This window comes from Ylistrum balloti, unplaced genomic scaffold, assembly GCF_031769215.1.
Source record: "Ylistrum balloti isolate Yb309-2 unplaced genomic scaffold, AGI_CSIRO_Ybal_v1 Utg370128, whole genome shotgun sequence".
In the NCBI taxonomy this organism is placed as follows: Eukaryota; Metazoa; Mollusca; class Bivalvia; order Pectinida; family Pectinidae; genus Ylistrum; species Ylistrum balloti.
This window is the reverse complement of record NW_026782141.1, coordinates 402,795-515,362: the sequence shown is the minus strand read 5'-3', so window position 1 is coordinate 515,362 and position 112,568 is coordinate 402,795. Positions and strand designations below refer to the sequence as shown.

At 34.3% G+C, this 112,568-nt stretch overlaps 5 protein-coding genes across 6 annotated transcripts; 3 read left to right on the top strand and 2 right to left on the bottom strand.

Moving 5' to 3' along the window:
• The first annotated feature begins 7,547 nt into the window (after positions 1 to 7,547).
• LOC132550564 (monocarboxylate transporter 12-B-like) lies at positions 7,548 to 20,330 on the top strand. Its single transcript, XM_060214652.1, has 6 exons — positions 7,548 to 7,681; positions 11,169 to 11,553; positions 12,416 to 12,559; positions 14,410 to 14,556; positions 14,996 to 16,195; positions 16,885 to 20,330. The coding sequence occupies exons 2-6, from the start codon at positions 11,307 to 11,309 to the stop codon at positions 17,082 to 17,084; spliced, it is 1,938 nt and encodes a 645-aa protein (XP_060070635.1). The 5' UTR covers positions 7,548 to 7,681; positions 11,169 to 11,306; the 3' UTR covers positions 17,085 to 20,330.
• Positions 20,331 to 30,149: 9,819 nt separating this feature from the next.
• LOC132550563 (zinc metalloproteinase nas-14-like) lies at positions 30,150 to 47,145 on the top strand. The gene is made up of 15 exons (XM_060214651.1): positions 30,150 to 30,262; positions 33,683 to 33,785; positions 36,528 to 36,636; positions 37,307 to 37,389; positions 37,826 to 37,946; positions 38,620 to 38,689; positions 39,006 to 39,209; positions 39,672 to 39,807; positions 40,422 to 40,544; positions 40,858 to 40,992; positions 41,524 to 41,673; positions 41,953 to 42,258; positions 42,551 to 42,676; positions 43,653 to 43,772; positions 44,667 to 47,145. The coding sequence occupies exons 1-15, from the start codon at positions 30,230 to 30,232 to the stop codon at positions 44,840 to 44,842; spliced, it is 1,995 nt and encodes a 664-aa protein (XP_060070634.1). The 5' UTR covers positions 30,150 to 30,229; the 3' UTR covers positions 44,843 to 47,145.
• Positions 47,146 to 50,639: 3,494 nt separating this feature from the next.
• On the bottom strand, positions 50,640 to 58,233 carry LOC132550558 (leucine-rich repeat-containing protein 63-like). The gene is made up of 11 exons (XM_060214647.1): positions 58,213 to 58,233; positions 56,715 to 57,435; positions 55,230 to 55,464; positions 54,808 to 54,896; positions 54,215 to 54,306; positions 53,918 to 54,001; positions 53,468 to 53,619; positions 52,997 to 53,080; positions 52,115 to 52,259; positions 51,652 to 51,746; positions 50,640 to 50,880 (listed from the first exon to the last, which is right to left on the bottom strand). Exons 1-11 carry the CDS (start codon positions 58,231 to 58,233, stop codon positions 50,640 to 50,642), a joined length of 1,959 nt encoding a protein of 652 aa, XP_060070630.1.
• An 81-nt stretch (positions 58,234 to 58,314) lies between these two features.
• LOC132550578 (agmatinase, mitochondrial-like) lies at positions 58,315 to 62,894 on the top strand. Of its 2 annotated transcripts, XM_060214670.1 has the most exons (7): positions 58,315 to 58,480; positions 59,102 to 59,227; positions 60,051 to 60,235; positions 60,740 to 60,940; positions 61,269 to 61,413; positions 62,044 to 62,138; positions 62,420 to 62,894. In XM_060214670.1, the coding sequence occupies exons 1-7, from the start codon at positions 58,315 to 58,317 to the stop codon at positions 62,519 to 62,521; spliced, it is 1,020 nt and encodes a 339-aa protein (XP_060070653.1). In that variant the 3' UTR covers positions 62,522 to 62,894. The 2 variants fall into 2 exon arrangements, with proteins under 2 accessions (XP_060070653.1, XP_060070652.1); XM_060214669.1 differs by lacking the exon at positions 59,102 to 59,227 and having other exon boundaries at positions 58,352 to 58,480.
• Positions 62,895 to 65,007: 2,113 nt separating this feature from the next.
• On the bottom strand, positions 65,008 to 110,739 carry LOC132550565 (sodium leak channel NALCN-like). The gene is made up of 40 exons (XM_060214653.1): positions 110,703 to 110,739; positions 108,432 to 108,964; positions 108,115 to 108,198; positions 106,536 to 106,669; positions 105,056 to 105,184; positions 104,386 to 104,531; positions 102,875 to 103,017; positions 102,506 to 102,610; positions 102,110 to 102,331; positions 101,139 to 101,306; positions 100,915 to 100,974; positions 98,871 to 99,002; positions 98,090 to 98,230; positions 91,131 to 91,205; positions 87,984 to 88,057; positions 87,521 to 87,766; positions 87,032 to 87,136; positions 85,863 to 85,877; positions 83,472 to 83,642; positions 82,828 to 83,007; positions 82,284 to 82,404; positions 81,898 to 82,029; positions 80,987 to 81,154; positions 80,333 to 80,437; positions 79,794 to 79,894; positions 79,282 to 79,402; positions 78,616 to 78,714; positions 77,844 to 77,937; positions 77,402 to 77,508; positions 76,332 to 76,409; positions 75,681 to 75,800; positions 75,506 to 75,574; positions 74,577 to 74,725; positions 72,285 to 72,378; positions 71,937 to 72,075; positions 71,338 to 71,453; positions 70,547 to 70,704; positions 69,863 to 70,013; positions 68,964 to 69,270; positions 65,008 to 67,842 (listed from the first exon to the last, which is right to left on the bottom strand). Exons 2-40 carry the CDS (start codon positions 108,786 to 108,788, stop codon positions 67,667 to 67,669), a joined length of 5,292 nt encoding a protein of 1,763 aa, XP_060070636.1. The 5' UTR covers positions 108,789 to 108,964; positions 110,703 to 110,739; the 3' UTR covers positions 65,008 to 67,666.
• Between the last annotated feature and the right edge of the window lie 1,829 nt (positions 110,740 to 112,568).

The following is a 112,568-nucleotide window of genomic DNA, read 5'->3' as shown; positions in this document are numbered from 1 at the left end:
GAGACATACATCCTTATAACCAGTCTTGTGAGTTTATCTATCAGCTGTTTAGAGATATACATCCTTAAAAGTCTGTCTTGTGAGTTTATCTATCAGCTGTTTAGAGATATACATCCTTAAAAGTCTGTCTTGTGAGTTTATCTGTCAGCTGTTTAGAGGCATACATCCTTAAAAGCCTGTCTTGTGAGTTTATCTATCAGCTGTTTAGATATATACATCCTTAAAAGTCTGTCCTGTGAGTTTATCTGTCAGCTGTTTAGAGGCATACATCCATTTTGAATTTCGGACCTGCCCAAAAATATCAACACTTAGTCCGCACCCTACCGGATCATTCATGGCATGTTTTAGATCAATTCCACCTATGTAACTTTTAAGTTTTAAATTTGTTGTTAAAAAATGCATACTTGGTAATCATATTACAAAATGGCCGCCATGGCTTCCATGACAAATAAAAAAAAAAAACTTTGTCAGCTTCCCTTCCTCAACATACCCACCAATTTTTTAGTTTTTGTTAAGACCATCTCGGGAATATTCCTGGTCAGTTTCATCTGGATCTCGTTAGTGAAATTGGAGAAGTTTAATCTGTGAAAAGTCTGCGTGGCACGCCGTAGGACAAAACAGGATAGGTCTAGGACATCTTACAAAGGTTACACTTTCCTAAATCTAAACATGTAAAAATGCATATTTTCCTATATGAAATAATTGTGCATAAAGTAAATGCAGAAAAAGCTGTTAAGACGAACCCTTTTTAATAAAGTTCTGTTGGTCAGACGTTTGACAGAAGCTAAATGACAAATATAGTATTTTAATAATATGGCTTATATGTCAATAAAATTGGCATAATTTCATTGTTTAGAAAGAATCCGCAGTGAACAATTATTAATGCGGAGATTTATTTGGAAACATTTAGTGACTTGTGTTATTGCTCTCAGCAGTAACACCAGCTGTTCAAGTACATTCCTCATCTGAAAGGACGTGGGCGGTATCGGAACGTTCCACTGTACATACACGTGATACTAGTATACACACAGGCTGATATCGGAGTGTGTAACAGGAGTAGGGAGGATCTGTGTAAACTATATACCAAAGTTTGTAGTAACTAAGCGAACATATTTTCCCCTGTGATTAGTATACATTGTATAAACGTCGTCAGCAGTTTGAGACACGAGACAATATTGACACATTTAATTCGAGCTTCTTTACTAGGTAGAGCCGACACAGATTACCAAAGAGAAAGTCCAAGGTCTTTGGAGGTCAAGTGATACACTCTACAGATAGCGTAACATATATCTGGATCACCGACCTCGGAATAAGGACATATAATCCCCTTGTTATATAACTTAAAACAAGATCAATTTAACACTTATATTTAACTGTTTTCTTCCTATCAATTTCCACTGATAAAAAAGTTCCTTAATATACAACATACACAGTGAACGGAGCAGATATATGACAGACATTATTTTCTTTTTATTCCGATGAGGATCTGATGTCATCGCAAATCATAAGACTTGGTGAGAAAATGTGCCTGTTGGTTTCGTTGAAGAAAAAATTCTGGTGAGCTGATGAAGGAGGGCCTGCAGTGTCCATGATTTCCTATTCTGGTGGATACGTCCGTGTGCTTTGGGGATGTGATGACAACACAGGACTCTTAAGAGTAAATGACTTTGTAAACATATTGTAATGTTCGTCTCATAAGTGCATACGTAGCGTTTTCATTAGCAATAGCAAAATTTAATCAATGGAATAACTTGACGTTAATTAAGTTCATCTGAAACTGAATGATAAATATATTTTAATAATAAAAAAAACAAATTGGGAGTGATGTCAAAGGTTAAATATCTTTTCTGAAGAAACCATCGGTTGAGATATTGCCGGATATATTAAACACGAGTTATCGTTCTTCTCGCGTTACAGATAAAGGTACTTGCGGCTGATACCAAACATTGATAACAGGTGTACGGTCAAAAGTTATCTGTTTAAACAGTAGACTGAAGTTCATCGTAACTAAGTTTGCACTTTTGTTTATTGGGCTCAGTATACATACGTCATCTGATATGTATGGAAATTAAATAACAAAAATCTCATATACAAAATGCATATAAAAACATTACATACTGTTTATTTCATTTGTTTTTATAAATAGTATATATATTTCAGATTCTGTTCACTATCCTTTCGAATCACGTGATCCTAGCAGAGAAAAACTCGTTATTAAAGTACTCTCTACCTCTTAGAGCTGGTCAAAGCTGACGCAGCCATATTATGTGGTTATTAAGGAGAGGGTGCAATGTCTTGTGAGGTCAAGTGATAGTGTTACATATCTGGCTGGACCAGATATATATAGCTCTTACTGAATTCCAATAGCATATTTATAAATAGAACAATTAAGTACATGTTAAAGGATCTCTTATAAGTCGTTCTCTATCATTGAAAACAAAAATGAGTATGGATGAACATGAATGAAAGGGTTGAAATGAGGTGTGTTAAGTGATACTGAAACAATGCGAACGCACATTGAACACAAATAGGAAAAATAAGGAAACACTAGAAAATGTCTGTAAGACATAAATACCTCCGACCGCAAGGCCTGGACGTTGGACCCCTGAAACACAGTGTCCAAAGTATACTCATACTTGAACTTCGCTTAAAGTTTGACCAAATATCGTGAAAGTTTTCAAATCTATTCGATTAATGATTCTGCATATATAGCAATGGTTACCTTGGTCTTGACGTTGTGTCCGTAAAATACATCGACGTCCGAAATATACTAATAACTTGCCTTTGTATATGGTAAGACAAAATGTAGTCAAAGAATGAAGTTGTTATGTGCTGACGTTGAATCGGGACGCGACGCAACGCGAGGGACATGGACAAGGCTAAATGGCCCCCACACCTTATCCATATGTTATGTCGGGCGCTCAAAAAAGAAATTTTAAACTGAATAACGATGTTACAGATTTGTTGATTTCTTTTTTGATATACATAGGGTACACTATCAAATAATGACAATGCCTATTGATAGCAATGTATTAGAAATACGTTCAGGCGACGGTGAGAGGATACACAATTGAAGAGTACGCCATTTTGATTTTTCCCCATTATATGACTAAAAAAGTAAACAGTATCATGTTTAAAATAACATTGTGTATATCTGCATTTTATCCTAATTTCATAATAAGACATGTTGTAAAAACTGGTAATATATAATGTACGTTTGATTACGTTTTAAATTTGTAACATGTTAAATAAATGTATTGACATGGCCCAGAACCCCGATACTTTCTCAAATTTTAAGTTATTTTGAATCATTTTGATTACTTTTGCTGATTAAAATTGACCTCCTAATAGTACATTTTATCAACTCAAGTGTATCACTTATGTCAATGACATTCTATCGCTTATATCAGCAGGTGAGTGTTTAAACATCTGCTCTGATCTGGAAAAAAACGGCCAAGTGTTAAGTTGGTGATAAATCGAAGGCCAACGGAAATATGCCACATCAAGGTTATCAACATCTATACTTATTTGGAGAAACTATACTGAGGTAAAATACTCAAATGTTTAATTAAATCGTCCGATTTTTTAATATACTGTAATCTATTGCATTAGATGTAAACAACATATATAGGGGAAAGAATTATGCTGCTTTCTAGAAATGGAAAGTTCACAATAGGGTAATCAAACTCGTAAGAATCGTTGTAAAATCTAGGTAAGCGGCATATATAGAAAAAGCTTGCCGTGTCCTTAATTTCAAAATCTGCCGGACACATAGGATCCAGAAATGAAAAGTTCACAATAGGGTAATGCGAAGGAAATGGTCTTTCTCATAGCACACTTGATCAACAACTAAAGTATTCCAAATGAGTTAACGACCCTATATAGCCTATATCACAAAGCGACTGTGCCACTGTCCGCACTGACCTGAAAAACCAAATGTTAAGTTGTATGACACAGCAGTACTATCAGCGAGAGGTTTTATTAAATACACTAAGTAAGTACATTATGTGTGATTTAAATCAAGCGATATCTAAAGGTAATGGAATAAGTTAATCACTGATACACCTCCCCATCTACATTTAGATAATCATTGATACACCTTCCGATCTAGATTTAGTCAATCATTGATACACCTCCCGATCTAGAATTAGTTAATCATTGATACACCTCCCGATCTAGATTTAGTCAATCATTGATACACCTCCCGATCTAGATATAGTCAATCATTGATACACCTCCCGATCTAGATATAGTCAATCATTGATACACCTCCCGATCTAGATTCCGTTAATCACTGATACACCTCCCGATCTAGATTTACATGTTTCCCTTGCCCATTTTCCAACATTAAGGTACTAGAAATCACTGAAACCCTACAAGGATAGTTTAGTTTATTATTGGGATCTACTGTATACAGTATAAATATTAGATTTCATTTAATCTTTTATGTCTTTTCGTATAATTAATCGATATCTTTCACTGACATCGGCAGGGTATCTATATCAGATAAATAGTATGACAATGATAAGATATAGACAGATAGGTTTTGATGATACCGTTTACAAATAAAAGTCGTTCGATTACTTTTTTCTCTGTTAAAATAAAATCAAAACATTCACGTCCACTCTCTGAAACCATAACCTCGTTTATGAAATATATATGTCTAATATTGACCTATTTAACTCAGATAACATCATGTTGGTAACACTAACCAGAAGCAATTAAGGCATGAGGGGTGAAAGTAGTAATTTTCATGCCCTTGTAGTGAGAAATGAAATGCCTGGGGCATTGACAGATGCCCTTAACCATCTTAATTTCGTCTTCGTTCATTTACTCTAGAACGGATGAAGAAACATATATTAAACTGTGATTGATCATCAAGCTTATAACTGTAAATAACAGTTCCAGTTCCGATTTGTTAATCTTTTTCTAGATTAATAGTCGATTTTCTTTGGGAAATTTGAGAAAGTTTCACTGACATGGCAATTTCAAAAGCTTTCACAGAAATAGATATGACAAAACGTGCAGGACCTGTCTCGCTTTTTCACAGAAAAGGGTATAATCAGAAGACCTTTGTCTAACTGAAGTAGAAGAGTATAAAAATACGCCGTTAATCCAGAGACAATATACTGTCCTATTTTTTCGCATGGGTATTCATCTTAATCTTGTTTGTTTGCTGTGCTCAACTAGTATCCATTCTAAGCTGTAGGTTCAGCTGGCATAACTCAAAGTTTATTTCAGATTCTTTACCACAGATTTTGCAAGTAGATCCAGATTTTCTACCAAATCATTTGCAGATTCTTATCAATAAAATCTGCTACAAGATCTATATTTTTTCGTATTTTACCTTAGAAGCCTCAGGTAGATCTCATATTTAATTTATTTTAACCATGTAATTTGCAAAACAAATAGTTACATATATTTCCAATTTATCGCCATAGTACATTGTATTGTATTAGCATTCACCCAAAATATTGTTATTTTCTTCTCAAAAGAGTAGTGTCGTACACTTGGAACAGTTTTGTTCTTGTTGTCCGAAATCTCGACATAGTGCTATTTCCTTGTACAATGCAGCAGTATAACGTATGAAGTATCATGATGTGTGTTGATCGTTCGGTAATCTCGGAACATTGCCAGCAATTATGACATGCTTGCTATCGAACAGTGATGATATTGTTTACAAATCTGTTTATCAGAACATAATTTTTTATTTCATATTTAATCTTCCTGAACACAATGTCTTAATCTCCTTGTACATTTTCTGGAGTCTCCGTGTAAATATTTCTTTTGTTCAAAGTCTGCCCTAGTTTTATTGAATTCGAGTTGGATTATGATCATGCTAACATGCATGTATTTTCTCTTAATTTTTTGAAACATCATTTTAAGATTATTCTGGATTTCTAAATTGTCAGTACCATTTCGTAAGCCGTCGGCATCACTGACGAATCCTAGAAGGACAAAAAAGGCTGTATGATACAGATTACTTTTACGCTCTACCGTATCTAACTTACATTAAATGGTCTTCTTTATTTGTGTGTCTTTTTTTCCAATCTTCGTGACTGCAGTTGGTGAATTTTAACCCCGAACATTGCCGTACCTCGCAAGTCAAGTTTATCTTTATTTGGAAAGTGACACGGTCCAGAATATATACATGTTTTTGGTGCTCTCCTAAAATTATCATGAGAAAATAATTAAAATTAATGAAGTAGGGGACTTTTGTCCCTGCCCATCTAGTTTTTGACTTTCCGTTTGAACACTTCAAACTTTCCAATTTTAGGCCATTAATATCACTGACTAATCCTAAGAAGTAGGAAACAGTTGTTTGATAAAGTTTAGCTCATTATTTGTCTCTACGGTATCTTACTTGAAATTGGTATTAAAAAATGCTTATTCACATGTCACATTTATACAATATTCGAAACGACTACTGGTTCAAAACGTTGTCAGAAATTGTCAGTTTTAATGACTGGACGTTATGCGTCAAATCAATAAATCATAACATATGTGTTTGCCTTTTACCTCACCTCGGGGCATTCGTCAAGTCCTCATCTTACACGTGGTAAGAGTGAAAAGGCGTTTGATCAATAACCTTTGGTGGTTGATATGAATGTTTGCTAAAAACAAGCAGATGGGGAGCCGCTCAAATCGTCATCCTGCCTTAGGCCTGCCGTTGTTTATTTATCAGGACGTTGTGTGGTTATGGTCAAGAAATAAATTCTGTTTTTTATTTATCAAATTCCAAATATATCATGGCAACCATACATTAAGACTGGAAAATACTGATTTCACTCACTAAATACTGTGAATGTCTTCTCTAAACTTAATTTTTCCCCTTTTAGAAAAAATAAATTCAATCTCGTAATTATGTTTATAGAGTATGAAGGTCAGTCTGATTAAATAGCTTAACGATAATTATGATATAATTTTTCTTTTTAATATGAGTATGTTTGTTTATGTGACCTTCCAGTAATATCTTTAGCAATTTGTCAATACTAATATCAACAGTAACATCGCAAGCACGTTTACTTGTTCAGCTTACCACGTGCGGTACGATAGATTTATGTGTACTAGTGTACTTGAACTTGAAACCCGATCAAAATCGTTTAGCATAAAATCCTTTTAAATATCCCGTTCAAAGTTACTCTGTGTGTATAAATACACAGTGAAGTGTGTCTAGTTTATTATCAGACGTATTCGAAATTCATATCAATATTCATATATATTAACAGTATTCTCCGGTCCCTAGTACCGACAAAATTCGTTACAAAAACACAGCTGTACATATAGTCATTTGACAAACGTGGTTATAACTGGTGTATTATAAACATGAAATACAGTTACAAATGATGAAGATCGTTCCAATGGAAACACATGGACTAACAATAGATTTTCCGTGCGAGGCGGTCAGGAAGAAGTACATCCCGATGTTTGAGTAAGTGCGCATGTCCAATGATCAGAGGAAATGTGTGTTTGGATACGGGGTCAGCGTTCATAAACGTACCTTGTCTACACGATAAGTGGAGTAGTATCAGCGTTACTTCATCTTTTCCCGTGGAGGTTAAATATAAGGTTGCTATCACGTGAGCAACGCGTGTGATAAACTGTCATGGTGTGCGACAGTAGCAGACGACAATTGCAAGCACAGAACGTCACATTTATGGATTGTAGATGCTGGATTTGTGTGAGTGAATTGTTTAAATATTTATGTATGTAATTAATGCGAGCAGCTTCAAACAATCCTTCATCAAAATGCTATTCTTAGCTTTGTAGGACATAAACAGCTGTGCCAGCGAATACCGAAAAGTACATACACCTTAACATCAAAAGGAATACAGTTATGAATATCATTGTTGACAAGTCTACATGCTGAGATAACCAAACCGACAGTAGGCAATGATCTGTGACACAGCTGTGAAGCCATTCTCACTCCCATGTGTGCAGGGCGTGGGTCAATTGTAGCTTGGCGACTACATTCTGTGTGAAACCACTTGCAAATCTATGCCAGAATTTGTAAGCCAGAACGGCAGTGAAATAATATGTATTTTCTAAGTTCAATTTGTGTAAATATGAACATTTTTATAACGCTTCTATGTTTCATGACATATATTTAGTATGTATTATTTCAAGTATAACTTCCTATCTTGTATGTTTCAACCACTAAATATGAATGGGCTTTGTGTATATTGTTCAATGACCAATCAACAGCTATAATTGTTTGAAAAGGCTGTGTGTAGGCCTCCTATTGATAGAACTTCAGCCGACTTTATAGTTCTACCACATGGAAGCATACTGCCGTAGACCTCCAACAGAACATCCCACCCAATCACATTTTACAGACAACGGGTAAACCGGTCCTTACACTATCGTAATACTGAGCGTTAGGCTAGAGGTTTTCATTATACTTTTAAAGGATTTGGAATATCTCGGCCAGGGGACAGAAGCAAAAGATGTCCTCACTGGGGCAAGCGCTCATCTGAAAGGCAAACGCGAGACAGTGTCAAAGGAGATAATTTAAAGGAAGAAAAAAGATTAATAGAAAATAGAGCAAATAAAAAGCCTTAAGTTCAGTCGCCTCGTGCGATCTTTCAATGAGGATAGCAGTAGGACAGTTTATGCACGTAGACATCAGTACTGGTATAACATAGGGTAAGATATTTATGAAGAGATATGTAAAACTTCCATGACCCAGCTCGAGACCCAAATCAAATGTTTTCTTTACTTTCTTTTTATTCAATTGGAGTCTTTCAATAGCAAATTCTATACCCAAAATAATTTTCTAGAGCATTTGTGTTCTTAATTATTTGTTATCCAATTTACATAACCCAGAAGAAAGGAATTGGATCTGTAAGGGAGACCCTTCCATAGATGGATATTTGGGAAGCTGTGATAGGATTGTGTAAGCTTCTTTGTAATAATGCGAAGCTGATGTTGATTTTGTAGTGCTATCACACTGAGACATACAACCGAAGGCCTCCGGTAGGACAACCACCCGGAAAAATTATACTGAAACGAAGAACTGATTTTTTATACCAAGAGTTATTACTTCAAGTACAAAATATTTCCTCATATAATTATATGCATTATGAGAGAAACAGTCTTAAGCCATATATCCATGAATGAAATCTTAAATGCTTAAGAGCCCCATAAAGGCTTGCAGTAAAACGAAATCTAGTGTTTGCTGAATAAAAGTTTTATACAAAAGTAAAGACCTCTCGCATATAGGGATTTAGATGTCAGTTGATAGGACCACAGTCTGGTGTACATGTAATTAAAATGCAATCACGCAGAAATCTCCTTTTATAAATCACGGTATCATGATGCCCCAGCCCTCCACAGTATAGGGTTAATGCCACCTAAAAGTCGGTAACATGATATACCAACTAGTTACTGTCTAGTGTTTATTATTTAGTAAACTAGTTCCATTGTAATTGTATTAGAATCAAAGTAAGTTTATCAATACGATCATATCGCTGGTATTGGGCCTTTTGCCATCATCAAACATTAGATTCTTTTCATTTTTGAGATCAAGTGGTGACTATTTTCTCCGCTACCTTTATTTGTACAGCAGATCTGAAAATCCAGCACAGACAGCAGTCAAAAACTGCTGCATTTTGTCATCTTTGTCTCTATGTACAATTTTATTAGTGAAGGTAGATAATTCTACAAAATACCTAGATACCTAGGCGCAATGTTCATCCCTAAAAGGTTAACGATGTTTATGTATGTGTACAGCTGTTGAAGTACAAATTAGTCATTAACTCCTTTTAATTGCTGTGTTCCACAACTTTAATTTTCGTATATTATGGTAGTGCTAAGTACCATTCAAATACCAATTATGCTTGCCATTCACGATCAACACTTTTTCCTTCTACCTAGTATATGTGTGCATACACGAGTTAGGTATTACAAAATGATTATGCAGACTCGTATATAGAACCCAGGTGATAATAGAGGACGGTCAGCTACATCCGGTTAAATCAACCTTTTTGGTTCATTTGTGAAGGTGTTACCTCCGATGGCCATGGCAAATATAATGTTCGTTACTGACAAACGATTTTCTTGATGTTTTAATTAAGCCACTTATAACAATGTAGTTAGTAGGCGAAGTTTATTTCCTAGTTATCTTTCGAAGATCTTTTCAAACATTTAACCGACTGTTTAATGTTTTCTAGCTCATAAATATTTAAAAGATGACGTATAACATGGCAAAGTAATGTAGATTGTGTCCATAATGATAGTATTATCAACAGGAGAGTGGGAAATTTAGAAAATCTTCATCAGAAATGGAGATGTTCAAACGGGGTTTCGCAACACCTGTTAAAAATACACTAACTAGAAAGCAAACACACCTGCTAATAATACCTGTGACCGTTTGAGGTGTCATGTTACTGTGTCAAGGTTAGAACATTTCAGTCTAAAGTCACATTAAAAGCGTCTATCAATAGCACAACCCTCCATAGACAATCGTAAAATTAACCTGACTGGTGCGAGGACATGCAACCGCAAACGAAAGAAATAAAAACAATATTGCCTTTTCTTGTTTAGCCAACAGTTTCATAGAATATATGCAAATACAGCTCAGAACGACTTCTGGTCAGTTATGTCACAATTTGAATCAAAATTGTGCTAACATATCGATATTTTCTCTTTTGTTTTCCGGGACCTGTCAGTGGTTTTGGGCCAATGGCCCAAGGTTTTGAATATATACATTGAACCTTGATAAATATTAACTACGTCGAATGCATATATCATGAATTGACAAGACTTTATTTAGTTTTTGTTTAGATCAATACAGTACCGACACTCAGCAGCGGTGTGGTACATATTAGACAATTATACCCACAATTTAATGGTGCTAATGTCATTCTCATTGTTGATTGATTTGCAAGTAAATTAAAAACAATTGTGATATACCTGTACATTTTTAAAGTTGGATTCTGAAAAATAGTGACAGTGCACAGAAGGAAAATAGTTTGTTCCTATTTCCTGGTTTTAAAGAAAATCGTTTGTTGTTTTTTTCCTGTGATAGGATGTTCCTTGCACTGCAATAATGATACAATAACATTACATAACCTCTTTCTAGATATTCTTAACATTGCACTTGATATTTCGTGGTTTAGTAGCATGCTATTAATTGATGGAATTATTTTATTCAATGTTTGTTTTAGTGGTATTCGAGGTCCCCTCACTGGATTTGCTCGTCCATCAAAGAGTCATACATGACTACACTTAATGACGCGTTCAGCTAGTTGAAAATTTGGAAGCTAAAACTATTAAAGGAGATCTAGGACGACGCTGGCGACACCATGGTAAACAGATGCGCCACGAAAGACGGCAATAAATGCCTCAGTAATGGAAATTGCCAACAGAACATGAACAAATCGAAGAGTTCATCCTGTGGTGATGTTGAAAATGGAAAGAAACAGATAAACAACGATGTCGTGACAGACCGGACGTCGAGCAGTGATGTTAAAACTGATCGGCAAAGAGCAAAGGATTTTTTGCATGATAACCTTCCGGTGGATCATGGATGGGCGTGGATGGTATTGTTAGGTGAGATTGATTAGATCTTTTTGAATCTGATTTTCACACATTGTAAGAACTGCTGATCGACTTCAGTTCCGGATATTTGCATGCATAGTCCTATTTTAACATAACTTCCGGCCAATTTTAATTTTCGTAATTCACCTCCTTGACTTATGCCCTTAGCATTACTGACGAGTCCTAGAAAGACATATTAGCCGTATGATGTAGTTCTATTAATTATCTGGCTCTTCCCTTTATCTTTCCAAACAACTTAATCATTTCATTGGTATGCATCAATAGCATAAGTTGTAGAATTCATTGCTTTGCAAATCTTGGAAATTTCCTTTACGTTTCAATGATATTTCATACAAGTTTATTACTCTGACTCGCATTGTGTTATTTGAATTTTGGATTGCCATCCTGTTGTACTCAATGACAACATCAATTTAAACAGTATTATAACATTATATTACAGCACATAAACGTCATCAGATTTGGCATCCACACAACAAATATCGATGAATACTATCCATGTAACCACAAACAAACATTATCTCATTTATTATCGATAAACAGCTGGGTTGAGTTTTAAAATAATGTCAACATTTAAGTATTTCTTCGGAAAATTTTACATGACCGGAATATGCGGGTATTATTTTTTCTGTGCAAAAAATATTGGCAAACAATTCGTTTGGAAAATCGCGCGTCATACTTTTGATGCAAGAATATGTCGTATTTATTTTGATGATATAAGCAGATGTAGTTAAATTGCTGTCCACTAGAAAGAAATCCACGTTTCACATTTTGAAAACCGATATTGAAAATACGCTAATATGAATGTATTGATGTCTTACTTCAGTATGTGCCATTTAAGATTTACATTTTACAGGATGTACTATAAACATGGCCCTTATCTTCGGAACCCTGAAGGCATTTGGAATTTATTTTGTCGAGTTTATTGTGGTATTTGACGCTGATGTGTCTGTAACGGCATTGATATCGGGTATTCAGCAAGCAACATACTCCGTGTTTGGTAAGTAAATGATTTTCTCCGTGATTGATATAAGTTAATTTTCATTTTTTTGTTGGATATTGGTAATCAAATTGTAGTTTGGTATCAAACTTTGGTATAGCATACTAGATTCTGACATTACTTTTTATGTAAGGAGAATGTGGACAATTTTCGTGGATTTTTCTAGGATTTCAATATTTTGCCAATAATCTCAATACCAAATACAAAGAGAACAAGATTGAAGTAGCACACCGAGATATTAATATTTCAGACCTGAACTTTGGTGTACTTTATATTAAGGGTCAGGAAAATATCACCAGGGTTGTATTATGAGAGCTACTGTTTCCTCTCTTACAATATGTATCAGCTTATATCAATATCTTCTGTTGACCCGGATGGACGCGCACGTGTGCACTTGTTGTGGGAGCAAATTGTAGCATCATGACGTTATTTAGTGAGAGATTACTTAACTGTGAACTAGAAAACAAAATTTGTGCATTATCATAATCAACTCAGCTTCTCAGTACTCTGTATAAATGTTAATTGAAATCTACCAAAGATCACTAGAGTTATCGAGAAGTACCATGGCAACGAGAAAACGTCGATTTTGTTGGCGCTAATAACCATAGCATGCCGTTAAAAATGTAGTCCATACGCGCAATATTCATTAGAAAAATTATATAAAGCGCCTTTTTTAGATTACATATTTAGATAACAAAGTACATAAAACACCAAAGTCCAAGATATTTCATATCGAATTACATTCTATTCCCGGTCAAAGATCAGAGTACCTCCTTATAATGTGTAGATATATCATAACGAAATATCATTACGTCCAAAGGAGGCCATGTTAGAGGAACGTATTTATTGACCGTTGTCGTCAATACAAACATAGGTCATTAGAGTTATCTCCCCTGTGGCGTTCAGTATACATGGACTGTCGCTGAAATGCAATCTAATTCATTGATATTAGTTGGCAAAAACATTTAAGTGGATAGGTTTTACATAACAGATAAATGATGTTGTTAACTTGCACTGATGATAAATGCAATAATACTAAAAACAATTAACACATCCACCGATATACCACGTTTATGTCAAATTTACTAATGAAAACAGCATGAAAATACCAATAATAACCATTGTCCAAACTCAGAATCAATTAAACTAAAATAAGAAATAATAAGGTATTAACAAAAATAGAGAGATTTACACGGATACTGCCGAAAAATTACAAGGACAATTAGAGAAGGGTTGCAGAGGAGTAAGCGTCTTCTGCTTCATACGCAACACCGGCAAGAACAAGATATACAACGACGGCACCAATAGAAATGCTAACGAACATCAAACACGTCAAGCTACATGTCGCATAAAGAAATAGAATATTTCTCAATGAGATCACTTTGACAACCATAGAATTGTTTTTTTTTTCAATCTGCATCTATTGAGACCTTGTGTTACGAGTTTGTCCATAGCAATCACTTGCAAATTTACAACTGGTTCAAGTAATAACAAGTAATGACCGTATATTCTTGTGCAAGCGTAATCACCATGTGAAATATAGGTAAATACAAACATTGGGATTGCTTACCTTCATATGGATACTACACAACTCAAAAACGCTACAGTAAGCAAGTATTAAGTGCTTAGAAAATGAGAAACAAAATAAGTTTGAAATCCTTTTAATCGTTTCTTATTATAACCGTTTCTTGATGATACAAAGGAACAATTTTGATGACCTTGCCAAGCTATGAGATTCTCATAGGCTTATGTCGTCACTAAAATATAAAGCCCTAATAACTATGCGCTAAACAGGTATACAAAATGATTAATGTTAACTGAAAACTATATATTTAGCGTTTTTATTCCAGCCCTGCCTTTGCTGACCTTCGGCATGAAATATGTCAATTGCCGGCAGGCATCAATGACCGGTGGTTTCCTAGCTGGGGCTGCTTACATACTTGGAAGTCGTGCAGTTAACATTTACATGTTAATGGCAACGCACGGAATTCTTTACGGTTTGTATCTATACTGATATCGATAATGCTCTGTGTATTTAGCAATTATTCTTTATTATCTCATTTTTCGTAGAATGTCGAGTTCTCTATTGGCACATATCGAAAATATGTGTTATTTATTTTAAATCCTTTCACGTGGTTTTTTTCAACCGTGTATGTCCATGCGGGAAGGATACGAAATGTACCGCCTGTACTCTTGGCATGGTAACAAGAAACAACTACACTTGAACCATTCTTTCTTTTTATCGTTTGAATCGAAGGCATCACTTTTGACCTTAGGGTTGAGAATCTGCTCTAGCAAGGATTGCGATGGCCGCTGTCCCTGACAGAAACAGTTCTTCTTTTATTTTACACTTAGTACTAGTTAGCAGTACGACCTGTGTCAGTATTATGGAATGTAATTACCATCACCATAACACCCGCGTTTTCCTATTTTCAGGTGTAGCCCTGTCATGTATATTTCCGTCCAGTTCTTACCTAGTGGGACTTTACTTCAACCGTCGCCGTAGCTTGGCTAACGCTGTCGTCCTTGCGGGAGCAGCTCTCGGTGGGTTAGCTTTACCTCCCTTGTATCGTTTTCTCCTCGACACATATGGCTTACGAGGTGCTCTTCTAATCACAGGTGGTTTTCTACTTCATACTATGGTCAGTGCTATGTTAATGAGACCAACAAATTTCTACACATGCATAAAGCATGATGAAGGTATCAGTGACAACGAAATTGGACCAGATTTATCCGATGCCAATAAACAACATGAAACAGAGCAAGAAAAATTATTGTCAAGTATATCCCATGACACACTAAGATTGGGCCAAGCCAAACAGGACCCTACTTTACCTCAAGACAAAACTCTTGTGTGTAGTTTACCTCGTGAAGATAAACAAAAAAGCCTACAGGTCTCTAAAGCAGAAGTGTCATCGTTGCAGCTATCGCCCGTTTTTCATCACATAAAACTTAACTCCTTTCCTCATTCGAACGGATTTCTTTCATCTACAGAGAGTGTCATAGAACGTCTGTCACGTTCAGATATTATATTCTCAGCTAGCAAGGGAGACCTAGTGCACATGTCCGTACAAGATCTAGCCACTTCGAACACACAGCTCAGTTTTTACAAAAGCATCGACACCTTGAACTTGGCGGCTGACAACGAAAATGGGAAGTCAACAAATATTTTCGATGTTTCGGTTTTAAAAAGTGGCCTTATGCGCTTATTCTTAATTGTGTATATTCTAGGAGGCGCCTCTGCTGGGTATGTTCACGTCTTTATACCTCCATACGCAAGAGAGCACCAAATCAGCGACAATCATGTCGCGATGATAGTTTCCGCCACCAATGCCTGTGACTTTATTGGTCGTGTCCTCGGCGGAGTGATAGTAGATCGGCAAATTCTCAGATCTCACACAACGGTCGGGATCACACAATTGTTAGCTGGAGTAATCATCCTTATGTCCCCGATGTACGAACAATTTTGGTCGATGCTTCTGTTCGGTATATTGGATGGTCTCTTTGCCGGGAGTTTGTTCTCATTGGCCCCTGCTGTTGTAGTCGATTTCCTTGGTATGGAAAAATACAGAAGTGCAATGGGTATACTGCTAGTCGCCCAGGGAGTGTCGCTAGGGAGCTCTGCACCAATAGCTGGTAAGAGTGCAACATAATGTGTATGTATAAAAATATGACGATGCCAAATCAAACTTGTCTTTCATTTGTTAATGATATTAACTAATAACACGTTTGTCGTCTTCCACGACAATTTCATTAGTACATTAACAGCAGTATATTTACCTATAGGTGAATGTCTCGTTATTGTAAATTATGAACATTTTTGTAATTAGTTGGATGGCAACGACGTGACAATATTCAACATTTCTTATTTTATCATAAAAATTTTGGCATGTTAGGGTAGCATCCTTTCTCTGTCTGGTCTGCCCTTTCGTTACTCCACTCTTGCTCTTGTTGTTCCTCTTGACATTCGCCCCCATTTCTCTGGCTGTTGTAAGGACGCTAAACCCTGTAGATACAATTAAGCAAACAGATGACAAAACGATAATGTTGCATGCACGTGCTGTGCTGACGAACGAAATGGATATGTACAGGTCTGCTATCACCCTGTTGCCTTTCTGTTAGTATAAAAAAAATCATTATGGGTACCATGTGACCTGTTTCGTATTAAACTCTTCATGTCGTGATATAACTCTGCAAGGAATTATATGTTTATGGCTAGTTGACAGTGCTGAAAGTCGAAACGTGTTAACAAATACTTGGAAATTAGTTTAAGTATTCAAATACCTTTTCTACTTGATTTAAAATGATGTGTTTTGTCTCTTCAGGGTTACTTAGAGACTTCAGTGGAACATACACTACCTCATTTTACTACATCGCGTGTAGCGCTCTCGCAGGTGCTGGACTGATTCTTGTTGTTCCGGTCTTAATGCGCAAGTACAAGAGTAAATGGAGTTCACCTGCTTCCATCAGCAAGGAAGAAACTATTGTACGTATCTCAAAGCCAGTGAATTCTGAAAATGTTTAAGTACAACAACATGGAATATTAATTTCTATTTATACTAAATTGGTCAAATGTTATTCGAACAAGTGATGAGTGAGCGAATGAGATGGATTCCATATTTGTTGATAGCATAGCCCTTCTCAAAGAACGTATATTTACCACGGTTTGACTACCATGTTTTATGTCTAAAGTTCCTTGTATTCTTTTAAACCAAGCAGGACTCCATTAAGAAGCTTTATGTTCACTGATCTGTTACGATGACGGTATTTGTTTAAGACGATGCAATATATTAACAGATGAGGAATGAATGTAATTAAAACACCGTAAGATTGGAACGATGTCCATATGTCTTTGGCACAATCTGATCACTATGCCAAGAAATTTATCATGTTAGGAATGTTTTTCAAGAGAATTGTTATATCTGACGTCTGTCATAAATAGCTTATCTGATGTATATGCCCAAAGACAAAAACGATTTATCTCTGTTAATGATTAAGATACACACGTTACAATAATACCATACGTAATCTGAAGTATAGGATCAAACACATATGTGATATGTGTTGAAGGATATTCCACACTTCAAAATTATCTTCATCCTGCAGTAGATGTAGATTGTGGGAATGTCTGAATATTTTTATTCTTTGTGCGATATGAAGCTGAAAGTGTTTAGTGCTCGTTAATTTGCTTGTTAGTACCGTTGTTTTATAGCTTGTTCTTATTTGAAAATATGACATCACTTACTCGGATTGATCAATATTTACATGGCCGGTGTCGTCGATGAAGACGAAGACGTTTACTCTTCCAGAACATCTGGTCTTCTTCTTGTACTTTTTCCGCAGTCTCCATGTTTTTCTTTTGTTCATATTATGCACTAGTTTTACTAAGTTTGAATTAAGATAATGATTTTGTTGATATATTGGGTTTTTTTTCCTTTTTTGTACTAATGCCACGTCTCGCTAAGGTTTAGCATCAAGTACCTATGTTATATACATCAGTTTTATTAGTGCTGCCAATTAGTGTTGTTACAGCTGTTTGTGCTCCGTTTCCGTAATATTACAGGTGTTTGTTATGAAATCCTTGTACATATACAAATGTTTATCAATGCATGATTTTACTGCTTTTAGTCTTGTTAATGGAAAACGACAAGATGAGGTATACTTTCTGTGATAAATGATGTAAAGAAGGCTCATGTTTCAAATAGAATTATTATGAATTCCTAAATTATGCCATTGAACATGTTTTCAAGTCATGTTTATCACACTTAATTCAGGGATATAGCAATACCGGAAAAAAGAAATTTATTGTATATTTGTATATGTATACTGTGATAATTTCGTTTGTTTATATGTGTGCTATTGTATATTGAAGTGTCTTAGTGAATTACGGGAAAATACCAATTATATTGTACACAGTATATCTTTATTGTGTAAATAGTTTTATCTACTCAGACACTGTTCAACTTCAAAAGACTTATTCCCAACTGTTGAACTATTATTTGTTAAAGCAAAGCGAACAAAACTGTGTCAAGTATCTCGACGAATCCTTCATGTTTATCTTAGAAGTATTTCTGAAGGAATCGCTTACCATAACTTTTGTCTTTAATAATGCTATATTTTTGAAAATCAATTTATTTCCTGAACCACAATGGTGCTTTCCTCTGGAAAATAAGTTAAGTGCAACTGTGTTTGACGCTTGGTTCTTCTTTAAACATTCAAATTTCCCAGATGGCTGTCTGTTTTACGGCTCAAAATACAAGCTGAAGAGTATTTTTGACGATGCTGGATATCATTGCTTAAGCATCTGCTCCTAGCAGATCCTGAAAAAGGTATAATATGTAAATGTAAATTTTAGTTAAATGGTCTTACGCGACTGCTTTGAAAGTACTGTAACTGGTATTTTCATAGGTTCGGTTTTTCGTTTAGTGGCCTAGTCGGCAGTATGGCAGCTCCTGGTTTGCTGTGTATCTGTCTTTTAGGTTACAGATGTGTTCATTTTATTCATGATATAAAACGTTAGAAAAATGTACAAAAATAATTTGGTTTTCTTATAGATTTGTTAGAAATAAATGTCGGTACATATTTCTTACCTAGACATATACATCTGTTGAATTTGGTTATTTTACTTTTAATATTGATGAATGTTTGAACGTACTTAATGCTATTGATGTATGAGAGAGATCTGCCATTTTTAATTTAATACATATTGCATTCTTTTGATAGTGATGATCAAAATAGTGTCAAAATGTTCTTTACCAAAATGTTTTCTTCCTTTTGATTCCCAATTTTTATAAATTTTCCCAATTTTTTTTTTTTTTTTTTTTTTTTGAAGTTTTACTAAAGAATGTTAAGGAAGGTGACAATGTATTAGTTAATATGGCTTTGTCAACTTTACTAACAGATCTATACAGTGAAGTCTCTGATATTCGTAGTTTTTGTGTGTTTTAAATCAATATATCATCAATTTAGATTAAAATTATTTCACTATTGCGAAACAGGTTATCACAACTTAAAATAACCACGCTAGCTTGTCCAGAGTGAATCGCATTGGAGTCCTATTGTGAGAGAGGAAATTGGAGTACTGGAGAAAACCCGTGTGGTTGATCAGGGACTCCCATATCTTTTCATGATCGGACACAAAGTGAACGGCGAGTGCTTACCCACATCACCATCCGACCACTCTCACATATGCAGAATTGTTGCTACTTTCTTTGATATTAACGTTAGAGGCAGATTTTACCAGGTGTCACGTAAATAGCTGTACATTTGCAGTTGAAAAAACCCACACAATATCTGATTAGTACCTGTTTAACCCAACATCAAATAGTGGGCCAACAAAATTGCCATTCGTGAATCCGTCCGTCCTTACACAATTTCTAGCTATCGCCAATTTTGGAATATCATTAGGCGGATCATTCTGAAATTCCATATGAAGGTTTGCCTTGATCTCTAGTTGTGCAAAGTCTTTGAGGGTGATCGGGAAAACAAAATGACCGACAGACGACCATCTTTGATTTTGACAATGAAAGACACTTATCGCAGATTTTTGAGAAACACAGGATTGATTTTTCGAAAGTTTTTAAATTTCAAATGACTATTATTGTAACGTTCCGAAAGCGTCTCCTTAGTGTAGGACGTCACTGATGATACTGCATTTATTTGTGGATGAATAAATAGAATCTGTGGTGTAGGCTTATTCTCTATTTAAACAGTTGAAAGGATATTTATGTATGTATATGTTATGTCTGGTGAAAATAAACATTTTGGTAAAAAGAAACCTTGCAGCGTGTGTGTTTTCTTAACGATAAAAGCGTGTTTATTATTTCTTAATAGTTAAAAGGTATCAAAGGCAAAGTGTTACGTTATAATCACAAGATGACTGATAAATGTATAGGACCACCTGCAATGATATACATGAATATAAAGACTAAGACTTATAAAAGAGACAATAGTATTCTTACTTAATAATTACCCATAAATCTATGTTGCCGAAAGTGATGATGTGTTGAGATCGGGATCGCAATGTTGATTGAATAATACAGCGATTGAGAAACTGATTTGACGGGAATGAAACCTGTAGCGCCTGAAACCGTTAATACTGATAAGCACCTTAAAGATACTAAGGTATGAAAGTGAGTTTACTACTTTCGGATGAGCATGGGAGCTATCGTGTCTCTCTAGTGGTCGACATTAGGGTAATTTTCCCCGCTCATTTGTAAGAAGAATATGGCTTTGATGTAGAGAATATCTTAATAGAAAGTGTAATATCAAAACAAGAAATTAGATATAATGATAACAAAACCAAACAAACAAGAAATCAAAACGGAATTCTTTTTACTGAGGGAATATACATACATCATCGTTATATTGGTTGAATGTGGACATTTCCTTGTAACATGTTAGCCCATATCTAATATTTTCATTTCTCTCTAGATCAGTAAAGCCCTCAAGACAATGTTTCTCCGGCGTTAATATTTATCTTCATACATATCAAACCCAAGTGCTAGTATACCTACCTATCAAACACAACTGATAGTATACCTACCTATCAAACACAACTGTCAGTATACCTACCTATCAAACACATCTGCCAGTATATCTACCTATCAAACACAACTGTCAGTATACCTACCTATCAAACACATCTGCCAGTATACTTACCTATCAAACACAACTGCCAGTATACTTACCTATCAAACACAACTGTCAGTATACCTACCTATCAAACACAACTGCCAGTATACCTACCTATCAAACACAACTGCCAGTATACCTACCTATCAAACACAACTGCCAGTATACCTACCTATCAAACACAACTGTCAGTATACCTACCTATCAAACACAATATCTAGTATACCTACCTATCAAACACAACTGCCAGTATATCTACCTATCAAACACAATATCTAGTATACCTACCTATCAAACACAACTGTCAGTATACCTACCTATCAAACACATCTGTCAGTATACCTACCTATCAAACACAACTGTCAGTATACCTACCTATCAAACACAACTGTCAGTATACCTACCTATCAAACACATCTGCCAGTATACCTACCTATCAAACACAATATCTAGTATACCTACCTATCAAACACAACTGTCAGTATACCTACCTATCAAACACATCTGTCAGTATACCTACCTATCAAACACAACTGTCAGTATACCTACCTATCAAACACATCTGCCAGTATACCTACCTATCAAACACAACTGCCAGTATACTTACCTATCAAACACAACTGTCAGTATACCTACCTATCAAACACAACTGCCAGTATACCTACCTATCAAACACAATTTCTAGTATACCTACCTATCAAACACAACTGCCAGTATACCTACCTATCAAACACATCTGCCAGTATACCTACCTATCAAACACAATATCTAGTATACCTACCTATCAAACACAACTGCCAGTATATCTACCTATCAAACACAATTTCTAGTATACCTACCTATCAAACACAGCTGTCAGTATACCTACATATCAAACACAACTGCCAGTATACCTACCTATCAAACACAACTGCCAGTATACTTACCTATCAAACACAACTGCCAGTATACCTACCAATCGTACCTAGCTCTCATTATACCTACCTGTTACCGTCTTGAACCAAAGATATGATATATAATTATTATAATATACCTGCGTTTTGATAATACTATGTACGAGACCTTTGTTATTACAGTTTATGAATTTATTGACGTCTGTGTTGTAAACAAAGGCAGACACACTTGAAGGTCTGTCGATCGCACTTCCGGCTGCAAGCGTGCCGCTCGCTGATAAAATTCGCCTGCACCTCGTCTGACAGCTTTCTTGTTATGTAACGTAGTATACACCCTTGACTGTCTGTTTCTTGGAAAGCTATGTACGTGGTGTTGTAGTGAGGCATATCAAAATTTACCAACCAAGTTTAGAAGAATTAATATGACAGATCAGAAATGGAATGATGAAGTCTGAATGTTTTGTTATGTTTAATCAATGGCTTTGCAGTAGTCGTTTAATAACAGTCTTTGCGGTAAATGCCTTTTAGCTACTCCAGACCATTTGATTCTTAGAACGCTATTAATGGTTAATACAAGCGGAACTTGCTATGGGGAAAAGCTATGCCCAATAAGAGGACTGAAAGGATATCATTATTCCAAATGTTGACCGAATTCTGTAATGTATACACAGAATGAACCGTATCTTAACCATGTATGTACTTAAATGTCCCTAGACTGATCACAACATGGTAGACATAGAGTCTAGATGTACACATTTTTTCACTTGATGTTCGTCAGAGGAAGGATTGCACTTCACAAATCACAAGAGGCCAATGTCCGGCCATCACATCAGTTGTGTAGGTCAGTTTAGAATTTAGAATTAGAAACAGCCCAACCATGAAATAAACTGTACCTTGTAGCTGTGTTGACCTTCTAGCACTCGTCATGGAAGGAAAGGCTCTAAATTTTGAAACCTATGAGGCGACTAAGAAAAAGTTAAAATCTAGTTGAGGAGGTGCACAAATGATTTTCGTAATATCACGTGTAAGATAATTTTAGAAAAGCGTCAAGTACATACAAAGTAAATATAAAAATTATATATGCTTAAGATTATTCAGTTTAAACATTTTGAGGAAATCATTAAAGCATTTTGCATAATGGCCAATCAGTTAATTGGGTGGATTTCAACGTCACTTGTATAACCATATATCGCAGCTATTGTCAATTAAGGAAGGCTAATGTTCCACCAAATACTGAAGTCCTTAAACGGTCATTCATACTCTCTGTTTGTTGCTAAACATTACATGGTGTGCTTAGAACGGATTAGCGTGTTATCTGTGTAGTGTGTCTTGATAGTGTGTCACGGTACCTTATTCATATCATGATATTTCAGTTTAGGTACGAAACAGCTGTATGTTGCAGTTAGATTCATTATTTGGTTATCCTAGGTCTAATTCTAAATTTGTGTTGAAAGGTGTCATTCACTTGTGTGAATATTTTACAGTTTACTTATTTTTAAGAATGAACTTAGATAAATTAGTGTAGATAAATTACAATTCGAGATGTTATTTTTTCACTGAATATTATAAGAGGTCTCTCATTAAACTTGAAATAACATTTAGTCAATTTTTTGGACATGGAGTTTACATGTCGCAGGTGATTCGATATTCAAAGGCTAGCTCCCATTATCACGCTTTTCGTGTAAGAAGTTGTGAAGTGACGGACCAACTGACAGATGCTGCTTTATGAAAATTATGGCAAAGTTGTACGGTCGTCACATTGATCTCATTGAGATTATTTTTTATTGTTCAATTTGAAGCTGAACGTGTTTTATATCCGTTATTCTGCACGTTGGTTCCGTTGTTTTATATCTTGTTCTCATTCAAAAAGTTGAAATTATTTACGTGGGTTGACCAAGGTTTACATGGCGGGTACCGCTGGTGAAGCAGAAGTCGGTCATTCTTCTGGAACGCATAGCCTTATTATTCTTGTATTCTTTCATAAGTCTCCGTGTAGATATACCTTTGGTTCAAATTTACTCTTATTTTATTGAATTTAAAATTGGATTATGATTGAGTTGATATTTACTTGTTTGATTTAAACAATACAATGATACTGAAAAAGCAAAAGCAAATACGGTCAGGCAACCCAGCGGTTTGTAATGAACTGAAGACACACACACAAAGCAAACATGTGTGAATCCTACTAATGTTGAATTCTTAAAAAACAAAACACATTTAATTTAAACTTACGAGCATTTCATATCATAAAAGGATTTGTCATCGTGTCATCGTGTTATCCCGTCAACTTGTCAAGGAAAGCATGATATGGGAAATATGATTTAGAAAATGACATAATCTTGTTCTTCTTGTATGTGAGGAACATTCGCTCAATTTGCAAATTCAGAAATAATGATATTTCCTAATAAGGATAGTGTATAAACGGTGAGTCTGGCTTCCCCCTGTACGCAGAAGGCTGCGACCCACTCGAGAAATTGAGGATCGAGGCCCATTAGGGGAAATAGAGGAAAACAATACTTTAAATCACTCACCGTTTTATACCCTGATTGGTCGGTAATCAACACGATTTTCTAACACACAAGGTTGTGACTAATTCGAGTCGTTTTCTTGTTTCAGAAACATACTGTTCACTTGTGGTGACAATCATTCAAAGGATGACAAAGCTCATTGATTGGGACGAAGTCATCGTATTGGCTGTCACTGATGGCGCCAATGTCTATCAGTAAACTTTATAACATGAACAAGGACGTCAGGAAACTTAAAATTTCGCCGGAGGCCCACAAATAGTCACACTTTAGTGTGGTATACAGAAAAAACAACTTAATAAAATGAATGTATTTTGACAGAATAAAAGTCTATTCTCATTTTTCAGTTGACTTTGAATTTTTTCATTTATGCTACGAAGATTAAACTTTGAAATAGTAAATATATATGTGTGATGTTTTTATTAATATAATGACGGGTCATGTTCTCAAAACGGAAATCGACTAATAATCAACCAAGGCATACAGAAATTAGCATCTAGCAAATGGAGCTTAAGAAGAACAAGAAAATAACAACATGTCAACACAATTATAATCCAACTCAAATTCAATAAAATTTGGGCAAAATATGAACAATAGAAACAAGGAGGATAACAAGAGGTGTTTAGGAAGTGAAAGCGTGTTCTGCTTCTGTTTCATCGACGACACCTACCATGTTAATCTAGGTTAATCCAAGTGAGTAATGTCACGTTCTAAAACGAGAACAAGGTAAATACCAACGGAGTTACCAAGAAAACTAACGAGCAAAAGGGAATAAATATTATTCTTAAGGGAGAAGCATTACAACCACAAAATTACTTTGGTTCATATCAACTTTCCGCTAACGAACCCTGTCTTGAAAGTAGCTTTCAATCAGAAGCTAGTACCTATCATAATTATCAATGTATTAAAAATATCCCCTCGAATAGTCAATTGCAACGTACAAATGCCCTATTTCGGAAAAGTAAAGAACTTCACATCACATTTTTAAAATCATTATTGTCCTCCTACGCCTTTACATGCGATAGTCCTGTTTGTTGCGTTGTACGCCTTCTAAGTAAAAAATCGCGAAAACAATTTATTTAAAGTGAAGCCCTTAAAAACATTCCATAACATTAGCTCGTGTTTGGAGGTCCACGATAAGTTAACATACGCAACTACCAAGATAAAGTTTTTTTAGCATCTAGTCATTTCAAAAGGGTAACAAAAGTGCGTTAGGAAACAAATCCAGCAAAAGTGAAGAGGTTTAGATATTTCTGAAAAGAAGCGAAAAGAACAAACAAACAAAAAATAAATATAATGATGCCGGTTTAGAATTAAAACAAGAATGTTCGGGTGCTGACAATGGATCACAATCTCCTTCTGGCCGACCTATGTTTGATATGACCTTTCCATCGAGCGTGTGAAATATTTTCACATACCGTAATATATTAGGCATGGTCTTGTAGTGTCGGTAACGTTCGTTAGCAGGCGATGTGTCACGCATGACAGGAACACGGATACTTATCACAGTCATTACAGATAACCACCTTGCGAGTATTCTGGTAGGTCTTTAAAATGAGGTCGGAAGGTGTGGCTAGGATTGTTCGCAGAATAACACAACGAATATAAGGACTAAACCTTTCAGGATTATTGACTAGAATTGATGTATGTAAAACGTAAAATAGAGGATGTTCTGTCGTTGTTGCAAACTTTGTGTGCTTGGAAATTGATGGTGTGATGCATTAATTGTTTTGTGAAATCGAAGGTATGAGATTCGTTGAAAGGATGGCGATCGATGCGGACCCTAGGTCGTACGCTAACTTAGTGGCATAGTTCTGAAGTGACACATTAACACAATAATCCACCAAGTAACATTATACTGACAACAGGCTGGCCAATATTTATCCCTCATTTAAAGTTGAACGATAAAGACTTTGGTTGGTATCGGTCTGGGGACATAACCAAAAACCTACAGACGTTCATAACCGCAAAACAATGATGCATTGCCAAATGAGGCGTCAGGAACCAAGACATTGTGTAGGAAGAAGAGATGAAAACATATCAATTACAGATATATACAGGTCTATCAGAGGCAGCAGCTAATGTCATCCCTTGGTAAACTTTCTATGTAAATCCCAGTCAGTAACAGACGTTGTGAAAGTGCTTATCAAACAATGGCAAAAATATACAAAAGCTTATTTAAAGCGCTGCTTTTACACTCCATGTGACAACAGGCTGATTTTCAAGAAGTTGCATAGAATTCACCATCCAGTTTTAAGGTGAAAACGCTACAGGATTCAGATATTTTAATTTACAAGCATTAGATGATTTTAAAAACAGTAATCAAATTATAACCTCTGTCAGGTACTTTGTTGATGTGAACTAAGTGAACAAAGTAGGTAACGTGTAATGACAAAACTCTCTATGTTAACAGAGTGAGTCGATCTCAATTATAGGGTCATCAGTATCACTGTAAGTGGCTTACAACGTCAATAATGGGGACAGTCTTTATTAGTTTGTCAATATATATGTCGTTTGTTCCTGAATATCATTATTCTTGTATTTTAATTGCATTATATCGTTCTTCCACTTCTGGTTATATAAGGCACACCTAACGCCTAAGTGGGATTGATTAAATCTAAAACTATTACATTTAACAGATTCCATCAATCTCACATTGGTGCACTGATTGACCTTTACTATTATGACGTCACAATGATATGACTACCTTATGAGTAATACGACATTTCATTTTGAAGCTAGTCAAACCGTTGCTTGTCTACTATTGATGATCTTGCCGCTTGCAAATGACTACATCTCGCGAATAAAAGAAATCCTTACACAAGAAACAACAAGAAAAAGCCAATATATCAACGTAACCGTAATTCAAACACAAATGCAATAAAACAACTAGGGCAAAATATAAACAAAAGAAATATTTGCATGGAGACTCCTGACGATGCACAAGAAAAATAAAACTGTTCCGGAAGAGTAAACGTCTTCTGCTTCATCGACGACACCCGCCATGTAAACCTAGGTCAACCCAACTAAGTAATGTTACATTCTAAAATGAGAACAAGGTATACAACAACGGAACCAACAGGCAAACTAACGAGCATCAAATACGCCCAGTTTCATAGCGTACGTACAAAGAAATAGAATATCTCTCAATGAGATCACTAAGATGACTATAAACCTCACCCATAATTTTCATCAATCTGCATCTTCTGAAACCCTTTGCTACGAGTCTGTCGGCAGTGACCGACTTCTCGTACGGAAATCGAGAAAATGGGGTGACAGGCCCTTGAATGTCGAATGTAGAAAAGTCTGCAATGTCCTTGTGTTCCTATTTCGGTGCAGATATACGATGGACATGGTAAAAAAAATCTCTTGCTATTTAAAGACAAGACGTCATCTGTGCATGTGAAATTAAACGTCTTTGCAAGATCTTTATAACATGATTTGATATGGTCTTCGATAAATTTAGCCTCGTATGAAAACAGGTCGGCCAACAGAGGGGCATACTAAGTTTCCATAGTTGTGCCAAAACTGTGTTTGAAGATCTTACCAATATGTATAATTTTATCTTATATTTCTTTTTTGATTTGGACGTTTCAGTATATTTCATCATACAGAGTGGAAAAAATCAAATGTCAGATAGAAGAAATGTTTTTAGAGTATTGAAAAATGGTCAAAAGCTCTTTAGAGCACATTAAAAACAGCATACAATAAATCAGTAATCAGTATCCTAATAGGACTGAACTTAGGGAATCCAATAAAAATGGGGAAGGTCCGTATCCTTATCATCATTAGGTAATTTAAATGATTGCAATAATAAAGCTTGATTAGCCAGTATGTCTTCTTTGAAAAGACTGCATGATGTAGTGGAATTTCCTTCTAGCTATATGCAGTAAATGTTATCAAGTTTGTAAACTAGGATCAAGTTGTTGGACGCCTTATTTGCAGGCAAAATAACATACCTGTCATGTAAATCTTGAAGTATGGTTTTAACATCAGTATCGAGGAATGCTGACCAGTGTTTTGTATTAATTCACATTTCAAGCTGCTACAATGTAATTATTTTATGACTGATGAATCCAATGGATTTAAGCCAGCCTGGAAGTTAATCCAACGCAATATCTTCTCGTTTCACCCATTCTCTGACATATCTTTTATATAAAAATTGAAAAGAAACTTTCTTTCTTTTTCAAACACTAGTCGCCGTTTAACTAATTTTCCATATATGTAAGTGGTTTTACATTAGAACATTTTGAAATATAACCCACCATGGCTGTTATTTCCTCAAAACCAGGAATAATTAATTTCTACCGAAACCAGTCATGACCATTATAATTAAAATGATAAATAAGTATAAAAAAAAACCATTCAAAGTGTCGATAACACTTTTATTGGTATACCATCTATGAAAAAACAAAGATTATATTTGCCTAGACAGTGTATTACTTCGCTTTATCCCCTATATATAGTAAAAGCCGTAATGTTAAATTGCAGTGAGACATAAATGCTGACATTCTTCACATAAAATCATGTGTTATTGCTTTATAACTAGTTGTAAATCTATTTCTTAAATTCCACATCTCCTAATCAAAGCCTTGGACAGGAAATGCATGCTTTATTTTCGTGTCTGCGACTACCTACAACAGCTTGGAAGAGATTTGATAACGAAGCGATAATTCAATGAAATATCATTACAAGTTTGGGATATAATGTAACACCAGAGTATGTAGCGGTCATATATGTCAATATAAAGATTATACTTTCTGTTTTCTTAATATAAAACAGGATAATTTAATAATGTGATAAACAGCCGTACTATAAAAGGTAACATCTTGATATATTTACAAATTTAGAGATAAGCAAATATTGCCAAATACAAACACTGCATAACGTCAACAAATATTGAGGCACAAGCGTATGCAGTGTACACCGACTGCTATTAGATGAACCTGTTCGCTGTTTACGGTTGTTTTCTTGTGTTTTCATGTGCTCTGTTCCTATGTTAGGTGAGTCAAAATGGGCCCTAGACAAACTACTTAAACCCATTGAACCTGTTAAGGATCGTTCCTGTAAGATACAAACATGACATCATCACCAAAGCGAATCTATAGTTTTGAAGATAACGTGTGTTTGGATAACTTGTTTCACGAAAATGAATAAACAAAATCACATTTGATGAATTAATACCTTTACAAAATCACTTAAACCATCCCTTTTGTACTTTATAGATAAAAGTGAAATAGGCCAATCAAAACATGAAAGTACTAGAGACAGTTAATTGTTGTCTCTGTTGATATCACTCCCTTTCTATTTCATACAAAAACAATCGTGCTTATGTTTAAACCGACACTGCTGGTGAACAGTTCTCAGTACACGAACGAATTAACAGTGTATATATAAGGATATTAGGAGTGTTTGACCACTAGATTCCCCTAAAGTGCCTCTTCCTGCCAGATGATGATGCTGCTCAGTCACCGACTGGATGTCTATATAAACGAAAGAAAAAGTTCACTGTAAAATTATACCTTACATAAAAGAAACACAAGGTACAGAGTACTTTGTATATTAGTAGCAAGAGAGAAGAATATCATCATTAAGTGGACTTACACGAACTGGTCACCATGACAGTTTGCTTCCGGACAATACTTTTCACGGTAATATATAGTTTGTGAAAAATATTATTGTCGTGTAAATAATCTAAATACATCTCTTGATTAAATGTTTTTGTATATAATGGTGTGATATTGCTGTATAGAAAAGTGATGTAAATAGTATAGAATTTTGATAATATCATTTTAATAACATAATTTTATCCTATAAAAGTGAAATTGATTTTAACTAATGACGCTAAACTTTAAAATATTCAGTGTGAATTTAATTTGATCACAACGTTTCTGTGCTCTTTACCAACCATTTATTACGACAATTGTCCTGATCAGACATATAGCTGACATATTTTCTGCTTCTGGGGTCCAGTTTACCAAGACCAGAAAGTAGTCGACAACAATATGTTGCCATCTGTTATTGTTGTTTCAAAGTAGTTAACGTATATGATATTCATATTATGTCACTAAACACACACACTTCCTGTCGATCTTATCGGAATTAATACTGATTGCGATAGGGGTAATACTAGCTAACTAAATAATATACATTATTAAGGAAAGATTGTGGTTCCAATAGCACTGCTATAGAGATAGAAGTGCGTCTCGCTGCATCTGTGCTGCATCACTACAAAGTAAGACCTGTATACTCTACCGCCCTTCAGTGATTGTTTATCTAACTAATGAAAAGTTTACTAATTAAATTAGAGTTTGTGTCAAAATGTCAAACAGCACGTGGCAGTTGATGACAAATATGAAACATGTTGGTATGGGGTGTCATTGTTTTAAAAAGTTTAAAATAATTTCTAAACAAAACAATAGTCAATACCAATAACAAGTTCATAAAATTCGTTCATTTGATATTTGTTCCATCTGCTTGAAATGTCTGTTTGAAATTTTACTTTGAAGTTGTGTCAGAATTTTGATGTTTGTTGTTTATTACCACGATTTTAGATCCAGAAACCATATCAAGCAGACTATTATTGGGTCTTTGGAATGCCTGATAATGGCACGCATCATTAGCTTCTATATGTATATACATAATGTAGCATCACATTATTGTCTATATGTAACTACCATCTTATGAAGAAATACATATTGTATATATATATATTAATATCTATCAATCCCCAATTAATGTAACTAAAATACATATCATGAATACCTATTATGTTTAATTTTTAGCTTTGTACAAATGCAGTGATTTCGTCTTTTAAAGACTCGTCAGGGGATTTAAATTAAAATTTTGAAACCATGTTGCAATTGCACATAGCAAGCAGTTAGCTGTGTAGGCGGAAACTTGCTCAGTATTGCCTCTCAGCGTATTAGGGTGAAAACCACGATTTACGTACTCTAAAGTGTCGTATACTTATATCGTTAATAAATCAGTTATATAAAGTATTGTTCTTCCGGAAAAGTCATAAATGTTTACCGCTTTATACACTAATTTATTTATTTGTTTGTACTTAGGATTTGCATAATTGGTGTCATTTGTGACGAATTGGTTGGTAACGATTTGATTGGATCTTTGTAGTTCGTTGTCAATTGTGACGAATTGGTTGGTAACGATTTGATTGGATCTTTGTAGTAAGTTGTCTAGTGTGACGAATTGGTTGGTAGCGATTTGATTGGATCTTTGTAGTCCGTTGTCTGGTGTGACGAATTGGTAACGATTTGATTGGATCTTTGTAGTAAGTTGTCTAGTGTGACGAATTGGTAACGATTTGATTGGATCTTTGTAGTTCGTTGTCTGATGTGACGAATTGGTTGGTAACGATTTGATTGGATCTTTGTAGTAAGTTGTCTAGTGTGACGAATTGGTTGGTAACGATTTGATTGGATCTTTGTAGTCCGTTGTCTGGTGTGACGAATTGGTTGGTAACGATTTGATTGGATCTTTGTAGTCCGTTGTCTGGTGTGACGAATTGGTTGGTAACGATTTGATTGGATCTTTGTAGTCCGTTGTCTGATGTGACGAATTGGTTGGTAACGATTTGATTGGATCTTTGTAGTTCGTTGTCTGGTGTGACGAATTGGTTGGTAACGATTTGATTGGATCTTTGTAGTAAGTTGTCTAGTGTGACGAATTGGTTGGTAGCGATTCGATTGGATCTTTGTAGTTCGTTGTCTGGTGTGACGAATTGGTAACGATTTGATTGGATCTTTATAATAAGTTGTCTAGTGTGACGAATTGGTAACGATTTGATTGGATCTTTGTAGTTCGTTGTCTGATGTGACGAATTGGTAACGATTTGATTGGATCTTTATAATAAGTTGTCTAGTGTGACGAATTGGTAACGATTTGATTGGATCTTTGTAGTTCGTTGTCTGATGTGACGAATTGGTTGGTAACGATTTGATTGGATCTTTGTAATAAGTTGTCTAGTGTGACGAATTGGTTGGTAACGATTTGACTGGATCTTTGTAATAAGTTGTCTAGTGTGACGAATTGGTTGGTAACGATTTGACTGGATCTTTGTTGTAAGTTGTCTGGTGTGACGAATTGGTTGGTAACGATTTGATTAGATTTCTATAGTTGGTTGGCTTGTTTGACGAATAGGGTAGTAACGATTTGATTCGATATTGATAGTTGTTTGGCTGGTATAACACCTTGGTCGGTACTTGATGTTTAATAAGTGAACGTCTGTTATCACAGGAGATTGGTGTAGTCAAAGTCAGTCCACGATACAGGGTGTGGTAGGAAGGGACTTTCACAAGTCATTATATTGTTTTGTTCAGTGTCAATGGAAACGTTAGGTCTAATTTTAATTTGAATATGTACATTTTTGTACAATTCACTAAAATCCCTGTTTATTATTTCCGAAACTTCTAGTCAAATAGTGTCAGTGCAATGATCACTATATTAGTAGATCAGTCTTTAAACGCATGTGTACCCACACATCCTCGCCCTGGCATATAGATAAAACAATTGAGAATTAAAGAAGTTAATTACCGTAACCGAATTAAGGAATATTACGTATTGCCAAATCTCCTGTATACTACCAAGTTACAGATGTGCCAATATTATCTGCTAAAAGTGCGTTCCAACAATACAACAGCTTGTGTGTGTGCGGGTTTTTTTTTTTTTTTTTACTGTTTCTGCAGTTTTTTTGTATAAACAAGACAAAAAGGCTGATTTAGCACGTTTTATCAAGCATATGACGGTGTAAGGTAGCATTGAACATCTCCAGGTTAATTATCTTTGATCTAGAAAGGCTCGGTCGCAGCGACGCACTTGGCGTGTCTTTTTATTCACTTCTTATCGTATGACTCAGTTCCAATTTAAACTTCGTTAAAATGTGATTAGATGTTAAACAGTATGTTCCTGTTAGAATATAAGGGTCATGTAGTCTAATCTAACATAGATTAGAAACATATATGTCTTTATACATAAAAAATAAACTTAATATGTCTATATATAAAAGAAAGTATGTATGCTATATATATATTGTTCTTTCTCTCTCTTTTCAGGTATGGTGTGCCATAGTCTGTGTTTATGGTCAGCGGGACAGAAAACCATTCACAGATTTGACCCTTGACCAGATTATATCAAAGACTATGGGCGATAATGAAAGTACGTATAGTCTCCCAATAACGACACGAACTTTTGCCAGCGAAACTATTAATGAAATAACATTTCTTCTCGAGGATGGCAATGTCCTCATGTGATAAGTCATATATAGAAAATAAAACCAGCGGAACGTTGGCATAAACTGGAGTCCAATTAGAAGATTGGAAGGAATTTCAAATCTGAATCAATTCCGCTTCTGTGGGGTTATGTTGGTTATTTTTGGTTCTACCCTGTGGTTGTAATGTAAAATAAACAAAATTATGATATCAATATAATCATAATCCAAACTTAAATACTATTTTCTAGCAATAAAGTATCTGCCTGAAGGTTCAATTCAAACGAGATATTTTTCTCAACTTAATTATAAAATAAGAAAAATAATGATAAAGTGGTGAAAATTATGGTTATTATTTTAATAACCATCTCATGAGATTTTGCACATTAAGCAATAAATCAGAGGTAGGTTATAATAAAGATGACACCTGTTAGGTTAAACCCATCCATATCCTTTATATCTGTATCTTATATTTCTTGGCACCTGTTTTTCTTTAAAGTTCTTTAGTTCAGTAAGGTACATTACAACTATACCACTTACATGAATGCCGCCAAGATCTGCTACAGGCAGAGGGGCCATGTGATCCGTCTGGATAGCGTGGAGGTGTGGTAATTAACCTATATATGTGGTTAGTGATAGCATAGATACTGAAACAACACCTGAACAAAAACTTTCATACAGTATACAGAATGAAAACGCTTAAATTTCGTTTCCGTAAGATAATTTTTGGTTATCAATTTAATATGCTAGATCGGATCATTATCAAATATGTAAAAAGATATACCAACGAAATAACGTAAGATTACACAACATTAAAATATAGGTTTTCCTGAAAGAATAAATTGAAACTGCCTGTTTCATTATATATATTGATGTAAAAGTGAAAAAAATCGATTAAAAAATAATTAACCTTATTAAATCGCTGGATGCGTTTCAGATTATGTAAATTCATGCAGATTTTTATTCACGTTCATTTCGCGCACACTTTTAATTCACGAGAGTTCAAAATTGACATGGATGATTGGTGATAGTGGGTGTCGTACGTAATATCTCATTAGGTACATACAATTAAGAATATTATAGTATTACGGGGCTAGTGCTTCTCCCTGTATAGATTTCGACATTTCTGTTAACACTTTTGATTTTTCTCAGACAGTGTTGAAATGTGCTGTCAACTTGTGTTTTTTTTAACACTCAAAAATCACAGTCATATGACACGAAATAACATTTAAAAGAACAAATAAAAAAAAAAGAAAAATTTGAGATTTCATTGCCATGAATAATTAAATATTTATTTATTGAATGCACGTACACATTCCAATATCCGCTGTACAGTGATATACATATATATCATATAATATTGATGTATCCTTGTACAAAGGGATTTGGTGTGTACGTTCAGGCAATGTACTGTGGAAGTAGGTTATTGAGTAAACCCGCGCCGAGGTATCGCCGATCATATTAGTCATGTGCAATGTTTGTTTACATCTTACGTCTATTGTGAAACTTTAACACTGAGAAATTGGGAACCTGATATCACATTAATCATAACGGAAATATGTAGAGTTTTCGGAGTGCCGAAAGAGGTGTGCATGCTAACTATTAGAATCAATGTTTAAGTGTGTAAGCACAGTCAGCTTTAAGTTTTAGAAGCTAAACATACAAACATACAATGTTCAAATAATAGCCACGAAAAAAATGTTCTTTGTTTGAGAAAACATAATTTTTGTAAATACTTAGAAAACATATTTTACTTCTTTGGTAGACTTAAGATTTGAAATAAAGAAATAAATAGTTCAGTAAGGTGACGGGGTTCTAAACGAGGGGGACCAGATGTTTTTGCTGACACGTATATTCTGAAATAAAATCCACATCTTGAAATGAATATCGTAGGTTTCTTTTGAACTAAAATCAACCCATAAGTATCAAATTATCAATTTCTTCGGATGAAACAATGTAGGGCGTTGAAAGAGTTCCTACTGAGCAATGCACTACACATGCATGTGGAATATCTCTTTGTCATGTAATTTCCAATGTGTTAGCCGCAGTATGGTTTGGAGAGAATTAGTCTCGCATTTGATTCAATGCCCCCTCTGATTTTCCTTGCACCTTTTTGTACTTACCTAGGTACCGTACACATGGTCCTATTAATCAAATTAGAGATCATTGATAAAAGTTCTGGGGTAAAAAAGAATATATGAATTTTTGAAATTTCCTAAAATTCTAAATTCTATGATTTTGGAGATTTAACCCAAAAGTTAGAAAAAATAACATCTATAATAATTTTGAATGTTATTTGTTTTATTTCACACTTAAACGTAACTGATGTTATGAATGTAAATTCCGTATAAGACCAATACATTTATAAAAGCTACGATAATCTTATATTTTGTCTAAATGATTGTGTGTTCGATTCCTGTACTAAATTAAGATAAGGTCATGCGCATTGGACTTTTCTTTTTGCCTAGATATACATTGTTCTCAAATGGAACCAGGAACTGACGGAACCAACTTCAGACCTGATCAGACTTTTTTTAATCCCCTATCAAATTGTAAAAAAAAATCTGTGTATGTATTACAAAGATAGAGATGGTACTCAACAGAAGTCGTTTCCACTTAATTACGCATCCATCAGGTGGCAGTTTAATCTTACTTTCGTTATGCCTTATATTTACCTTTGCTTTCTCCAGTGATAGCCAGTCTAGTACAGGTCCCAGACGGTAAACGACTCGCAGAATTGGACATGATGTTAACTCCAGAGCAGTTTGAAGCCTTTTATCCAGATCAATCAGCGAAAAGGTACATAATCATGTTGTGTACTATGTGGTTTGTTAAATAATTTCTCATAAATCTTTCTAAATTTGAGTCAGTATTTTAAGCTTGTTTTACTTGACAAGGATAGTTTTTTCTTTAAGTTGTCTATCTCGGAATTCGCATGAACATTTGTTTAATAATTCGTAATTCTATTGAAAACCGAAAGGACGTACGTACATCAATGTTTCGGAAGTTTGGAAGCTCAATATAGTCTGACATTGTGATAGAATAGGAAACAGTTATTCATATTCTAAAGTGTAGACGAACATTAGGATGTCTTAGATGAAGAAATTATTTTATACTTCCTTAATATGAAAATGTGACATGATACTCTTAATCATTACCATGACGGATAATCAATAAAGCTGCTGTCTCAATATGGCCTCTCTTTCTTATATGATATCAGACGTATTCGATAATGTCTCAAAAAATATATATATATATATATTACGGCGCAACAGACTGCATTATCGTTTATAATATATATTACCACCATGCAACACCGTTCTTGATGGCATTGGGCAGAGATAAGGTGGGTATAAAATATCTGTTTTATCTTTGTAAATAAGCACCTGACGAAGTGAGTGTTCAAAACATTATTTTATACCGTATTGTAATGCAAATACATGTTATTAAATAATTTACGTTGTTATAGGAAGAAGAGGAAAGCTGTCAGAAACACTATTTACCGGTGGCCTGAGGGTGTCATGCCATATGCATTCAGAGAGGGGGCATTCAGTAAGATCATTTTTTATTTTATATCTAACATTGAGTTCGATAGTCTTGTTTGTTATGTCTGTTTGTTTGTGATTTCTGTATATTAATATACATGCGATCGACATAAATTTTTGCTTTTGGTATCAGTAGTGTTTCAGCGGATAACGAATAAATCATAGGTAACATCAAAATTGATACAGGTTTTAAAATTTTCAAATAGACTCAAATTTGAACCGCAGCATTGAGTATGTAGTTGTTTAATTGTAAAACCAATAGGTTATCATGGGACTGGTGAACTATTTTAAAACGGGTTATTGAATGTTTACAAAATTGACGCTGAATCGTTGGCCCCAGCTAATAATTGAAACCAGTTGAATCTAACATTTAACCGATTTATTCCACCACAGAATAAGTATTTCAAAAGAAGTCATTTTTTTCTGATCATAATACCTTGTAGGTAATGAAGACAAATACATGATCAAAGTGGCTATGCGTGAATGGGAAAAATATACGTGTGTGCGATTCAGGGAAAAGGAACGTAGTGATGTCAACTACGTGTTGTTTAACGACGGATTTGGGTAAGCTCCTCTGTGATATCAGAGATGGTCTTCTTCATCTCGGCAAAATACGGTTTGTCTATTATTGTTGATAAATTATTAAAATCATGCTGAATTTGTACATATGGTATCGGATATTTTTTTATTTTAATTTACTGATAGTTTAACTACGACTGGAAAAAATCCAATTTGTCGGGCCTTTCTATGACCTACATATGGAACAATGCTGAGATTATCTGGACCTGTATATTGAGCACAACGAAGACAAAATATGTTTCATATGATAAACATCCTATACAAATGAATAGTATTTTTAGCGTCTGACGTTCATCATTTTGTTGTTGTTATTAAAGATAACATAATAATGTTAATTATAACAATAGGCAATAAAGAAAACACCAAACTCTTTTATAGACGTCATTTTCTTTTAAAATTATCGTCTATGGGATCCATGCCCTTTTAGCTGTTTCATATTGTACAATAATAAATTGAAGAATGTAGTGAGATCTGCGGCTTGACAAATTGGTGTCATGATTGTACTATTCTTTTCTCGCTAATAATGCACGGAGATTTTAATAGCCTACGTCATTGTCATTCGTTCGGTTCAGGGACACCTTTAACGATAGATTTGATTAATCTGAAACTTAAACCCTACCTTTCAATTTGCTCAACACGACATATTTTCTTATTTCAGGTGTAATTCACAATTGGGGATGGTCAGAGGCGAACAACTGCTGAATCTTGATGCCAACGGATGCAGATGGGTCAGTTAATTGTTATCGATTTAGATCGATTATTGGTTGAAAATATTTGTAAATCAATACCAACTATCATGATTTTAAAGATATTTATCGATCTTGGCCATAATTACGATTATCAGCAAATATTAAAATTGTAGCATTAAAGATCACATCACACCCTTTTATCACGCCATTTTCTTTTTAAAAGATTTTTTTTATAAGATCCATTTCATTTTAGCTCTGTTTTACATTGTAGAATAATAAATTGAGGAATGTAATAAAAATCCATGAACATATGATATATTTTAGGCGTAATTATGTTAACCATATATCGTTACAGAAAGGTCTGTACTTACACGAAATAGGCCATGCCCTCGGTCTGATCCACGAGCATCAGCGACCGATTAGAGATGGTTTTATTAGGATCCTGTCCCAGAACGTGGAACCGTCAATGCTACGGTGGTTTAATAAGTATCCAAATGGACAAGTTAATCCGTACAATGTGTCATACGAATATTCCTCCGTCATGCACTACGGTATTACGGTGAGTGATACTGTCTTTTAAACAAGACATTATTAAGGGAGGTTTATGACTTAAAGGGAGCGCTCGCTATAAACCTTGTTTTAGACAGTTTCCATTTTCATATTTTTCAGTTGTATACCATTCTTTTCACAAAGATTTTTTGAGTAAGTTTGTCGACACATCGCTATAACAATTTCATGAAAGCCATACCAGTGCAATCTAAAGGAACGTGAGAGTATTTGAAATATTTGAAATGAACAAGAAGATTATTTTTTTTAAATGAACTTGAAATTGAAAATACTTGTATAAAAAATACATATATTAACAGAACAAAACATTACTTGCTACATATTCTAAATAAAGCACAGAATATTATGTCTTATACTTTAACGGTTGTTTTTCACTTTAGATTTATGACTTGTGTGAATTTTTGCAGATATTTTGATGTCTTAGATTCTGACTTGTATTTTATGATTATTGCAGGCTTTCTCTAGAGATGGAAAATCTCAAACCATCCAAGCAACGCAGTCCAATAGAGAAAGTGAAATTGGGCGAGTGTACCTAAAAGAGCTGTCATTTACTGATGTTGAGGTCGTCAACAACATGTATGGATGCAATGGTGAGTTATGACGTCAGCAATATCTCAACCTGGTGATGTCAGCATCATGTATGACGATGATGGTGAGTTGTGAGGTCAGCAATATCTCAAACTGTAATAGTGACTGGTGATGTCAGCATCTTGTATGACGATGATGGTGAGTTGTGACGTCAGCAATATCTCAAACTGTAATAGTGACTGGTGATGTCAGTATCATGTATGACGATGATGGTGAGTTGTGACGTCAGCAATATCTCAAATTGTAATAGTGACTGGTGATGCCAGTATCATGTATGACGATGATGGTGTGTTGTGACGTCAGCAATATCTCAAAATGTAAAAGCGACTGGTGATGTCAGTATCATGTATGACGATGATGGTGAGTTTTGACGTCAGCATCATTTACAACTGTAAAATTGAGTTGTGACGTCAGCAACATGTTTAAATGTAAGGGTGAGTTGTGACGTCAGCAATATTTATAACTAAAATGGTGAGTCGTCGTGTAAGCAAACATGTTTGTGAACTTAGAGATGTCAAAATTGTAAGTTGCTTCCTATAAAAATACAATCAATATTGCATCGCCTTAAAATCCCATTGTCAATTATATGCTTTCCAACTTCAATCTTTAATTTCAGATCACTGTGATAAGAAAAGTACAATTTGTATTAATGGAGGTTTTCTGGACCAGAATTGTGAATGTCTATGTCCAGATGGCACCTATAATTGTCAGCAGGGTAACACACAGCCTGGGGACCGATGTAAGTGAAAAAATTAATCGCTTTACATTTGATTAAAATTTGAAGTATTTAAAGATAGAGCTATCTACGGCTGACAGCTTGGAGTTCAATGTTCTCATCACAGGTAGTATCATAATTATTCTAGCAAAATACTGACTGCATCATTTACCATTAAGGCATGTTTTATATTGTTCTATGGGCCACAGCGGATAATTAACACGATGATGGCTTTAGAAATTGCTTGATATCACGTGATCCAATTAGGGTTAATTCTTGATTATATTTTATCGCGTGATATTGATCGCTTTCTATGACGATATTCATTATGTTGTAGCTTGCGTCAACACTGAAGGAGACTGGATATGTAACGTGTGGGCAACACAAGGAGAATGTCAAAACAATGCTGACTTCATGAATAGTAGATGCCGTAAGGCTTGCCGCGTTTGTGGACCGACGGCTCCAATTGGTGGTAAGTAAGGTAGCACGTTTTACAATAAGCTATTGCGATTTTGCCAACTTTTCACTATTATATCAAAAGAATGAAACAAAAATATGTATTTTCCACAAACTTTGTAAAATGTTATCGTTATGGGGACAAAAACTTCACCCTTCTATACACGAGTAACTTCTAGGCCAAGACTGAAAATGTGTCGAGGGATTTATAAAATGTTTCGCAAGAATCAACGAAATCACAATGATTTCGAGCATAGGACAGCTGGAGGTCTATAGAAGTGGATACAAAGTTGGCAATTCTTAGAGGCGATGTTGTACCCATGATCAGACAACCGCGCACCATATCGCAATATCAGAATCATTCCTTAAGATATGCATATGTATGAGATGTTCAATGTAATCGTGGGGATCATTTTGAAGCGTGGATTATGTTGGCAAATATGATTCGTATTTGAATATTGCATATCTATCGTGAATTTGCGACATGAATTTGGTTTTTTAGCATGTGTTCTGTTTTCATACAATGAGTTTTCTTTGTTTTTTCAAGGTGATGGGGCTGAGTGCATCGACTTATTTGACATTGGCGCTTGCACAAAGTGGAAGGCCAATGGTGACTGTATCGTTAACGAGGAGTGGATGAGACAATACTGCAACTCAACTTGTGGGCTGTGTGATCGCAATGCAAGTCCACCAGGAAGTACGTACTTCAAAGAGAATAAAGCTAACTGTTGTCGTGTATATATATACTGTGTAAAACATGTTTATGCACATCTACTCATCCTACTACTATAACAAAACAAAAGCAAAAAATCATTAATGTGATCCTAATCCACATTACATGCTGCAAGTCTTCAACAAGTCATAAACAATAATATTTAAGAGGAGGTTCTGTACCGAATCGAAGTTGAAACAAAAACCAAAACAAACACTAACAAACAAAAAATATGGGATTAATAGGGTACACACTCTTTTTTAGCGGACTGTGAAAATAGTTTCAGCAGCGATAGCCAGTGTGAGGAATGGGCTCGTAAAGGAGAGTGTCAGATTAACCCGGCTTGGATGCCTGACAACTGTCAGAAAGCTTGTCGCACATGTCCTATCACAGATCGGACAACCTCTCGACCACGAGTCACCACTCGACGACCACGAGTCACCACTCAACGACCACGAGTCACCACTCAACGACCACGAGTCACCACTCCAAGACCAGGAGACACCACTCGACGCCCTTTCATAACAACTACACCTTTCACGACTCCTACGACGACGGCTCTCCCAAGAGGTAGCATATTCGGTCGTTCTAGTTTAATTCTAAGCGTACACATTAAAGAATATATTAAGCATTTCCTTTACTTACGATTTGTTCTCATTTGATCACTATCCTTTATTTCATTAGTCTCTGTTTTAACTGACAAGTTTGAATTTGCATTTTTTCCCCATTTTGATCATAATTACTATTCAATAATCGAAGTTTAGGTTCTTCACAAATTATTGAGATGGTATCGTTGCATGATCAAAATAATATAATGAAGCCATTTTGTCAATGACACCACTTCAATTTTATCTTTGAACAGGGAGGTGTGTGAACCGTTTTCCGGATAACCAGTGCGAACCATGGGCACAGCACGGACATTGTGATTACAATCCGTCGTTCATGGAAGTCAATTGCATGCGCTCTTGTAAACAATGTACCAGCAACTGTAAGTTCAATGTGTAAATTGGTGTTGCTTGATTGCAGTTATACATTCCTTTGAGCTGTGTATCTGTTAGAATACCAGTGCAGCTGGTTGTGGAGGTTAAGATATAAGATGTTGCCAAATATATTGTTATACATGTAACACGTGGTTTATAGCTCCATAATATACTGAAAAAGGTCATTTCTCATGAAAACGAAATAATCCCGCCAGATATTAAGACATCTAGTGAAGCACATGTTCACACCTGCTTCAACAACTTCAGATGTTACATTCCAACGATTCAGATGTAGCTGTGAAAACACGTATGATATCGACAGGGGTGTTGAATACATCACATTTTTGGACTTGTTCAATTTTAACAAGTCACCATTGTATACTGGCAAGATTTTGCCCGTTTCGCAATAAAGTGAAAGATTTCAGGATAACTAGGACATGTCAATCAATAAATTAATAAATGAAAACAACAATTTTTCATATACAGTATTTTAAATATACTCAACTCTATATGACCATGCTTGCTATGTGCTTCATCAAGGAATCCCGTGTCGTTACATGTTCGTAGCCATCAATTGTATTTAACTGGTTTTGATGATTATATTGATTCTTAAATTGTCACCAAAGATTCATCTGTTTGCATTTCGTTCTCCTTTAAATACCCGTCCTCTACATCTATATCGAAGCTTAACCAGCTTATTGAATAATGTTGATGAATTATTATACTAACTTAGCGTCAAGAACTTTGGAGAAAACAGAAAAAAGTAACATTGTTGAAAGTTAAAAATCAGAATTTATCCCAAAAGTCAGAACAGCAATCTACATATGTATCATTAAAGATGGGGTAATTTTATTATTTCTATTTACTCCAAATTCTGTCACAGATAGGATGGATAATGCAACATGCCTTTAGTAATATAACTTCCATAATTTTCGTCTTTTGATGTTGAAATATAGCCCTCACTATAACGATATCATGTTTCAGATCCAAATTGCAATAATACAAATAAGTATTGTGATGATTGGGCAGCCCATGATCATTGTAGGATAAACCCAGGCTATATGAAAACGTTTTGTAAGAAGGCTTGCAATTCATGTTCCCCAGGTAAGTTAATTATTTTTCTATTCGCATATCAACACATGGAAGATGACGATGGAATGAAGTTCATAGTTTATTTTTAATCTACATTGAATGCTTTGAGAAGGGTTTACTCCATTGGCATAGGATACTAAAACATAGTAGTGTACACAGATAGTGTCTTCAGTTGATTTTATAGTGTCAATGAGACAATTTTATGGTTTAATTGCTACGATGTTGTCAGATATTTTACAGTGGAAATGAGGCAGCGTTTTTATTTAAGTATTGAACTGCTTTCGGGCAACCGCAATTTGTTTAATTACTTGCAATATTCTTATGGTACCCAACTGATTTTCTGAAACAATGGTAAACATATGTCTTTAGCTTTTCAATTTAAACGATGCCTTCTGAGTGTTTTACATAATTTTAATTTAGAAATGACACTATGTCTTAATTAGTTTTTCAGTAGTCATTTGACGATGTGATCAGATGTGTTTACAGTGAAAAATATGGCGGAGTTATCAGATAATTTTATAGTGAAAATGAGACAGGGACATCAGATTTATAGAGGAAATGAGGCAGGACCATCAGGTAGATTTACAGAGGAAATGAGGTAGGACCATCAGGTAGATTTGCAGAGGAAATGAGGTAGGGCCATCAGGTAGATTTGCAGAGGAAACGAGGTAGGACCATCTGGTAGATTTACAGAGGAAACGAGGTAGGACCATCAGGTAGATTTACAGAGGAAACGAGGTAGGACCATCAGGTAGATTTATAGTTGATTATTCCTCGATAGTTTTGCATTTCATATTGGACATTATCTTGTAGAAATTCAGTCATAGTTCAAGATTATATAAAATGTGTATATAAAAGGAGATAGATGCCATCTTTAACTATTAATATATTTCTATGACTTTCCAGCGTTACGTCAACTTGGTAAAAGACAAGCTATTGCTGAAGGCGTCATCGATGAGAATGGTTCAATTTTAAACCAGGAAAATCCTTTCACTGTCATGCCTCCAGAATCAGGAGCTACTTTATGGAAATCCACCCCCAGCCTCCTCTTGGTGACAGTCTGCGCTCTCCTCATCCATTAGATAACCTGCATCTGTGATACCCTTGGTTAATTTTTTGTTTGGTTTTTTATGCTTTTTTTTCTTTTGTTTCGTACTTTTTTTATAAGATTTTTGTTGTAGATCTGTTATCAATTTTTCTTAAATACTTTTTTTCTATCAAAGTTGTAAATAAAGAAACATTTGCCATGAATAACAATTCATTAAATATCAATTGCATAGATAGGTGCAGTGCAGTTTATATAATTTTATCAGTTATTTTTCAATGGCCACAAAGAAGGATTGACTGTGATATTTTGTCCAGTTTATTTAATCAGGCCATGTAAAATACATACTTAAATGAACACATTTATATTTGACGTATACAGAATCCGTTTTTATAAGCATTATTTGAAGCATACTGTTTTATAAAGTCGGTTAAAAAATTGTTGATTTATTCAGTAAAACAATTGTGTTGTTGAACTAGTATTCAATAACACAATTGCGTTGCCAAGAAAATCATATTTTTTGTCATATCACACTTGAGTGCTTGTATGTTTTCTTACTCTTGAAAACTGGTAAGTTTGTGTTGTACAAATTACCCTATACATACTTATTCATGCCATTGGCAGCATATGTAATTGAAATATACATGCATACAACTTTTCAATGTAATTTAATTTTGCCAGTGATTTTTGTATTATCATTGTGTCTCACATTATGTCTAACTAAACATAATTTTGATTTTTTTTTTAAATCATAATTCTGTTTCTCTTAAATTGTAAAAAGTTGTTTTACATCAAGACTATACATGTAATTATATGTCCATCATCTATATATATAGCTTCTGGATTGATACTCATTGTATCCATGGCACCAGATAAATGTTTTAAATCAGACCGGTGACCTACAAAATGTTTTGTTTTTTAAATGTTATGTGTTTATCATGTATGTTACTCTTCAGCTACAAAGGATTTCAGAGTGATCTTTCTACAATAGCATTTTTGCTCGTTCCCTTCCTCAGAGCCATTATAAAAATGTTAGGAATCTCTGTATTTTTCATTTAGTTTATAGTGTGTTATTTATTTTGTTTTTTTCATCAGTATTGCAATTGTAAAACGGTAAATCTAGATCTCTCATCCCCTCTCTTTCTCTTTTAAAGACAGCTCAATTCCTGCATTTTGCATTATTGGCTCCCGTCAGCTTTTTGCTAGATCCTCTTACTGGTAGAGAAAAGGGAAAGGAGGGTAATTCTAGGAGACTAGAATGACCTTTATGTTATTACATCACTATTAGATATGACTGCAATAAAAATAATATCGCCCAATTAGTAATCATATCATATCAGTGTTAAACATATCACATGATGATGGGGATAATGAATGCTAAACAATGGAGTTCAATGTGATAACTTAATCAGAACACTGCACTTTTAACACAGGGACAGGTAATAATGATCTCCAAGAAACAATGTTACATGCCCTGTGCAATTAGCATTAGTCATTAAGGAATACTGATGTTCTGGTAATTTTTGTAATTGTAGAGATGGCATTAATTTACAAATCATGAATTCAAATCTAATTCAGAAGACAATTTTAAAAAAAAATTCATAACTTTATCTAAACAATTGATTTAAGCAAGATTTTTAATAAAATGATCCTCAGACCTACGTCACTGTTGTAAAGGTCTGTGGATTACCTTAGCCAATGACACAACATATTAATCAAATTAAATTTGATCTCACAAAACGTCACTATAATCATTCTGATCTGCAAATATCATGTCAAGTTTTATACTCAAGACATATATTTAGTTTTCTTTGAAAACATGATATTTTCATCATTTCCATTGGAATTTAAGCATTTGTGGTATATTTTTTTTTACCTTGGTGATATAAATATGCACATCGTATGACTATAAAGTAGATTACTTAGGTTTCATCTGTCAAAGGTACTGTATAGTTGATTATATTCATGGGTCATTTAATTTTATAATAAAACATGGAATTAAATACCCTGTAATAATTTGATATCAATTGAAAAACATAAAGAAACAATGTTGTATCTGTGTACATGTACACTAATCTACAGCCTTAAGAAAAATTTGATCAATGAATAGCCCAGTCTGGGACAGCCACAAAATATTAGCTCCATGTAATAAAACACCTGTACAGTACATGTTAAGTGAAATATTGAGCTTTTTTGTCAAAAATAGCTAAAGAAAGGTCAATTTAGGAAAAAGAAAGTGAGTGAAATGTAAGTAACCTACAGTAATGAAAATTAAGGGATATTTGTATATTTTTGTCAATAAAATATTTGTACAAGACAACATTTTTGAAATATTTTATTATCAACTGATTGCAGTAATTTCTATTAATATCACAGACAGTGGTACAACTAAAATACATACAGCTGATTTATATGATTCTATCATGTAAATAGATATAACAATAAAACTTACAGTATAACCATAGGTTATATCTGTGATTGTGACCTCAACAATTGCATTTTACTTTTAGTATTGGTAATTCAATACCCAGTACTTCACAACAAGACCCAGTACTCCATAATACCTGGTCCTCCACAACATTATTCGGTACTCAAAAATAATACAACATACTCCACAATAGTACCTGGTCCTCCACAACAAGACCCAGTACTCCATAATACCTGGTCCTCCACAACATTATTCGGTACTCAAAAATAATACAACATACTCCATAATAGTACCTGGTCCTCCACAACAAGACCCAGTACTCCATAATACCTGGTCCTCCACAACAAGACCCAGTACTCCATAATACCTGGTCCTCCACAACATTACCAGATACTCAACAACATTCTTTTACAGTACTTGTATACTCACAACATTATTCTAGATAAATAGTGTTCATGAGACAGACATCTTCAAGGTCCTTATTTTACTTAAATCAAAGAGGATTTCCAGGAAGCCATGAAATAATTTACTCTGATGATTATGCTTCCTGAAGGGAGAGCATAAAGTTGTTGTTTGTCTGTCTATGCATTCATTTATTCGTCCGTCCATTTGTCTGTCTGCCATAATTTTGTACGGAGCATTACACTTAAACCATAAGAGGTGTCAAACTTCATAGGTAGATAGATTTCTACAGGGAGAAATGCAGTGCACTGGAACCTTCACTCTCTTTTGCATAATTTAGGAAAAGTTGCAATTTTTTATTTTTCATACTGAAATTTTGTCCCATACTGTGTACTGGGAACCTTTTGCCTTCTGACAACAAAAAAATGTTTCATCCAGTTTAAAATTCACCAATTCATGGAGCATCTGTAACTTTGATAAGTTTGTCTCCTTCCTCTAGTGGTTATTTGTTGAATTTATCACTCTATGAACAGCCACAGTCATTTTGAGACAGGAGATCCTTAAGAGTAGGTGGTAACTACCTCTTCGAACAACAAACAGAAGACCCATCTCATGACATCTAAAGCTATTGAGTAAAGGTGTCTTGCCTAAGACACAACCACAATAGCACAGACCTGTTGATTTCTCTGCTTCCTTAGAAACAATACAGGGCAAAAATAGCAAAAGTCCAGCATTAACAGTTTATAGTTTACATGTATACATAATGTAACAAATATATACTGTTTATGTCATATACGTGCCAGTGATATATTTAAACTATTATTGTATGCAATGTTACAAAAACTGCTGCATCAACAAGTACTTGGTTAAATCTTTACAGCAAAATGACTCAAAGCTTGGAGATAATACAGTCTTTGTGATGTCTGTTACAAATATTTTAGATCTTAACGATAATATTAAGTTACTTCTTTTGTATCACTCAAAATACAACTAACACAAACAGAAACGATTAATAACAGTACAGTAGGTACCCAGAAAGTATCCTGTCCTAAAATTAAAATGTCCAGGAACCAAATTTCTATGGTGGAGATAAAAAGAAAACAAAACATACAAAATTGGAAGTCTTATATCACAACTAGTGAAAAAATGTATGTGGAGATCTCTACAAATGATCAGTGGAAGTTTTACAACAAAATGTACAACTTTTTGGTGAAATAAGTTTCCAAATAGATCTGAACAACTGACCTGATACATGTCAACATATAACTGTGATATATATATATATGGTCGTTAAGGATCACCACTAACACTGATTGACAAAAATTTCCCAGATTGGTGAAATTCAAGACTTGTACCCCCTTTTTTCAAGGACTAAATAGTATATAAATACAATGTTACACTGTACACTGTTAAAAAGTTTATTGTACTGGGTGTGTCAATGTAAAGAATAACACACTTTCTCAAATACCACATAAATATTGATTGAATTGTGATAAGGTAACAACAGTCTAACAACAATTTGGCAAATTATTTATCCTCTAACAACAACATTTATGATAAAATTCACCAATTTGTCTTTTGGCAAAACTTAAATATGGCATCCTCAGTGTAAAAAGAAATGCAGTTCTATTATGTTTACATAAATGATTATCGATACTGACATTTTTCTTTCCATTTTGGCAAATCCAAATTAAAAACACTTTTTATGAAATGTATACTATAGGTAACATTTAGAATATCAGTAAAAACTTTAATGTCAACATGTCATCAATGTTACATGTTCATGCTGCAGATTTCATTTGATGAAAGGAAAACACAAAAATAATAATGTACCTAACAGTATTGAATTTTATACACTGTCACACATTTGTAAAATTGAAAACACTTTTAAACTATTTGGCAGTAATATAATAATAGACTTTATATGTGATTCAATATTTTTCTCAAAATTAGTTTAAGAAATAGCTCTTCGGGAATGCTTACTTGTATTCTCCTTGTAACATCTTTTGTTCCTATTTTGCCATGGTTTCATCAACTTTGAGTGCAAATTAAAATTCTGTTTAAAAAAAAAAATGTTTGTGAATTGTACCCGCAATCACTTTATTTTACCTGTTTTTAGTACATTAAAATTTCTACAAAATGGCTGTCTATATATATCCTGGATGATAAAAATATTTCCTTCAGTTTTGAAGTGCTCGTTTTACACATCAAATAATTCTACAAACAATTTACAGGAATTTTTTTTACATGTATTTAAGTGTTTTCATTTCTTACATAGAGATAATTTTTTTTTAAATTGGATACAAAAACGAACGAAGTTGATTGACATATAAGGATTTTTAGGGTTTTCATTTCTTAATCTAAAGATACAATAACAAAAACTAGGTTACAGAAATGATTAAGTGTTCTGAACACAGAAATGTAAAGGAGTTGATTGACATAAAAAGGATTTGACTGTCCAGCATTAAATGTTCTGTTTTCTTCCAGTAAAATTGTAATCCCCTATCACCCCCACCTTCTTTCTTTAAATCCTAATATAAGCAGAAATGAATAATCTTACAAACAAAGCTGTGACCATGTGAAGTGATAACAATCAAAAGCAAAGCCTTATGTTTTAGCTCAAATACTGCATGAAATATGAGAAAACAGCATCACGTAATATTTACGCAGATCCTGAAGATAACAAGCAGATGAAGAAAACAATGGAACCTTTTATGTGAAGGAGACATAAATAGTATCAGAAGATGAAATTAGCACTACACAGTATTAACCCAGTGTCTGGTGATATCGTATTGTCCCATACACAATAGAATACTGGTGTTCCTGTGACCAGAGAGGACTTACAGCCTACTTCCTGTAAGTAACCATGCTACAAGTCTTTTACTTATAGCAAAAAAATTGAGTATCATCTCAATATTGCCATGAAGTTGTTAAATATTTTGGTCACATAATAACAATACAAACAATTAAGTAGATTAACTAATGAAGACTTTTATGTAAACATCTATTCCCCTTCCTCTTCCTCCTCCTCCTCCTCTTCCTCTTCATCTGTATGTCCTTCCCTTGCACCATAAAGTATCTCAGAGAGTGTCTCTTTGCTGCTTTTAAAGTCCCTGAGACAGTGTGGTGAGCACGCACGAAAGATGAAAGGAAGATTTATAATGCCGTGAAGTTTGCTGACTGGTCGAATAATCCTTAAGCCTGGGCCATAAAGGGGTCCATGACAGCAATCACATGTAGATCGGCTACAAAACACAAATACCTATTAATGACATGTCATTGAATCATTTTTATGCTTTTTAAATCTAAAATTTACTTTTTAAAAATAAAATTCAAGAAACATCTTATATCAATTATCAGTGACTCTTGATGGCCTGGATCGATAAACACATATGGTCTTAATGTGACCAGACTACCATAGTCAGGCGGGTGACCCCATACCTTTTCATGTCTAAGGAAGGAACCAAATCCTGGTCATTTGGGTACACAAGCTAAATCAAACAACATAATTTATCAAAAGACTACAGGACAGAAATATTCTGAAGACATTTCATTGAAATAGTACCATGAAGTTTTCAGGAAACCCTAATTACAGTACTGGTAACTAAAACAGGGCAATCTTCAAGGCTATTGCCATAGTTTTCTGTCTCTTCTTATTGGTCTGGTACCCGTATGTTAAGTCTGACATCCAGTGCTATTACCTTTACAATGATCACATTCATTTGTCTTTCTGATGTATAACTGAACAAGGGAGATAATCTAATCTAATTGAAACATTTAAAACGAAGTCAGTTGAGACCATTTTATGTCCTTTAAGTTAAAAATTGCTTGTGAGAAATAAAATTAATTAGCTACATATGTTAGAAACCGAGCTATCAAGCAAAAGCCAAAAATGAAATGTTATAGAATGTCAGTCCTCAACTGAAATAAGTTGATCTGAAATACTGGACAAGTAACAAATTCTATTGACCTTAAACCTACTGTTTACCAATGTAAATAGGAAAATCAATGATTACCTGGACAGGACATTGATGACTGATGGTGCCAGGTTCTCTGCCTTTCTGTACATTTCAGACTTGTACATAGTCAGAGCTGCCATATCAATCAGTCGCTACAAACAACAGAAAGTAGTACTGAAGATATTGTTTTTTATTGTTCAGAATTAAACAGTTTTACCAGACTGTTTAAATGGTTCTGATTTTAACAGCTTTACTAAAAGCCTGAAGCAAAGTCTTTTTTTTTTCCTAAACTGAAAATTCCTCCATATCAGAAGGCATTAACAGACCACATGAATGATGCATGTAGAAATTTTGTCAAGTTATCTTGAACGGTTTTGGAGATATGTTCTGGAAACACATTCACACAGATGGAATCATTTGTATGTCAATCTCCAACCTTCATTTGGCAGGGAAGAATGAGATAGTTATTTTGATTTGAAATATTCAATTTTAAAAATCCACATAAACCCTTTTGAATTACCTGAGGCTGGTTACGGGTATTCTCTTTCCAGAACAGTGGATGCATGAAATTGTTTTTGACGTTGAGATAGTTGAGCTCCAGAAGTAAAGCACCACAGGGCATGGCTGGTAACTGGTTTCCTTCCATATTAAGTTCTCTCAGGGACCTAGACAGAAGAATCATTAAATCCATCTTGAAGCTTCGTCACTTACTATAATCTAAGATAACTAAATGTCTATGGACATTAACTTAGATGTAACAAAATACTGAGTGAGAATTATATAACAATATTTATATTACATGTACATTCAATGTATAAAATGCATCTATCACATAACAGGCTTACCAAGCCCGAGGTCATGTCTTAGGGGAAACTAAAGTAACAATCTGAAACCCAAGACTTCAGGTTTACTAATCTGATGCTACAATTGAGCTAAAGAAAAGTTCTCTTCAGCCGCGTGGAATATTATGGCTAATATTCTACCAAGGCTGACTACCATTTATCACATAACAGACTTACCAAGTCTGAGGTCATGTCCTAGGAAAAACTAATGTAACAGAGCTTTTTTCTTTATTAGTTTATGTCAGTGCCTCATCTAGGATTCAAACCCAGGACTTCTGGTTTACAAGTCTGATGCTCCGAATTAGCTGAAGGAAAGTTCTCTTTAGCCACATGGCACATTGAGGGTAATACTTTACTAGGGCTAGCTACGTACTCCCACTCCAGGAAAGAACTCATCCTTTAGCTAAGGTTACACTTATTAGAAGATTTTCCTCAAAACCTACTATCAAAATGAGTGATGAGATTGAAAGAATTGTATATTTACGTCTATTCAAATCAATTCATTAATGAGGTCAAAATATATCTATCAATACAGAAAAAAAGAATAAACAGAAATATACCTGAATTGGCTGATTTCATTAGGGACAAATGTGATTTTGTTGTAGGAGATGTCAAGATGTCGCAGCTTTTGTAAAGAAAACAAGCTGAAACAAAGTCAATCACAATTATGATAAGACACAAATAATTTTACATGTATTCATAGATTTTCATAAATGTTGTTATAGTTTTGATTAAAATGTAAAGCAGTGAGTGCCTAAAAACAAATGTAAGAAACATGTTTTAGCACAAAGGCATGTTACTTTGAAATAAGAAATACATAATCATACTCATTGAATAAATTTAAGAATCTAAAAAATTCAAAACACTTTTGGCAGACATTAAACAACTTTGTTTTTCCTCTAAAGTAAATCAGATAATATGCAGATTTGTTCTTATATTTTTACAACTTCAACCACACATAATGTCATGAAAACATAGCTCATGTTTAGTCCAATAACATACAGAAAGAGGTATTTTAGGAATAAACGTACCCCAGAGGTAAGGTCTGTAGAAGACAAAAAGACACCACCAAGGTTTTAAGGTTCTTGAGGCGTTGTATATCAGGTGGAAGCTCCCTTAGGGGATTGTTCCTCAATTTTAGTGTAACTAACTGTTTAACATCCAGTATGGAGCGAGGAAACAGCTAAAAATACCAATATCAAGACTTATATTTCACACTATTACTTGTAAAAAGATTTAAATGAAAAATTCAGAATATGCAGTAGTATAAGTATTACTTATCATAAATATCATTTCCAAAAACAAAAGATACTTAATTATATTCATAATTTAGATAAAAAAGCATTTATTATGTAAATACTAAGATCAAAATGTAATTTCTGTTGAAATTGCAGAAATTCAAAGAGAAAAACAGTAATTTATGTAAAACTGTGTAAGATTCAAGGAGAATTATAGCTGCTAGGGATAGAGAACACACATACCGTGAAGTCATTGAATGAGAGGTTGATGTAGGTCACTGTTCGTATGAGAGGATTGATGTCAGGAAGCTCTGATATAAAGTGTGCCTGGTAATCAATAAATCAAGGATATCAACAATAAAACCATACATTATCACATTGTATACAAGACTGGAATGTAAAACACATAATTAGTTTTGGCTGGTGAAAATTATTTTCCATTTATTTTTTAATTTAACTAAATCTGTTTTTTTATATACATTTCATCAGAAGTTGTCTACATTTAAACAACTTAACATACATTTATATTATCAAATTTACCTTCAAACTTAGAGCTCTGCCACCGTTGATAAGTGAATCTAATATTGCGAGTTCTGAAGGGGAGATTACTCCATTAGCATCACCAGGTGCCGCTATTAACAAATGAATGAAATCTTTATAATTTTACTAAGCATTACTAAGTTATTGAAAACAAATGTTTCAAAAAATCTTAACTTAAATATTATTTCAAGAGATAAGTAATATGAGAAATGCTAAGATGTATTAAATTTGTACATGAATCAATACGCAGAAAAAATATGCAATCTAAAAACTTATGTTTTAATTTAGATAACTTGTTATTAATCAAAATTGAAAATATTAACTCTAAGATCAAGATATTATAAACAAAAATTTTAGCTAGTCTTGCAAATGATTAAGGCTCTTCATTTATCCTCAAGTATTGACTGTACTGTGTTAATTGCTGCATCAGGGATTTGTAATGATGCAACAAACAACTGATAGTTAATACCTAGAAAACTAAACAATTTAATAACTGAATCATTGAATGATTGTTTTTCCTTAAAAGTTTCCATAATGAATATGTATTAAACATTAAGGTATAATTAAAACAACACATTGAGCAGAAAACTCACTAAAAGGTGACTGACTGCGTCCCGAGCCTTGGAAATACCGAGAACGGGCAGAGTGGAACATGGAATCTACAGACGGAATCTCTGTATCTCTGAAAAAAAAACAAAAAAAAATCACAGCACATAATACCACGAGAAATTTTGATATACCAAGGAAATGAAGCATATCTGTAGATTTAAATCAATCATTTTCATTAAATTTATGTACATTGTGTTTACATTTGTGATTGGAAAAAATACAGATCATTGATACTTTGACTGCCATGAAAAACACACAATAAAAAGATGCTTTGATAAAGGTCTAAGGATTTCATGTTTAGAATTACATGTAGATAGGAAATACTAAAAGAAGAAAAATTAGAAACATTTGAGGGTAAAAAAACAGATGATATCTCCTTTGGATTTGTTAAGAAAGTAACACATACTGACGAATTTGTTGACTCCTACTGGCCACCTCTGTAGTATCATCCTCATACAGTATAATCTCTGTATGTGGAACATCTGTGTCATGGTGGCTAGGACTGTATCGCTTCAGTGGTCTAATTACAGATTTTACTTCAGTGTTCATGAGATCACGGACATGTTGCTTTATCATGGCTGCCATCTCAATTAGAAGCTGCTTCTGAGGAATTCTTGGTTCAACAGGAGGAATACTCTGTCCTGGAGGAGAAACACAACCATGTCAGGTACTTTGAAAAAGATACTTGTAGGTAAACATTAGACTTATCATTAAATATCTAACAATAAGCTCATGCCTGGCAATAAGTCTATTCATACGTATTGTTTTTTCAGTAAAAATAACCCACAAAATTTAACTTTTAATTGTCCTGTAGTAAGCACACTCTCTGACTTTGAGTCTGAGATAATGTGTTGGCTCCCTTAGCTTATTTCAATGTGATTATGATTTAATGTTAAATATAATCTGTAACCATATGACATTTTGATTTACATACAAAGCATATATTCACAATGTTTTGATGAATTTTCAAGTACATATACTGCTTCAATTCTACTATGACAGGACCAAATTCTCATTGAAAGAAAGTTGCCAATTGAGCCTGCCTCACTCATCTGGTATTTAAAGCTCTTAACAGATACGTTATCATTTCACAGCATTGACATGCATCCAAGGGAACTACCAGCAGAAACAATTTAAAGGTTTCAACAAATTTGAGCCCTGTGACCTTGAACAGACTTGTAGTTCAAGGTGATTTCTCTTGCAAATTTTTTCTGGCTTTATCCTCTGATCCTACAGACTATATATCTTATTTATAGGTTTTTGGTTATTGAGGAAGGCATCGTTTGTAAGCTTTGAAAAATGGTGACGGTTCATATGGATTAAGATTAATTAATTTGTAAAATTCTTCTGGCTTCATCACAGGAACTTACCAGTTTAAAAAAAAAAAAAAAATCCAAGCTTTAATCAGGAAAAGTTGTTTAAATCTTATACCATATTTTACCCCTGTAAACTTTAATATGGATCAAGTCTATTTGTTTGCCCAGACTATGTTAGATTTCATCCCAGGAAGCTAAAGGTCTTCTGAATTATCAAAATTCATCTGAATGTTTAAAAAATGCCCCTTCTGATTTTGAATATTGGTAAAGGTCACTTCTTTTCGCAAACTAATTTGTTGGCCCTCATCCAAGGAATATTCAAGCCAAATATTATGATTCAAGGCCGGTTGGTTATTGAGAAGATGTCATTAAAATGGAAAAGAGACCATATGGACTGATAATCGACAGATAATTGATGCTGCACCATAGCATAAGCTCATTTGGCCAAGCCCTTCGAGTTAGGTGAGCTAAATGTATGTGAAATATACATATAATTATCGTCCCATAGTTAATATTTTAAATGATCAAGTTCAAAAATAAATTGTTTGAAATTAAGAGAACTTATATAACCATACCTTCTGGAGTAAATGTGTTCGTGTGAACCTCGTCTTGGGATAACTCAAACGTATTTTGTTCGGCAAGTAACTTGGTCATTTTCTTGTAATTATATCTGGAACACACGGCCTGTTTAACAGACCTCATAGGCAGTCTCTGTCTGTCCGATATCTCCATCATAAATGTTTCCAAAGTAAATGTTGGTGGAGCATAATACCTTATATCATCAACATAGTCTACATGAAATATTTCAGGATGTCTCCGAGGTGGTCTGGCAGGAAAACTTTCTGGTCCCCTGGGTTTAAATGGCTTTATTAAGGATTTTCCATCAACATAAGTCCCAAGACTTGTTTTGACCCTGTATAAAGGATCCAAAATAAATTTCTTGTCATCTCTACTGACAAAAGCCACATTCGTTTGTTGAGATCCATGTTGTATGACATGTCTGTATAGATAGTGCTTCCTTGTTGGATTGGATTCTGAAGGTGGAGGTGATATCAAACTAGGTACCACACTAGGCGTGGGCGATTGTCGAATTGTTACTGGGGTTTCACGTGTAGGAATATCTGTATCAAAGTCATAGGTTTCATAAAATGGTTTTACAGGTGAACTTGAGTTCTTTGTTGGGGAAGGTGTGGATAGTGGTGGAAGAGGCTTTGGGGCTCTTGGTCGTCGCAGTAGTTTGGTGTCTTGAGTACTTGAATTCTTTTTATGCTTTGATGAATTTGTAGTAAACACCAGCTGAAAAAAAAAACACAAAAACAACTCATTTGTGTAAATTGCAATACACTTTTCAAAATTGAAGTAATTCAAACCTACACAAACCTCAATACACAAAGGGTTATGATCGCTTTCACTCTCTGCACCCTTGAAACATTTCCTGGCAAAACTGAATGCAGAAGAGAAGTCATTTTAATTGGACTTGAATGGGTTTCAGGAGAAATAAACTGACCAAAGACAGACTGATACACTTCTTTGAAGATTACAAAGGAGCAACATCCAACTTCAAAACCAGTATAACATAACGTTATATGAGAGCCAATGCCTTAGAATAAGTGTTTATTGAGCCTTGTTCCCTCAGCCTGGGTACCTGGAGGTATGCGGGACATTAATGAATCAGAGTTGTTTATTTAATTGATGTTACTATATTACAACAGCTGTCTTCTCTCTCACAGATTGGGTGAGTTCGATGTGCATAGGCCTATTAGTGTTGTGCTAGGGATCTGTCAAGTGCTTATAATAACTTCTGGATATTCTACATGTACCAGAATATAGCGACACGGTTTGTATCCTGTTCATTAACCGGGTCTGCAATGACATTATGGTCACCATTATGGCCTACTTCATTTCAAATAACACTGCTATAAGACTACCAGAGGAAATAACCGCATTACTGGTGGCATTTAATGCAAGTGTTGTAATCGATTAACGTATGGTACTGAACAGTGATTTCTCGTAAGCGAATTATTTTAGAATGTCAATAACTGGAAATTATGGTTACAAAATAAATACACTTACGGACGGTCCACTTGCCGCCATCTTGACGCTGTAACCATACCAACTTCCGTGATTTTTTTTTCTCGTGAAGTCTCGCGAGACAACAATGAGCACCTGCTAAGCATGTTGGGCCGGTTATCAAAAGCGTCTGCTAGAACGGCATCAAGGTATTTTTCAAGTACCTTCCGTTCAAATGGGGAATTCAATGAACCTTTATCTGGACATGACATGCCAAGGGCAGGAGGCATCGCTTCAATGATGCGACTGCCAGTTCAAGACAATGCAAGCGGTAAGAAAACAACTAAGCCATATTTGTGACACGGACTTTGATATCAGTGGCAGCAGTTACAGGTAATCCCTTTTTGGGATTCCTCCTTGGGACTTATGTCCAACGTTTACATGGTCAAACGTCCGATATAAAGGAGTTCCAAGGAGGATAATAGGAACCCGCATTACATATTCAGACAGGATTTTACGCTCACCGTTTCCACTCGTACACAGTTGTTTGTCAAATTATATACGGGAACATAAGTCCCGTCGATATATCGTCTGGACATCAGTTCCGGGCCGTTATGTATTTCGGAATGACAATTTGTCAGCCTTATCACATAAACATGTCCTTCGTGACGTTGCACCCGGATCATTTTTTTTTTTTTTTGTCGTAACGTGTCACGCTTCCAGAAAGAATGAAAAATTGTGATTTAAACCATTCACCATAAACTATTATGAGTATATTTCATTGGCAAATTTATGTATTTTTTTCTTCATACACATTTTATATATCAAACATCCTCCTAGATATGATGAAATAGCCTATCAATTCATCCTCGGATACTTAGTGGCTGCTACCAAATCCTTGTTTCTGTGGTCCATGAGTTGATATTTTCTTTTTATAATTAACGTTTGATAGGTTTGTATGCCTGCTTTGTTGGAGTTCCTTTAGACATTGGAACATCTAATAGGGCAGGGACTAGACACGGTCCTCGTCAAATCCGAGCGGAATCATCACTGCTACGCAAGCTGAACATCGCAACCGGTAAGATTAAAATAATGTTTTTGTCACCCACGATAAAGTCATTAGTGACCTATTTTGATCACCATTTCATCAATACCAGAGGGACATGGCTAAAAAGAGGTCATGTTAACTCAAATTTAAATAAACCTATTCTCTATACCCAGATATTGTAGAATCATATTTACTCCTTTTTACAGATGGAAGAATGCTTTGCCTAAATTGTGAATTTCATGGATTTAGATAGATATTCCTCCATAAACATGAAGATTACAGACAAAATGTATAATCCAAATGAAGTATAGGAAAAATGATTATTATGTACAAAATATCAATGTCTGATATAGCAGTTAGTAAGTAGCCCTAGGGCCATTGCATCTTTTGTACTATTTCACAAATTTTCAATCAAGAATTTTACCATGATTGTGATGCTAATGCTGTTCATCAGCATAAACTGTTCGCATATATCTTCTTCCACATCAATATATTGTTTCATCTAGTCCTTGATAGTTATAAAGTTTATGGTGAAAAGGATGTTGAAAATATATAAAAGACCTTGTTTCATATAGCTTACTGCATTGTATCAGAAAGTGAACATTTACATAACTACCTTGATGTCTGTATAGTAGTTTACATATACTATATCATTGGTATACATAAATGACAGTTTGATCATTTCTGAGTTTCCAAATATAATATGAATTTCTTTCACTGACTTACCACAGTGAATGCAGCAAAAGAGGGGTAGGGATTAATACTAGTAATAGATTATAGCTTATTATGGGTTGGGGGTATATACATGGCACACTTTTCTTTCTTGTGTCTAATTTTTTTTTATCTGTGATAGGAGCCTCTCCGTTTGATTCATTCCAAGTAGCTGATGTTGGTGATGTAAATCTGAACCTGTACAACCTACCAAAGGCATGTGAGGATATCCGTAACCATTTCTCTGGCATTGTTCAGACTGGCTGTATACCTTTGGCCCTGGGAGGTGATCACACCATGACCTATCCAATTCTACAGGCTATCAGGGTAATATAGCAGCGATTTAAACATATATGCCACATCTTTTTTATGCCTCCCCTCTCTATTTTCTTTTTTTTTCTTCTTATTTTTGTTTTATAGGAATTTTTTTGTTTAATAGAGAAAATATCTATCAATACAATCAGCTCTGACAATTTTTAGTCATTACCAAAATATAAAAGACAGACAAATTTGTAGTGAAATCTGCAATTCTAGATTAAGTAGATATTACATACAACACATAATGAACCGACTAAATGAATCCTGTACATTTTGTGTTCTTTCTTGTCAAGTGTGCAGAAATCATTTAGTTTAAAAGAAATTGATTCATTAATATGATAACTTTTATGGTATCATATCCAAAAAATTTAACATTAAGGTCAAAATCCGTCTTTTTGAAATTATTCATTTTTCTCACTACAGGTTTTTAGTGTATTTTATAATTTACAAATTATATGAAAAAGTGAGCTTTATATACAAGATATGTATATAGTTATATATTCACTTGTGTAGGACAAGCATGGCCCAGTAGGTTTGGTCCATGTTGATGCCCATGCCGACACCAACGACACCATGCTGGGTGAAAAAATTGCTCATGGGACACCATTTCGTCGTGCCATGGAAGAGGGATGTCTGGACGGACATCGTGTTATACAGATTGGACTACGTGGTTCAAATTACAACATCACTGATTATGACTGGGGACGGGAACAAGTAGGCTGTGTTATTGCATGTTAATTGATGTAGTTCAGATATCTGCTTGTTTTGATCACCCATGTACTGATACCAGTAGCCAATTTAATGTGACTAGATTACAGGAACTCCTAGAAAAAGGAAGGTTTGTCACAAAAACACTTGGTTTTGGATAAATAGCATCAGGGTTGTTTAACTGCAGTATTAGTTTAGACTATTGTTTAAATACCATGAAATACTGACAAATAGATGGAGATATCTATGACTCCAACTTACAATCACTGGTAAAACAGTCAATAACAAAACTATAACCAGCTTATTTCAAAATTGAATGTGTTTATTCGAACAGGGTTTCCGAGTAGTCCTGGGCCATGAATGTTGGCATAAGTCCTTGACCCCTCTAATGTCTGAAGTTAGAGAGATGATGGGTGACCGCCCTGTCTACATAACCTTTGATATTGATGCCCTAGACCCAGCTTATGCTCCAGGAACAGGTAAAATAATTATTATCATTTTACTTTTGAACATATCACGTGTAATACATTGTTGAAAATATCAAAGTTTTAAATACTGTTATTATTCTTGCACCTGAACAGCGAGATTTTCTTTTAACAAACCTCTGATCAATAAAACAAAATATTGTAAAGAGAGTCCGACCTATTCTAAATAAAAAAGATATTTGAGCATTGTATTGGATCTAAGATACATGCAAGTGTTATAAGAGTAATACTTTGGTCTTTGATACTGAAATGTATCTCAGTTTAGGTAGCTATCTCTAGTGAAATTACCAGGAGAACAAGATCTACGTGCAATTCTTTTGTGATTATTTGTCAATGCACAACAGGTTTCTGATGATGTCACATTCAGTTCATATAAATCAATTGAAGTGACTTGTCATAGGTGCTGTATGTATAGGAATAATGCTTTGATCTGTACATTTACAACAGGACAGAAATTTGCTTATGACAACATATATCATGTCATTTGTTCAAAAGCTGTCGCAAAAATAGAAAATTAGATATAAGAGAAAACCCTGTCATATGGAACAAGTTATCAGCTTGATTATCGACACTCAGACCAGTGCTGCTACATATATTTAATCATTAATATCTATTTATATACAGGTACACCAGAAATAGCTGGCCTAACACCTGCCCAGGGATTGGAAATCATACGAGGATGTCGAGGCATGAACATTGTCGGAGGTGATCTGGTAGAGGTAATACTGTGTTTATTAACCGGTAATCAATAATCCACTTATTTTACTACTTTTTAGCTGATCATATTATTTTTCTTACCTCACTATAGAGTTTGATATTAAGATCAATAAGCAAGGAAAGTTGAAACAAGATTTGGTTGATATCTTAATATAAAAGGTGTTACCCTATCATGACATGTTTGTTTCCACAGCTTTGATGAGAGTAAGTTGAATGATAGTAACAGGTGTCAGTTTGATCTAAATACATTTTGTAACTATACAGTATAATTTTCTGTCACCAGGTGTCGCCACCGTATGACCCCTTTGGCACCACAGCATTAACAGGAGCTAACCTGCTTTTTGAGATGTTATGTGTTCTTCCGGAATGCAAATATCTGCGTTAAGGAACAGAAATTTGAAGACATCATACTTTATATGAATGGAGAGAGATCACATTGTCATATTACAAACAATACACTTGAAAGTATACTACACAGGTCATTTTCTGGAGGAAAAAATAAGAAATATGGAACAGTATGTAAAATCATGGTTTTCGAGGCAGTCATAATCAAATCAGTATTTTGCATTCTCACAGCATTGAAATTTAATAATGTAAATTTTGTCTGGAGATCTCTTTTGACTTTCAACCGATTCCATTCAAACTTGGTAGGCTAAATAACCATGACCTGAGGTTGAGTTTTCGTGAATGGCAGTATGACTCCATAGATATTCAAAAGAGTTAATGCTCCTTGTTGTTTCTATAATTTAAAATCTTTTCTGTAGATATCTTTCATTTTCCTTTAAATTCTTTTCTTTACATAATATTGGATTTTAAGAAGGTATTCAGGTACATGTATGTCATCTCTCTCTTAATGTAGCACTTTTTGGCTAAGATTGATCGAAGTTTCTATATACATGTACCTTTATTTCAGATAAGATGAATTACTTCTCTACTCGAACCACATAACAGGCTATTGTCAAATTGTCAAATGATATTACCATTGTTAACCAGCTTCTTGATTTTAATACTTTGTGTGTATACATTCTTGCATTGCAAACTTTTATTCAACTTTATGAAATGAAACAAATTATTTATCTAATTCTTTGCCTCAAAATGATAAAAGATCATTTTTTTTTTGTATTCATTTATGAAAATCTCAAGAGTTTCAGCAACTGCTTGAGCCTGTTTTTTGGATGTAATTGGAACCCTCAAATTATTAAGGCTTTTATAATTTGAGTTATATGTGTTTATCTAGTTCTTCAATTTGTATATTACAGTATTACCATAGGTTTACTTTTCAGCATTTTCCTCAGTCATGCAATATCTGCTGTTATTTGTTGGTTAGTATTGATAATTTTGTCATAACATAATATTATTTTCTATATTATTTTATTAAGATTATATAAATATAAATATACAGATTATATATAATGTTATAACATTGTGGTTTGTTGGTAAGCATTGATAATTTTGTCTTTATTATAGAGTATTATTTTATCAATAGTTTTATCAAGATTATATGAATATAAATATCATACAGATTACATATATTGTTATTAATTTGTGATTTGTTGGTAAGCATTGATAATTTTGTCTTTATAAAGTATTGTTTTCTACATAATTTTATCAAGATTATACGGATGTGAAAAATTATATAATTATATTCTTATTACATTGTGATTTGTTGGTAAGCATTGATAATTTTGTCTTTATAAAGTATTGTTTTCTAAATAATTTTATCAAGATTATGTGAATATAATCATTAAACAGATTTTGTTATTGTTATTTTATTGCAATATTTTAGATTAATGCTGATTTTGATATTCTGATTTGCTTGATAAGAAATAAAATGTAGAATGCAATATTTTAAGAGTTGTTTTCTTATCATACCCATCACTGATTGAGAACTACAATCTTGACCAATTCTTTGTTGGTTCTCTCAAGATCTTCATCCGTAGAGTGTCATTGGCTCTTAGGATCTTCCTCAATAGTGTGTTACTGGTTCTCAATACCTTCATCCTTAGTGTGTTACTGGTTCTCAAGGCCTTCATCCTCAGTGTGTTACTGGTTCTGGAGACCTTCAACCTTAGTGTGTTATTGTTCTCATGACCTTCATCCTCAGTGTGTTACCTGTTTTCAAGAGCTTCATCATTTGGAATGTTACTGATTTATTGTAAGTGTGTTACCCCTTCTCAGGATCTTCATCCTCACTCTTTTGCTTAGTACTTAGTACGTTATAATCTGCATAGATAACTGATCTTGGCTAAATCAATTGAGATGGATGGCCAAATGGGCCTGTAAGAAAGAGTTATGCTGCATCTCATGTAGCCTGTTGGCATGTTTGTTCATGTCAGTAATCTGAAATACTGCTGCCTTCCAGCATGTTGTTGCAAGCAGATGATCAAAATCATTGACATACTAATTCGGAAGTCTCATTCTCATACATTTTGCCCATGTGGCCATACTAACAGTTCAAACTTATTATCTATAAACCTGACCGCCATTCATGCTGACATGTTTCTGGCTAATATATATATATCATGATCATAGTTTATTCATATCTGACCCCAATATCCATAAAATTAGGTCAACTTCAAGCATACACACAAACATTAATATAACCCCCTGCCCTTTGTTTATTCAGAACAAATGATTTAAATATTGTTAAGCAATGTATTTGACCCCTTGCAAGTGGATCTAGGTAAATTGGAACAAAGTCTTTATTCTTCATATCCTATTGGTCTTACATCACTGATATGTTACGATATTGATGGACCGCCATGTAGCAGTCTGACGACAGATGATGCACTACAACTTAATTTCCCAGGGCAAGGAAGCTTATATATACCTGTACATCTATTTATTAAACAGTATAACTTGAGTCATGTATAACAATCAACATTTTATTTACTTTTCATCATCACATATATTTATATATATATTTGAACACATGTTTGATATAACAAAAAGGTTTTGGCAGATGCACGTCTGAAGTAAAAATCACAGATTTTTTTTTGAAGATTTGTCAGTATACAAGCAAAACATCGCTTACAATAATAGGTTTGTACAAAACCAAATTTTTGTATTGTTTGTTCAGGTCCAGTTATTTAATTACTGTACTAATTTATACAATCTTGTTTAATGATGATTAACTGATGTGGACCTATTCTGGTAAATACTTCATTAAAAATAAGGAAACTAATTTACATATACACAATAAGTATATTGTATTTGTAAAAAGAAATAAGAGGCAAAAGTAAGAATGATGCTTCATTAAAAGAAAATCAGTGGGTTTTTTTTTAAAAGAAAAAAGTGTAAATCATAGGTACCTGTTAAAACTAGTCAACCTAAAGAGACAACAACATAAATAACTAAATAAACATGTCAAAATCATAACTAAAATGTTACAAAGTGAAAAAAATTTATATAAAGCAAAGTCATATTCCACATAACATCCTTGTACAGTTGAGTTTTCTTTTTGCTTTATTATGTTTTCTTGTTGAGGAACTCTATTGAATCCTATACGGATCCACCAGAGGACACTACCGCAAAGTTCCATAAGAGAAGTGTTGGATCATCCATCATTTATTAAACATAGATCAAATGACATCTGCCTTTAGAGAGTCGACAGAAAATCAAGAAAAAATATCTGGAGATGACTGCATAATGATAAATGAAGGATTAAAGTTTGATTTTGATTCAACTCTATGATCACTTGTTACTTTATAAGTTCTTTTTTATAATATACGAGAGGTCAAATGTACCTGTATCGTTCACCTCCTATTCTATGCTTTTCACAAATACTTCAACATTTTGCATCACTGACATTCAGTTTGGTCAATGAGAAGAAAAATTTGAAGCTTTCATTAAATTTGACCTGTGACCTTTTTGATGGCTTCAGTTCAGTAATCAGATTATTGCCCTAGATTCTAGAAGTTGCTTGAAGATTTACACAAATCTGATTCTGTGACTTAAACGATAGGTAGAAAATTCTTTTCACAAACTTTTTTCCAGCTTCAACAAATGAACTCAACAGTCAAATATAATGCTTCTAAGCCTTTCTTTTCATCTGAAGAGAGAAACTCATTCAAAAAGAAAAAATCACACTTAACTGACACATGGCAGATGCCGCACCATGATATCGGCTCATTTGGGCCCTTTTGGGCCTGATGAGCTAATAACCAATAATAAATATATATGCCATATGTTTCTCGCTTATAGCTGGGTTATTGCACAAACTGTAAATGAATTAAAAGATATATTGCACTTTCAAGGTAAGAAAAAATAAATAAACAACTAGGACAAGTATTTACTCTTTCCAAGAAAGATTACTACTATGTCATTCTCAGCTGCCACTATACACTTCAATATACAAATTGGTATTAAACTTTACAAACTATTCTGTTCAGTAAATAAATTATAATTTTGTGTACACATCTTCGAGATATTTTCATCACATTTTTGCAAATTTTCACTAACTGGAAGATAATATGAAATCCGCTTGGATTTATAAAACTAATATCTTTCTATTTTATAGTTGAGAAGTAACATGGAGTCTTAATTTCATGCATAAATGAATTTTTTTAAAAAGTCAGTTATTTTCATAATGATATTTTTGCTATTTTGCGATTCGTTAACATGATCACAAAATTTCAATTTGTATTAATAGAGTTTATTGGTTTTATAAAACATTTATGAAAATATTGACTATGAAAATTACCAGCTTTACTTTATCTTGAATTTAACTCTTATTTATCCAAAATAAATATGACCTTCCCAAATTGTTTTGATAAAATTCATGATCTTTTACTTATTGATAAGCATTTTCTTTTTCTATCAAAACAAATTAAGTCCATAATTACAGAAGTTTGTATTATAAATATTGTGTCCTTTGTGACAGAAGAGAAAATATAAACCTACTTTGTTATACCACATAAATCTTGTTTAAGACCAAACTTGAAAAAATAAAGAGATGATTTTTCAGAATTTGAAATAAAACTTCTCCAACATAAAATGATATAACTTTGTTAAGTCTTGTGCATCATAAAGTCTCATACAAGTATACATTAATCAAAATCAATGTTTCTTTTAAATTATTACATCTCTAATCTTTGTCATTCCATATCAACATTTTGTTTTAGGTCTGAATGCACATTACACAGAATACAAATTTTCCTGCTCCTATGTTCCTTGCCATTACTTTACTCACTGTTGGGTTAGAAATTTTGACTTTTATTGATTTTTTTTTATCTTGTGACTCTTTTTCATAGGAAATCATGTGTTTCTTTTCAAAAGGGAGCAAGTTACCTCTCCTCTGTTGTGTTATCACTGTCATTCATTATCAATACATATTGTTCTGTTCTTAGAATCTTGAGATAGTTATCCACATAAAAAACGGTATCCTCAATGTCTACCATATCTTTAATATCTACCATATTGAGTAAAGGAATTTATGTCAATTTCTCATTTATATTTTGAGAATTTGGAAAAAATCTCCTATAGTTCCAGTTTAAGATGCAATTTAATATAGATTCAGGAAAGCTTTTATTTAGTCTATATCTAGTTGTGGGAACCCCCCTAGCTGATCTTTCCACCATGATTGTACATTGTTAGAAACATTTTCTCCAATTAAGACAGTTTCCATGACTTTTTCCTGCATTGGGGAAACATCCTCCGGAGCAGTCTCTGTCACCTGATTAAGATTAACTCCTAGGGTCTTAGCTCCTGTAAAAAGCAAATTGTTTACTCACAGATTGTTATTCTAATAAGGTTTTTTGGGCCACAAATAATATCACACAAAATGTTAGAAAAAAACAAACATAAAAAACCATTTCAAAATATGATAAAGATTAGTATATGTGTCAGATTGCAATTCTTAACTCCTTTTCTGAAGTTGATTTAGAAAATCTACATTAGACTGCGACTTACACCCATGTTGAAATTTCATTACAAGAGTTTGGATCACCTTAAATATATACACAACATGTACCTCAGTCCAAAAAGCAAATGTATTTTTTGCGCATCTTTATAATCAAACTATAAAAATATATTTGATAAAGACACACACAATTTAGTATCAGTCTAGATTACTGACTTTACTTCACTTCTTAGCTGTGACACTACAAATCACTTCATTATTGATTTGAGATGCCACTATCGCAAACCAAATGAGGCAATCAGATATATCTTTCCAGAACCAGTAAACATATAAAGCTATTCTGGTCTGGTGGATAATATCATATATAATCAAAAAACCAAAGGCAAAGTACAATCCTTAGTTATTTCTGTAAATGAAGAAGACCTGAACGACTACCTATTTTTAATTTCAGACTTGAAACCGCTGGTCTTTAGAAACATGTTTTTAAAGCAAAATTACTTTTTTAAGTATATTGAAAATCCAACATGAGGGAATAATTTAGTGTTCAACCATTATTTCTCAAAGTTGTACAGTCCCAACGGTTTTAACTATTTATCTACAACTGCTCTTTTCGTCTTGGTCACAGAGGATTATCAGAATTCCTCCCTCTATGAAAACAAAGGATTTTAACCACCCATGCACATTTCGGCAATCAGTCAATGTTTCATATAGTTTACAACATGCATAGGTCACTAAAATCCTGTACTTATGTGTGGATGGAAAAAATAATGAACAGAATGGGAAAAAAAGTAGTTTACAACAGCACTATGCCTAAAAGCCTATTCATGAATAGGTCACTAAAATCCTGTGCTTTCATAAAAGGAGGATTCAGACTATCATAAACCTACCAATGTCTGTATCGTCAGAAATGACTAGTAGAAAGCTAGGTAATCACAACGTGTAGAGGAGAAAACAATAATATACAAACCTGTAGAGATTCTGGTGCTGCGTTTCTTAAGACCAGGCCTATCTTTGTCCACGCGGGAGAGTCCATCTCCTAATGAAGGGTTTAGGTACTTTCTGACAAAAGAGCCCTGAGGGGAGAGGGGTGGGGGCTGCACTAAGATATTTGGAGGCTGCAGCTCAACTGTTCCCTTCTTCCTGGTTCGTGGTAGAGTTGGACCCTCATCCTTACTTTCCTCACTACTATCTGCAGCACTGGACGGCTGCTCAGTTACTGTAAACAATGGCTCATTGGTTGCCCGCAGGTTGGTCAGAATGTTGGAATGTTCTTTCTGTAAGTTCAGCAATAAATCTGCATTAACTGAATACGATTACAGGTATAGATTTTGTTTATGTAATTGAATTCCACCGTGGTATCCTAAGCAATTTTTCGCAGAAATGATTAAAACAATTAAATATTTCTATCCTGATAATTAAGAAATCAAGACTATAATTTATACAACACTCTAATAATCCCATTAAAATGGTCTTGAATGTTTGGTTTTGTAATGAATTCTACTTTTCACATAACTTTCTTTGGCCAAACCCTAATTTAATTCTTTATATGTCAAATGAGATTTGCATAGCGAGAGGTTACAAGAAGGGTATTTTATTTATTACATAATAAACATAAGCATATATAACATAATTTTAAAATTTTTATTTTTTGTTTTTTTTTCAAATGACTGTTTAAGATCCTGCAATAAACCCAGGGGACATCACATCTGTCTTGAGTCAGGATGTTGGCTAATTCCACGAAAGTAATACATCATTGTGTAATTTCAATGAATAGAAATATATATGGGTGGGCTTATTACCAGATACAGGTTTGTTGACAAATAGATGTTGTATATAGTGTGCTACATAGATATGTAGAACACATACCGCCCTTATCCTTTTAAGACACTTGTCCAGCCAGTTCCTGATGGTCTGTTTGGCCACTTCCTCCTCTATAGTACACTCAAGCTCCTGTCTCGCCAGTAATTCTTCCAGCTGAAGACTTTTACTGATATCCACTGACCGATATGCCAGCATGCTGTGAAATATTTAATATTAGTTTACTCATGAATTCTTAATTATTCTGAAATAAGCCAATGAATTCAACACATTATTTCTTAGTAAAGTCAGGACGTGGGCTTATTACAATGATATAGCTTTAGTTCGGTTTGGAATGGACGGCAATCAGAAATTATTTTTGTCTTTATGCTTCCATGGTAACAGAAAATGTAGGAAAAATAGGTTAACTTCTGGCACATGTGCAAAGTTTCATGTTACCATGAATGGTTTTAGAGCTACAGCCCAAAATACACAAAATTTGACCTTTTCCCAGGATAGAAGAAAATGTTTTGAAATTTACAACATTTCTTTATAACTTAACTAGAATCATTACATAATTTAATAAGAGTACAAAGTGATGGGTAGTTATTCTTAACACTTTTGGAATCCTGCTCTACAAAAAGTATAACAACTCAGGACTGATATTGAACTTGGTTAGGATCTTGATATAAAAAACAATGACTGAATGACACAAAAATAAGCCCACCTTTACACATAGAGTAAAATACTCACTTCAGAACATCATGAAATGTGACCTCAGCTCCACCATGTTGTCTTTCCAACTCATAACACATGTGTTTGAACAGAAGTCGGTCCTTTTCGAGGTCTACTTCTAAACGACCCCTAAGTAACCGTAGTAACAGTCTCACCTTCCTTACAGATATAACACCCTGGAAACATCAACACTCATCATTACTACTCCCAGTATTAGATATAACACACTGGAATGTATAATTAATAGCATCAATAACTTCAGACATAAACATGTACATGAGAGTGAAAAGCACCTTTTGATAACAATTTAGAATTACTAAACCATACAGCTGTTTAGGCCTACTAAGGACTCATCACTAGTGAAATGTAAAGGTTTGAATCATTGAAACCTAGGAAATGGTAGAAAACTTCAATTGGTCACAATCAATGTCAAAATCTAGATGGGGAGGTGCGCTAACACCGGAATTCATGAATTATCATCATTATGAATAATGAATATTTTCAATGGAAAATCAAATGCATTTGTATTAGCAAGCCTTACCAGGTTTTCAATAGATAAAAAAGCATGATGTGCAAGCTATGATGCAAACTTAAGAGACCGAAGGTCATCATCAATGTATACCTTACACACTTAAACACAATATGCCATTGATCCAAATCAAAATATTATCAGATGACCTAAACACCCTTACAGTTCTCTTAGTTCAGCGAAAATGCACAGTAATTTTAATTATATTACAGTGTGTCGTCACGGAACTAAGAGAACTGCTTGGAGTATGATATTATTCCTAAATAAATGCTAGACTTACCTTCCTGCTGATGTCGACGAGATTCCAGGTGTTCTGAAAGTGTCGGATGTCACTGTAACTGAGCAGGGCATCCTCCTCGTTAGAGTAGAAGAGAGAGAAGTTCTCCATGATGATAGCTATAAGGAACACAACCCAATACAAATTAATGGTCCATCATTCACTGTATAGATGTTAAATTTTGGCTATTATCAACAATTGTCCATATTTGGGCGCATATTTTGCACATGTCATCACAGTGGTATCCATGTATACATGCATATAACACACATTATCTTAGATTTTTATTTCATTGTTGATATTTTGTTGGATTAATTCATTTCAGCCTATTTATAGAGACTGTGAATGTTGCGAAATTTCATCCCCTACATATAGCAATATCTTATGTCTATAACCTACAGTAAATATAACTGCTACACAACAGGGCTTGACTCTGGAAGTCTATATCCATGAAACACAAGAGTATAAAGTCTGCCCTCATGTAACAACAAGAGTGCAAAGTTCAAACTTGTGAACTATGTAGGACACTAAATGCAAAATCATTAATTATCCTCTGTATCTTTTACAATGTTGAATTATCAAATAAAATTAGGAAAACTTACCAACAAGCAGGTTCAGGACGATGTAGGTGATGATGATATAGAAGGAGCAGAAGTAGAGCAAAGAGGCCGTAAAGTTTCCACAATCTGTCTGCCAATAATTCTCACCAGGGTCAGCCAGTGTACAGAACGGAGGACTCACCTACCACAGAGTACACACAATTCAGCCAATATATATAAGGTTTTAAAAAACAATTTCCTTCACTGTTCAAATCTGCATTAAGCTATTAGTATATGAAGGACTTTTCTTATTTTGGCATATCCTTCACATTTAGAAATCTGTTTTAAGTTTAGTCTAGGACAAGATGCTAATTCGGCATCATGGAAAATGATCTGGAGATGTAAACTTACCATACAGTCATGCATAATTTTATTCCAGTCTTCCCCTGTGACAATCCTGAACAGCAGAGCTATAGCATTGGAGGAGGTTCCAAATGTGGCATGCCTGTAACAGGAGGGTTATAGTTCTCATCATAATCTACAGTATAACAGGAGGGTCATAGTTCTAATCATGATCTATAGTGTAACAGGAGGGTCATAGTTCTAATCATGATCTACAGTGTAACAGGAGGGTTATAGTTCTCATCATGATCTATTGTGTAACAGGAGGGTCAAAGTTCTCATCATGATCTATAGTGTAACAGGAGGGTCATAGTTCTAATCATGATCTATCATGTAACAGGAGGGTTATAGTTCTAATCCTGATCTATCATGTAACAGGAGGGTTATAGTTCTAATCATGATCTACAGTGTAAAAGGAGGGTCATAGTTCTAATCATGATCTATCATGTAACAGGAGGGTCATAGTTCTAATCCTGATCTACATTGTAACAGGAGGGCCATAGTTCTAATCATGATCTATCATGTAACAGGAGGGTCATAGTTTTAATCATGATCTACATTGTAACAGGAGGGCCATAGTTCTAATCATGATCTATCATGTAACAGGAGGGTTATAGTTCTAATCCTGATCTACATTGTAACAGGAGGGTTATAGTTCTAATCATGATCTACATTGTAACAGGAGGGTCATAGTTCTCATCATGATCTATCATGTAACAGGAGGGTTATAGTTCTAATCATGATCTACATTGTAACAGGAGGGTCATAGTTCTCATCATGATCTATCATGTAACAGGAGGGTTATAGTTCTAATCATGATCTACATTGTAACAGGAGGGTTATAGTTCTAATCATGATCTACATTGTAACAGGAGGGTTATAGTTCTAATCATGATCTACATTGTAACAGGAGGGTCATAGTTCTCATCATGATCTATCATGTAACAGGAGGGTTATAGTTCTAATCATGATCTACATTGTAACAGGAGGGTCATAGTTCTCATCATGATCTATCATGTAACAGGAGGGTCATAGTTCTAATCATGATCTACATTGTAACAGGAGGGTCATAGTTCTCATCATGATCTATCATGTAACAGGAGGGTCATAGTTCTAATCATGATCTACATTGTAACAGGAGGGTTATAGTTCTAATCCTGATCTACATTGTAACAGGAGGGTTATAGTTCTAATCATGATCTACAGTGTAACAGGAGGGTTATAGTTCTAATCATGATCTACAGTGTAACAGGAGGGTTATAGTTCTAATCATGATCTACATTGTAACAGGAGGGTTATAGTTCTAATCCTGATCTACATTGTAACAGGAGGGCCATAGTTCTAATCATGATCTATCATGTAACAGGAGGGTCATAGTTCTAATCATGATCTACATTGTAACAGGAGGGTCATAGTTCTCATCATGATCTATCATGTAACAGGAGGGTCATAGTTCTAATCATGATCTACATTGTAACAGGAGGGCCATAGTTCTAATCATGATCTACATTGTAACAGGAGGGTTATAGTTCTAATCATGATCTACATTGTAACAGGAGGGCCATAGTTCTAATCATGATCTACATTGTAACAGGCGGGTCATAGTTCTCATCATGATCTACCGTGTAACAGGAGGGTCATAGTTCTAATCATGATCTATTGTGTAATAGAAGGGTTATAGTTCTAATCATGATCTACAGTGTAACAGGAGGGTCATAGTTCTCATCATGATCTATCATGTAACAGGAGGGTCATAGTTCTAATCCTGATCTACAGTGTAACGGGAGGGTCATAGTTCTAATCCTGATCTACAGTGTAACAGGAGGGTCATAGTTCTCATCATGATCTACAGTATAACAGGAGGGTCATAGTTCTCATCATGATCTATTGTGTAACAGGAGGGTCATAGTTCTCATCATGATCTACAGTGTAACAAGAGGGTCATAGTTCTCATCATGATCTACCGTGTAACAGGAGGGTCATAGTTCTATTCATGATCTACAGTGTAACAGGAGGGTCATAGTTCTCATACCTACCTATGTCACATCAAAGAAAAGAAACAAGACCAATTGTTTCATGAACTGTGCATTACAAATTACAATTTGAATCTAGGATTCATAAATGTTTCAAAGAATGATCAGGAATATAGAGTGATATATGCTCAGACGACATTAAGATCAGCGAGAAGGCACTTAAGTGACAAATGGTAGAGCATGATAAGCAATGAATGGTGGCCACAAGATGGTAAGCTAATGTTATCACAACTGACGACAAACTATAAAATAAAAGGTTCTTAGTTACCTTCCAAGGTCGTGGCCATGTTTAACAGTGCCAAATAGAATAACACCAGCATATGCATAGAACATCATCAGGATGAACATTCCCATGATGATAAAGAAACTCTTAAACACGGACATCACCACTGTCTGCATCAGCATCTTCAACGTAGCCTGACGATAAAAATTCTTTAGTTATAAACTTTATCATCAGCATCTTCAACGTAGCCTGACGATAAAAATTTTTTAGTTATAAACTTTATCATCAGCATCTTCAACGTAGCCTGATGATACAAATTTTTTAGTTATAAACTTTATCATCAGCATCTTCAACGTAGCCTGATGATACAAATTCTTTAACTATAAACTTTATCATTTTACAACAAATATGAAACAAGTTCTACATTAACCTCTTGCTCTTCTTATTAGGAAGAGAACCAAAGTGTCCTGAGAAAACACACATGGTTGAGTAAGTTACACACTTACTATCCATGATTAGTGGGAGAATTGAATGTTGGGATGGTGTCAGCTGACTATCTTTTCATATCTGTTATATTCAGTGATTGACTTCTAGAAATCAGCGTTGACTGTAAGGTTTTCAATTTAAAACAATAGTTCAACCTTACAAGTGATGTGACAATGAATATCAGAGAAAGTGAAGTTTTGAATATTCTTCATGTTCTAGTTCAATTGAAAGTTCTCATCCAAGTTATTATGTTAACGATAAGTATTCTCAACAATATGCAACCCTTACTCAAAATACTGTATTTATCGGTAACTGGATATGAGCTCATGTGTGGTGTTGCAGTAGAAATGACACAAATTCAGAGAATAATCTCTGTTCTGTTATAAGTTTACAATTTGGCTTAGGTTCAGAAACTGTGTGGGGCTACAGGATAAGTACAATAGTATAATGAATTAGACCCAGATCTGTTTGAATCTAAAACTACTTACATGTTTGCCAGTAATGGTAAAGAACCGCAGAACTATCACGATAAAGCCAAAGGAATGAGTTTGATCATTCTGAAAATTAAAACATAATTTATGAATTAGATATTGAGACAAATACACAAATTAGATTTAAAGACAAGCTTGTATGTCATTTGCCAAGCAATTAAGCCTCACTTACCCCTATAGTAAAATTGAGGATGATCCAGACGAGCCCCAGCAGGGTGACAAACATATCAAATCTGTTTCTACGACTTGTCCAGTAACCCAATGGTGAAAGGGCTATCATCTTCATCACCACCTAAAAGCAGTTCATTTTTTAAAAATTGCTTACAAAAAATTCTAGCATTTCAAATGAAAAAAAGCAGAGATTAACAATCACCTAGGTGATTTCTCAAAACGGAATGCTTTCTCTGATGCTATTTTCATGATTTGCTGTCTACTGTTTTCTCACCATACAACATAAGTAAATTTGAATTCTAGGAAATCTTACATACTAATTATCTACATCAGAAGTTTTCTTATTCTAAAAATACTCAATAATTCAAAATATCCCATTTAACACCATATCTAGAAATCCGCATCAACAACACTTAACTTTATTATGCTACCAGGTGACAATGAAACCTTGAAAATCATGAAGCATTGATCTTATAACTTTACATTGAATTTTTGAAAATTTTATGTTAATTGTGAATGAAATTTGAATTAACTGATAAAAATCACACTTAGTTGCATCAACAGGATGGTACAGGTGATGTTATTACTGCTGAAATCAACAAAGCCAAACAACACTTGAATGGTTTAGATGATAAAGATGTAGTACACTTACTTCACAGAAGAACATCATAGTGAATATAGCAGATACAGTAGCTAAGGCATATGTTGTTGGCATATTGGATTCCTTCCACTGAAAAACAACCATAACATAACTTAACTGAGTTTTATGTATCAAAGTAACTTAACTGAGTTTTATGTATCAAAGTAACTTAACTGAGTTTTATGTATCAAAGTAACTTAACTGAGTTTTATGTATCAAAGTAACTTAACTGAGTTTTATGTATCAAAGTAACTTAACTGAGTTTTATGTATCAAAGTAACTTAACTGAGTTTTATGTATCAAAGTAACTTAACTGAGTTTCATATCCGTTGGTAACTTTAATGAGTAAATTGTCCTATTGTAACTTAACTAAAATATATGTTCTATGGTAACTTAACTAAAATATATGTTCGATGGTAACTAAACTGAGTAATATGTTCCATGGTAACTAAAATGAGTAATATGTTCCATAGTAACTAAAATGAGTAATATGTTCCTTGGTAACTAAACTGAGTAATATGTTCCATAGTAACTAAACTGAGTAATATGTTCCATAGTAACTAAAATGAGTAATATGTTCCTTGGTAACTAAACTATGTTCCATAGTAATATGTTATGTTCCATAGTAACTAAAATGAGTAATATGTTCCTTAGTAACTAAAATGAGTAATATGTTCCTTGGTAACTAAACTGAGTAATATGTTCCATGGTAACTAAAATGAGTAATATGTTCCTTGGTAACTTTACTGAGTTATTGTGCTATGTCAATTTACAGAGCTATTGTTTCATGGTAACTTGGCTGAGCTACATGATAACTACTAAGCTATCATATTATGGTAACTTAACTGTGCTATGGTGTCATGGTAACTTTATTGAGCTATTGTGCCTTGATGGTAGCTGTACAAAGCCTTCATACAGAGAATAATTACCTATGAATGGTATTAATAGGGACTTGAAATAAGTGGCCCTCAAAGACCCAAAAATATATTTTATATAGAGTTGGGGTATGAGGCAGGCTTGACTATAGTTTTATATTAGTACTACAAGGATATTTGATGGTAGCCTACACAAAAGACACTTACTGGCACTGCTAGGAGGCTGCAGTTGAGGAGAACCAAAAGAACAGTGGCTCGCTTGAACATGGTGTCTTGTGTGATATCATACATCTTAGCTCGGAGACCAGCGGCATCTAGAGAAGAAACACTCCATCATTATTAAAGTAACAGGCATGGGAAAATGTCATGGATTTGTGTAAGTACAAGATGATTCATGATCTCAAAGTTTCCTGAGAAACACCAAATTAAACCTGGCCCTGGTAAAGATAAAACCATACATCTCAGGCCCTGATCTTAGACTAAAATGACTGATGATGTACCAAATAATCTATCATGGAGTTATACTAGCAGAATTATAATCATCAAATATTCTTCAATTTTATATTGATAATAAATCAAATACTCAAATGCATGATCTTTTACACAATATTTTTTAAATGACCATTTCTCTGTGTTTTGAAGGGATTACCTGGTTTAGGAGGTATGTGGAGGGGCTGGGCTAACTTGATTCTGCCTTTGAGATCCAGCCATCTTCTCTGGTCAACAGTCAATAAGGCAGTTCCCTGTTAAACAAGATTTACACATCATACTAAGAACATGAGATTGGAAACTAGTACTCAGATGTAAGAGATGTTTGTAAGGTGTCAATACTATTCTGTCTATTTCTGTGTTATCTTCAAAACATACAAACTGTGTGATCTTTTAAGCAATAAAACCTAAATCCAATTTAAACGCACATATTTAAAGAACCAAAAAAGTCAACTCTTACTAAGCAGCTGGCAGCAACTTGTATTATGAGGTTACCATGGATTGTGTGTCGAAATTATCACAGACATTTACACTTGATATTACAACTGATTTCATCTAGAAGATATATCCCAAACAAACTTTTATTTGATAGAGGTCAAAGGTCAAAATTTAGTTAAGAGTGACTAACTTTCAATGCATGACACACTGCCTCCTCAAGGTGAACCAATACCCAAAGTATGAAGTTCCAGTGCCTAGTATTGTTGGAGATAGAGCTCGAATAAAATTTTCTTTAATGTAGGTCAAATGTCAAAAAGGAAGTCAGAGGGACCTTATTTGATGCATGACACACAGCTTCAACAGAGTGAACCCATACCCAAATATAAAGACAAGTTGTGTAGAAGGACAAGTGGACACATGCAAAAATCTAAGCTCTCCTCAGTTCCTGGTGGGGGACTTACTAGTACTGACCTTACTTATAAACTAGTACTGACCTTATTTTCACTGTAGTTGGCTATGACCACACCTACAAACAGTGTCAGACCAATCATATAGCCGATGAATACAAACACGTGTACATAGATAGCATGGACCTGAAAACAAAAATAATAATTACTACAACAGACACTAGTACCATATACAAAATCTAAATACCATACAGAACTTAACTTCATTCCAGCACAGATTGGTTCAAAGTTCATGGCCTACTTTGGGCCCTTACCATTTCCCATTCAATAACATATGCTGATTACAACAGTGATGTGTGTCCAACTCATAACATATGTGTGATGGTTTGATCAAACAAAATTTCTGGTTGAGCTATAATAGTTTCTTGTTACTCTACATATGTGCATTAAAGGCTATAAAAGTGAGTTTGGCTATAGTCAGACTTAGATCACTTCATTCCTGTAGTAGAGCATGCATATAATCTATAAACATTTTGTGATAAACTTTTTCTTCTTTTGAATACTTTTGATGCTAAAATTAACTCAATAATATAACAACAAAAATAAAAGCTTTGAAGTTTCCATCAAAATATTTAAGATGTTACAGAACTCCAATTTCAATGAGAACTTCTCAACAATTTTTAAAACATAAAAAAAATGATTTTCTTATAAAACTTTAAAGTATTCAAAATGATAATGACAAAAGTGACAAACCGTGCCAACTCGTTCAATGATTACATCCCTCACTTCTAGCCATCCCTCTAACGACAGCACCTCAAACAGGGCTAACATGGCATTACCAATGTTGTCAAAGTTAAAATTATAGGGATTTGTCCTGAAAGTTGAACACAAACATCATTATATCACTTGTGATATCTTTTGACAAAATTTTATTCATCATTTTATAAAGTAACATGATAGTTTTTCTCAAAATGGAATGAATGACCTATAAAATGCATACATCTTAGAAAACTAGGTTTAATTTTTCACAAATTGGAATTAAATTCAAAATTCTTATAGATAATCAAGAATGTAAAACAGAAAATCACACATAGAAACACTAACTGTTAAAAGTTCTGTAAAGTCTTTGTGTCTTGGTATAATTCAACACAAAAACTATGATATGGGTGCATAAACAAATTATCAATTCATGTATAAGATTTTTTAATACTTAAATCATGCAATAATTAAACTTTTTTTAAATTTCGTAAACTGTGGACCCTTACCATGTCCTAGGGACATAAAAACCTGGCTGTTCGTTCTTAAAGACCTTCACCTTCATCTTGGTCACATACACCTGATTTAGGAAGATTCCAGTACAATTCTCCTGTCAGATAAAACAACCAAATAGTGATTAGGCATATACAATTGATAAAGAGTAGAAAAAGGGCGATAACTCTGTAAATATTACATTTTTACATTCACACCTATTAATAACATAGTGTGATTAAGCCAAGCATATTTAATTCATAGCAGGAATAAATCTAACAACAATCTTGAATATAACTGTCCAACTGTTTTACAGAATTTTGCTGAAAATAAATCTTTAGATTTTTTTTGTTTTTTTTTTGGGCAAAATGAGAAAGCAACTTATACAATGTAGTGTTACTGTAAGGTTAACAATAACATCAGTAAAACAACATGTCTCTGAAGTAACCACATATTTAAGTGTTACTGTAATAAAATACAATGCTAATAGTTAAAACTGATTCAATCTTGTACTTGTATATCTTCTTTCTTCTACTACTTCTTCGTCAATACGTACCCTTGTTAAAATGGCAGGATCATTACACCTTGCTAAACGACCGCCCAACAGATGAACACCAAAGGTAGCAAACAAAAACATAAGGACTATCAGCAGAACAGATACCTATGGACAGAATCAAAGATATCTTAATATTGCTGGTCCAAAATTATAATAATATATATAATATAATTATATACATATATAAGATTATGCTAATATCTCATTTCAGTGGACGGTTTGATTTTTTACGTCATAATACAGAATCACTCAATAACATATCAGATCAGTGATAAAAACAGAATTTGATGTTTTAATTGACCATTACTACCAATTAAAAGACTGACAATTAATTCATAACTGATCACCAACCTAATCAACTAAAATATAAATAGAAGTAAACAATGAAATATTTTGTAAGTTTTCCTTTATTATATACCATGTTAACTAACTCATCATCCTTAGTTTGAGTGTTGGTTAATTATCCCTGGTCATGGATACTATAACAACGTCTCATCAATTTTTATCATTATTATTGGAAATTCAGAAGACAATTAAAATGTATAGAAGCTATGAAAGTTCTCCTGCTAGCAAAACCTTAAAAATAAAGCATACATAGAAAACTGTATTGATTTATCAGTAATTAAACAATCTATTACATATGATAGTATTTACCAATAGAATTTCCTTAAATCCCCTGACAAGCTCATATACCACCATCCTCATATGTGGTACGAGTACAAAGATGCGGAGTGGACGGAGACAGCGTAGAATCATAAACACCTGGGCTAGAGAAATGGGAGGGACTTCTTGTGGCATCCAGCAAACAAAGATTACACTCACCTGTAAACATTGAGAAGGCAACAACAGCTATAGGTACCTCAAAACTGTTTCCAAATTACTTATCCACTGTAGGTTTTGTATTGTGGAGTAATTCTTTTTTAACTTTTTTTTCAACAAGTGGTTAATATGAGATACAATATCATGAATAGTTCATTAAACAATTATCCATAAAACAGTGTCACTAACTTTTAATGAGAAGACTTGGATTGATGAATAGGAAACATAATCATACATGATTTGTCTACTTCATGGACAGATTTGAAATACAGTGATAGTAAACTGAACAACCTGGATGTCAAATGAGGACCAGTTTGGAAAAGTCACAGACTCTCTTTCACAGAATAGGTGAGTATTAGACTTCGGTCAAAGATAAAGAGAGCACCTAACTTTCCAATGCAGAGCGAGTCTCATGCTTTTTGTCAGAGAGAAAAAGGGTATCTGCTTTTTTTTACAGAATTGTCAGTGCAAGGACTTTTATCACTGAGAAAGTGAGATACTAGGCTTTCTGCTGCAGAGTACATTAGTCAAATGCTTTCTGTCATTGAGTAAGTGAGTACCAGTGTTTCTTTTAAAATGAGTACCAGATTTCCTGTCATTTAACATGTACTTATCTATCTGCCAGAATGAGTACCCATCTGTCTGTTATGGTATAAGTGAGAACCAGGTATTCAGTCTTGAGCCAACAAGTCACAAGTCTTAACAAGTACAGTGTATAAGTTTAGAGGAAATAAAACTGTACTTACTGAGTATATAAAAAGGTCAAGAATGCCACCAAAGTCCTTGATTACAGCCTTGGGTGTGAAGAAGAACCCATTGGCAAGAACCTTCAGGCCCATCTCTAGACTCATACAGATCACAAAGAAATATTCTGTCACCTGTGTTAACATATAAAACATCATACAGATCACAAAGAAATATTCTGTCACCTGAGTTAACAAATAAAACATCATTATATCATTAAAGGTGTAGGAAGGAAAGAATTTGCATGATTTTCAAGGTCTTTTCTTTTTCTTATTTTTTTTGTTCTTCAGAGGATCATATTGGGATTTTGCTTACGCAATATGTATATAATTTGGTTGCCAATACATAGACCTACATCTGACAAGAATTTTTCATTAAGAATACTTACCTTCAGACTGAGGTGGTCCATTAGTCGGAAGAAAGGCGTCTCAAACATCATAGAAATACAGGACATGATGGTGACCATGATCATAACCCAGTCAAGGTAGGTCACCAGACCCAGCAACTTACTGTAACAAGAGGAAAGTCAAGCTAAATACTACTGGTAAGTCAGGGTGAAAACTGAAGGTGAATTACACCTAGAACTACAAGTCAAATCAAATACTGTAATTACATTTGTAAGTCAGGCCATATACTACAGGTAAGTAAGGCTGCATACGACAGGTTAATCAATGAAAATATGAAAGATAATTCAAGCTAAATAGTCAAAGGTTGAAATTTTGAATTTATGATTGCTATATATTATTTTATATTGTCACAGAAAAATTCTACTTTGTATCACAATATGAAAATATCCATTCTTCTGATGAGACAAATTACAACGTATTCATATAAACATCTTTATTCAGTGTCACTGTTTTTACATCTTGGAAACACTTTTGCTACATACATTGTCTGCTAACAACTTACGCATCCATTATCTGATTACTTACTGTATACGTTTGTACTTGCTGTTTATATCCTTGCCAGTGACTGGGTCTCTCAACATGTAGTTATATTTGGCATTAACTATCACCTGACAAATTTTTCTGAACCGAGTTTCCCTCCCAACAGCAAACAGAGGCGTATCAAAAAATGGATGGTTCTCTCTGAGGTCCTCTTCCTGTTGATTCCTACACAAGTTAGCAGAAAATGACAATGATCACTAAGTCAGTTATATACAGTAAAGAATGCCAACAAATGATCTGTTTATTACAAAGCCAGCCTTGTTATGAATTACTGTCTGGTAAAAACACGCTTGATGTTTATTTCTGCGAGGGCGGATTGTTGTTGTGAATTTCATAATCTTAAAAGACAGACTGTAAGAACCTGTTTATATGTAATGTATGCTGTGATATATATTTCATACTTTAAAAATTCATGTTGGGGGTGAAATTTATGCAGTGAAATGACTTCCATGTATTTAGTGTAAATTTTCCCCATGTGAAAATTTCCACATTTACACTAACTTCATTGCATCAAGACAGAAGATAGAAGGCTGTATGAAGAACAGAATACAAAAATATAAAAAAAAATACAAAATATTTAAAACTGTCAATGCAAAGCATAATAACTGTTATCAAAGTTTCCACCACACCTTTTGATTTCTGCCTGTTGTTTTTTCTGCTGCCACACCTTGATATCAAATTCATCATTTCTTCGATTTACAATGTGAGCAACACCATAGTGTAAATCACCATTTTCTTTAACGGTTCCTGGACTTTTGGTGCTTGTTCTCAAACTGCCTGGACGAGATCCTCTCATACTCCTGATGGATGAAATAAAATTTGTCAGATATCACAGTAACAATGATATATTAAGGCCTTGTAATCTACGATATTATAGTTTTCTTTCTAAAATGTTCACTCATTTCTGTTTATTTTATAAAAAAAAAAAAACAATACAACTTCCAATCAGCTTTGTTTTCCCAAATTTCAAATTGTAATACACTGTTATATTTCATAACTCAAAACTGTAATACTATGAAATGAACACAAAGCTAATGTTGTATCAGACTAAATTAGCCAGATAAACCAATATAGAATATCTGGGAAATCATTAAATATAGAAATTTTCTGCAGTAACATTTCTTACATGATACACTTTTACTTTATGTAGTTACCATACTGATTTTATATAGTGTCCTATCAGTTATTATAATAACATACTGGAAAGTGAAAGTAGGGGATGGGAACTTATTTAGGATAAAGTTAGGGAAGTAGGTAATCATCACCACAGATTAGAATGTGAACGTCCATTAGTCGAGTGTTGACAGGGGATAACAAATTGGATATTTTTGTTGCAATAAAGCATATCTATGGAGTTGCCAGTAAATGCAATATGAAACAATACATATATATTGTCAACTTGATGAGATTATCAAGCAAACGTTTTCAATTAAATACATTAATAACTAATTCTGCCATGAAAGACAATGGTTCTATGTGAAGTATCTATATATGATACTCTTGAGTGTAAGATTCTCTAGTGAATACTTTGTGTACCCGGGTATTGTCATGTTGAAAATTTACTTCTTTTATTTTTTTTTTTAAATATTTTTTAGTTTAGATTTTTTTCATGGCCATAAATGTATATATCTACATATGAAATGTACAAATAGCAATTCAACTCAAAGTCATCTTTCTGAAAGATGACATATATGACAATATATCTATGATTTAAAGAAATCAAATGTACCATTACATTCTGTATATGTGAGAGGGTGCATTCCTGTTCTGTGTAGCTCATGATCCTTTACTATCAGTTTCAAAATGGTTAAACACAAAGTAAATCCACAAAAAACAATTATTTCTAATTTTCAGGCACACACAATCTTGAGATTCAGTCATGCTAGTTAGTTTTCACGTTACAAAAATTATGCTTTCCTCTAAAAACAAAAACCCTTTCTACATGCAATTTTTTTTCCCAACCAATTCAGACCCTATCTACTTAGTCTATATATATTACTATAATGATAAATAATATCATATTAATTCATATGTAAACTTTCAAGCTGCCAATAAATTTTATTTTAGACAGGTCAACAAGTTCAAAAGCTTTTGCAACGCAGTGATCCTATTGTAACAGATCTTTTCAGCTTAGTTTTGGCAAAATAGTAAACATGGTTGTGGTGGATTGGGGTGTCGGTCACTTGTTGAGTGTAGATTTTCATCGGTACACAGTAAGGATATTTCAGCAACGATTTGGCAATATCAAACACTCAGTGACCTCTTTCATGCTCTGCCTTGCAGTCAGTCCCTTTTTGGGGTCTTTCACTTGCTGTATATAAGAATCTCATCTCCACTTTGTATGGATCATTTCAGCCATGTTTTGGCAAACATGCGAAAATTAAATTCAGAAAAGCTGAGTTAAGCTAAACGCCTACTGATATGATCACTACAATTAAATAGATAAAAATGTTTTAATTTTGATTGAACGACTCTCTTCACCCTTAATATTGAAGCATTCTAACCTGATAAAGCTGTACATAGTGACTGTATGTAGGCAACTCTAACAATCCATGCAAGTAAAATCTTTACACAATGCAATACTGTATTAAAATTAATCATAGATTTCAAAATTGTCTGCTCTACTAAACCAGGAGAAAATAGAGTACCAAAACTTAGAAATTATTCATCAATCATTTCTCAGAGAATTACTCAATTCTTTTTTTATATCAGTTTTATATCTGGCTTCATTACCCATTATGAACGATTATTACTGATTGGTAAAGGACAATACGAACACCTGACAATCAATGATACTATACATAATTATGTTTCTCTAAATAAATATTTAGAGTTTTTATACATAAGTTAATTGGAGGTTTGATATCTTGTTTTTACACATGCTATTTCCATTTACATGTACATTGTTTATATTAAATACTTCAGCTTGTGTCAGTAGAGGTAGGGAGGGGAAGGAACAGTTAAAAGTAGCATTATGACCAAGAGAATCAAACACAAATCTAAAATTGGACCATATTCACGTTTTGGGATAAAGTCTGAAAATAAAATATAAAACCTTAAAGTTTTCCTGACGCAGTAATAGCAGAGTAAGAAAGGGAAATTTGTGATTTTCATTATGTATTACAAGTAAAATGGTTTTGTATTTGGGAAAAACAGAATTTCCAGAATTTGATTGTAAATATCAATATGCCTAAGTTTTAGCAAGAATATACCTTCTTTATGATTATTGTTTTACATTGTGTGAACAAATGAAATAATCTCAAGCAAAACACCAGAAAAATTGCTTACAAAATTAATACACCAAACAAAGCAGAATTTTAAAAGATAAAATTGAAACTTGAAAATGTCAACTAGACATGAACGCCCGAGTTCCTATGCAAACCAGAAAATAATGAAGTCTAGATACTGATTATATGATAATGTTTATGTATTTAATAATATACTAAGATTAAAATCACAATTTCTTGCCAACCTGATTCAGATATCCCCATGACGACTGTTAGTGATAAAATCTTATCCATGAATACTGAATTGCTATCGAGATATCACGAATTAACAGAGCAACTGTAGTTACACAATGGGCTAGAAAACTAAAAAATATCTCTCAAATTGGCACTTTTTAAAATATTACAATTGAAAATATTTCAATTTCATTATCATAAAGGCTGACAAGAGATATGATAAGGCAAATCAAACCCTAAGTAAACCTCGGGTACTTTATCCCTTACATCTAAACCAGTTATCTATACCTCAACTGGGGGAACAATACTAATGATTAGACAGTGCATAACTAGGTTCTTCCTACATCAGGTGAGTTTATTACAGTTACAACATATACATGTTCTACTAGTATACACCACATAATAAATACTAATGGATGTTAAGTGAGTGATCTACTAGTCACTGTGTATCAAATTAATTATAGAAGTTTTAATATATCCCTCAATCATTAAATTACTAATCAAACATGTCTGATATTTAAATAATGAACAACTTTTACATTCTATCTTATTGTAATTTCTATTTTATCAGAATGTACATTTAAACAGTTATGTAAATTTAAACAACTTTGTATTCCTTTTAATTTTGGTGTTTAAACTACACATATATTTATTAGAAATTACTGTAATACTTAATAATCTTGATGTTCTCAATATACACTGGAAACCCTGCCTATGATCTGAGATACCTGCGGTCCATACGGAGTTGGTACTGTTGTGACAGGAGAGATTTTGGCCCTGATGCCACCAGCTGGGTCGATCCACACACCTGCATCTTCTGCTGTGCTGAGTCCCTGTAACAATGGTTTTTCAACATCTACATAAGTGACCAATAAAGCATTCAACTAAAGCAGGTGTTGCTGTACTAATCCACTCAACTTTCACAATGGAATTTTAAACCTTGATTGGACATATGAAATTATGGTGTCTCCTACCAGACCATACAGGGTGAAAAAGACTTCCTTGCACACAAAGACCCTGATAGTACTTCCATTCAGGGTAACTAGAGTGATTAATTTAAATTCAAATAACTTGTTTCACAGTTGTATAATAATTTAGAGGTGACAAGGCCCATTACAAACAGTAATAGCAAAGACTTTGCTCAGAAATAAATGCATGCATCCTTTTCTTAGATCAGTTACAACACAAAAATTGAAAAAGTAAATAATTCCACCAACCTCACAATCATTGAAATGCCATTTTTCTTTTCCACCACCCCTCCACTCTTTGTCCCCTGTACTGAATATTTCACCAGCCTCAGCGGTGTTGATTTAGTAAACGGAGTTGTCTCCTCATGGTGTTCCTGTATATCTACAGTCAAGTTTAACTCCTGACCCATGAATTGTCGCATGAAGCTCTCTCGGATATCCGAGATGCTGAAATCTCCTGTCAATTTTGTCAGGTGAACCATCTGAGGGTGATTTCTGGCAGAGAAAGTAGTAAATCAGTTATCAAGAATTTGTAGGGGAAGATTTCTCACAGAGAAAGTAGTAGATTACAAGAATAGCATACAATGAGCTATCAACTCGTTTGTTTATGACAACTGCATTTGGGTACCATATTCATATTATTGTCCTCATTGTAATTATAACTATCGTTCGATTAAAATATTCTAATATAAAACAGCCAAGTAAGACTTACGGAAACTTGGCAAATATCCTCAATCTAAGTGGCATGGTTTCTTGTATTTCAGCACTCTGTTCTCGTGCCTTCCGCTGGAAAAACATTGAATATGAGCAAACAGATAATTAAAAAGAAAAGTGTCTCACTTTTCAATTTCCTTTTCTAAACAGTTATAGTAGAAAGAGGTAAGGTGACATGTGTAATGGTAGAGAAAGGTGACAAGTGTAATGGTAGGGAGAGGTAAGGTGACATGTGTAATGGTAGAGAAAGGTGACAAGTGTAATGGTAGGGAGTGGTAGGGAGAGGTAAGGTGACAAGTGTAATGGTAGAGAGAGGTAAGATGACATGTGTAATGGTAGAGAAAGGTGACAAGTGTAATGGTAGGGAGTGGTAAGGAGAGGTAAGGTGACAAGTGTAATGGTAGAGAGAGGTAAGGTGACAAATGTTATGGTAGGGAGAGGTAAGGTGACAAGTGTAATGGTAGGGAGAGGTAAGGTGACAAGTGTAATGGTAGGGAGAGGTAAGGTGACAAGTGTAATGGTAGGGAGTGGTAAGGAGAGGTAAGGTGACAAGTATAATGGTAGAGAGAGGTAAGCTGACAAGTGTAATGGTAGGGAGAGGTAAGCTGACAAGCGTAATGGTAGGGAGAGGTAAGGTGACAAGTGTAATGTTAGGGAGAGGTAAGGTGACAAGTGTAATGGTAGGGAGTGGTAGGGAGAGGTAAGGTGACAAGTGTAATGGTAGAGAGAGGTAAGGTGACATGTGTAATGGTAGAGAAAGGTGACAAGTGTAATGGTAGGGAGTGGTAGGGAGAGGTAAGGTGACAAGTGTAATGGTAGAGAGAGGTAAGGTGACAAGTGTAATGGTAGGGATTGGTAGGGAGAGGTAAGGTGACAAGTGTAATGGTAGAGAGAGGTAAGGTGACAAGTGTAATGGTAGGGAGAGTTAAGCTGACAAGTGTAATGGTAGGGGGAAGTAAGGTGACAAGTGTAATGGTAGAGAGAGGTAAGGTGACAAGTGTAATGGTAGGGAGAGGTAAGCTGACAAGTGTAATGGGAGGGGGAGGTAAGCTGACAAGTGTAATGGTAGGGAGAGGTAAGCTGACAAGTGTAATGGTAGGGAGAGGTAAGCTGACAAGCGTAATGGTAGGGAGAGGTAAGGTGACAAGTGTAATGTTAGGGAGAGGTAAGGTGACAAGTGTAATGGTAGGGACAGGTAAGCTGACAAGTGTAATGGCAGGGAGAGGTAAGCTGACAAGTGTAATGGCAGGGAGAGGTAAGCTGACAAGTGTAATGGTAGGGAGAGGTAAGCTGACAAGTGTAATGTTAGGGAGAGGTAAGGTGACAAGTGTAATGGTAGGGAGAGGTAAGCTGACAAGTGTAATGGCAGGGAGAGGTAAGCTGACAAGTGTAATGGCAGGGAGAGGTAAGCTGACAAGTGTAATGGTAGGGAGAGGTAAGCTGACAAGTGTAATGTTAGGGAGAGGTAAGGTGACAAGTGTAATGGTAGGGAGAGGTAAGCTGACAAGTGTAATGGCAGGGAGAGGTAAGCTGACAAGTGTAATGTTAGGGAGAGGTAAGGTGACAAGTGTAATGGTAGGGAGAGGTAAGCTGACAAGTGTAATGGTAGAGAGAAGTAAGGTGACAAGTGTAATGGTAGAGAGAGGTAAGCTGACAAGTGTAATGGTAGAGAGAAGTAAGGTGACAAGTGTAATGGTAGGGAGTGGTAGGGAGAGGTAAGGTGACAAGTGTAATGGTAGAGAGAGGTATGCTGACAAGTGTAATGGTAGGGACAGGTAAGCTGACAAGTGTAATGGCAGGGAGAGGTAAGGTGACAAGTGTAATGGTAGAGAGAGGTAAGCTGACAAGTGTAATGGTAGGGAGAGGTAAGGTGACAAGTGTAATGGTAGAGAGAGGTAAGCTGACAAGTGTAATGGCAGGGAGAGGTAAGCTGACAAGTGTAATGGTAGAGAGAGGTAAGGTGACAAATGTTATGGTAGGGAGAGGTAAGGTGACAAGTGTAATGGTAGGGAGAGGTAAGGTGACAAGTGTAATGGTAGGGAGAGGTAAGCTGACAAGTGTAATGGCAGGGAGAGGTAAGCTGACAAGTGTAATGGTAGAGAGAGGTAAGGTGACAAGTGTAATGGTAGGGAGAGGTATGCTGACAAGTGTAATGGTAGGGGGAGGTAAGGTGACAAGTGTAATGTTAGAGAGAGGTAAGCTGACAAGTGTAATGGTAGAGAGAGGTAAGGTGACAAATGTTATGGTAGGGAGAGGTAAGGTGACAAGTGTAATGGTAGGGAGAGGTAAGGTGACAAGTGTAATGGTAGAGAGAGGTAAGCTGACAAGTGTAATGGTAGGGAGAGGTAAGCTGACAAGTGTAATGGTAGAGAGAGGTAAGCTGACAAGTGTAATGGCAGGGAGAGGTAAGCTGACAAGTGTAATGGTAGAGAGAGGTAAGGTGACAAGTGTAATGGCAGGGAGAGGTAAGCTGACAAGTGTAATGGTAGAGAGAGGTAAGGTGACAAGTGTAATGGTAGGGGGAGGTAAGCTGACAAGTGTAATGGTAGGGAGAGGTATGCTGACAAGTGTAATGGTAGGGAGTGGTAGGGAGAGGTATGCTGACAAGTGTAATGGTAGGGAGAGGTATGCTGACAAGTGTAATGGTAGGGAGAGGTAAGGTGACAAGTGTAATGGTAGAGAAAGGTAAGCTGACAAGTGTAATGGTAGGGGGAGGTAAGCTTACAAGTGAAATGGTAGAGAAAGGTAAGCTGACAAGTGTAATGGTAGGGGGAGGTAAGCTTACAAGTGAAATGGTAGAGAGAGAGGTAAGGTGACAAGTGTAATGGTAGAGAAAGGTAAGCTGACAAGTGTAATGGTAGGGGGAGGTAAGCTTACAAGTGAAATGGTAGAGAGAGAGGTAAGGTGACAAGTGTAATGGTTGGGAGAGGTAAGCTGACAAGTTTAATGGTAGGGAGAGGTAAGCTTACAAGTGTAATGGTAGGAGGTAAGGTGACAAGTGTAATGGTAAGGAGAGGTAAGCTTACAAGTGAAATGGTAGAGAGAGAGGTAAGGTGACAAGTGTAATGGTTGGGAGAGGTAAGCTGACAAGTGTAGCAGAAGAGGTCACTTGCCCTATCCTTGCTAACATGAAGTTGTACTTTACCTGTTTGAGTTTTTTGATGTCTTCATCCAACTCCAGATTATCCAAAATGACAGCTACAAATGAGCTGATGACGATCTTCAAACCAAAGTACACACTGGTTTTACACAGCAGTCAAAACTACATTATAATTATTCAAATAACTTTTCAATAAATATTTTTCTGTTAATCATATTTTCATTTGAACAACACATTCAATGATTATTTTTTTCACTTTTTCAAATAAATGATAATTACTTCAACCTTTATTTAACAATAAGGAATCTTAACTTACTACTTCATACAGATTCAAGAAGCAATACATTAATAAAATAACACCAAAAATGTTTCAAAATAATTATTGTATTGTATTATGTATATATGACAAAATATTCAACAATATCTCTGCACTGAACCATCTTCTGCAACATCAGAATAAAGGCGTAAAAAGTTAGCTTGTTTGAACATGAATATATATTGTTACTCATGCACGATTAGTATTTCAACCCAGGTTACACACACCGACCAATCTCATTGGATATATGGGTAGATATCATATAGATAGCTGGTTGTCATGCATCATTACAAAAATATTTATTTCAATTATCATATATGGTCAAGGATACCAGCAGACACCATCAAATGGAGTGACATTCTACCCTAAAATAGGCAACAATGCTGAAGGACTATGTTATCAAGTTATGGTTTCACATAAAGTAGCCTTGGGTTGCATCACCTATCTGTGAGAGTCATAACAATCATATATATGGTGATATTTCAAGTGTTGTCATATAACAACTGTGATTATAAGCAAGACTCATGTGAACAGAATGCAGAGTGAAAAGTGTAGATACCAAAAACTGTATCGTGTGGTTGATCAAACTTGAAAAAACAATTTTTGTTTCTAAGTATTTTTTTTTTCTAAGAATATAAAAATAAAATGAACATCCTTAATGATATTTTCAAGTAAATATTACATTAACCAAAAATATGTTTCTTAGATGAAATTTACAATATGATTGACAGTTCGTGTACTAATCATAATTTCAGATTCATATCAAAATTATTTTTTTCATGACTGGAGGAAAATTACATTTTTCTCTTAGAAATTCATTAGCCAATCTTAAGTATATGCATAAAAACAAACATACCATCCCCATTCTAAAATGATTTGAGTCTAAAAGTGGATGTCATTATCACAAAATCAAGGAAATTCAACAAAAATATTTTTGTTCAAAACAGTTCCCCACCTGGTCATAGCCAACGAGAAAGCTCCTTTCAACTATTGATTACATAGATGCTCGGTAGGCTGTCAAGTCATAGACTTGGGTCAGGATGTAGGTCAAGGCTTATGAAAAAGTTTATAATGTGTTTCTGTGGATGATCTGTCTGAATTGTTTTTTGTATCAAATCCTAGTGCACATACCAAAAAATAGTCATGTCTTTCTCTAAATAACAAAGGTATTTGTTTACTGAAGAATATCAATAAAAAAATCATATCTTGGAAAAGTTTCTACAAGTGACAAAAGACTCATAGGGCATGTCATTATCATATATTTCCTCAATGTCGAGATCTATCATCTGCCTCAACAGGCAAGATGACCACCAATTTTTGGCTAACATTTAAATGAATGTCATTGCAATGGCTTGGTAATTGATGACTATATCAGGGTTAGATAATGAAAATTATCCAATGAAAGGCTTTGTTACATAACAATTATTTTTGAATTAATAATTTAATTAATAGTTTGTTTATTGATCATTATTTCAAATTAAAAAAAAATTGTAATTGAAATTTTGAAACTAAACTTATTTCACTTTATCAATAAAGATTTTAGTCAAGACTTTGTGCTCTATTAAAGAACTTTTGTACATCAACTATTACATCTGTTTATATAATAGAAAAAAATATATCCCAAGAATTTTCAACTTGACATGAAACCTGAACTAATAATACAAACATGAATGTTTCGAGAAAAGTGAGTGTTCTACTTATGTCAAGAAAGAAATAGTTAAAATAATTATATAAAATCATATCTCTACGTATGTAGACCCTTGTGGTGCTCTGTTACAAATTGTATCATCATGTGATGATAAAAACTATCGAAGAAAAGTGTTTTGAAACATTTCATTCAAAAGGAAAATTGTGTTGTCCAAAACAGGGAAAGTAGGGGTGATGCTGTCTTTGTAAAAATAAATGGTATCAGAATGGGAAAAATGGTGAGGTGCTGTTTCTAATTGAAATGCATTAGTAACAGCAATGTACTTTATACTTACAAATCTATAAAAACCCAAACTAAGAATTCATGAAACACTGAAAGTGAGGCAACAAGAATACTTAAAATGTCTGCTCAAAGCATCATTGAATTAAAACAAAGTACGAAACCAACTTGTAAGGTATAGATCTAACTGGTTAGAGACGCAATCATAGTTTGTGAAATAAACACCTTTCTGCCAAAATAATGAATATTTATCTTATTTGCTTTGAAATAAAAACTGGTGAAATATAAATGAATATTTTTTATTTGTATATACATGTATTTGCAAAAGGAATAAAAAAGGAAAAAAAATTGATAGTTTGGAAACAAACAATTTTTACTTTCCTATACCACTCTTGTTACTATGTGTGATTTCATGGTTTTCTTTTTTAAGTTCACACACTTTTCGAAATAATCTCATTCTATTACACAAAAAGCCATATCTTCATCTTTTAATGTCCCACTTTTTACTAAAAATGGGCATTGTTGATGAAGACTAACGTACTATATGTTCCCAGGGTAGAACATACACAGAGCTCCTACATATCTGCCTATTGCATTGTCTGTTGATTATGCTTCTCCAACTTCCCCTCCTAAACATCGTCAAATCCTCTTTACACAAAACTAGAAGCATCAAGCTGATCAAATCAAAGGAGAATTGTTGCAAATAATTTTTTCACTAAAAACTATTGATCTAAATATAGCTCTAAGCAAAACAAAACAAACATCAAACAGATCAGCAAAGCTACTATTATGAACTAAATTTGGCATTTAAACCATTACAGCAAAACTAGTATTTCATCCTGACTTGTAAAAGAAACAAAAACTAGTATTTCATCCTGACTTGTAAAAGAAACAAAGCAGTCCTACTTTCATTCATGTGTTCATAAATCAATAATTAATTTACTGTGACTTGTATTTAAAATACTTTTGTTTTCTTAAACAAAATTGGTATTCTTATAAATAATGAGAAAATTCATAAATTTAGAATTTTCAATTTCTTTATTACCATTAATAAAATGTTAATATTTTCAAAACAGGTCTTAAAGAATGCAATGATCTGAGATGCTTTTTTCTCTCTTCCTTCTGTAATTCAAGTCTTTCTTCATTTCCTTGGACTTTCTGTTATCAATCTGGATATCAAATCCTGTTTATTCCCTTGATTTATTTCTCCCCTAAATGACTTTATTTCCTGTGGTACCTCTAACTTCCTAGACTTAACTTCCTCCCCTAACTGATTTTATTTCCTGTGGTACCTCTAACTTCCTAGACTTAACTTCCTCCCCTAACTGATTTTATTTCCTGTGGTACCTCTAACTTCACAGGCTTAACTTCCTCCCCTAACTGATTTTATTTCCTGTGGTACCTCTAACTTCACAGACTTAACTTCTTCCCCTAATTGGTTTTATTTCTTGTGGTACCTCTAACTTCCCAGACTTAACTTTCTCCCCTAACTGATTTTATTTCCTGTGGTACATCTACCTTCCTGTTTGATCCACAGGCTTAACTTTCTCCCCTAACTGATTTTATTTCCTTTGGTACCTCTAACTTACTGTTTGATCCAGACTTCACTTCCTCACTTAAATGGTTTCATAACCTATGATAACTCTTATCTCTTTGTTGTAATTTTGTATGCTGCTTCCTGTTTAATGCAAATACTTTTCTTCCTCCTTCAACAGACTGAATCTTAAGTGTTATACCCCCAAATTCCAATTAAATCCCAAGACTTTGACTTCTGCATTGCTTTACTTAATTTCCTGTGGTACCTCTAACTTCCCAGACTTAACTTCCTCCCTTGACTGACATTATTTCCTGTGGTACCTCTAGCTCCCTGTTAAATACCAAGACTTTCTGCCTTGTGTAAATTCCTTTGGTACCCTGCATGCTGTACCAGGACTAGACAATACACAACACCACTGACATCTAATTCTCCTCTGATTAGTGCCTCCTCATTGTCCTTTTCCTTCTCATCATTGCAAAACAAAAATCAGAGACTAGTTAATAAAGAACACTAGATACTTCAGAACATTTCATCTACCTTTCCGGTTATAAGAACTTCTATTCTAAAAAACAATAGAGGTGGATAGAATTTAACCAAATTATAATATATACAATGAACTCACTTATTAAAAAAATTTGTATCACAATTTTTTTCCTCAGTTAAGCTGTTCTTATTTGATATCAGAGATCATCAGTATTATCTAGATACAGTCTCATTCCACAAAATGAAATACAATGATGAAATTCATTCAGATTTAAAACATTGTTTGCCGAGAATTGCCAAGTCATCTACAATTTGCTACAGCCAGATTTAATTTCTATACAAAGGTATTAATTCTGCTCTGAAATTAATACATTTTCAAACTTATCAAAAAAATAAAGGAAAAACAAAAACAACAAAACTTTGGGATGACAGGTGGTATACTCATCAGAGTAAGATGTCAGTTAATAACTAGCCTCTGATAACACGTCATGTTACTTACAAAAGAGGAAATCTGAGAAGCAATTAACCAACCTTGACACATGAAATGGGCGTGGCAGTTTTCTACTGCAGCTTTCTAATCTCTAAAACGGTCACAAACTTCTAATTGTAGTCCGAAATAGTTGGACAATTTTATCATTGACTTCTGATTTCTGCCATGAAACAACACAAACACTATACAACTTTACTGTTCTGTATAGTTTTACTCACCAGTGTAACAAAAAGGTGGTAGAATATGAAATAAATTGCTACCAAGGGCGCTACGCTTTCACCTGTTTCCCACATGGTGATTTCCATCACTTCTATCCAGCCCTTATTAGCAAGAATTTGAAACATTGACATGAAAGCCTGCATGAGAAGAAGGAAAAAGGAGCATATAGAAATTAATATGTTTATAAATGGACATATCAACACAGCATGATACCAGTTACCAAGGGTAACCACAGCCAGTTACCTCCAACAGCCACAGCAACCGGTTACTACGGTAACCATATCTAGAGCTAGTAACCTCTGACTTTATAGCAACAGGTTACCACATAACCAGTCACATTGATGCTATAAGTAACAATAGACAAAACGTGACACCGGTTACCAAGGTAACCATATCAACAAATCAAGGTAGCCATAGCAACAGATGGCAAAGTGACGATACAAAAGGTGAGATCTGTGGAGGTAAGTTAGGTTAGTATTCAGTCATCAGCTGTAATGCCAGGGGAAGCTACAATGATGTCCCATGCTTTCCGAAATATTAAAACATAATCTATAATAAAAGAAACAGGTTAGTACAACAAAATAATCAACCTGTGACAGACAGGTTTACAGAAAACTATACATTCCTGAAAATTGCTAAAAGTTAGTTCAATTTGTTTTTTGTCAATACACTTGTATATAACACTTTTTATTAGAAAAACAAGTATTTTGGTTGAACTTCTGATAGACAAGCATTCTTGACCTCTGCATGTTGTTTCACAGAGTAAATTTACTCACACTGCTCAATAATAAGATTTCATCCTAAAGGTTTTCAGAACAGAATGTTTTTTTTGTTAACAGCTATGCTTGAGGTATTACTGAAAAGAGAACCCCCATTTGCAATGCCTCTACCGATCAGACATGCATTCCTACACCTGGTCAGTCATGCAAAATGATATCAGCAGTTAATGGGAGAAGTAAGCATAACATATATATATTTACTCTAATGATCATTTAAATTTAGGAACTTCAAATTGTGTATCTATATAACCCATGGTTAACAAAAACAAGGACATATTTGTTACAAATGAGTACATTTTTTTTTTATTTGTGCTCAAAGAAGCAACTGCCATTTTCCACTTCAAATTTTTCATTTAACTTTTCTATTTAACCTAATGTTTCAACATCAATGGCCAATATTTTCAGTATTCAATACATCTGATGTTAGTCATAGTACATGTATAAGTTAAGTTTCTGTTAATATCCAATATATCTGCATGAATTTGCATACAACGAAAGATATATGTAAAACAGATATCATCTTGTAGTAAAATAACTTCATCTGTACATGTTGCACACAGACTATTTGTGTATACTATACAGAAAGATTCTAAATATGACTTGGAATCTAATGGATAAAGTTTCTATTATTACGCTGTTGTAAAAATTGTCAGCAGATTGCTAAAAAGAAATATTCCATTCATCTCATTTGAAATGGGAACTCATACATGCTAAAAAAGTTAATCAGCTATTTACCAAGGACAATGTCATGCTAATTTATGATGTTACTGAGAGCAAATACAGTTAAACCTGTCAGTAAAAACCCAAGAAAGGGAGATAACCAAACATGTTTTAATACACTAAGAATATGGATGAGACCGTTTGTCAATATGTAGAAAACAAAATTTCATTTTTTGTGTGTGTGGTTTTTTTTCTTCCTTTTTTAAACAGAATTTGTTATAGACAGGTGGTCATTATAGACAGGTTTCAATTCATTCAATTAATGATAAATAATAGTCTAACAGTAAAGCAATGACAGTTAATGTAAATATGCTTCTATGAGAATGCAAGGTAAGTTTGCATATTTTAATTGTTAGCATGATTTTATCAAAAGTATACTAGATTAATAATTTTGTTTATAATTTTTAAAGCAGCTGGTTATATACAAGTATAATTGCATGGGTTATTGAAAGTTAAAAGAAATGCAAGAGTTCTGTCCCTTGTCCCAGGATCTGCAAACAAAACATTCCATGGTCCATTGTAGGAGTACTCACCAACGACACAAAGAGGTGGTACAGACAGAAATAAGAGGCAATTAACATCTGTAAAAACCCATTGCGAGTGTGTGCCAACACGCCATCAAGTACATCAATCCAGCCCTCCTGGGTCAGGATTTGAAACATGGACATAAGGGACTGCATCACAAGAGCAAATAAAAGAGGCATTAACTGGGCATTATTGTTTTTATACTATGTTTACAAAGTAGGAAGTATACAAATGAACTCAAAATTTCATCTGTTTTTTTCACATATCAAACACTAGCAGAAAATGTTTTCAGTCAATATTCCAGTTGAAAGTGAGTCATGGAAATATTTCATGGTCCAAAGAACAAGTCATGGAAACAGTCTATGGTCCTAAGAACAAGTCTTTGAAATATTCCACGATTCAAAAAATTTAAACCAGATGAAAAACTCATTTAAGCGCCTGAGCTGAGAAAAGATTACTACACCGTACATTACACTGCAGGTTAATAGATCATTTGCATATCCAACTGAAAACAATCATCAAATAAGAATCATTTTGGAAAATACATATTTTCCTTTTAAATACAAAGCATACTTTCCATATAAGAAAATTGCATATAGAAAACATATATTTTACATAATTAAAATTACCTATCGGTAATTACCGGTAACACTTTTAACGCAGGATTTTCCATCTTGAGAAGGAACATACTACTGAAATAATGCTTAACATTTCCTCAACTCATTTAAAGTTGACCTACAGGAAAAAAAAAATAGATGTATGATGATATCAAGTTTAAACAGTACAAACCTGAACAAAAGTCTCAAAGTTCCGGAAATCTTTGATTGAACAGAAAAGTTGGAGGCTGATGCTTGAGGCTATGATGAGAAGACACATGGTGAATAGAATGAGGCTTCCCAGCTTCTTACCAGGTCCAAATATCTGAAGACATATATTTGTTATTACTGATATATGCATCACACATTACAAAGGTTAAAATATCTGATGAGTTAGATGTGTAAGAACTGATATACACTTCACAGATTACACAAAGCGAAGTGAGTTGAAATATCTGAGGAGTTAGATGTGTAAGTCTTGAGATACACTTCACAGATTACACAAAGCGAAGTGGGTTGAAATATCTGAGGAGTTAAATGTGTAAGTACTGATATACACTTCGCAGATTACACAAAGCGAAGTGGGTTGAAATATCTGACGAGTTAGACGTGTAAGTACTGAGATACACTTCACAGATTACACAAAGCGAAGTGGATTGAAATATCTGACGAGTTAGATGTGTAAGAACTGATATACACTTCACAGATTACACAAAGCGAAGTGGGTTGAAATATCTGACGAGATAAATGTGTAAGTACTAAGATACACTTCACCAATTACACAAAGCGAAGTGGGTTGAAATATCTGAGGAGTTAGATGTGTAAGTACTGAGATACACTTCACAGATTACACAAAGCGAAGTGGGTTGAAATATCTGAGGAGTTAGATGTGTAAGTACTGAGATACACTTCACAGATTACATAAAGCGAAGTGGGTTGAAATATCTGAGGAGTTAAATGTGTAAGTACTGAGATTCACTTCACAGATTACAGAAAGCGAAGTGGGTTGAAATATCTGAGGAGTTAGATGTGTAAGTACTGAGATACACTTCACAGATTACACAAAGTGGAGTGGGTTGAAATATCTGAGGAGTTAAATGTGTAAGTACTGAGATTCACTTCACAGATTACAGAAAGCGAAGTGGGTTGAAATATCTGGGGAGACAGATGTGCAAGTACTGATATACACTTCACAGATTACAAACAGCAAACTGGGTTGAAATATCTGAGAAGGATGAAGATACACAACAACTGAGTAACATTTCAAAGTTACTGACTAATTAGAAAGACGTTTGAAATTAAGGAGGGCCAATATTTGTTATTTCAGTTAAAATACGAATTTGAATATTGCCCAAAAAACAATATCGGCATTATAAGTACTTGTTTTTTTATTTTAGTTTTGATTTTTTTATTATCTTTACCCCATGTGTGAACAAACATCTGTTGTAAACATGGTACTATATATAAACCGGGAGAACAACAAGGGTCAACCAATTAATTCTTGACTGTGTTCAACATTGTTTAACTTTGGAATTATAATTGTTTGCTGGATAATTTCTCGGCTGGACATTATTGAGGCTGGGAATGCTTGGAGCTGGTTGCTGCCTCAATGAACTAACTGGAGGCTTGTCACATGCCATCCAGATAGCAATTGAGGCAGGGAATCTGGCCCAAAGACACAACAAGGAGTGTTACCATATACCTCAGATCTTAACCGAAAGTTGCAAAGTCCAATGCTCTCGAGTTAGCCTACCCGGTCTTCCCCCACCTATCCTCCTTCCCTTCTTCCCTCCCAGAATATGGACACAACACTCACATTCAGATGCACCAAGCTTTACAGTTGGACTACCTACCTCTATGAGCCATCATTACACAATGCAGTACAGAGGTCTTTATCTCTAATAGGTCGCATGCAATTTTTTAAGATGAAAAAAACTCATGAAAAACAGATAGCAAAAAAATAAAACTGGTCTATTTCCAAGATTTCCATGAAATAACATCCTGAATTTTGGTAAGACTGAATACTTGAACCACTGGAAAAGAATGAAAAAAGAAAAGGAAAAAAATCTTATTGTGATGAATTGCTTTGTTCAGGAACTACCAAGATATTTCAGACTTGTACCTGGGGGATTGAGTTCACTACCTATAACAGAAAGGTCATCTCATCATCAGGAATAGGCTAAATAGGATAAATACTGAAAGTACAGTCATTTTAATAACGCATTAAGTCAACTCACCTTAAAACAGAAATCTTCAAGCATAGGTGATGCTTTTATTAGACGGACAACTCGTAAAACCTACAAATTAAATAAAAGTCCGGTTTCAAATCATTTTGATATCATTTTATTGTATTACAGAAAAAAACAAAAAATTAAACAGAAATTACAATACTCCTGATTATCACATTTTCACTAGTTATGATCCTTATTTCAACATTATTGATAATGAAATTGTATCCTACCTGGAAATATGTAAACTGTGACCTGTAGAGGCTGGGGATGATGTGTAGCATTGTCCCAATGGCCAACAGTAATTCAAACTTGTGGAGTGATCGTCGCAGATATCCCTGTAGACTCAGGCACCAGATCTTAAATAAGGCCTCAAACACAAACATGGCTGTAAACACTACCTGTAAATCAATATTCAAAGCACTCCATCACAGACTTCCTTAAAACATTTAGATTCACAGGTACCTGGGAAAAATTATGGATCATTTGAGCTTAAATTTTCAATTTGGAAGGAAAATGAAGTTTTCAATGATAATAATCATTTTGATTTCTCACTAACTTCTTATTACCTTAAACTTTTCTATTTTCATGAGTATCTCTCACATGGCATAGTGATCAAACTCATATTTCAATACACGAGGAGTAAAACAAACTTTATAATCCGCTATATATAAATATCAAAAACAGGATATAAACTAGAAATTATCTGTAAGACACATGAATGCACCACTCCAATCTATAGTAAGTATCATTGATAAATTTGCAGAAGTTGTCAAATAAGGCTATTGATCTTTTGATCTTGACCAATGATTACTTCAATACAAAAACGTGTAGAACTTCATGATATGATGACATATGTTACATATGAAGCAAATGTATGACAGGTTCTTGTGATATGATACTGCTTCATTCTGAATGAAAGAGGGATGGGATGTGATGTGATGGGACAAGATGGGTTACACTATATGCACCTTTAAAATGACTGAGACATAAAAAACATCTACAAATTAGAAAATGTCTGTAAGATGTAAATGCCCCCATCTCCTATTCAAACCAGAATCTAATTAAATACAGAGCTTGATACTATGATACTATGAGGAGATTCTAAAGATATGACAATGATTTAGAACTCATCCTGAGAAACATGTGAAACTATACGGGCGGGTTAATGAAATTTAAAGACTTGAATACATGCGCTCCTGACCTCTGCATAATAGAATCCATCTAGTTTGTTTTCTGGTAACCGAGTCTTGTGATCAAAGGAGAGGCTGGCTTCTGTGATTGCACTGGCAAGGACCAGCAACAGGAAGAAGGTGTGGAAAACATTGGAACACATGATTCTCTGAAACACAGGAGGTGCCATTCCCTGGGCCTTGTTTTCATCTATCATCACCATCTTCCATGTGTTTCCCTCTGTCTGAATCACCTGTATAACACAAAATCACACGCAAAACCTGATTTCAACTCTCAGAGCACAAAGTAAAGCATCAATTGTATTGTCATATGTAATGAATCTATCCAAAATCCCATTCACAAAAGTAACTACATCATTTCAGACAATGTAGGTTTTCCTTTTTTACCATACTTTAAAGAGACTAACCTGAGAGGAATCAGAGTCAGGAGCACTCTTTCTAGGGCCCCACATCTGTTGAAACTGGACCCGAATCTCAGCAAACGACTCAATTATTACAGCTATGAAAATGTTCTGCAACAAAACAGATGCATCAATGTTCTGTACTTTTAAAACTAGCTTTGATTTTATGTGTCTCCAATCCTGAAAATTTTTAATAATAAATTCATGAACAAATTATAATAAAAAAAAGTTCAATGTGAAAATAAAAGCAAATGTTTCTAATGTACAGGTCAATGATCATTTACTTTAGGCAACATTATCAAAATCCAAACAAAAGCATCATTCAATTCATACTAAACTTAACAAGTTAAAGGTCTGGTCCAGCCTATATAGTACCTTGACAAGCCAGGCCATGAGGAATATAAGTGTGATGAAGTAGACAAAGGCCAACCAGGACTGTAGACTGTCTGTAGTGCGATACAATAGAAATACCCATCCTTCCTGTGAGCCGGCCTCGTACACCGTGAAAAAACTTGTTGCTGCAATGGAAAAGAAATTTAAATTCAAGTACTGTCAGTAGAGGCCGTATGTTGCCAACTTTCCCTGATATCCCGGGTCAACCCACTATATAAACTAGCTAGAGTAACCATTACCTGATTGACTCATCAAAGAGATTAGTTTTTATCTTTGAAGACAACTTGCTTTGAGACACCTCAAGAGTTAACCTTTGGCATTATTGAAAGACACATAGTTATAAGTAGTCTCACTCAACCAGACTCTTGACTATGCAAGCAAATACGCCATGATTGCCTAATTGTAAGCAATAAGGATTTCAGACATGGGGAGCAAAGATATTTTTCATTTAGTTTGAATATACAGTCAATCTTCTATAAATCTTCGACGATTCAAATTTCTTAATGTATTGGAAGTTTTTTTCTCAGTCATTTGACCTACAAAGTGTGACTTTTCAGTTATAAGCATAAAAGCCTGAGAAAAGCAGTGATTTATCCGTCAATCATGCTTTCTCCTAATGTTTCAGACTAGCCATCATCAGAACATCGACATACACCCTTGTGATGTTTAATACCCAAGATGTGTGATATTAGTGTGGTCGTTTCTGGACAGAATACATTACGATATTAATTTATTTTCATTTAAATTCATTAGTGCCTATAAAGTTTATTTGTCAGTCTTGAACTAATTACAATAACATGTGAAGACCACTTTAATGTTGCACATAGTTTGATTAATAATTGATTCATAAAATACATACTGTTTGACATGGAGGCATGAATGTAAACATAAGAATGTCAATTTCTCTTTGATTTCTACTTAAAGTTAAGTTTTTATTTATTCACGAATGAAAATGTTTTAAGATAAAAGTGCTTCTTTTCATTTCAAGTGGTGTTTTGGCATTCGATGAGTTCGTTCAGGTAGAAATGTTGTATCATCAACTAGTCATGAGCAGGAAACATCGATATAGCCCTCTACGAATGATTCGACGTCTCAATGCATCAAAGTTTTATTTGTAGTCCTTTGAACTTTGAAACATCAAAGTTTGACTGTATTTGGATCTATGATTTAATGTAATAATGTTGGCACCTCGAAGATCAGAATTTATGTGGCTTTAACAAAGTGACTAGTATAGTTGATTGAATGATGCAAAGAAGAGGTGTACATCTTTTATGTTCCATGTTACACGTGACCCTGGTTCTGATCCCTTAATCCTTGCTGAAGTTGGTCACTCTGAGATTTGGCAACACTGAGTATAGAATAGCAAGTAACAAAATAAAGACAACATGTTTATTTCATGAATATGACATGGAATACAGAAGACATTGTCAGATTTAACCATCTGGAGGTTTACAGTACATATGTGTATTTCACCTTCTTGAAATAATACATACCAAACTCATCGAATCCATTGAAACCTCTCTCACCGCGCTCCAAAGCAAGTTCCATACAAGTCATGTCGTCTGGACACTGGTAGCCAAATTCTGGCTTCGGAGAGCAATATGTGTCCGGAATTGCAAGGTCCATGATGGAAACATTACTGAAATAACAATAAATTGAGTATTGAACATTTTGAATGAACTGGAAACTGTACCTCAGTGACTTCTAGGTAGGCAATCAAAGCATGGGATTAGCACAATATGGCCTGTCTGTTTTAAATCTATTACTCAAAGCCATTTTTATATATATATATGAAGGTATAGTTAACTTTTTACTGATATCCCCAGTTCTGGGTAGAGACATTACCCACTGTTATTAGTTAGTTTTTCTGTATCTTAAATACAATACAAAAAGTTTTTAAAAAAGTCAAAATTTTCAAGTATATTTAAATAAACATTATCTAGTTCCTAAATCTCAACACAAGATTTAGAACAAGTTGACACAACTTATCTACATTTTCTCCTGACCCATATGCATAGAATTCTTAAAGCAAGAAGCTATAAGATGGGATGAGATATTCCTTTAGCCAGAGGTGAATCTACGTGCTCAGTAGAATTCTTCTTTTTTTACTTCAATCCTACTTAAGTGACCAGTAAAGTGTTTTTTGTATATATATGTTCTTACTTGGGATTGGTGGTGTTGAGAACACAATGATACTTAAGCTCTCCAAAGAACTGCACTCCAAGGATTCCATATAGTGACATGAAGAAGAGGAAGAATATTGTCACATTGTAGATCTGTTGGCCAGATCGTCTGAAAGATGAAAAATTAATCATTACTACAATAAGAAGTCCAGATCTCACACAACGGGGTTCTTAAATCTGTATTTTTTATAAGTCAAATTTGGACAGTGAGCTATGAATTCATACTTTTAAGACTATTGGGTAATTTAGTACAGTGATTCAATAGTGAGAAAAAAAAAATCATATCTAGACTAAACCAAAAAAGTCTGTAAGACAAGAATGCCACACTTCTATGCAAACAAGATCCCCAAGGGGCCTGCATCGCTCACCTGACTAATTAAGCTAATTTCAGCCATTTTATAAAGATATTTCAATTTGACAAATAGTTTCTGATACACTCTTTCCACCCCAGAGGGCCGGGAGGAACTGTTTATACATAACTGATTCCCCCTCAGCAAATAATACTTGAGATCAAATTCTGGCAAAATGCATTGACTCCTATAGCAGGAATAGGCTTTTAAAGAACTTGCAAAATTTCCCTTTTTGGGCCCCAACTTTCAGGGCCCTGGCGGCCAGGAGCCCATACTTTTACAAACTTGGTTCTCTTCACCCAAGGATGCCTCTGGCCAAATTTGGGCAAAGTAGGTTTTTAAGGAATTTTCTCCATTTTCTCCCCTCACTCCCTCCCTATAGGGGTCAGGTTCCAATGTTTAAACACAACAGATTTCCCTTTCACCCAAGACTACTTCAGACAAAATTTTGGCAATATCCATTCATTCCTAAAAGAGGAGTAGGAGTAGCCCCCATTCCTCCCACCTCAGGGGACTGAGACCTAATGTCTATAAAGGATTGATTCCCCTTTGCCCACAAATGCTTCAGACCAACTTTTGGCAATATCCATTCATTCATACAAGAGGAGTATGGTTTTTTAAAAAATCTCCCTTTGGGCCCCTCCCCTCAGGCCCCTGGGCTGAACGAGAACAAATATTTATACAAACTTGGTTCCCTTCCCCTAAGGGTATTTCTGACCAAATCTGGTCAAAATCTGTTCAGTGGTTCATAAAAAGTTAACAGACACCAGACGCCTTGCCATGGTATTAACTCATCAGATCTTCAAACCAGGTGAGCTAACCAGAACTAATATGAACAAAATTTGTTATAAAGGTTCTCAAGATGAAATATGCATTGATGACAACTTCACAGTATCAGAAACATTAGGTCTACATCTGCCCAAAATGCTGATATTGATGGATGCAAACTGGGGCAATGGTTGGTAGATTTTCATTTTCTGTTATCAGCAACATAACCTGTAATTTTTGTTAAATTTTCAAATTAACCCTCAAACTTTGCATGTGATACATATCAGTTTAATTTGTGTCTAGTCTTATATTAGGAAATTAAAATAAACAATCTTCACTTACTTGAATATAGAATTTATCCTAGCCTTTGGCAATTGAAACTTGAGAAAAACTCTGAAAACTCGGATAAGGATTAAAGGTCGGGGACATCTGAGAATGGACCAAAACTGTCCACCAACACCTGTCATCTCAAACACCTACAAATGAAAAGAACCAAATATGTATAATGCTAAGCTTTATATAGCAGTTGTACAAGTTCAACTGCACAGGAAGCTAAATGGTACAGTACAAGAGTAAGATAATTTTCGCACACGCAATACTTTTCTTAGGAAGAAAACACAGTTATATAGTTTGTAAAATAACAAGCAGGACTTGCTCTAGATTAACTGTTTGTACATTTCTGATGATGACTGGCCTAGCTATCCAAAACATGTCAACCAATAAAATCTACAAAGTGACTGAATACATGGTGTTGATGTTCCAACCTTCATCTACTCGAATGTACATTTGTGTTCTTTTGTTTTTTTTTGTGTTTGTTTTGGTTTGTTTGGGTTTTTGAGCACAATCACCTGTCTCCTCTTATTAACCAAACAGCATATGCATGTAGCACAGATGAACCCAGTGAACTCTGGTCAAGAATATTATAAAGAAGATATGAAATTTGATCTAACTTCTAATCTGCTAATATTGGCCTGTAATCTAGTGACTTCACATTTGATTTTCATCAGCTCCGTTCTAAAATGTCCTAAACAAACTATTTACCTATTAAGAGACAGAATTTTTCACCCTGACTTTGACTCTAGCAATCATCCTTTGATCAGGATTAGACAATCTTGCTTTATTTCATTGTGGTCAACTCTGCTTCATTTCATAAATGAATTTTAAGTGGTTAAAGCTCTTATAGTTTTACCTTGACCTATGACATGATGACTTTCACCTGCTGAAATTAAGTACTACTTATTTGATTTTGTTCATCTTTGCTTCATATTGTCCTAATGAAATATTTATATATATATATCTGAATATATAGAAGCTGTCACCTTCTGCTGGAAGTGAGTCGTAATTTATTTAAAAATACATTTATTTCTATCTACATGACTGAATAAATTTGAATCAAAATGATGTTAGTGGACAGCTACATGTATACCTTTCACATAAATTACCAGGTGGCAGAAGGGAGGAAATGAAGGTTGCATTGCAATGTCATTTGATTGTTGTAGTGTTTCTTAGAAGAAAAAATGTACACATAAAAATTTACAATTCATGATTTCACACACCGACTTAAAAATAAATGAAAGACTTTCACTTAATTCTATTTGAGTGACATAGAAATGGGTGTACTCAAAGTACTTACACAAGTACCAAAATTGAGAAAGAGATGTACACTTGGGATTTTTTTATGGGGTCATATACCTGTAAGTAGGATTCACACTGCCACTGTATAGATAATGATTCCATTTGTTTGTAATTAAAACTGATCAGAGGTTTAATCAGCCTATCAGGTAGGACGTAGGACAGAGACTCTGTGCTACTTACATGGAATTTTAATTAAACATAACATTGAGACTCTGATCTTTAACCTTTAGCGTTACATTGACTAGGAACTTACCAATATCTCTTGTACCATACACCCAGAACTTACCTGTAGTATCACAGACACCCACAGGCAAAATACCATAAAACCATCAAATTGACACCATCGATCCTTTAGGTACGGAGCCTCACCCTGAAATTACGTTAACTCTGTTAATCGAACTTAAAAGACGTTTACATCAACACTAACACCTGTATAGGTTCATCATAGTATTCCAATTCTATAGTAATATTTAAAATAAAATCACCATTTTGATATTATACAAAATTGTTGGACTAAATGTTTTGCATTTTATGCTTTTGAAAACATTTACAATTACAATTTTCTAAAATATAACATTCATATAATGTTTTAGTCATCCTTACCTTCCATATTCCTCTTATATGCATCTTTGCTATCATCTCAGCAGTGAATAGAAACGTTACAATAAGGTCGAAGGCAAAAGTCAGGTATTCCAGCTCCTTGTAGTAAGCAAATGTCTTGGGAGTGTTCATACTAACGGACATTATGCTAATGAGGGCACAACCTCGTAACAACCGTCGCACCCACGGTTTGTTTACCCAATCAATATCGATGTTGTCATTAAGGTTCTCATCAGGCCCATAGTCAGCCAGTGGATGGCTATCCTTGAAACTTGTCTTCCGATTGACCAGCATCTTTCGTTGTCTGAGTGGACGCTGGAGATGGAGAGTAAAGCACGGGAGACAACTACCAGAAAACATTTAAACGGCTGTTTTGTGCAAACAGGATCTGCCTCTAAATCTAAATCTTGCTTGATTTTATATATGCAACTTAAATCTTGCCTTTTCACTTTCAGTTCCAATTGTCCTTAAAATGTTCATATAAAGTTCCATCTTTCACATTTTCAGTGACGAATTCTTTCGTTGTCGAGCAGTACCTGGGAAAACAGAAAGGGGTAGATGACTGAGACAAACTGCAATTGATATGGATTAAATAAAAAAATCATGATAAAGGCCTTTTGTGATAAATAATGTGAGCATTGTCTGAAGAAAATCTAGTGATGCTGAAAATGTGGCATATATGACAAAAACCCTTATCTGCACCACTTCAGGATGATACATTCTATAGTGCTTCAGAGAAAAACTTTAAATATCAAAATCCAAAATGGCCCTTTTCAGCCATCTTGAATATCTGGTAAAAGTGATGCTTTCTAAAATCAAGTGTTTTATGGCATCATATATAGGAAATGCTGTGGGAAATCAAATCTAAGAATTATTTCTGTGTAGGTTATTCCCACTGAGATTTCATGAAACAGATTTGACATCATGGGTGCATTTAATTGGTAGTCATGCTTGCTAATGCATTGACAGAAATAGTCAAAATGCAGTCAAGTGTTAGTTGCAGTCTTCTCGCTTACTTGGAGACAAAATCTCCCTTGTCGAAGTCTTTTAGATTTGCAGTCCCTAAAATGGCACAGTGGATTTCCCTTCTGGAATTCCTAAACTGTGAACACCTGGTTATATATAAATTGTCATACTGCTGGATGTTTATCGGTAAATATTAACCTCTGTTGCACTATTTATAAGCATGCTGTTATATACAGTTATTCAATATTTCATTGTAAATATGTCATAGACACCAGGACCAGTAATCCCCCAAAGAATGTATGTGATATTGTAACTCTGGTAAATACTAGCTGCAATATACCGCTCAGTTAAAGAGAACTTTTCTTTAGCTTGATCGGTTGAGCACGAGATTAGTATGTCAGGGGCTTTGGGTGTGAATCTTAGCGGAGACAATGAAATAAAAGAATGACCTCCGTTACATTGGCGCATACATAAGGACTCTGGAATAATACTTAGTGTTACTTTCACAAGTACCAGTGTAACCTCTCGAAATTTGAGGGTGAGTCATAACCCAGGGAAGGAGTATGTCATCCAGGTAAATGCTAGCTTCAATGTACCACTCGGCCAGAGAGAACTTTTCTAGCTCAATAGGTTGAGCATGAGACAAGCCAGTGGTCCATGGTTCAAATCCTAGCAGAGACATTGAAATAAATTATGACCTCTGCTACAACATTGTAGCAAACGCTACCATAAAATCAATGAAGGGAAATACATACCAAGTAATTATATACATGTACACTGGTTTTTTCACCTATCTAATTGAGACCTGGATTATGTTACAGGTGTAGAAGACATTTATGTGCTAATATTGTATTGAAGGGCGGCTCACACATATAGTCTTACATTGCAAAATCAGTGATAAATAACTGCACATATAAGTGTAACAGAGGCTATTTCCATGCTTCTGCTAGGATTTGAACTCAGGACCTCCGGTCTACTAGTTCGACACTCGACCGATCAAGCTGAAGAGAAGTTGTCTCTAGCTAAGGTATATATATATTGCTGCGAAAATCTTAAAAGGGTTACACAGGAAATCAAATCATACACATTTAAACGTAATTGATGACAAAGAAATTATTATCTTCGAAGAATTATGAGCATAACATACATATTACGTTTTGATCGGTCTTTAATAGCTATAATTCTACCATCCCTGACCCTTCATATTGAAACGGATTTATCTTCCAGTGCAAGTCTTTGTAATGTAAATGTATAACTGTAGTAGCAAGTTGCATCGACTGGTTCAACATCATTTATATACATATGCACCTGTTCTTCAACGACCATCACCCATTTCCTCCGAGTTCCTGCAAAATCTCCATTTTTTTGCTTTCTTCATGAACCGGAAGTCTCTGTGTAACTAAAAGACCCCGGATGTTCAGGCGCTGTAGCCGCCTATAGTCCGTTTCAATATATGGCGGTAGCCTTATGATGGCGGATCGATAATGAATATACCGTTGTGTTGGTTGCAGTGCCGTGGACATTCCTGGCTACAACTGATAAAATTCATAATAAAAAGTTCAACGATTAATAGGACTATACATGTTTCGTCCACTAAATCTATCTATCTATCTATTTATCTATTTGTTTGTTTAAAAATATATATATATAGATCATGTAGATCCTGTAATCAGTCATGCACTTAAATCTTATGATACCAATTTGGTAAGTATAGACAGAGACGTATATATCACATATATACGTCTCTGGTATAGACAAAAGAACATATCCACTGCAAGAATAGTTACCGCGAACAGTTTTATCAATGTCAATGGATGTAGTTAGACCCGGATAAATGACTGTAGGGATGATGATTACAGCAGAGATGATATCAGATGATATCAATATTCCTCATGGGAAAGAGACAACAATCCCAGTGTATGAAAACTACCAGAGTTAAGTCATTTGTCAACTCGCACATGGGGGTTAAAATAACGAAGGTAATTAGTGTGTCGGTCATCAATCCTTATCAGTATGATATACTTTCAATTGCACACATTCCTATCAAATTTTAAAGATGTTATATTGTGCATATCAGAAACTTGATTTAAAGTGAAATGATTGATACGTTGATATGTCCTATATTAGTGCACTCAGAAATTATGGGATTTGAATACTGTACTGTAGTTGGAAAAAAAATTACAGTTCTGTAAAAAAAAATCTTAACCTGAGGAAAAGTACTCCTAATTTTTTGGTTTAAGGCGAGACTGGACGTGTATGTATATATATTTCTGGCGTATGCATGACAAGAAATTGTAAACATATGAAAGGTTACCTTAAGTTTACTATCTTATATATGATTGTAGAATATTAATATATATATAAATTACTTACATGTATGTGTAAGTTTGCTATCTGATCAGTTGTAACTATTTGTAATGATGCGGAAGAGATTTTTACAAAATTTCAATAACTTGTGCCCAATCCCCTTGTTTCAATTAAATATGTATTGACTTACTTTGTTTCATACTATTTAAAGTAAATTAAATTTCGTTATTTTTGCGTGCTCGGGGTTTTAAATGCACAATCAGTGACAGACAACTATTAATGGCGCGTCCTTCGCAATAACTGACCACATATGCACTCATATAATAAAATGTAATGTTTTTATTAATAAGATATTGTTGGCATGAATAGTAACACTCTGATTTTTCTGAGAATATTTGAAGTTGGTTATTTTTTGTTTGTGATTTTGAACATGGATATTTATGCTATCACGAATTTAATTTCAAAGTGAATCTTATATGTACCATACCATTACGGACTAGTTGATGTGTAACGTATATATTCTCACGGAGGAGAAAAGTGCGAGACCGACATTTTTGACTCGCCACGATACCTTGCGCGTTGCGACATTTGTTACAAAGGAAAAATTAATCAATGTATATCTAATCAATATATCTAGATAACTTTAAATTCATAAAGCGCATACTTTACTATACTAAAACAATGAAGAAATATCGCAAGTAAGGGTCAAGTTGGAATTTCTTCATTTAAATTCTCAGTATTTATTGAACTCACACAATATAACAGATATTACGATTAATGATGATCTGTTCGGTTGTAAGTAAGAATATGTATTTCCAAATATGATGCTTCTAAAAGAATTTTTTTCAATTGAAATAGGAAAAAAGA

Bases quoted from the DNA above. Each gene is read 5' to 3' on its own strand.
- LOC132550564 (XM_060214652.1), top strand. From the start codon at position 11,307: ATGGTAAACAGATGCGCCACGAAAGACGGCAATAAATGCCTCAGTAAT. The intron at 11,554-12,415 runs GTGAGATTGATT...TACATTTTACAG, and splicing joins GGCGTGGATGGTATTGTTAG to GATGTACTATAAACATGGCC. The intron at 14,557-14,995 runs GTTTGTATCTAT...TCCTATTTTCAG, and splicing joins AACGCACGGAATTCTTTACG to GTGTAGCCCTGTCATGTATA.
- LOC132550563 (XM_060214651.1), top strand. From the start codon at position 30,230: ATGACAGTTTGCTTCCGGACAATACTTTTCACG. The intron at 38,690-39,005 runs GTCAGTTAATTG...ATATCGTTACAG, and splicing joins ATGCCAACGGATGCAGATGG to AAAGGTCTGTACTTACACGA. The intron at 40,545-40,857 runs GTAAGTGAAAAA...ATTATGTTGTAG, and splicing joins CACACAGCCTGGGGACCGAT to CTTGCGTCAACACTGAAGGA.
- LOC132550558 (XM_060214647.1), bottom strand. From the start codon at position 58,233: ATGGCGGCAAGTGGACCGTCC. The intron at 52,260-52,996 runs GTATATTTCTGT...TCTTCTGTCTAG, and splicing joins AATGAAATCAGCCAATTCAG to GTCCCTGAGAGAACTTAATA. The intron at 51,747-52,114 runs GTAATTCAAAAG...TGTTGTTTGTAG, and splicing joins ATACCCGTAACCAGCCTCAG to CGACTGATTGATATGGCAGC.
- LOC132550578 (XM_060214670.1), top strand. From the start codon at position 58,315: ATGTTGGGCCGGTTATCAAAAGCGTCTGCTAGAACGGCATCAAGGTAT. The intron at 61,414-62,043 runs GTAAAATAATTA...ATTTATATACAG, and splicing joins AGCTTATGCTCCAGGAACAG to GTACACCAGAAATAGCTGGC. The intron at 62,139-62,419 runs GTAATACTGTGT...TTCTGTCACCAG, and splicing joins TCGGAGGTGATCTGGTAGAG to GTGTCGCCACCGTATGACCC.
- LOC132550565 (XM_060214653.1), bottom strand. From the start codon at position 108,788: ATGTTTTCTGGTAGTTGTCTCCCGTGCTTTACTCTCCATCTCCAGCGT. The intron at 91,206-98,089 runs GTGAGTACTCCT...TTTGGTTTGAAG, and splicing joins ACCACCTCTTTGTGTCGTTG to ATCGTCATCAGCTCATTTGT. The intron at 83,008-83,471 runs GTGTGGTGGAAA...TAACTTGTGTAG, and splicing joins CAACAGGCAGAAATCAAAAG to GAATCAACAGGAAGAGGACC.